Below are 144,179 nucleotides of genomic sequence, written 5' to 3' on the forward strand. Positions count from 1 at the left end.
GTTGATGTAGTTTATTAAATCTGTTATCTGTCTGCAAGTAATGACTAGAGCAGGTGTATTTTATGAGATGTATTTTTATGAATTTGTTGGAGAAACCAACATTTTTCTTTTGTAGTTTTCAGTGTGAGCAAGTTAAGTATCTGAAATGCCTTTCAATAAAGAATTGAGCAATCTGACTAATATGTCACATGTTGTTTGCTCTCCTCTGGGGGAGGAACATGTGCAGTGTTTGTCTTGATAGTGGTTTTCCTCCCTAAGTGTACTTGTTTCTCTATATTACAGCACTCTGTATTATCAGTTCTAGTACAGGTGAAATGAGAATGTCTTTCCTTGTTTTGTTTACATGCATCTCATAAGCAGACATCCTGGCTTTCTCCGATTAAAACAAAAGAATCCCGAATTCTCCGATTTTTTTTTAACCCCCCTCCCCCACCCCATCTACGTTTTTACGTCATTAGAACAAGCCACCACCATATATTATTTGGATTGATATGGCGTTTAGTTTATATGACACACAAATTTGGATTTTGTGGGGGTGGGGTTTAAATCAGAGCTGTTAAAGCAGTCTGTGCACCAGACTTCTGTTACAGGTATAAACCAATTTCCGATCACTTATCCTAGTAGAAGTGTATGGCCCTGGTGACAGTGGTATGGTTGAGTGTGATGAAAGATAGCTGTGTATCATCTGCATGCTCCTGGCATTTGAGTCCATGTCATCCGACCAGTTAATCTAGCAGCTGCCATGTAGGTTCTGAAAAAGACCAGGAAGCTAATTGATGCTTCTTGGACTCAACAAGGGATGGAGGTGAAGTGTCTTGGAATATGTGGTCTCTTTTGTTTAGTGTAGTACTAACTTCAATGAATACATGCACAAACAAAGTGCCTGATTGTAATTGATTGGGATGGGAGAAGACTTTGGGGGTTCCTGTCTTTATAGTTTTGTATCTTAAGTTTCATATTATAATTTCATGTAGTTTCATATCTTAAAAATAGAAGACAGAAACATACACTGCCTTCTGCTGATTCTACCTTCTAGTCATTCCTGTTGTGTAATGTCATCTTGTGAGTTTTAGGAAAAAAGGTTTGTCACAGTGTGCCGTCTCCAGGGGTGGCTTTTTTTTTTTTTGTACTTAAAATAAAAGTTAGTAAGAGAAAAATAAACCATTCTCATTTTGAACTTTGGCATTTTGATTTTAATTTTGTTTCCCATGACAAGGGTAGTCTTGTATCTCTTTCTCTTCATGTCAGTGTAATGATGTTCATGTGAAAAGCTCCTGGCTCTAAGTAAATGTTTTGCCTAAAAAAGCTACAGATTCAACCAACAAGCTTAGATGGAAATTGGACTTTATTTATTTATCAAGCACCATCACCACTTTCAGAGATTCTGAAAAGCAACTTTGGCCATTATTTCTCCATTGTTTTCTATGTGGTTGCACAGCTACATCCTGGACTCTTGTCTGGGCAAACTACACGACACTCATGCTTCAGTACGGCTGGAAGACTGTTGTAGCCATGATGGTTCAGGAAAAATGAGAGAAGCCAGGGTTTTTGGGTGTCATCTCTCCCAACTATATAGTTGATCCAGTAAAGATATCACTAGAAAATCTTTGCTTCACCCATGCCTCAGATACTTTATCCTGACCATTTTATCCTGTCCCAGCTAATAAAATATGAAGAGAAAGTGCATGGCTGATTAGCTTGTATCCAAAATCTCTCATCTGTATCCAGCAAACCCATTAATTTCCTTTTTTAATTCTTTTTTTTTAAAGGCCCTGTATGGATGTTCACATATCATTTTACTCCTTGATGTTTCTGCCCTCCTTTGGAGAGATTATTCTGCTAGGAAGATGAGAGGAAATTGTCTCTGTATTTAATTGTGTAGGGCTTATTTCAAGTTTGTGTTAATACAGAACCCATTAGAAGCTGGGATCACCTAATCCTTCTGCTAGTACATTGTCAAAAGCCATTTAGATTTCCTTGAGATTGTTGTTGAAGCTAGTCATGCATATGTCTTATCCCAGCAAGTTACTAAGTGGTGCATTATCTGTTTGCCTGATCAATGCATCTATTTTAAGTGAGCAAAATAAAGCAACACACAAATCTTTATTAAAATGCCTCTAAATTATAGCAGTTTCAAATTTATAATAAATAAATACTGATTCCATTTTAAAACGTGTTTTTAAGGGCAATTAAATAATTATAGGGAAAAAGACAAAGGCGAAAGTAAATTATCAGTTTCCTTGTAGGGTTCAAGCGATGCTGTATCTGTGATTGTCCAAGAATCATGCAAAGGACCAGGATTTTTTGGGGTGATAACTATTTATTGGATCACTCACATAGTTGGGCCCTCTGACTAGAAGAATGCTTCACATTCAAAAGTTTGTCTAACTTCATCTATACATACATGTGGCCCAATTCAAGAGATCATCCAAAAAATGCTGGCCTCATAACATATTTGTGGTATTGTTTCCCAGTAGCAAATATTTTATGTTGTGAAAACACTGACTATTATCACTTAAGCAAAATCACTTTTATATTTACAGGGGTCAGATCAGTTAACAGAGCTCCTATCCAACTGGGAGCCAATTTTGCTATGGGTACTGCTTCTCCCACCTCCAGTGACTCCTCCTCCTACCCCTGCTGTGCTGTTCCAGGCAGCAGATAACATGGGAAAGGGTGGTGTCTATGAGGTCGTGTGCCAAGCACCACAGGCCCAGCCAGGCAGGGGGGAAGCTGCAGCCAGGGGGCTCCTGTCCCATAGTGTGGGGCTCCAGTTCCTGGCCATCTCATATGCACTTGACCGCCCACAGGTAGCTATTTGTTCTGCTGGGCGGGCAGAGTTGGTGGAAGGTGGCCAGGAACTGGAGCTGTAGTCCTGTGCACTGGGGCAGGAGCTGCCCAGTTGCAGCTTCCCTCCCTGCCTGGCTGGGCATCTGCTGGCCAGCATGCCTCCCCATGGTTTCCCTGTGTTACCTTCTGCCTGAAGCAGTGAAGCAAGGTCATGAGGAAGAGCAGGAGGAGCTGCTGAAGGCAGGGGAGCCAATCAATACTTGCATGGCTGCAGCAGTAGCCATGCCAGGAAGCTGTGCATGCTGCTCGGTGCTAGGGTGGTGCTGTCTGCTGGGAGTACAGTGTGGGCTACTTTGGATGGGAGTGGATGAGGCTCAGTCCCCTGTGGAACATTGTGGGGGAACCCATGGACTGGATTGGGGCGGGGGGCAGGTGGACCACACCTGTACTGTGCCACCTGGGTAAGGTCTGCTGCACGTGCCCCCTGCTCTCTACCCTGGTCACTCCCTGCCCCCATGCTTGGCTGGCTCCTGGGACCTAGTGTACAGGCAGCCCCCCACAACAAGCACATAATCCTCACACGCCCTCACACATCCCACTTCTCCCCGACACAATATACAAGAGTAAGACTTTCTTTTGAGTTATTATGCAGTTGCCTCTATAAGCACTGCTCAAAAATGAGGACACAAATTATTTTTTGAAATAAATTTAAAACATGTCATTGTAGGTATTTGATTTTAGTATATGATTTATTTTGTATCTATAATTTGTTAAAATGACATTTTCTGAAAGATTTTGTGTGTGTAGCCCTCAGCATCTCACCAGAACTTGTTAAGTTGCCCTCCAGCCCAAATAATTGCCCAACCTTGATCTAGAGTTTCATGGCAGGTGAAAACCCATTTCATGAAAAAAATTTTAAATCTAGTGTTTTGAATTGGAATTTTCAGTGCACTACTAAAAATATTTAACAACATTGCAATTTCATATGATATTTCATAGATTTCATAGACATTAGGGCTGGAAGGGACCTCGGGAGATCATCGAGTCCAGCCCCCTGCCCAAAGGGCAGGAAGTCAGCTGGGGTCATAGGATCCCAGCAAGATAAGCATCCAATTTACTCTTGAAGGTGTTCAATGTAGGTGCTTGAACCACCTCCGCTGGCAGACTGTTCCAGACCTTGGGGGCTCGGACAGTAAAGAAATTCTTCCTTATGTCCAGCCTGAAACGGTCTTGCAGGAGTTTGTGACCGTTCGACCTCGTCATCCCTTGGGGCGCTCTGGCGAACAAACGTTCCCCCAGATCCTGGTGGTCACCCCTGATAAACTTATAGGTGGCCATCAGATCACCCCTGAGCCTGCGCTTTTCCAGGCTAAAGAGTCCCGTGGCTCTCAGCCTGTCATCGTAAGATCTGTTTTCCTGACCTCTGATCATGCGCGTGGCTCTCCTCTGGACTCTCTCAAGCTTCTCCACATCCTTTTTGAATTGTGGAGCCCAAAACTGGACGCAGTACTCCAGCTGCGGCCTCACCAAGGCCGAGTACAAGGGGAGAATGACGTCCCGGGATTTGCTCGAGAAGCATCTATGGATGCATGCCAGCATTTTGGTCGCTTTACTAGCCGCAGCATCGCATTGCAGGCTCATGTTCATCTTGTGGTCAATGATGACCCCCAAGTCTCTTTCTTCTGTAGTGCTAACCAACGTAGCACTGCCGAGCCTATAAGGGTGCTGCAGGTTTTTCCCACAGGTAGCTATTTGTTCTGCTGGGTTGGTGGAAGGTGGCCAGGAACTGGAGCTGTAGTCCTGTGTTGTCTTCTCTGTTGACTTGACACCATCACATTGTAAACAGACTACAAACCCAAGCTTAATCTGCTGTCCCCTGATTTTTGGAAATCATGATTTTAAAAAAAAGGCATTCTTGTTGTTTGATATCTCTTATTCATTTAATTTCTTGAAACTTTGCACTTCTAGAGAGAGGTAAGGGCTTGACCCTGTTTACACAAACTTACAGAGAGCCAACAGGGCTTAATCAGATCTGTTCTCTCATCTCCATATACTGTTGTTAGGATGTTAACTCTGGATAATGCTTGTTCTCCTGCCCTCTGATTATTAACGTGGCTCTCTGGACTCACTCAAGCTTTTCCACATCCTTCTTGAATTGTGGAGCCCAGAACTGGATGCAGTACTTCAAATATAGCCTCACCAAGGCCGAGTACAGTGGGAGGATATGCTTGAGAAGCATCTATGGATGCAAGCCAGAGTTTTGCTTACTTTACCAGCTGCGACATCACATTGGTGGCTTATGTTCATCTTGTGGTCAATCATGACCCCCAATTCCTTTTGGCCATGGTGCTAACAAGTGTAGCATGAAGAGAGGCTGAGAGCAATGGGACTCTTCAGCCTGGAAAAGCAAAGGCTCGGGGGGACCTGGTAGCAACCTATAAGTATATAAGGAGCTTGCATCAGGACCTGGGGGAACACCCGTTTGCCAGAGCACCCCAAGGGATACCAAGGTCTAATGGTCACAAATTGCTCCAAGACTGTTTTGGCTGGACATAAGGAAAAACTTATTTACTGTCCGAGCCCCCAAGGTCTAGAATAGACTCCCTGTAGAAGTGGGGTAGGCACCTCCTCTGGACTCTTAAGAAACATTTGGATACTTATCTTGCTGGGATCCTTTGACTGTAGCTGACTTCGTGCCCCTGGGGCGGGGGGCTGGACCTGATGATCTTTCAAGGTCCCTTCCAGCCCTAATGTCTATGAAGTCTATGAACAAACTCTCCCTATGCCTGAAGAAGGACATTTGTGCCTGAAAGCTTGCAAAGAACATTTTTTCCAACTATTTAGTTGGTCTAATAAAAGAGATCACATCTACCCAAAGAACCTTGTCTGCCTATGATCTCTGGAGACACAAATCCACAGTTTAAGAACTGAAACTAAGCATCACAGAGATGCTTAATGGGATCTTCTAGACTGAGCATGGAATCCCATTGGATAGAGTGGTTTTATTTAATCTTTACTAGCCTATAGAGGAGCCTCTAGGAATCCCATAAAATTGGGCCCCTAATATAGTCCATGGCCTGTTACGACTTATTTATAAAACTTCTAAAAAGATTACATGAATATATTGTCTCAAATAGTACGTAATTAGAAGTTATAATCTCTAGTCCACTGTGATATCTTTGAGTTGTAACATATCTTAAATTAAAACTATCTGTATATACGGTTTTTTAAGAAGCGTCTTAACAAAAAATGCAATTAAAAAAAAAACTGATATAAGTAAAAATCTGATTTTTTTCATTTAAAAAATGTTGATTTTTTTTTTTTTATTCATTGTGGTTAGTGTTTAACTCAGTATGGCTACCTATTTGAAGCTATAGCTCCTCCCTAGCCTAGATTGTTTAGTCCTATTTCCCAGACAGAGTCCATCTGGCTATGAAAGTTCTATGTCAGGGTTCGGCCCGAAGGTGAAACCTAGCATGCTTTTGATTGGCATGCAGACTGCTTCCTGCTCTGAGGGGTGGGAAGAGCCTGTGCCCAGATGGACCAGCACGTGGCTGCCTGGGAACAGCCTTGCGTTGCTGCAGACCCCAGCCAGGTAAGAGTCCCTGGGTAAGAACCCCCAGCCCCAACCCTGCTCAGGCCCCAGACCCAGCCTGGTGCCACTGGGCCTGGCCCCAGCCCAGTGCCGCCCCCAGGTCAGGGGCTGTCAGCACCCCAACGGCCACGGCCCCGGCCCCAACACTGTGCTGCCAACAGCCCTGGGCCCAGTCACATGCTGCCGGCTGGCCTGGCCTCAGTCCTCACCACTGCAGCCGCTGGCCCCAGCCCAGTGCCACTGCCGGGCCAGGGCCCACACGGGGCTGGGGCTGTGGACCTGCGCAGGCCCTGGCCCTGGCCCCGGCCCCATCCCGATGCTGCTGATGGCCCTGGCCCGGCAGTTGCGCTGGGCTGGGGCCGGCAGCAGCGGCGGTGAGGGCTAGGGCTGGGCCTACCAGCAGCTGGTACCACTGCCGCGGCTGGGGCCTGGGCAAGCTGCTGGCAAGCCCAGCCCCGGCCCTGGCCGGTACCGCTGCTGCCCACCCCAGCCTAGTGCTGCTGCTGGGCCAGGGCTGTGGGCAGTGCCGGGATGGGACTGGAGCCAGGACCATGGACTTGCTCAGGCCCCGGCCCCATCCCTGTGTTGCTGACTGCCCTGGGGCCAGATCAGGCTGGGCCCAGGCCCTAGCTGCAGCAGTGGTGCCAGCTGCTGGCAGACCTGGTCCCAGCCCCAGCCCTCACTGCCACTGCCACCAGTCCCAGCACAGTGCCACTGCCGGGCCAGGGCCGTCGACAGCACCGGGATGGGGCTGAAGCCAGGGCCGTGGATCTGTTCAGGCCCCGGCTCCATCCCTGCGCTGCTGACTGCCCCAGCAGCCAGCTGGAGCCGGGCCGGGCTGGACCCAGGCCTCAGCTGTAGCAGTGGTGCCAGCTGCTGGCAAACTTGGCTCCAGCCCTCACCACTGCTCCTGCTGGCCCCAGCATGGTGCCACTGCTGGTCTGGGGCCATTGGCAGTGTTGGGTTGGGGCTGGGGCCCACAAGGGCCCTGGTCCCATCCTAGTGCTGCCAAAGGCCCCTGGCCACCGGTGGGCCCTGGCCCTGTGCTGGCCCAGCTGAGCCCCAGCTGGCACCACCACTGCTGCCACTGCCTCGGTCTCAGCCCCATGCTACTGTCATTCATGGCAGAACTGGAGTTACAGATCTTTGCAATAACTGAATCCTGAACTCTTCTTGCCTCCATCTGATCACACCCCTTCTGTGAGTCATGAATTTGATCAGCGTCCTTAGGTTAGGCAACTTTTCCAGCCTTCTTTCTCCACTCTGGGATGCAGCAGTGATCCTCTCTATACATAGTCACTTTCCAGGTATTTGCACACTGTTATCAAATCCTCCCTCAGTCTTCTCTTCTCCAGACCAAGTAACCCCATTTCAACCTTGTTTTGTAAGTCTTGCTTCCCAGGCTTGTAATCATTGTCACACTGCACTGCACTCTTTCCAAACTGTCTATATCCTTGAAGTCTGGTTCCAAAACTATACACACTACTCCAGGTGAAGTCTCATCAGTACCAAATACAGCAGAAAAATCCCTTCCACTCATTTGCAAGTGACAGTCCTGTTAATATAACTCAGGATGCTGTTAGCTTTTTTTGCAACAAGAGCACACTATTGGCTCTCATTCAGCTTATGGTCTACTGTAACTCCCAATTCATGATGCAGTTAATAACAAAACTGGCATCAGTATGATGCAATCTACACATCTACTATATCAAATGTATTTACTATTAGATAGAGTAGTCCAATAAAACATATCACCCACAAAAATGCTTGTCTAACCACACTATTCTAATTTTTATGTTAAGATGTGTCTTGTTGGTTCTTTTTATGATGTGATGCACACCTCCTATAGTGGTATCAACAACAGTGGTGGAAATCTGGAAGCATATATTGGGATGTGACATGTTACCTGGTCCAGAAATGTGTAAACGTTGTATATGTCTTTGTGTTTGTGGTTCATTGGGTTTGTTTTCCATGAAGGTTTTTGTGGGATGGCTGATACAAGTCAATTGCCGTGTCTTTGAAAATATTTCCTCTTCTGAAGAAAATAGCATATTGTGGTTTGTTTTTTTTTCACTCAACAAACCTGAAAGGTGAAGAAGGTCTCTCCTATAAAGATTCCAGTCAAACTTTGCAAACACTACTATTGTTTTGTATTTAGCTTCAGGGAAGGAAAGAGAACTCATAGGCAGGATCCCCTAGGAAGCTAGGCTGAGGGGCAGAGGAGTCTAGGAAAGCTGGCTATAATTTAAAGAAGCCTTACTGAGGCTAGTTTTATAGTTGTTTCATAGTTGTTAGGGTCGGAAGGGACCTGAGCAGATTATGAAGTCTGACCCCCTGCCATGGGCAGAAATGAATGCTGAGATCAAATGACCCCAGCTAGGTGATTATTTAGCCTCCTTTTGAAGACCCCCAAGGTAGGAGCGAGCACCACTTCCCTTGGAAGTTGGTTCCAGATCCTAGCTGCCCTGACTGTGAAGTAGTGCCTCCTCATGTCTAGCCTGAACCTATTCTCAATCAACTTGTGGCCGTTATTCCTAGATACTCTGGATAGTGCTCGGGGGAATAGGGCTTCTCCCATTCCCTGCTGGTCCCCCCAGTAAGTTTATAGACAGACGTTAACAAAGCCTGAGCCTGAATTGATTCAATCTTTGCAGGTTAGTCTAACTTATCTAGGCTAAATCAGTTTGTAACTACAGACATCCCAGACATGCAGGGACATGCCTACAGTGGCTCAGGCTAGAAGCTGGGGGGTGCTAGAACAGCCCTCCCTTCCCTTCCACACAGCTGAGCTGAGGCAGGCGTGGCCAGGCTCCAGAAAGATTAAAGAGTGGTTCCTCCCCCTCCTTCATAACAGAGCATTTATCACCCCATCAGAAAACAAACAGCCTCTCTCATTAGTTCAAGCTCTTCTTAGACAAAGAAGGAATGGAGGGACATTACCAGCTGAGCTGTTGATTAGCTCCAAAAAGCCTTAAGCCAACACTGCTGTCTGCCACAGCATGGACCGTAGCCAGCATGTGGTCTGCTAGCTAATACTGAGGTGTCTGTATAAGATGGGGCGAGGGATCCCTGCTTAGCGGGTACTGGTGAAGGGAGGGGATATCAGGAGGGAGCCAGGCGGACACTGCTATGCCTGCAAGTCTCTGCCGGAGCTGTAGCCAGGGAGTGGAAGGGGTGGAGGGCAGCCCTGCTATGGAGCAGAGAACCCTGCCTAGCCAAGAGAGCATGCTGGGATGCTGAGGGAGTCTGGTTTATCTTAAACAAGCAAGGGGTCTGGGACAGACATTACATAAACCAGTTTGAGCCAAACCAGCTAAGTCTGATACTACATTCAGCCAGGTTTATCTCAAACCAGTTTCAGCCATTCTCAAACTGGTTTATGTGCACTGAACATCTGGTCTGTTACAGATTTAAACCAGTTTCTGATCACTTAAACCAGTTTATGTGTAATGTCTGTCCCTAGCCTGAGAGTGAAGGAACAAACCATTCTGATGCACAGGAAGATAGCAAGTTACGGCAGAAGACCAGCTTGGTTTAGCAGGGAACTCTTCAGTAAACTAAATCACAAAAAGAAAGCTTATAAGAAGTGGAAACTTCAACAAATAACTAGGGAGGAGTATAAGAGCATTGGTTGGGCATGCAGGGATGAAATTAGGAAGGAAGCTGTACATGTGCTGCAAATTCTGTGAGTTCAGCACTGATTGGTGCAGGCTCTATCCAAAGTCCCTGCTTTCAAGTAGCTCTGGAGCCTGCTGGTCTCGGCTCTTTCCTTCCCTACTCCCCTCTTCCCTATAGAATTCAGTAGAAAGGAAAGAAAGAGAGGAGCAGCCATGAATGATGCATGCCCCGGAGGCTAGTGGGGCACTGCGACCATCTGCAGGCAGCAGTGGCAAGTGGGGAGCTCCCACAGGCAGCCCCAGCACCGGGGGGAGGGAGGGTTGCCATCAGCGATCGCCCACAGATGCTGCCGGCAGCGACGGCCAGTGGCAATCTGTGACGACCCACAGACACTGCCGCTGGTGTTGGTGGCTAGGGGGATAGGGGTTGAGAACAGCAATTGCCCACAGGCGCCACAGGCAGCGTTGGCAGCAGCCAGTTGCAGGGCATGCACCGCCAATCTCAGGGGGTGCACATGTACCTGTGTGCACCCTCTATGAGTTGCCAATCAGAGCAGCCTCTGCTTTTGCTGAGCTCTAGAGGCTCCCTGCTGCCTCTGGTCATCTGTCTCCTTTCTCCTGTGAAATAGAAAATTACAGCTTGGTGCAACCACACCTAGTCACAAGACATCTTATACATTCTTTTAGTTTGTCAGATGTACCTTGAAGAGTCAGCCTGCACTTACTTAGGTCCTAGCTAGATCTTTCCTTCCTTTTATTCAAGAGCTAGGTGCATGGTAGCATGAACTAGGGAAGCGAGAGGTATTTTAGGTCTGTGAATCACTTGACCTCGGGATCATAATGTTCCAGGTTAGGAAAGAATGTCCCTGACTGCAGGATTTCCAAAACATAAATAAATAAAGACCCATTTTCTACAAATGAAAGTATTCCCCTTCCTTACTGTCTAAAGGTGTTACTCAAATGATCCACAAATGCCAACTGTGACAGTGCCACCCACTTTTATTCAGATACTTCAGAACAAATCAGAGTGGAAACTAAAACTGAGATATCGGTCCTGTTCCTGCTTATTGTATGGAGAATCACAAAAGTAAACAGTAAGACATGCTTAATAGCCTTGCACATCCAGATGACAGTTGCTTCATTATAAACATCCTAACATCAAATTGATTGTTTACTGACCAATAGCAAGCTTGCACTACAAATTTGTCCACTGTCAAAATAGCTCTTGTTTTGATGACTCTGGGCTAGAGGGCTAGTGTGGCTTCTAGAAATGTGGTCCTCCACATCCAAAGGTTCTGTAGCCACTGCTTAAGATTCCAGATTTGCATTACCATCCCATCCTAGTGCATTTTTTTCACAGGCCCAGAAGTATCACTTGATTTTGTGCAAACTAGTCAATAAATTCTTACACAATCTAATATGTAGGTCAGAGAGCTCTTATTGGTCAATGCTTCAGTATGAAATTGGAGATAGGCCTGTTGAAAGTCTCTGGGTTAAGGTTAAAGGACAGAGCAACAAGGGTGATGTTGTGGTGGGGGTCTGCTATAGACGAGCAGACCAGGAGGATGAGATAGATGAGGCTTTCTTCAGACAATGAACAGAAGTTTCCCGATCAAAGGCCTTGGTTCTCGTGGGAGACTTCAATCAGCCTGACATGCTGAAAGGGCAATACAGCAGTACACAGGTAATCCAGAAAGTTTTTGGAGAACATTGTAGAGAACTTCCTAGTGCAAGTGTTGGAGAGACTAACTAGTGGCCATATGTGTTGGAAGAAAATAGTATGTGGGGGGGGTGTGCAGGGCTCAGTGCAGAGCGTGCTGCCTGGCCCCCACCCCTCCCGCTTACATAGATGTAGCAGGGCTGGCATATGCTGCTGCTGTACATGGTGGAGGAATGCACACCGGGGGCACTGGGTGCAGTGCTGCGGTGGTAGGGCATGGCGGTGGTGTGACTGGAGCAGTGTTTGGGGGAGCTAAGTAAGCCCCATTAGCCCTACCTTCCACCACCTCTACTAGGGGCCATGCTTGTGACTTGTTGCTCCCAAACAGGGAAGAATTGGTGAGGGATGTAGAAGTGGATGGCAAATTGGGCAGCAAAGATCAAGAGATGATTAAATTCAGGATCCTGACAAAAGGAAGAAAGGAGAGCAGCAAAGTATGCACCCTGGACTTCAAAAAAGCAGACTTTGACTCCATCAGGGAATTTATGGGTAGGATCCCCTGGGAGGCCAGTCTGAGGAGGAAAGGAGTCCAGGAGAGCTGGCTGTATTTTAAAGAAACCTTACTGGGAGTTCAAGAACAAACTATCCTGATGTGCAGGAAGAATAGCAAATGTGACAGGCGACCAGCTTGGGTTAGTAGAGAACTTTTTGATGAGCTTAAACACAAAAAGGAAGCTTACAAGAAGTGGATACTTGAACAGATGACTATGGAGGAGTATAAGAATATTGCTCGGGCATGCAGGGATGAAAGCAGGAAGGCCACAGTGCAATTGGAGTTGCAGCTAATAAGGGACATGGAGAGAGAAAGATTTCTACAAGAATGTTAGCAACAAGAGACAGGTCAGAGAAAGTGTGGGTCCATTATTACATGAGAGAGGCAACCTAGTGAGAGATGATAAGGAAAAGGCTGAAGAACTCAGTGCCTTTTTTATCTCAGTCTTGACAGGCAAGCTCGGCTCCCAGACTACTGCACCTGGCTGTGTACAGTTTAGGGAGAAGGTGAGCAGCCCACAGTGGTAAAAGAACAGCTTAGGGACTGTTTAGAAAAGCTGGACATTGGATGAATGGACTAAGGTGGATAGAAAGCTGGTTGGATCATTGGGCTCCATGGGTAGTGGTCAATGGCTCAAGGTCTAGTGTCAAGTGGAGTGCCCCAGAGGTTGGTCCTGGGGCCCGTTTTGTTCAATATCTTCCTTAACGTTCAGGAAGATAGGATGGAATCTACCCTCAGCAAGTTTGTAGGAGACATCAAGCTTGGGAGTGTAGTAGATATACTGGAGGGTAGGATTAGGATTCAGAGTGACCTAGAAAAATTGGAGCATTGATCTGAAAAAAATGTCATGAGCTTCAACAAGGATAAATGCAAAGTCCTGCACTTAGGATGGAGAATCCCATGTGCCGCTACAGGCCTAGGGCCAACTGGCTGAGCAGCAGCTCTGCAGAAAGGAACCTGGGGGTTATAGTGAACGATGAGCTGAATATGACTCAACAGTTTTCCCCTGGTGCCAAGAAGGCTAACACTATACTGGGCTGCATTAGTAGGAGTGTTGCCAGCAGATCAAGGGAAGTGATTATTCTCCTCTCTTCAGCACTGGTGTGGCCACATCTGGAATACTGTGTCTAGTTTTGGGCTCCCCACTACAGAAACGATGTGGACAAGTTGGAAAGAGTCCAGCAGAGGGCAACAAAAATGGTTTGGGGCCTGGGGCACATGACTTCTGAGGAGAGGCTGAGGGAACTGGGCTTATTTAGTCTGCAGAAGAGAAGACAGAGGGGATTTGATAGCGGCCTTTAAGTACCTGAAGGGGGGTTCCAAAGAGGATGGAGCTAGACTGTTCTCAGTGGTAGCAGATATGAGAACAAGCAATAATGGTTTTAGGTTGCAGCAAGGGAGGTGTTAGGAAAAACTTTCTCACTAGAAGGGTGGCGAAGCACTGGAACAGGTTACCTCCAGAGGTGGTGGAATTTCCATCCCTGGAGGTTTTTAAGGCCCAGATCAACAAACCACTGGCTGGAATGATATAAATGAGGCTTATAAATCCTGCTTTGAACAGGGGGTTGAACTAGATGACTTCCTGACCCTCATTCTGTACGATTCTATGTTCTCACCAATGACTGTTCTGGAAGCTGTTGAAGTCCTTTAAATACAGAAGAATTGTCGACCTTGTCTCTCAGACACATGAAAGAACTCTGTTGAACATTTCATCGATGGTGTGTATGCCAGCAGGATGGCAAAGAGACAGTAAAATATAGCACAGAAGTGCAAAGTATGGAAAATGACAGAGAAAATGCATGGATTTTAAAGAATAGGATAAAAGAGACTGTGACATGCAAGCATTCCTCTGAGTGAATTGTGGGGGCTTGGAGGCAAATTCTATAAAGTGCAGTAAAACTGCCCACAAAGCAATGTACCAGATTGACTTGAGACATATGTACACGTCTTTTGCCAGTTCAGTCTCTGCCTATGAGGACACACTGCATTGGTGAAGATACCCAACTGTACATGTTAGTGTGTCGGGTACTGTGCACCAGCAGAAATGTTCTGAGTAACGTTTTCTAGTATGGTAATAGATTTGCTATGCTTTCTTTATTGAAGCTTGATGGCATTGCTTTATTTCCATGCCATAGGAATAGCAGTTCTGGCTAGACCAGTAGTGTAACTCCTGCTTACTGTCCAGAACCAGATGATGGTATATAAATCCTGAGGTAAACATATGCCCACAGTCATTGGAATGAGACCTGCTGGTTAGTGTGTAAGCTCTGAAGCATGTATTTTAACATCCCTTCCAAAATGTTAATCATCACTAGTTATGGCAACTCTAAACATTCTTAATATTTTATGGTGACAAATGCTGCACAAAAAAACAGATTATGGAAAATAACAGAAGTAGTATGTAAGTTTTAAAGGACTGTGTGAAAATAGAAGATGATGGAATGGAGCAAAGTCTTCTCTTAAATTTAAACTAAATCTTAAATGTTAGGTCTTGCTTTCCATGACAATAAAAAGTATAATATTGAATTTCTAGCCGTTTTAATTTCATTGACTCCTTTTGTATTTGAGAACAGAGAGATGAAGAGCTTCTGTTCTACTCCTCTGTAATATTCCATTCGTCAGCAAACAGTCTTTTTATCTCATCATGTGAAAACAAATTAAGTAGAGGTATTAAAAACATTTCTTGTTTTGTTTTTTCTTTATCAGAAGCAGGAAGCCTACGAAAGAAACATATGGTAACTGGATTAAGAGGGATTAAGGAGAACACAGGGCATTGCTATGAAGGTATCGTATTTACCCAAATCCAAGAACTCAACATGGGGGAAAACCCCCATCTTGGATTTGAGTACAAGGTAGAGTGCGGGGCAGGCGGCTGCTGTGGCTCCAACTCTGGTGCTGAGCCCAGGTCAGGGCCAGATTTGAAGTTGCAACAGCTGCCAAACCACTTCTGCCTTGGCCCTGCCACACCTAAACCCCACAGCCTATGCCCTACCCTCCCTGACCCCAGCACCATTCCAGCCTAGGGCATGGAACATACAGTAGTTCCATCCCCAACTTGGCCATACAGCAGCGATTGCAGCAGCTGGCACAAAGCGGGATACAGGCACTGCAAAGGGGGCAGGTGGCAGTGGGGACAAGTGTGAGGAAGCAAGGGGTGGAGTCAGGCTGCCTGCCCCCTCAATGCCTGACCCACTACCAGCGCTTTCCCCACTGTAGCAGTGGCGGGGGGATGAATTTAAATCACCCTCCAATAATTAGATTCTATACATGGAAAATATATACCCAATTTATAATTTTTCCATGTATAGAATCTCACTATTGGAGAGTTGTCTTAAATTCAAAGTCTTCTTGAATTCATGTAAATACAGTAAATGTCTTTGCACAACCTGCACCAAAAATATTGAACATTACAGGGTATCTTTCCAGACATTGGTGCAGATCAGTGTCAAAAAGCATCTAAATTATTTCTTTATTTTTGATCTTGTTGAATATTTAGCCTTCCCAAATTGTTCATGTAATAGGGGACACTAAGTCCCATGTACCTCTTGTTTGCCTCTTCCCATTCAGGACCTGAGGCTTGTTAGTGAAAAAAAAAATGTTTCAAGGTTATGTTATCATGTAGCATGTCTACTTTATATCTTTTATGTGAGGATCTTTGCCAACTTTCTCTCACTATCTACATTTTTTAAAAGAACTTTTGTTCTCCAAACCACTAAAAGCATGAATGGTTTCAATTGTTGTTCAGGAAAGTAGAGGGTAAGCTGAGTCTTGTACGTTTATGAAAACTTTTTTCTTGACATTTATGTAAGTGAAAGGAGCTGTTTGCTATATATTGAACAAAGAAAAAAAAGAGACTGAATATTTCAGTCTTAGCATATTCTGAACAACCAGAATAAGTGCTTTTTCCAAATGCCCCTCAGGGCCACAGAAGTTTCTTGTTCCTACTTTGAGAGCTGTCTGAGGCAGGGGAGGGGACAAGGGGAAGAAATGAATCTTTGGGCTCATTGATCTGTATCATGCATGTTTTTTGAATAATATATATTAGGGAAGATGCATCTGAATGAAATTTCAGCTGATTGCAACTGCAAATAGTAAACTTGATTTGAAAAGAGAGAACATGTAGCAAACAGGTATGTGCAGTTGGATTGCAAATGTATAGCTCAGAACATGACTGTTCTTGAAAAAAATGGGAGTGCTGTTCTTGAACAAAACAGTACAGTACTGAACATAAGCTAGGGGAAACTGAAGATGCCAGGTGAAAGTGCCTACTAGTATTTTGCATTCAGCAGCTTCAGGAAAGCATTCTGAATATTGCACATCATGGTTCTCCACCAGTTTTGCCTGCTTCTGCCAGAGTTCCTAACCCAAGACTTTATTATAGTTGTTATTTATTTTTGCAATCTGCAAACTTTGTACTGATGATCATTTTGTTTTTACTAACAATATACTTTTACGAACATGTATTGACTAGTGTAAATGTAACCCTTCTGCCAGACCCTGGACAAGAGCTGGGTTCAAATTTTAAAGTATAGTAAATCGTAGTAAAAAAAAAAAAGTAGTCATCAGTAAAAAGTTTGCAGATTATCAATTAAAAATCTATTTTTTTCTTGGGTGGAAAACCATGCTAGACTGCAGTAATGGTTTTATTCCATGCTGCCCTTACTCCAGGGGTTCTTTACTCATCCCCATACACAACACCTCTGACCCACACCTCTCATTGTGTGCCCTTTCCACCTGACCTACACAGGTTGCATTCCTCCTGTACCCTCATGGACTTCAAAAGAAAAACTACTCTCTGCCAACCTGCAAAGTGAGCAGCATTACAGACAACAAGATGCATCCACACGTGGTTGGGGTGGGAGGTTACTACTGAGGTTCCCGTAGGTTATGCATCCCTAAGAGAATGCTCCCTGCCGGGTGCTGCGCTTCTGCTCAGATACCAGGAAGCACTGCTCTCCTCCAGTGCCTTCAGTCTCTTTCTGACAATGGAGCTTCAATCAAGCTCATAGTTTCTTGGCTTTATTAAGGACTTCAAACAGCCATTTTTAGCCTGTTTCTTACTGACTGTCTCCTGCGTTGTGTCCACCGTCCCTTCTTGCATGTTCCTTTCCTTGTCCAAACATGCTCAGAGAAGCAAGGTTTGTTACTTTTTGCTTGTGACCTGAAAAAAAAGGCAGAAAAGGAAACAAATGGAGGGTTTTTAAAAACTGCAAAGAGTTGGGTGTATTCTTCCCTTGTTGTTTCATCTGCTGCCAGAGATGTGGGTTTTCTGGAAAAATTTGAATTAGAAAATATTCCAAAAAATTTTCCAGTACCCTAAATAGAATCTCCTCTGATTTACCATGTTTATTTGACTTATATTCAGTAAACAAAACTAAAAAAGTACACCTATGTTAATTTTATGTCCCAGTAGCCACACATATTTGAACTGAAATATTTTATTAGGAACAAATTGAATACAGCACACTTAACGTGGTTTAAATGTTATATTCAAACAAATTCAAAGCTTTGAATTTGGAAAGAAATTCCAAATGTGGAAAGAAATTATTTTTATTGGAATACTTGTAAAAATGTGGAAAGAAATTGTTTTTATTGGAATACTTGTAAAAATGTAAAGACAATACACAATAGCATGTACTTCTCTTATGTTGCTTGTTTAAATTTAAGGAAAGAAAACTAAGGCACTGAAAACTGTTGACACACTAATTTTAGCACACCCAAAAAACTGTGCACGATATGCTGTGGTTATTGATTCATATACTTCAATAGAGTTTAACGCTATTCCACTGAGGTCACTGCGGTACCTCCAGTTTCATTGTCACTATCTGTAGAATCACTCACACTTATTAATTCCATTTCACAATCAGATTGAGGCAAATCTGATTCAGAACTACTTGAACCACATTGTCTTTCACTGAAGGATGGTTTTACCAATGAGTCTATGGGCAAGGGCAACTACTCATCACACTGCATCTTCTTCACTAATTGTGCTTCTGACTGATTCTCCAGAAGCAAGAGATTTTGACAAATAGAAACAAGCTTAGCAGTGCATTTATTTGTTAGTCTATTCCTCTTTTTTGCCTTGATTGAGCTGAAAACCTTCCAGTTCTGTTCACAAGGAACTGCTGTTGGTGGACTGCTTAGGATCCTTAGAGCAATCCTAGACAACAGTCAGGTGTTACAATATCTCTTCTACCATGTGAGAGGAGATATATTCTCTGCTGCCTGGCAAATGATGTCTTTGCTGCAAAGTTTTTCTTTTGCACAGTACTCAGCAATGTCTGTCATCACGGCTATTTCATCAATGTTGGGGACATTCTTAGCTACATCCATAATTGTGTCGAGAGCAGTAGATAATTCATCTTCTGATAAATGTTGTCCTCTATGTTGAGGATCCAAAAGGTTTGCTGCCAAATGAACTGGATGAGAGGAAAACTCAGATCTCTTAGTAAGCATTTGTTTTACTACTACTTCTTGTGTGGATAGAGGTAAAGGAGGCAAAAGCTCCATCAGATTTTCATTCAGTTGTCTGACTATCTCAGGAAATTTTGAAAGAGTTGGTGTATCTCCTTCCACAGAAAATTTCCCATGGAAAAATAAGGCACTGGAAATTTTTCCACCCCACATCTCTGTTTATTGCATGTGGCACTGGGCAAACTGTACCTGAAAAAAAGCTTTCTAAATAGACACTGATCAGGCAGATTGTTATAATAAAAGGTTCTTGTAATACTTACTGGATGAAGCTCTCTGCAGTGCACTCTGCCTGCATCTTGCATTTTTCTTTCTGCATTTCTGTGTTGCTGACTATATGCCTTGTTAAGAAATCTGTGCTGTCTGTGGGACTTCTTCTGGTCAAGGTCCATGGTTTTTGAAGGCATATCAGGCTTGGGCTGTGGTCAAATTTCAATATACAATAGTGTTTTATGTAAGTATTTTGGGCAGAAGTCAGGTTTAAAGTCATAAATATCATGCAATAAGTATTTGATCAGACCTCTCAATGTTCTCATACATCTATTGCCACTCCTGTGCTTTGGAGCAACATGAAGTACCCTAATGGCATTATTTTACTTTCCTTTGCTGTAGTAGCTCTTGTGGAACTCTTCCATTGTCCAGATTGTGGCTATTGGAAAGATGAAACTGAGCATGTTCCTGTCCCTGAGAAGGCAAGGGCTTCTGATGGAATTGCATAGAAAATTACATAGGGCATGTACTTGATTCAGTGTCTGTGAATTTTCTAGGAGCTGGGGTTACTTGGGTATGTCTAGCATTTCAGCAGAGCGGACCCATTGTGAAGGGGTCAAAGTCCTGGGGGGCCAGGATCGGGCGGAAAACAGCGGAGTTCCGCCTAACTTCCGGGTGCGAACCCAGAAGTGGGCTCGGGAGCCTTTCCCTTCCCGGAACCCGGACAGACCCAGGTCGGGACCAGCCCAGGAAGATAAAAGGAGCCCCCCAACCCCAAACAGAAGGAGGGAGAGGCTCCAGTGGGAGCCTACGCCGGTGGCAGCGGAGCCGGGAGCCGAGGACGGCAGAGCCGGGAGCCACGGAGCCGAGGACGGCGGAGCCGGGAGCCGAGGACGGCGGAGCCGTTGGCAGCAGAGCCGGTGGCCACAGATCCGGAGGGTCCTGGTAAGAGGAGCCCCAAAGGAAAGACCCTTCTCCGGTGGCTGCAGGCCATTTGGCCACTTAACAAGACCCACGGGGGTGGAGGTAAGCCCCAACCTGCCCCCGGGTCGCGAGCGTCAGGCGGTAGGGGTACGTTGACCCCAGGGCTGCAGGAGGCAACGGCACCCGGCCTAAGCCAGGTACCGTGAGGATTCTTATAGGGTCCTGCAGTGGGAGGACGGAACCCCACTGCGGGACTGGTGGACAGACTAAGGGGCCCAGGGTCCCCGCCCGACTGGGGCCGAAGGCTATTGGGAGAAGGAAAATAACCTCCGCCCCAGAGAAGCGGACGTCTATGTGTGGACTGACTTAATATTATCTTGTATCATCGACCTTGTGACCTACTAGGGGCTAGCCCCCTGTAGGGAGCCACCCAGAGGGTGGCTAACCCGGAGGACCGGGTGAGGGTGTAGGGGAGGAGGAGCCCTCAGGACCCTGGACTTTAGAGTTGAGAGACCGCGTCCTGACGGCCCGCTTCCCCAGACAGATGAACCCCCCAAATTTCCATCAAGTCGTGGCAGGCAAGATCGGTGGAAGCGCAACACAGACAGCAGATCCCCCCTCTTCTCCAGGGGCCATCTAGAGGATACGGGGGACCAGCACCAGGTAGTCCACCCCATCCCCCCACACCCATGTATTCAAGAAATCTTGGAATAGTGAAATGTGTATAGGTAACTAGACTGATTAATCCATTAGTATGTTCGTAGCAGTGGGAGCAGTAGCAGAAGCAGTAATTGGTTTGAAATGGACATACATCCATCTGAATCTTCTACTGATATAACTTATCTTAAGGATCTTCAGAATTTGTCTGGAAGTGTGTGGCCTGATGGCTTCTTTAATCTTGGAGTTTTCCCTGTGTGCTCCTCTGCCACTGATTAGCAGAGGGGCCCAGTTGCTTGCTGCTTGCACCTGATGGCCAGGAGGTGAAACCCACAGCATATTTAAAACTGTAGTTTTTGCCTCCCAGTCATCAGGCATAGGTGGCAAGCAGTGAGGGACAGGGCCCTTCAACCAATCAATGGAGGTGTGGGGTGGCGGGGGAAACTCCATGATTAAAGAAGCCACCCGCCATGCACTTCCAGTGCGAATTCCAGAGGTCTCTACTCATTTTGAGTAATTTTTTTAATACCACTAAGAAAATCACGTATCCCCTGCCTCCTGTGTGTGTGTACGATTTCTTTATTTTTATCTGTTGAATGTTTTTTCAAATCCATACAAGTCCTAAAATTGAAGTTTAAAATATGGATCAAGCATGTTTGTTAGTTTTTGGACCAGTTTTTGAGCTGCTATGGTTTGTGTTTGAGCTGCTATGGATTGTATTCTGAACATAAAGCCCAGTGTGTTATCTAGACTTCTCTCAAGTGTTCATGAATCTAGGTTTCAGTTACTTTGTTTAATATGTTCTGCATAATCAATTAAAATCCTAAGATTTGTTCTTCAGTAGAACTGATGAGAATAGATTTTTATCTTTATGAAAATGTTCATGGCTTTGGAAACTTTCCTGTTCCATGATGGAACAAAGCCAAAAACTTGTCCATCTTTTTTCTGAAAAAAACGACTGAACACATTCCAAAAGGAGTACCACCATGAAGCATGCTCCGCCTACTTTCTCTGTCTCTACACTTGACAATTCCTGGAAATGAGGTACCATAGCAATATAACTAGCCCAGGTTCATATCTTTGATCTCATTGTGTAAGATAAGGAACTTAGAAATTCTAGGTGAGTGACATAACCACCAAGCTATAACATCAACCTTATTTTCTATGTCCGTGAATATTATGTAATTTATATGAAGTCTCCTCAGAGGAGACTAGAGAGATTCTCAGCAGAGTAACCAATACCCTGGTTATTAGGGTGCACGTCTGGAATATGCAAAGCAGAGGCTTGTGTCCCTAGTCCAAACTTTGTTGCCAGCTGAATGATTTAACCCCAGGCTATTGATGTTCTCTCCATGCTCCACCACCCCGGGAGCTGTTCCATTTCTCGACATTGAAGACTGTATGCTGTGGGGAGGAGCAGTGAGAGTCTGTCTTTTTTTGACCAGAAGTCCCTGCCCTAAATCAGAATTCTCTTCTATTGAAATTGGTATATACCCATAACTGGTTTCAATTTTGATTAGTAAGTTTTCCAGTGAAAACCAATTTCAGAAGATGCCTTTTCCAACCAACTCTCTCACATCCACTGATACGTGGAAGATTTGAGTGTTTGTTCAGGAAGCATCATATGTCTGAACCAATTCAAGAGAAAAAAAATTAAGATTATATTCAAATATCTCATTCAAGTTTTGTTCTTAAGCTGTGAGCCTTATCTCTTTAATAAAGGAAGTTTCTGAATAAAGTAATGTTGTTTGTTCCGTGATTCATGGACAAGTATTTCAACTTGCTTATATTAGGTGCATCTACACGTGCTATTAAGGCAGAGCAATAAAAATTCTACAGCATATTGCTCCAGAGTTTATTGCTCCCTTGTGCCCCAGCCAGCCCCATCAGCATCTACACATGCATTGTTGCGAAGTAAAGAACTCCACTGCAGGATACTACTTGTAAATACTTTGTCCTAATATCATCGCATGCATAGAAGGTGAGGTTTTACTCCAGAGCTAATTAGGCAGCTCCACAGTAAACGTCTTGTGTAGACACCCTCCATGTAGTTGTGCTTTAGTTGGTGTGTTTTTTTCCCCTTTCTAGTTCAAACAGATTGCATTGACTTTTTATGGAGGCAAGAGCCAGCAACATAATGTTACAAATGAATAAGAAGAATTAAAGGATCTGGAGAACTCATTTCAATATTGTCAACATTTTACTTTTTCTTATGTTTTACAGTGAATAACCCTATACCATCCAATTTGAAGTCAGAAGCTAAAAAGGCAGCAAAAATATTAAGAGAATTTACAGAAATAACTTCCAGAAATGGACCTGATAAGATTATACCTGGTTAGTAAAGAAAACACTTCACTGTAATTAAATGGTTCAGTTTTCCTATCCTCACCCAAGCAAAAGTTTCATTGGCTTCACTAATATTTACAAATTTAATTTTATATTTACCTGAGAGGAATGAAGACCTGGACCCTATCTGTTTTATATCTGTTTTCAACACACACATACTTTTTTCCCTTAATTTACTAGTAAGGGGTGAGATTCACTGTGTTCTAGGCAGTCAGCAATACATCTTTCTTGCAGCTTAATTCCTCTCCAGAGTGTTGATGTAAGAGAGTCCTTCCATGCCTGGATGGGGCTTTTCAACTAAGGAAGACCAGATATAGTGAATATGCCCTGTATTTCTGTAGTAAATTAATTTCACTAGAATAATCAAGATGGAATAAAAAACTCAGTTTACGTATTTTCTGATGACATTGTTACAGGGCTAAAATTTCAGCAGATATCTGAATGTGGTTCTTCTCTGATGTACAAGTGTGAATTTGAATAACTCCTTGAACATAAATGATTTTTCTATTCTCGTGCTAGTTTTATGCTAATACATCAGACCCTCTCTGTATTCTTTGCTGTCTGGCTTTATTTCTGCCACTGCTACCATTTCTGTATTTTTTTTTCATATCTTCTATCTTCATCCTGCATTTGTAGCTTCCAATTGTTACATTTTAGAAAAAAGTTATCTAAAGACAATACAGTTGATTTTCTGATCTCATTTTTTTTGTCACCAAGTATTAAATCCTATACAGTACTTAGACTGCCATATGATTTAATTTCAAACTTCTCCCTCTTAAAAATGCATTGAGCACAATGTCTTGTCTTCACTGTCATCTTTGTATTTCACTTTAGGTTTTTTATATATATAGATAGATAGATATAGATATAGATAGGTATCTATAGATATAGCTATATAGATATCTATATAGATATTTGTGTATATACACGCACACACACACACACACACACATATTGAATACTGCAGAGGTATCTGTTGTTAAGCTCAGGTACCATCAGCAGTATAGTCAGAGCAGCATGCACTGAGAGTAGGTTAATTTATGGTGCCAGGTTCTTTACCATATGCTGAAATGCAGACACAACTTGATTTAGCTCGCAATTTTGTGTTATTTCTTAAGTTTTACTCAGAATTGTTACTCAGATTTACAGTGATTCTCAACCAGGGTTCCAATGACACTGGGATGCTGCAAGATCCTTTTAAGGCTGATGCCTAGTATTAGTACTGTTGAGTGTGCAAACACCTACAAAATTCACAAAGTAAACTCAGAGTTTTCAGATAGAAGTCTTTAGAATCAACAAGCATTCTGACTGTTGTGGTCTTTCTCAGTTCTTTGCAACAAGAAGAATTGTGCTAGTATATTTCTGTAATCAAAAAACAAGTGAAAGCTAAGAGTAGGCCTTTCCTAATGGGTGTCTTTACTCTAAAAAGTTGAGAACCACTAGTTTTTTTTATTGTTTCTAATTCAGAATTGTTAAGTGTGACTGTTTTTTTACTCTGTTTTCATATATTCTTCGTGCTCTTTTAAAAATGTTTATTAGCTAGCTTATGTTTCATTCTTTTCAGCCCATGTAATAGCTAAAGCAAAAGGCCTTGCAGTTTTATCTGTTATCAAAGCTGGATTCTTGGTAACTGCTCGAGGAGGCAGCGGGATTGTATTAGCTCGTCTTCCTAATGGAAGTAAGTTTATGTTTTCTTTTTCTATCTCAGGGGGGAACTTCAGAGCAAGTAAGTCATTTTTCTTTGTTTTTTCTTTAAACGAAGTAGAATATAGGAAATGCCATTCTGGATCAGACCAGCAATATGTCTAGTTCAATGTCTTGTCTCAAAGGTTGCTTTTTACATTAGAAGAGTTTGAAACTTAGAAATGATTAGAAACATTGCAACTGCACTGCTGTTAACACTGTTGTTGATCAGACTTAGGTATTTTAAGCGTCTTTGCTGGAAAATAGGTACATTTTTTGGTACAAGTAGAGTCTTTAACGGGCTAGATGCACCAAAACAATGAGGGACATCCTCATAATGAACAAATTTGTAATAAGGTATCCATATGAACTTAGTGGTTTGGATATGTTCTGAAGCCTGAAGGTTACTATCCTTTATATTTATTTTGCTAACATATATTAGGCCCCTGGCAGATGTTTAGTTAAAGGTGCCATGGGATCTGATGCATGATCCCAACACGTTTCCTGGCTTGCTACACGTGCATAACAGGAGGCATGCCTGTGAGATCAGGGATCAGATACTCATTCTGCCATATTACCAGTGTCAGGGGAGGCCGGGGTCATGTGTAATAACTTTGTGGCTGGTTCCTGTAGTGCCCTAAATTGTCCTTGACTCCCAAGTGCTCTCAAAGCTGGGAGCACAGATCAGCTGACTGCATTATCTGCCCTGGGGGTACATCAGTCTCAAGGGGTATATGTAGTAGCTGCAGTGATAAAAACACCTACTTTTGTTTTAAAATGATATTAAGTTTTATGCTTTACGGTCATACAATAGGGAGTTGGTCTGCCATGCAGAGAAAAAAGGGTCCGGTTTTAAATTTGTTACCATCTTTTAACTGTATAGCATGAGCAGACACACACATCCCAGTGTAATTTACATCAATTAGGTGTACACTGAGATGAGGAAAAATCCTCAGTTATGTCTCAAAATAGGTGGGTCTTGCTGTGCTCTGCCACTAGATAGAGGTGGAGCAAGGCTGTGCCTTTAGCAGGTGGTCTCTGTGAAGTGGATGTACACAAACAATGTTTTAATCGTGGAGTGGATGTACACAATGTTTTAATCCACAGTAATATACACCAGTAGAGTTTTTTGCCCTAGATTCCTTCAAGATACACCAAATAGTGAAGTTACCTTGCTGTAAAGGTTTGCATTGTCTTTCCACTACTTGTTTTCGCTGATATAAATATGTCACCAGTCCAGAGTCTTAGTGGATTGGAAAGCAAGTAGTATACTTATCCCCACTTCCTAAAAGAAAATGTTTATGAGTCAAGCTTCATTGGTTATACTGCTTAGGTGGTAAAGAATTCAAGCAGGGAAAAGCCAAAACAAATTAACAAAGCAACTCTTTGCCCTCGATAATATCCCAACTACATATTGCATAAGGCCTTTACCACAGGAAGCAATTTCAGAGCTCTCTGTCTTTGAGTCTGCAAGATTCTGAGACTGCTTACTTAGCTGGAAAAACCTACCACTTATAGTAGCCAGCACAACTTTTGAGTTCCTCTCCTGCTCTTCATCTTCTGACTCAGAGCCAAGCCCCTGCATGGAATACATGCCCTCTACGATTCTGCTTTGACTGTTTCAGTAGTAGATTCCAGCCCTTCCTTCTGAGGGGTAGTATATCCTTCAAAGGGTACATTTGTTTGATCATAGATTTAGAAATTTATGTATTTATAAATATATATTTACTTATATTTATTAAATCTATTGAGAAAGCAATGGTTTACCTAAAAATAGCAAAATATCTTCGTTTAGAGATCTCTCTCTTGTCTTAGAAAGCAATGAATGCCATGTATGTGCAGGACTGCTGTCATGGACAAAGAACTCTAAAATAGTAATAGTTAGTGGTTATTTTTATTAAGTGCCAGAGCTAGAAACATTGTGATGCATACTTTAGTTGTATGCATAAAGGATAAGTACTTAATTAGTTTAACTACATAAGGTGACACAGGTTCCAATTTTTGCTTTTTCACTTCTATTATAAACATCCATCATCTGTATAAATCATTTAAGTGCATAGGAACTCTTTGGCCCTACTTGCTGTTTAGTAAATTGTATTTCCTCCAACTGCATAATTGGTGAAACTGACTAGGAGTTGTTGGTTTCACCAGCCCTGATGGAATTAGGTCTTGTCAATTTCAAAGCTGCTATTTAGAAAAATAAGATACTCTGAGAAACAAGATAGCAAGCCCCAAGTCAGATGCTAAAAGTTTAGTCCTGTCTTCGTGCAGTTTGAGCACTGCATAGTTTGAGTTTGGGGAAGTGCATGCTCCAGGGAAAAACATACCTTATTCTCAGTCGCAAAGCTGTGTACTTCCCTGAAGTAACGTACTCCAGTTATTTCTCTGTAAATGTTTAGAACATTAGAAGCTACAGTTCAATCTTATCACATAATGCCATGTATTATAAGAAGGACAAAATAAAGAAATTGAGATGAAATTGTGTTACAAAGGTAGTAGGAGTATATTTAAAAAATCCTGTATGTCACTACAGTGCTTTCTGACACTAATGGTTTCTTTCTTGTTTCCAAGTTAACAAAACACATTTGTCTGTATTGATTAATGATTAAGTGCTTGTTTGTATTTGAAATCAATACTTACCCACACAAGTATTACAGTAAGTAATATTAAGTAACAAGCATTGGAAACTCAATACATGGTAGTTCACTGCAGTGTTGTGAAACAGTTCATTTTAGGCAATGACAAATTGCAGTAAGCAGTAAGTTCCTGCTTTTCTACTCTGTTAAGTGTGGAGACTAATTTCCCCTTCATTTACAAAAATATAGCGAACAACCATAGGTAGTAATTGCTGGGAACTAACTATTATCAGAAAATCATGACAGCTACAAAATATAGTTACCTCCCTCTACCCCTTTGTCCCTCCCAAAAAAGCCAGTAGCATATATCTACTACAAAAATCCTCATTTTCAAATTTCTTAAGTTTTGTGTGAAAATAATACTTTTTAATCAATTTTGAAATCCAAAAGTTTAACTGAACTTAAATTTCAGAAGTTTGAAAGATATTTTACTGTATATTGTGGTGTATATTTTCAAAACTTTTTAAGCAGGTTGCCTAATAAAATATTATTCAACGTAAAAGATGCTGAATGAAATCTATTTCACTGTAATACTAATACAGCTGTTTTCAATTCAGTCACTTGCATTTTTCGAGTTATCTAACATATATAACCTATCACTGGTTGGCTTGTAATGTGCATCTTATTTCATGTGGTTCAGGCTGGTCTGCTCCTTCTGCAATAGGGATAGCTGGCCTCGGTGGTGGATTTGAAATTGGAATTGAGGTAAGTGTTTATATAAACACACTTAAGGTATAATAAAAGCAAAATTTTCAATATAACATCCATTAACAAGGAAAGTTTTGATGTTGACATATTTTGAAATGAGGTTTAAAAAAAACCTATTTCAGTTGCATATATACAGTACATTTCTGTAAAACAGTACATTTTAATTGGAAGTATATAATCCTTAAGTGATACATAATCCTGTAGTTCCCCACTAGTCAACTTCTTCAGCTGGAACACACTATTTTTGTTCACATTTTGTTTAAAAACAAAGCCAGACAGTCTAACTTCTAAGCACAGAAACAACCCAGTTTGTGACTGATGTGCTCTGGTATAATGGTCCAGCTAAAGCCACCACTCCCCTTGAAAAACATTTCCCTGGTCCCAAAACTACTAGAAAATACCTTTCTCCATAAAGGAGGCACTAGAACCAAAGTGATACCTCCTTTACCCCAACCACATGATCTTCAGGAACCAGGTAGCTTGAACAGCCACGGCAAAAGCATTCAGACGTCGTAGTGCTCTTGTAATTTTTACATCAGTCCATTTGCTTTCTCCCTCCACTTACCCCTGACCTCGGTTTCACTCTTCATCTACCATCTGACCCTCTTTAACCCTGCCCTGTCCTTTTCACTCCCTTCTTTTCCTTTCCATTTAAATGTCCTTCCCCAACTAAAAAAGAAAATAGTGGAACTAATGTTTCATTTCCTGCCATCTCATTCATGGTTCTGCTTGTGCATTATACCATCTTACCCAATGCCTGTCTTTATAACGTAAGCTCTCTGGCACAGGCGCTGCCTAGTACTCCATTTATACAGCATCTAGCACAGTAAGGCCCCAATCTTGATTTGGGTCTTAGTAATTATATTGTAATAAGTATAATTACAACAAATACTTTATGCCCTCTTTTGTCCTTTCCTTCAGTATTATTTGAACTCTATAAAAGCAGCATTACCAAGTATCCCTCTTTATCTTGGAAGATTGTGCTCTTTCATAATTTAATTTCTGAATAGTATTTTTTTTGTTTACTATCTTCAGGCTTCTACTTGATCCTAAGGGTATTTTCCCTTTCTATTTTTTCCACAATTTTACTTGGGATAAACTTCAGCCAAGGTGCCTAGTCTTGGTGCTACATTGGCTTTCCTTCAGTGAGATTTCCAGCCCAAACAGAGTACTGAGCCAATGTGGTTTTAAGCCAATTTCAGCTCCTCACAAATCCTAAGGAACAACTATCAGTTAAACCTTGTCTGTATAGCTGGCAGCCTGTGGGCAGCACACAGCCCTGAGGGGTGAAATGATTGCCAGCAGGCCACCTGGCTGTTTTGGGAGCAGCAGCAGCTGCATGCTACACACTTCCATTCATTCCTCCCTTTGCCCTGCCCAAGGGAACAGTGTGGTGCAGTTCATTGTAGCCTGTAGTGTTGGGGTAACCTGCAGCCCGGGATGCCTGAGTGTCACAATATAGCAGAAGAGCTCATGGCTGAGAAGCTTAGGGTAAGCTGCAGCATCTGGTTGCTGTGCAGTAGGGGGACACCTAGAGACATGTCATGAAGCAGTGGAGGGCCTAGGAGTAGGGTGTTGCCAGGGGGAGGAGGGGGGACATGGGGTGCAGCAGCAGGGTGAGGCATGCCTATGGCCCCTGCTGGTACAGTCTTTGCCCTGCTAATGTGGCTTGAGGGGCACATGGCTCCCAGCCATTTAGATATTGGACAGCCCTGAGTTACAGTCATCCTTTTGGGTTGAAGCTGAGTTATGCCAGCATCCAAAGCATTACCTGGAATTTTTGCAGTGCTGTGGTCCTGACTACAGGGCCCAGCCAAGAGCACACTAAGTACACGCCCAGTGCTCATATAATGAGCAGCTATTCAGTACGTATTTTTATCCTCATTGTTCAATGTGTGGCCTTAGGTTTTATTACTGAATATTCTTTGGAACCTCCTATGAATACAAGATTATTAATTTTTTGAAGGGCTTTTCTGTGGCACTTATCTCTGTAGTATCTGAGTACTTTACGACATTAATGCATTTTAGTTTCACATCTCCATGTAATAAGAGGGAATATATTATGAGGCTAGCTTTGTAACCTTTCTTCTCTTTTTATGTAAGTAAAGAAAAACACTATTGCTTTTTGTAGCTAATCATCAAAATCTTTACTCAATCATTCCTATCTGACATGTTTAAGTAACATAGTCTTTGTTTTGAGAAAATCAATAGTATTAATATGCATAATTACTCTGAAAAAATGAAAGACATGCAGCATCCTTCTAAATAATAGTGTGCCCTATATTTAGACTTTCACTAGTTCAGCTATTATACAATATTATAATATAATATTACAGAAAACAGTTTTCTTTCTTAATTGTAGAGAGAACGGATAAAATTTCCAAAATGCGGAAATGATTTAGATGCCAAAGTCTGGATTTTAGCAGTGATTTAAGCTCTTAGGGGCCTAAATATGAAAATTCATGAGATGGTGTGTTCCTGGAATTGCACGTTTCTGAGATTTTTACCTGTAGCTTATAATTATAGAAACTATGACTATAAGTCAGTTGTGTGTATAAGTGTTTACGACACATTTATTTTCACAAATAATAATATTTAAAATAATTGATACATTATTTTCAATATTATTATTTATGAAATGTAGATGGTCAGTTCAAATAGAGCTCTACAGCCTTCTGTTTGTAATGTCAATATATATCAATGCCCATTTCCTTTTATCAGAATTAATAATGGGAATAAAAAGTCATTATTTTGCAGATATAATTCTTATGGTACATTGGGTAAGTGAAGTATTTGAAAGATAGAATGTTTGCCGTAATTTGGAAAATCCAAAGGGAAAGTTGATGTTTTGCATTAGTGGTTTATTGAAGAAAATATTTTACTATTTGCCAATTAACTACTAGCCTAAAGAAAGAAAAATACCCTAAAGAAACTTTCCAAACCAGAACACGAGTTTCTGTTGGTAATAGGAAATTATGTACTCTTTTTAGACACCATAATCCATAGATATTGTCTCCCATTTTCCTGGGACTTTTGGAAGAGTCCAGTAATAACAAAAAAAAAATGAATTAGCTACTTTCCTACTTATGCCATCAGTGGATGCCTATACACAAACAGGGAGGCTGCTTCAACACACTGTTATTACAGTGCGTCATAGCATGAAAATTACTGTGCTCTAGCAGCCTCCCATGTCTTGTGTATCAGCGTCTCCATGCTTCAAAATGGTGGAGAGGTGCTTTATCTAAAGCTCATTTGAACAAGCTTTAGATAAATCACCCCCACAAGCATTTTGAAGTGCAGGGATGCTGATACATGAGATGCTCAAGGTGCTTTACTTGGAGTGATCTTGGAGCTGCTTTAATTAAAGCACCCCCCCTCCACCCTCCAGTCCCACAGCACATGTATAAATGTCCACAGTGTCTATAGGATCAAGAACAATGGCTTTCTTCATTTCAGTTTTCCCTTGAAACTGATGGATTTCAAAAAACATTTTAAATAAAAGTATTTTGCAAATGCTCGTGCTCTTTCTGGAACTTGTTGAAAACATTTTGTCAAGTGATATGAAAGATGTTCTTATAAAAATAAAAAGCACATTAGAAAGGTGGTTTCTGTTCAGAGGCCTGGGGTGTGTTTCCAGCTGGCTTCCTGCCTGCTTTTGCTTTTGGTGTTTAGGCTTCTTACATCTGTGTGCTTGAAGAGATCATTGCCTGCAGTCAACTTCCCAGAGTTTAAATGCAAAAAAAACAACTCAAATTCATGTTTGGTAACAAAAACTCAAACAAGTTTATTGTCTTTTAAGACAGTAGATATGTAGCAATCCGCTCAGCAAAACTGCCTTGAAACAATAGTAGCAACACAATGCTTGTAGCCCACGATCGCAAAGGTCACTATGAGGGATGAGTCTCAAAGCCTCGGTATTTATAGCTGAAATGCCCTCTGTCCCATACTAATTCTTATTTCTCTGTTGAGATGTTCCTTTTTACCTGTCTCTTTGCCAAGTATGGACACCTGCAGTCCACTGTGTGCCAACTTGGGATACCTGTACTTCACCCATTGCCAAGTTTGGGCATCTGCATTTAGCCTGTGTTATCTTTACTAATGAGTTCTTACTTTATACTTCTCAAGTTGTTCACCTACTATTTTTTTTCTATTCTCCTTGAATCAGCATTTTTGCTCACTGCATCTTTTTTCAGGTCATTCAGCAGCCAATGAAGCCTGCTGCTCCCAAGCTCCTTTGCAGTGCCTCAGTTTAACTATAGCTTAGTATATCTACAGCCTAGCATAACCAGAACTCCTACACTTTCCGCAAAAATGAATCAAAGCTTCATAATATCTTCAAATGTTCTGTTTTAGTACTTCAGAAGAGAATATTTCTATTTATCTTCCTGAGAGCTTTTTATGACATACATTATTATAAAAAAAAATTTTAAAGCTTTAAAACGTTAACATTTGAATACATTCATTTTTATTTTTATTGTAATAAATGTTTTAATGAGTCAGAATGATTATTTTTAAATAAAGATTATGAAGGAAAAGTGTGCTTTGTTGTGTGTGTTTGAAATTTTGAAATATTGGAATATCCCACAGAATAGAAAATTCTGTTCCCACAGGTCTTGTTCGTTTTCTCTTCATATAGATTAAATTTCAGAGTATTAATCTTAAAATACAAAACAGAGATTTTTTTTTACTTGATTACTAGGTGTCAGATTTAGTAATAATACTGAATCATGAGCGAGCAGTTGAAGCTTTTGCAAAAGGAGGCAATCTTACCCTTGGAGGAAATTTTACAGTGGCAATTGGACCTTTGGGAAGGTGAGTAATAGTAAAGTACAAACTGCTAATAAAATGTTTTAAATATCAGTAATGACACAATAGTATTTCTATAATCTGTTTTAATAATCTATATTTTATGACATTCTGGGAAGATGAACCAGAACCCAGGCTCCCAGTTTTAGTGACGTGTTCTAACTCCTACGCTACAAAACCATGTTGCTTGTTTCCTTTTGCTTCTCCTTACCTCTCACATCCTGTGAATCTTGAATTTTTTGTTGCAGTGGCAGAGCTTCAACAAGCTGTCCATTCAAACCAATCTATAGTATGGTGATAAGAGCATTCTCATATGAAATCAGACATGTGTATTTGAACCTCTCAGGCTGAGGAAGATTCTGAACCCTGATCTCCTGTTTCTTGGTTATTTGCTTTTAGCGAAAGTAGCCTCAAAATGCATATTACAGAGACTCAGATCTCATATCAGGCACTTTAGGATCCAATAACTATGTAAAGAAATACCTAATCAGGCTTAGGTGCTTAGCTTCCTAAAAGTAGGATACTTATGTTCATGCACAGAACTAGAACTCAAGGCACCTAGAGATATGTACCTCCAGCATTAGCAGCTGAATAGAACTGCTTTCAGGCTTCGAAGCTTCCAGTTCTACCTAAAGATTTTGGTACCTAAAGCTGGATTTTATTTAATTTACTTTAGAAAGTGACATAAAACAATAGAAGACCTCCATCTAATTTTATACTGCTTAAAGATGTACCAATTCTCTCAGTAGCTTACCAAACATACTGTATTTTCTTGCATACCACACACCCTCAAATAAGACATGCAACTTATTTTTGGACAGTAGATTATTGAAAAAAAGTTGTTTTATTTTTTTCCCAGAATCATGGCTGACTATGACTATGGCTGCATCCTCCTGGATTTAGAGTGTACAGAAAGTATAGCATCCCAGGAGACAGCAAGTGTGTACACACACAGGCCAGGTACAGATATTACAATTTTACCAGTGTAAATGATTGGAAACTAGTCTGTGCCCATAACAGAACAGAAGTTTGGCGCGCACAGACTGGTTTAAAAATGGTGGAACCAAGTCTGAGATTTGCACTCCCCACCTTCCCTCCCTGGCTGTGTCCAGACGAATGTAGATGTACAGTATGTGGTGCCACAGATCCATCTGTGGCACCAGATACGCAGGCATACCCCACACTGTTACCTTGCAGCATGGGGTTTATTTTTTATCCTGGGAGATCCCAGGGTCAAAAAAAACCCATGCCAAAAAAAAGCGGCACCTGAAACCAGAGCCTGGCTAGCTGGAGCCACACTCCAGCTGCTGGCCAGTTCCCAGCTGCAGGAATGCCGCAACTGCAGTTCTCTGAGGTCCCCAGGACCCCAGGTAAGGCTGCTGGAGCCAGCACAGTTGCTGGCCCCAGCTCCCCTACTACACCCAGGTTAACCTTCCACATGCCGGAACGTGAATGGCATGGGTGTTCCCTGTGGACAAGTAGTAGCAGCACAAGGTGTGCCACAGATTTTTATCCCTGGGGAAACAAACATCCACACTTGTCTGGACACAGCCACTAAGGGCATATGTGGGTTCTGTTTATTGCTGATCTAAACTATGCCACTTACAGAAAACCATGTAACTTAGATCAATTCTACAGTGGGCTTTTTGAATGTCTCTACCTAGCCATGCTAACTTTTTGACAATTAAGCTGACTTTTTTTAACTGTCAGAGCATTCTTATGTGGGGCTGAGTTGACCTAAATACAGCACAAAGTAATACACTTCTGAGTTGTATTATCTTGAGTTGTGTAGTTAAGTCAACTCTAAGGAGCTACTGCAGGTGAGGGCTCATAATGGTTGCCACCATGTCAAGGATCTGCACATGTATATGCTCCGATGTAACTTTAAGTTGACTTAGTTAAGTCATCTTATTTTAAGTTGATTTAGATGTATATATGTAGTCAGTGTCTAGGTAAGGCATCAGGAACTTCCTGGTGTGGCAGGGCAGCAGCAAGGCTAGACTTCAGACCCTTGTGGGGGCACTGGCAAGGCTGTTACTTCTTTAAGTAGGTTTTTTATACATTTTTGTAAATTATAAAATGTTGTTACCATACCACAAGCTTCATCAGGATGCTACATACTGTATGCAGTAGCTCACTCACCCTCAGACAGTTCAATTACTGCTTCAGACACAAGCAACAGTGTTCAGCCAATAGCTACCACACATTCCGTAGTAACTTCGAGAGGGCTAACGTAGGACTTTACTTTTGTGTTCACAAGGGCCAAAGTGAAGTGGTAGCCATTAAGTCACAGTATCTCCATGCTTCTAGTCTATGATTCTGTTGCAGCAAAGAAAAATCAGCATCACTACTTAAGACACACACCTCGACTTTCAAGAACTGATTTTGGGTGGAAAGGTATGTCACACTAGTAAATATGGTAACTTGATTACGCAGTGTAAGAAAATTTTTTACCTTCTAATTAGACTGAATGTCTCTTTGTTCTGGTGTTGCAAGATGGGCTGAATTATACGTTCTCAGTTTGCCTTATTTTGATCATTCATTATTTTATGCTATCGTATACCCTCTCAACTTGCCTCCCTACTAATTTAAACAAGCCAGTTTTTCTAATTGCTCCTTATCTAAGGAGTTTTTCTATGCCGTGGTTCATCCTGGTTACCTTTCTCAGTGTCCCTTGAACTCTGCCACATGCTTTTGGGGATTGGGTGAATACTGTTGTATGCAATATTCTAGGTAACACTGCATCACTGATTGACATAAAGGGATTGTAATGTCCTCTGTGTCATTTGTTCTTGTATTCCTTATACAATCAAGCACCTTCTTTACTATGACTGCAACTATAGAAAGTTCCTTGACTGCAGCTATCGAGCTCCTTGAGCTATCTATGTACAAGGATGCACAAATCCCGTTCTTGAGTTGACAGTTTTCAAAAACGTATTGAGGTGGAAGTGTTCTTTCCTTTCGAGTGTTTATTATTTAGTTTTTAATTATATGAACGTATTTTTTAATCACAAGCACACCATGAAAACCTAATGAAGATTCAGAACTGTAATGTACTTAAATATTATATAGAAAAAAGAATCATTCTGTACCACATTTAACAGATTGTTGGGTCTCTCTCAAGTTCTTCCAGAGTCTTTCTGGCTTGGCCTAACTAGCTTAAAATGACTACGTCATCTGCAAATGTTGCTACCTTTAACACTGAGTGTCTAGCTCAGATCCAGAACCTAGTGCTATTGCCCCATTTATAAATGCAAATACTTTCAGTTTGGGATTTTATAGAGATATACTGTGTTCTCTCCACTCAAAATTATCATCTTGCAAAATTAAAAGTATCCTTTAGATGTAGTGTTTTATCCAACCTCTATAGCAGGGGTTCTCAATCCCCAGGCCGCGGCCTGGTGCCGGGCCATGGAGGGTCGGCTGCCAGATCAGAAGTGGCCGCAGACCGGCTAACCGGAGAGAGGGAATATCCTTACCTGTCTTCTAGCTGGAAAGTCTGGCTATAACTGCTGGGCAGCAACATAAAAACTTTGGGAACCCATGCTCTATAGTATTGAGCTTCATGTATTGTCTGTAACTAGGTGTAACACATTTCACTAAAAATTTAAATTGTTATTATTCCACCGAATTTCAGTGACTTCCATTTATATCAAGACCTTGAGCTACTATGGTTACATCCAGACAAGTACACGCATCTGGGCATTCCCCATGCTGCTAATTTGCAACACAGAGGGGTTTTTTGATACTGGGAGATCCAGTGCCTAAAAAAAGTGGGGCAGCACATGTTACCCTTCATGTCCTTTACTAGCTGCAACTCCTGTTGATCTAGTTGGGGATGTCCTGTTTTGAGCAGTTGGACTAGATGACATCTTGAGGTCTCTTCCAACCCTAACTTTCAATGGTTCTGTTATCACACTGTGGAACTGTCTGTTTTTATATCCTTGGTGAAAATAATAGGATTGAATGGAGAGAAAATATTCTCAAGCAAATGTTATTTACCAACATGTAGGTCAACAATGCATATGTTACATGAAAATGTGTTATGGCTTAAAACTCCATATTGTATCATTAAATATTAATTCTTAAAAAGAAATGATTAGCTTTCTGAATGCTACTTCTTATATAACATTTTTTTCACTATTCTTGTACCTCACAAAATCCAGATATAGAAGATTGCAGTACATAGTAGTTTAACTGTAGCAAAAATTGAATAATCAGTGCAGGTTGTCAGGAGTACTGGGATCTCAACCATTAGTAACTCTGTCAGATGCTGCTCAAGAAACATACCAAGATGCACTGTATGATTTTTTTATACAGGAATTTGGAAGGTGATGTTGCCTTGCGAAGTTCTGCTGCTGTCTACACTTACTGCAAATCACGAGGGTTATTTGCAGGAGTATCTTTGGAAGGTACCTGTTTAATTGAAAGGAAAGAAACTAATCGAAAGTAAGTCCTGTTAAAAAAAAATCAAATGATTTGGTTAAATTAAATGGTAACAATAGTGGCACAACAAATGGTGCTTGTTAAACGGTGTTTACGGGGTGGGGGTTTAATTTTGTTTAAATTTTATTATAGATGTGTTCCACGATGTGTCGTTTGTTTGTTATATTGAGTGGGGAAAAGGAAGGACTATATATTTAGTTGTCTTTGCATAATAATGGCAAGCTTTTTTTCCCATATATTACATTGCATAAGCAAACAAATTATGCTGAAATGTTAATGGAAGGGTCAATAGGAAAATATTTTAAATAGTTGTTTAGTAAACTTTGTAGAACAGGAACACTGTGGGGTACCACTTACATGTTGGGTCACTCACAACTAGTATACCACTCTTAATAAATTGAGGTAAGGGTAGTCATTGTTCAGGTGAAATATGGGACAAACAGAAAAGAAAATTTTGGCTATTTAGATTTGTAATAACATAGTGGAACAACTTCTGTCTGTGGAGTGACTTCAGTTAGCTCTAATGTGATTATCCAAAGGAGAATTAGGACTGCAGTAATTTCTATCATATTAGCAGTGGCAGTTGAGTATTGCCTTACATGCACATCAATCTCTCCACACCATGGTGCAATTTTTCTGCAGTTTAGCACAGAGTACTTTATTCATCCTCAGTTTCCCAGCCACAGGCCTCCCCCATATTGCTCCATGCTGAGTTGGTGCCTTGGTCTGCAAGCTTCTCTGGCCCCACAAGTTACTCTGCACTCCCCCCTGTGTTGGAGGCAGGAAGCAGATGCAGGAGGAGGGAGGGGGGTCCTGAAGACCCTGGGTACTGCTGCAGCCAGTTATGGGGGGCAGCTGTGGTCAGGTAGGAGCCTGGGGGGCCACAAATTAACTCTTTATGCACTACATGCAGCCCAGTTGAACAGTCCTGGTTTAGAGTCTCATTGAAGAATATCAAGGACATGTTTTTATATAGCTTTCTTTTCCCATGACTGATAATAACACTGTCAAAATTAGGTCCAGTTGTCAGAATCTTATGTTTTCTCGATTCTTTTGGCACATTTCACTAATGGCAATCAAAGCAACACATATATGCATCCTAGTCATCTTTAAATTTTAACTTGATTGTCAAGTGCTTTTTAATGTATAACAGAAATTTGGTAAACTCAGTGTTAGACATGACAAAAATTAGAATGTATAACCAACCTAATAATTCATCAAGAGTCAAGGCCTTTAAAAATCACAAATGATCTGTATGCATGCCACTAATTAATTTTTACACAACAAGGTTTAGACAAACAGTTGTGTGAGCACAGGCAGTGCAATAGGCTCTGGGTGCTTCTTCTTTACATGGGATAGTTTATGGCCAGTGTGCAATGTGCCCCCTTTGCATGAGGAGAACTTGTGTGCCCCTGCCCTGGGAACTGCCAAAATGAGCTGGTGATTCTTAGTTTCCTACTGTAAATAAGGCAACTCTAAAAGTCCTAAGCAGTAAACTTATAGGTGCTTAATACCAGACATCCACTGCAATATTTGTGGTACGGTATGAAAGCTACAGTGTTTGTGAAAGTTATCAAGAGTCATGTGTCCCTTTTCATCATAATGAAAGTCAATAAACACAGTGGACCAAGAATTTTCAGTATACAAATCCTCTGTGCCTTTTTGTTTACCCAAAGGTATCACAGTGGATCTTAAATGTGCATCAGTAGGTCCTTTTCATAGACATTAGGGCTGGAAGGGACCTCGGGAGATCGTCGAGTCCAGCCCCCTGCCCAAAGGGCAGGAAGTCAGCTGGGGTCATAGGATCCCAGCAAGATAAGCATCCAATTTACTCTTGAAGGTGTTAAATGTAGGTGCTTGAACCACCTCCGCTGGCAGACTGTTCCAGACCTTGGGGGCTCGGACAGTAAAGAAATTCTTCCTTATGTCTAGCCTGAAACGGTCTTGCAGGAGTTTGTGACCATTCGACCTCGTCATCCCTTGGGGCGCTCTGGTGAACAAACGTTCCCCCAGATCCTGGTGGTCACCCCTGATAAACTTATAGGTGGCCATCAGATCACCCCTGAGCCTGCGCTTTTCCAGGCTAAAGAGTCCCATGGCTCTCAGCCTGTCATCGTAAGATCTGTTTTCCTGACCTCTGATCATGCGCGTGGCTCTCCTCTGGACTCTCTCAAGCTTCTCCACATCCTTTTTGAATTGTGGAGCCCAAAACTGGATGCAATACTCCAGCTGCGGCCTCACCAAGGCCGAGTACAAGGGGAGAATGACGTCCCGGGATTTGCTCGAGAAGCGTCTATGGATGCACGCCAGCATTTTGGTCGCTTTACTAGCCGCAGCATCGCATTGCAGGCTCATATTCATCTTGTGGTCAATGATGACCCTCAAGTCTCTTTCTTCTGTAGTGCTAACCAACGTAGCACTGCCGAGCCTATAAGGGTGCTGCAGGTTTTTCCTCCCAAGGTGGAGAACCTTGCATTTATCAGTGTTAAACACCATGAGGTTCTCGTCTGCCCATTTGCTGAGCTTGTCCAGGTCAGCCTAGATCACCCGCCTATCTTCTGCCGTGGATGCTTTGCCCCAAAGTTTGGTGTCATCGGCGAACTTGGCCAGTCCACTCCTGACTCCAGTGTCCACATCGTTAATGAAGATGTTGAACAGTATGGGTCCCAGGACAGAGCCTTGAGGGACCCCACTGGTCACAGGGCACCATGATGAGTGACTGCCATCAATCACAACCCTCTGGGTCCGACCACGAAGCCAATTTCCCAGCCAGCGGATCGTGGTGGAGCCAAGGCCACAACTGGGCAGTTTGGCCAAGAGGTGATCATGGGATACCAGATCAAAAGCTTTTTTGAAGTCAAGATATATGACATCAATCTCTTCTCCCTTGTCCAGGTAATAGGTCACCTGGTCATAGAAGGAAATGAGATTGGTCAAACAAGACCTACCCGCAACAAACCCATGCTGGCTGTCCCTTGGAATGTTAGCCTGGGCCAGTCCCTCAAGGATGGCCTCCTTAATAAACTTTTCTAAGATCTTCCCCAGGATAGAAGTCAGGCTAATGGGCCTGTAGTTAGCCGGATCCACTCTCGTCCCTTTCTTGAAGATCGGCACCACATTGGCCTTCTTCCAGTCTTTGGGCACTACACCAGAGCGCCAGGAGTTTTCAAAGATCCGTGCCAGGGGCTGGGCTATGACGCTCGCCAGCTCCTTGAGTACCCTGGGGTGCAGATTGTCAGGGCCGGCTGACTTGAAGGTATCCAGTTTCTCAAGGTGTTCCTTCACGAGGTCAGCATTGATGGAGGGTAGGGGATCCCCCTCACCCAGATTTCCCTGTCCCATAGCAGGCATGGGCATCCCGTGTGACTGATGAAAGACTGACGCAAAGTACCTGTTTAATAGGCTGGCTTTTTCCTGGGTGTCAGTTGTCAGTTGCCCCATCTGGTTTAGCAGGGGTCCAACATTGCCCTTGCTTTTCCTCCGGCTCCCCACATATCTGAAAAAGGACTTTTTGTTGTCCTTGATGCCTGAAGCTAGTTGGACTTCAGTTGCAGCCTTGGCTTTCCTGGTTTGGTCCCTGCAGGACCAGACCAGCACGGAGTAATCCTCCTTGGAGGTGAATCCCGTCCTCCATCCTTTGTAGGCTTTCCTTTTTAGCCACAGCAGGTCCGCTAGGTCTCTAGAGAGCCAGGGGGGCTGCTGTGCCTTCTTGCTGCCTTTCCTCCATGTTGGAATAGATTTAGCTTGTGCACTGAGGATCGCTTCCTTGAGAAGCAACCACTCTTCTTGAACTCCCGTCTCCCTGAGTTGCTTATGGCTTCTGCTAAGTCACTGCTGTATTGTCTGTTTTATTTAGAGCTTGCTTTGAATGTTTTAGTGTACCAGGTGATCCTGTGGTTCATATCTGAATACAAGGGGAGTTGGGGGAAGAGAGTCCTTCACGCTTGCTCAAAACATCAGTAAAGATTATTCTGGAATCAGAAAAGGAAATATTTCAGTCTGGTCATCATTCCACAACAAATTCTACCATTGCTTCATAGGTAATTGATAAAAACAAAGTAAATTAAATGTTACTATATACAACACAAAGAAATAGCCATATTTGGTACATATGGACTCTGTTAAATTCTCAGGAGATATAGGTGTTGATATAAGACTATTATCAACATAACTAATATTTTTTAATGCTAGGTTCTATGGTCTGGATATTCGTGCTAGTGCTATTTTATTCGGTGATCTACCTCCTCCTGCTCATGCCGAAGACCTTTATAAAATTCTGAATTCTTTCACTGAAAAGTATGAAAGTGAAGAGCAGAAGCACCCTCCAAGGAAAGGACCAAGGGAACCGAAGAAGGTTTGCATACATCTTTTTTTCATATTGGGCTTATCAGTTACTGAAACCTTTCATTTTACGATAGAACCCAAGGCTTATACTGGGATGAGCTTGGCAGTCTGACTGGCTCGGAGGCTGTTCCTGTGTGTAAGATTATCACTGTTTAGAACAGTGGTGCTCAGCTTTCTCACACTGCTGGCTGGAGGAGTGGTATAAGGCCAGTCTGAAGTCCCAATCCAGTGTGGGGTTGATTACTGATGTGATCTGACATGCTGGCCTAACTTGATCCCATGCATGCTCCTGATTCTGCATACCAGCTCCACTATACACTGGTGTGATCTAGCATGCAAGGTCATATCATCCACCCTGCAGGGCTTCCCATGGGTTTAGAAATTTGGCAGCATGGGAACTGCAATTAACACTGCCACTGCACCCCACTGCTGCATTTTCAAACCTGTGGGGAGACCCATGGTCTGGATGCCACAGTTCCACAGGCTGGTTCTGGCCAATGGGCTGCAGGTTGAGTGCAACTGTTTTAGAACTAATTATGATAGTTCCATGTATATTCTAGTATAATAGTATCTTTCTTCCAAGGAAGCAGCTAAATTGGAGAACTTGACATGTCGCACCCAGCAAAGTTTGTTTTTATTATTGTTTTTAAATGAATTCTTAATCGCTTACCTTGCTTTTTTCAGGAAATTCTTTCATTATTAAAATGTCTGGGTAGAAGTTTTATTTATAGTTGAGTTTCTCTGTCCTTTCTGGACTCCTTGGATGGGGTCATCATTTTTTTTCAGTGAGACAATATTGAGGATTAAAGAAGGATTTTTTTTTTTTTATCAGTCTATATCTGGTTTTCATCCAGATATAATTCCTGGTGCTACTGAAGCACTGCAGTATACATAATTTATTTTCCACTTTTGTGTTAAAACTTCATTTGACGAATTATTGCATAACTCTGTCCAAAGATGTTATTGGTGCTTTTTATGGTCTTCTGGACTACATCAGGTTCTTTAGTCACACTATTCTGTTCTTTCTCATGAGGTGAAATTTTATGTTACTTTTGAAATGATTTATTTTAGGCCAACGACCCACCTGTTAAACCATCATCGAGGCCACAATCACATAGGCCATCTCTGAACACTGCATCAACAGGTTAGACAATGTTTTGGTGATAATATCAATTGTATTGTGTAAACAGCAAAGTATTCTAAAATAAGCCTAATACGTATTAATATTCTTACACAATTCAACTTTATTTTCTTGTGTGAAATGGTGAGATTGCTTAGCTACAATATGGACATATTTATTCTGAGAGTCTGAAAATGAAATGCTTGGAGTTTTTTTTTTATATTTTTTGATAAATGTAATTTTAGCTAGTTTCTAAATGTCTCCAAATAATGAGATGTTTACCAGACACTACAACATTTATGAGCTGTTTTTACCTTTATGATAATCTATGACAATTTAAAATAGAAAATAAGTGCTAATGTCACAATTTGTTTGTGTGTATGGTTCAAAAGGAGAATACTACTTTATACTGTGGACATGTTTCTTTTATTTAAGATGAATGTGTCCTTCTGAAAACTGCTGTCTTTTAGGAAGATATTTCTTTCCTGGCCTAAATGTCCCCTCTCTTCCCCTCTTTATTTAGGTAGGTAGTTTTCTTATAGGGGGTGGACTCTTGTTTTCAAAAGCATGGATTACTTGTAGCAGTCTGCCTACCGACTGTGCAAGCAAGGGATATGTTTCTCCTGATGATTTCTATTTCCTATGAAAAGTGGCAGAGAAACAATGGATTTGATAGTCAGAAACTAGCCTTTTCTGTAGCTATGATGGCTGACCCCATTTCCTCTTTGAATGGGAATAAAAGGCAATATCCCAATCTATCACTCCTGATTCGACAAATAGCTGTTTGTATTCTTCTACACTGCTTCTGATCTAACAGTAATAATTGCACAGCTGTTGTGAACTTACGTTACAAAAGCAGCAAAGTAAAATTACATAGATTAGTATGGTATAGAAACTTATTGTAATTTTTTTCTGCAGCAGTAAAAAATCCACAGACACTTTACCCCGAACTTCCCAGTTACGCTGCTGTGGGTGAGTACCAAACTTGATCTGTATTTAGAAATCTCATACTCAACATCTTTTTAAGGCTTCATTTTGATATTATTGGAAAATGCACTGTGAAAAGAAAGATTTAAAATAAAATTAGTCCCATGGGGTAAACAACTCTGTACTTGATTTTTGTCCTTCCCATTTTAAAAATATTTTATAAACATCTAAATTTGTCTCATTGCATGGCTCTATGTATTTTTGTGAAATACTGTCACCCTCGTTTCTCTCTTCTGATAGCTTAACTTTTCAAATAGCAAAAATCTGTTTTCTCTCTATTGTATCCCCTTAATAATTAGTCAAACTGTACATTTGACAATACCACTATAAAGAGGCAAAAGAGATGACCCATATAACAAATATGTCCAGCTCTAGCTTTTCCCTTTGTACAAGCCAATTGAAATAAAAGTAACTCACTCTGGTCAAGTCTGAGTTTGTTGTCATAAAATGAGTTCATCATTTTATTTATACCATTTCATTGGTTTATTCAGTGAGGTAAAAATAAGGGACTGGCTCATTTTCATTTCTAATTTTGTGGTTTGATTCTGTGGCCACTTAGGCCATTCTTGTCTAAGGGAACTCATATATTGAAATTTCAAAGTCAGAACCCCATTAAAAATGACTTGAAGCCCAGACAGTTTAACTTTTGCTGTACTAAGCAGAACCCAGGTTTTATTGGTAAAGACCACTTGTGATGACAAATGCAAAAAAACCCCAAACAATGCAGGTGGTAAGAAAATGCAACTGTGTGTGTGATATTTGATAGCTAGAAAATTACATACATATAATACTTCTCCCAGCAATGAAGAAGTCTCCCTGCACTTATCTGCATGCTATGTTCAACACCAAAGGTCTTCTTTCATCCCAGCTGACTTACGGAAATTTCTCGTGTTCTGTATGCGGGAATACATTTTTGTGAAGATGGCTGATTTTGATGGTTGAATCTAGAGGGAATCAGGCAACTATTGAGGGCACTTAAACTCAAGAATTGCATTAACAGCCACATTTAATGTAACTCTCTGAGGAGAACAAGAGGCAGGAAATGTCATTTACCCAAGACCCTACCTCATGCATACATGGATACTCATGCATGTGCACACTCATGTATGTACGCTCTCTGTCCCCGCCAAAAACTGTGTTCCTTGAAGTGAAGAAGGGTTTGGCAGAAACTGGTGGTAAAAAATATTTTACCTTACATTTCAGTACATTTCAGATCAGTTTTCCATAGACAGGTACAGATTGAATATTATAGATAGTTCCTGCTTTTAGGCTCTAAAATGATAATTTCCAGAGTAAAGAATAAGTCTCTGAGCCTGCAGTGTGTTCTGTTAGTACTGAATATCAGCACCTCCTTCCCCCCCATACTGTTGCATAGTTCCACTGAAATCAATGGGAACATATAGGAACAAGGGCCTATGTTAACTGATCAGCACTGCAGGCTCAGAGACTCTAGTTACATATTCAGGCTCTTAATAGAATAAAATAAAGCTACAACATGCAAGCCAAATCTTTACTATTGCTAGTGAAGAAAATTACTATAGCATGTAAATAACTAAGAGTAAAATGAATATTTTAACAGTTGTATCTTAGTTTTTATTATGTTAATGTAAATGTTAGTATTTGATATAGTAATTTGGCAACAGGACTTCCAGTGTCATCAGCTCCAAGGGATTAATTGTTGAGGGGGAGGGAGATGATTATCATAAAGGCTGAAAGAAGTGAACCACTTGGTGTTTGTTTATGTTACATCAGGAAAAGCTAGACTTGTATTTGAAATATCTTTCATTACATGTCGTGGTGGAGACCTGAGTTATCTTGATGAATATAATCTAGGCAAGTCTAAGGCAGAATGTTAAATTAAAAACATGTTTGCCTTACACAATATTATGATCCCTGATTCATATGCAAGCAGAGCAGGCTGAGGTTTTATGTAACTGAATTTGGTCAAGAATAATACTTAAATTAACATGCTTTAATGTAAAATGGTATTCAGAAAGATTTCAGAGATGGCCCAAAACTGGGAAATGTTGCATATTTCAATGAAAAATTAAGTCACTAAGAGTTACTAAAACGGAAAATAAATCAGTCTTGGGTGTTAGACACTATTGAAATCCTCAGCTCAAGAAAATACTACTTTATTTGTAACAAATTGTGCTTTAGACCTGTAATAATAATTGATTATAAATCTGACTTTTTCCCCAGAAATAAGTGTTGAGGTATATGCTTCTCTAGTATTTTCTCTTTGAGAAATATATTGATTTCTCATGTTTTTCCCTTGCCATCCAACAAAAAGAACATAACTCACTTTACAAAAAATCTTGCATCCCACCCTGTCAAGTTGCTAGGAAACAAAAATGACCATCAGTAACAGCTGAAATAGAGCCCACTAACTTTCTTTCCACAGTTTTTGTTTCTTAGAAGCATTGCTTATATTACATAAAGCTTAGCATCTCTCTCTTAACAGTTTTCAGTATGCATACTTCCTCAAGTCTTAAATTGTTAGTGCTATAAGGCTATAGAAAGTTCTCTAAGATAAGACCAGTCTTGGGAACTGCCTTTGAGTCTGCAGACCCAGCATCTTCATGCGAATCTTCCTTCACTAAAAACTAAGCTACACAGAGATTCTGCAGGGGTTTTTTGTCATAGCTTGATGCTTATGTTTGCAGCTTGTGGCTGTGTCCAGACGAGCACAGCCATGTATATATGGCACCGCAGACATATCTGTGGCACCACATACCACACATTCAGCTGTTGTCTGCACTGCAAGAGAGCAGCATAATGGGGCGGGGGTTGACCCTTGAATATCTAGAGGTCATAAAAAACATGCACAAGAAGGTGGAGCAGTGCATGTGGGGTAGTGCACGCAGCTTAAAACTGGAGCCTGACCAGCCAGAGCCACACTCCAGCTGTTAGCCAGCCTCCAAGTGGCTGGATTGCCACTGCTGCAGCCCCAGGACTCCAGGTAAGGCTGCTGGAGTCAGCCTAGCGTTGGCCCCAGCCTCCCCTCCCCTCCCCTAACCTGATGTGTGCCAGAGGGTGCATAGTTTCTTCTGGTATGGAACTGCTGTAGGCATTTGGTTGCCCTTCTCTGTACCTTTTCTAATTCTAATTCTGCTACTAAGATGTTGGATAATTGGAGGAGAAAGACCACACTGTGACTGAGGAGCTTAACTGGTTTAGTTTGTTACAAAAAGATTAAAAGATGTTCTAATTACTGTGTATAAATAATTTCATGGGGGAGAAAATACTGGCTACTAATAAACAGCTCTTTAATCCTGTAGAAAACGCATAACAAAAACAATGAATCATAGCCAAAGTCAGACAAACTGATGTTGAAAATAAGGCACAAACTTAATAGTGAAGGCAATGGATTATTGAATCAATCTTGGTAGGTTATGCAAATTTTGCTTTTTCTCAGACTGAGACGGGATGGCTTCCTGGGTGCTTCTAGTCAAACCCAAAGCTTTTACTACAGCTTAGTATTTGAGGATACCTTGAATAGATGCATTAATGTTTGTACAGTGCTTTCCAAGGGGGGATTTGGGCACACTAGAAGGAAGCAACAGGATTGGGATTCAACACAGACAAGTGCAAAGTGATGCACCTGGGGAGGAACAACCAGCACCATACCTACAGGTTGGGGAACTCCCCTCTTGTCAGCACAGAGGCAAAAAAGGATCTTGGAGTCATCATTGACTCCAAGATGAGCATGGGCCGGCAGTGTGGGGAGGCAGTCAGGAAGGCCTACTGTACCTTGGCACGCATCCACAGATGCATCTCGAGCAGGTCCAAAGAAGTGATCCTCCCCCTCTATGCAGCACTGGTCAGGCCGCAGATGGAGTACTGCGTCCAGTTCTGGGCGCCGCACTTCAAGAGGGATGTGGACAGCGTGGAGAGGGTCCAGAGGAGGGCCACTCACATGATCAGGGGGCAGCAGGGCAGGCCCTTTGGGGGGAGGCTGCGGGACCTGAATCTGTTCAGCCTCCAAAAGAGAAGGCTGAGGGGAGATCTAGTGGCCTGTTATAAACTAGTCAGGGGGGATCAGCAGGCACTGGGGGAGTGCCTGTTCCCCCGAGCACTGCCAGGAGTGACCAGGAATAATGGTCATAAGCTGGCAGAGGGTAGGTTTAGGCTAGATATCAGGAGGCGCTACTTCACGGTCAGGGTGGGTAGGATCTGGAACCAACTTCCAAGAGAAGTGGTGCAGGCTCCTACCCTGGGGGGTTTTAAGAGGAGGTTAGATGAACATCTTGCTGGGGTCGTTTGACCCCAGTACTCTTTCCTGCCATGGCAGAGGGTCGGACTAGATGATCTACTCAGGTCCCTTCTGACCCTAGAAACTATGAAACTATGAAAACATAAAAATAAGAATGGTCTTTTCTGTATTACTTTAAAAAAAGCAAGTTACAATGTTAAATAGGATATTGATTTCCTCCTTTAGAGTTCTGCATCTAGTCTAGGTCTAGCCGAAACTGTTCACTGCACAACATATAGCTATGCAGATGAGCAGACACGTTAAACAAGTCAAAGGGATAGTAAGCTTATTTCTTTACAGACTAAATAAACGAACAAAAATATTAAACAATTACAAAATTAAAAACCTATGGCAAGTGAGAAAATCAAAGATTCACAAATATTTCTTGTGAAAGGCTTATAGTCAAAACATTGTTAGATATTTAGGTTTTTGGATTATCTTTCCAGGCTCAAACTTCCCTTAATTTTAGTTTTGTAGTGATTTATTTAGTCCATTGGGAGATATAAAAACAGAGGATCTGAGCATATTTCCAAATCTAGAAATAATAATTTACCAGAAAATAAGTGCTTTGATATTAAGAAGCAAAGGCTTTTAAAATACCACATTTTCTCACATGCTAAATGCATCCAAGTAAGACATATACCAGGGGTCAGCAGCCAGCATGCATGCCAGAGCATGGCATATGAGGCCATTTTGCTTGGCATGCCACAGCCAGACTGGGCTCTAGGCAGCTGCTGCCAGCCACAGAGCCCAGGCTGCTTGCAGCTGGCAGTGAGGAGGCTGCAAGCCTTGCTGCAAGTAGCCAAGGCTCAATGGCAAGCAGCAGCTGCCCACAGCCTAGGCAGGCTGTGGCAGGCAGCTGGGAGGCTGCAACCAGTGCACTGGGGTCCATAGCCCTGGCCCACTTTCATGGCCATCAGCAGCTGCATGTGTGCCTTGGGGAGCACTTGGGGGCCCCTTCCCCACCGTACATCCTGAGGCATGTGTGCTGCTGCCACTATCATGGAGCTGGGCTGAGGCTCTGGAGCCCAGTACATGTGCTTTAAGCTTGCCTGCCACTTTGCTGCGAGGAGCCCTGGCTCCATGGTGGCAGTGGCTGAATGTGTACCTTAGGGTGCATGGCAGACAGGGGCTCCAGACCCCAGTGCAGCTGCTTGCAGGCTTGCAGCTCCCTCCTGCAAGCAGCCTGGGCTCCATGGTGTGTGGTAGGGACCTACCTAGAGCCCAGGCTGCTTGCAGATGCAAGGTGCACAGTTCAGTTTTGGGGAGAAGTGCATGCGGTATAAAAGTAAATATGGTAGTACCTTTGCTACAGTGCCATTAATATAGACTCCTTTTCACACTGATACTTTTAATAAACCATGATTTGTCATTACTCATATTCAAAGCAATCTATGTTACTGAGAGCAAATTAAAGGAAAGAAGCATTCATTTTAAGAAATTTAAAAAACTAAACAGGCCAAAAAACAGTTGAGAGCCGTACCTTTGACCAGAAGAAAAAAATTCCTCTGGGCAACAAAAACAGTAATCAAGAAGCCATATTTAATTCTTCGTTTAAAATAGCAAACTAATGTGTGTTAAATATGTCTTTTACATTATTTGTTACTACGGCCTTAAGGCTTACTATAGTTGAAGTCAAAATTGGGCCGCTATGCTCAAGTCTTTCTAACCAAGGTTACTGACTTGGAAAACAGAAGGGGAGAAGTAAAGAAATTCTTCAACTCCAGAGTCCATTCCTTGAGGATTAAGCATACCTACAGGCTGGGGAACTCCCTTCTTGTGAGTGCAGAGGCAGAAAAGGATCTTGGAATTACTATTGATGCCAAAATGAACATGGGCTGGCAGTGTGGGGACATGGTCAGGAAGGCCCACCATACCTTGTCATGAATCCACAGATGTATCTCAAGCAGATCCAAGGAGGTGATACTCCCCCTCTATGCAACACTGGTCAGGCCGCAGTTGGAGTACTGCATTCAGTTCTGGGCACCACACTTCAAGAGGGATGTGGACATACATGGAGAAGGTCCAGAGGAGGGCCACTCGCATGATCAGGGGGCACCAGGGCAGGCCCTACGAAGAGAAGGCTGAAGGGGGGAACATGATAGAGTTCTATCAAGTCATGAAGAGTGTGGATCAAGTAAACAGGGAATTATTTTTCATCAAGTCCCAGAATACAAGAACTAGATGGCACCCATTGAAATTAGTAGGTGACAGGTTTAAAATTAACAAAAGAAAATACTTTTTTGTGCAGCACATATTTAACTTGTAGGAGTACTTGCCATAGGAGGTTGTAAAGGCAAGTAATATCATCAGGTTAAAAAAGGAACTAAATAAATTCATGGACAAGGGATTCATATTCATAGCTACTAAACAGATCAAGCTGAAATGTATATTCTGCCATCTCTAAACGAATAACTGCATGCTCAGGAAGGTAATGAATAGGGAATAAATCACTATAGATACATCTGGTTCAATGATTTTTCTCTAAAACATACATTTCTGCCACTGTCAAGTACAGGATATAGGGCTAGACGGACCATTAGTTTGACCCAGTATGGCACTTCCTGTTTTATGTTTCATTGTCCAAAAACACCTGGAACTTCTGGAATGCTACTGAAGAAAATCAGAGGAAGGCAAACATGATGTTGAACTTCGAGTGCATTGTATTTTTCCCTGTTCAAATGTACCTTTGATTATGTGTCCTGGTGATTTTTGGTACAATATAATATAAGACAAGCTTGATATAAGCAGAATTTTTTTACTGTGATAGTCTTTCTCTGGTAGCTTTCCATGCTTGAGATTTCAAAGTAAGCTTTCTTTCTAAAGGCCTAGATGACACTCTTATTTCACTTCCTCCAGTATTTATTTTCTGATGCTCAGGACTCTATGTATAGCAGATATGGCAGATGAATTAACTGCAAGGAGATTTCACCAAGGTTTTAGCATGCAGCTATTTTGGAATTGGATGAAGGATGCATGTTCTCATAGTTACAAAGGCCTGAGTGTACACATTGGGAGAGAGAAACAAGCATCTGTAATGGTCTTTGTTGCTCGTAAATTCCTTAGAGGGCTTGAATTTCAGTCACTGTGGGCTCATCTACACGTTGCCCTACAGTGACATTGTTACTGCGCTGTGCTTTACTAAATGTGCCCAAGAAGAATGGCCAACCAACTACAAAGATGTTGCTTGAAAAAATGTAGAATATTTTTTGTAGCTGGTTTCTGTCAAGCTTTAATTTGAATGTCTGAATGCCACAAATCAGGTGATGTATCTTTTTCTGGGTCCTCCAGTGTACTGTGACCTCTCCTCTTCACTAAATATCTATCTGGAACAGCAGCCTGGGCTGTGAACACAGTATTTGGTTCTCAAACACTCCTTTCAGGTCCTGGGGGATTCCCTTGTCCCTCAACCTCTCCCACACACAGGATTTCTAGGATTGGGACTTTGCTATACAGAAAGAAGGTATCATTGTGTCCAACACATCTAAGGTTGATCTGTTGATCTCTGGCCCACATCTTAACTACTGGGTTTAGGATTTTTACAGACAAGTGAATTTTCATTGAACTTGTTGCATGTATTGTGTTTAACACAGATATTAGAACAGATTTAGTCTGAAAGAGTTCTGTTTACAATTAAGAATATTCCATTAGGTATGACATTGTTACAGAGATCTTTCTGAGATCTTATACTACAGCTCACTACCTTGCATTTACAGTAAATTAGGAAATGTCTGACATGAAGTTGTCAATTCAGTGTGCAATTTCAAAATCCAACAAAATAAACACTTTTGATGTAAGATGCTAAAAGGCTACTAATTCAAAATGATTCAATGCAAATCAGATCAAATAATTCTTACCCATATATTCTGCAAATAAACTCTGATTGATATGCATAATATGAATACATACATATGCTTCTGGCATTCAAATAGGCCATATACCTACAGTTGGGTAAAATGTATATTAATTTGGGGCTAAAATGAAAAATTTGGGGGGAAATGTAAGGTTTTTAATACTCTCCACTTGAGAAAAGGATAAATGTCATAGGATCAAGCAGAAACACTTTGCAGTGGAAGCAAAAGCTCTTTCACACAAAGCTGTGAAGTAATCTCCTTTTCTTTTTAAATTGTAATTTATGAGGAAACCTATAGCAGATTATAAACTATAAAAGCAACAAGCCAGCTCAGAGTAACTAATAAATATTTGTTTCAAAAGCTCTTGCATAGAAGGATAATGTAGTGTATTTTGTCATAATCCTTAGTGACATTACGTATACAAATTTAGTAAACATTAAGAAGTTAACCCCAGAAAATACTTATTTTTTAAGGATGTAATCCAAGCTTGGTCTATTTTTGTGGTTTTCATGTCCTGGCTTGTGACTTGTTTATATTTAGTTGCAGGGAATAATAAACATCCATCTGGTGGTCCCCTTAGTATTAGTTTTGTTGCTGTTAGGAACTCTATCTTAATTCTAACAGAAAAGCAGGAACTCCCAGGAAATTATTTTGCAGCCTATTTTTATTTGAGATTCACTTTTTTACTAGAATCATACTGTCCTTAGCATGAATGCAGTTACTTAAATCAATCAAAACTTTTGGCTTACAAGGTGGCAAACAGAAAAACACATTGTGTGGGATTTAGTTTGTCATACTGGAAACATACCTTAGTAATATATATAATATTCTGAGCAAGCTGATTTATAAAAGATGGAGATCAGCACATTCAGGGGTTAGAAAATTGGGGGTTTCCATTTATGTATCTTTTGGAAAGCTTTATTTTGTTAAATATAGGTGAGTTAAGGTTATTTGTTCAGGAATCAACAAACTTAAGTAGAACTTATTGTTTTAGCATTTTTAATTTTTTTTAATGAACAATATGGATTGATTCCTAGTAAATCATAGCAAACTTATAAGTCAAGAATATGGTGGGACAGGCCAAAACCAAATGTGTTTTAAATACACAGAAGGTGAAATATATGTAAAATATTAATTTCTGGATAGCTGTATAAGTTAATATTTGCTGTTTCATTTTTGTGCATAGGTTTTAAGGTGATTTTTTAAATATTTTGTCTAATTATTCTGACAGCATAAAGAGATATCAGAACATTAATATCTGTGTAAAGTCAATTCAAACAGTGCTAGCTTCTTCACCTTTGAAATTAGTGGCAAGACAAAGGTTTTATCTCTCCCTAGAAAAACAGTATTTAAGACAACATAACCTTTCCCTAAGTAACATAACTATAAGCTTGTCCCATTCCCATAAATATTTTCCCTTTAATCTTTCGCTCTTTTTAAATTCCTAAAATTGGAAGTTCCATCAACATTTTAAATTATTTTTTTTCAACCATCAACATTTCCTGAAATTCTAAGGACAATTGTACATTTTCATTTAATCCTCTTTGTCACGGGTGCTGTAGTATTGTCAAGTTCTGCATAACCTTCTAAGCTCTGAAAGCCACTTTTGGTTCATTTTTACCTTGTTTTCAGGTTAATTAAATTACACTGCCAAAGAAACCTGTAATGTAATTCTTAGTAAATTGAGTTCTTGGGATATTCTCAAAAAGATTAAATTACAGATCTAGTAGTTTGATTAAATAATCCTCAAAATTTAATAATAATGATTCAACAAGAATGGAATAGTGTATTTTAAAAGTTTGTTTTTACTTTTAATATTTGTGTCTGAATAATTACTAATGTTAAAATGAAAAGCTATCTTAAAAATAAATACAAAAAGTCATTGAATACCTTGACAAATAAACAGAGCAGGTATATAGATTTCTATAAGAACAGAAAAAATGCCACAGTAGCTCAGACCATCGATCCTTCTAGTTCAGTATTCTGTATATCTCAGTAGTACTAAGCAGATGCTGAGGATAAGTCTATTTATGTAGGGCCTATCCAGATCATTCCTTCCCCTGCCTCTCTCCCCTTGCAATTTCTAGCATTTAGAGGCCTAGGAGTCATAAACTGGGGCTTGCACCGGTAACTATAAAGTTTAATACCCACTGCTGGACCAGTCCTGTTTGGATTTGTCTAAGCCTCTTTCAAACCTGATTTAATTGTCAGCCTCTACAGGTGTCTTGTAGTATTGAGTTCCACTTCCTTTTGTGTCGAAGATGAGACTTAAAAGATGACAGTGAATAGTCTGAATAGTTGTTACGGGCCTCTTCAGCATTGGTGGGAAAAACAGATATTGAACTCTGCATATAGGGTTTAGTAAATAAAAAACTTTGTGCAGTTGCATTCCTTAGTAATTGTATATTATCTTGCATGTTTCTGCTCATAGATTTTGAGGCCAGAAAAAAATGATAATCAGATCTCAGCTCCTGCATACCACAGGTCCTAAGAGATGGGTCACTCCCATCTATCTTGGTCTTTCTGATCATTCCCTGCCAAAAGTGTTTTGAGAAGGCTCAGTGGGTTGGCACAGTGTCGTCCACATAGTTCTTAATTAGGGCTATATCAGGTGCTTCACAACTGGTGAGGTTGTATAAAGCTGCAGAGTTAAAAAAAACAAAACTTTTTTTTGCATTGAACAGCATCAATTTAAGTTTGTGTTGCTTTCTACTCTTTCCAGCCCTTGAATAGGTGTGTCATCTTGTGCAGTACGTAGGCCTTAAATGCCTGGAATGTGTTTTTATGTGTACATTTTTGTTTTGTAGAACAGTTTCTCCCAGTTTGAGCTGTTATAGGTGATATAGTAAATTAGAATTAGGTAGACTAGGTGACAGTAAAGATGATCTGAGTGAAAGCACAGGTGGCTGGATGGAAAGGTAGTTCTATACCTTTTGAGTAGTTGAATACTTTTGGAGTTTATATCTTGGTTGAGTCTTGGGAATGGTCAGAATTGACTTGGTATGCCCCAGTATTATTGCTGTTATGCTAGCACTGGCAGCATAATTCATGACAGCAATAATACATTTAACAGATCCCATCAACCTGCATTGCAAAACAAAGGAATACAGGACAATATTGGAAGACACCTCCAGTGTCCTGGTTATTGTATAATCTCGTTCATAAATCTATCAAGCATTAAATTAGTAATACTGTGCCCCCACTTCTTCAGTAGAAAGGCTACTCTAGAACCACATCCATTTAATTTCCAGCCTAAATCTATTTGGGTAGAAACAGACATCAGTAAACTGAAGTGGATCAGCTGTGGTGGGACATGTCCTGCCACAACTGCTCCACATTATTGAGCAAAACGCACATCACCCCTTGTCCCACATTGGGCAGGGGCCTGATGCAGGACAAAGGGTGACATGCTTTCCTTGCCAGCAGGTTCCCCTCCTCCCTCACTGCCCTGCACCCCCTTCCTGGTACCTGTGCTGACCCTTCCCTCTGGGTAGAGGACAGCTTGTCACGGGTCCAGACAAGAAGGGACCAGGCAGACCGGGAGCCAGGGAATTCCTGGCACTCCACGCTGACTCCATGCCACACTGCACATCATAGGGCTTCCTGCTCAAGAAGATATGCCAGTGAGATTCCTGCGTTGTTTCTCTGTAAGTAGGGAAAACCCAGCTTTTCCTGCCTATTGAGACATGCCTCGAGATTCCCTGGGCAGGAGCATGATCCTGCCTGGGAATTCCCAAGTTGTGCAGGATTGGGTTCATTAAGCCTCTGGAACACCAGGCACCCATAAACAGGCATCTGCCACAATAAAATAGCACAATCTATAACATCATTCCAGGGCTGGCCTATCCTATCCTGTGAAACCTGCAGCTGCATGGGGCCCCCACTTGCCCCCCAGCACCTGTGCCATGCCCTTCTTGCCCCACCACCACCTGTGCCATGTTTAAAGGGCTGAATGCAGGCAGGGACCTCCTTCATGGCCAAGCGGGGGAGGAGTTCCCAGCTTCGCCTTAGCCCCAGCCTCAGGGAGGGAACCCAGGCATCCCCACCATGTACTGTCCCCACACTGTGCCCCCCGCAGCACAGCCTATGTGCACGCAGCCTGACCCCAACTATTTTATTTCAGTGAATTTATACCACAATTAACTGCAATTTTGATTTTTTGATAAATCGGGGGCCCCAAAACTATATCTTGAGGCGGGGAAAATTGTGGACAGGCATCTTAGGGCCACAAATGTTGGGCATTTGTGGCACAACAAAGGATATAGCCATCTGTTTGCTTTGTCTTTGTGCTGCCATAAGAATCTTTGATGGCACAAAGGCAAGGAAAGGTGATATCTATTTCTATCTTTTGTGGCCAGTTTATATCAGTTTATTTTGTGCTAAATTTTGTCTTTCACATACCAAAACTGTTCTGCATCTCTTTTACAATTCATCTTTTTTTAACAAGATGACAAGAATTGTATGTAATGTTCTGGATGAGATCACCGTACTTTGCAAAATGGCATTTATACTGCCCTCTTCCCCTTAAAATTCCTTTCCTTGATAGGATGTCATTTATAACTACTCATTATTTCCTGTTCTTTAATCAGTTTCAGTCCAGATTAACGTTCTTTCCGTTTATACTTGAATTAGTGTTTCATTTAACATTTAGCGATGTACTTTATCAAATATTTAGCTACAAAACAGTTGCACAAAAATTAAATGGAATAACTTGTCTGATTCCTCTGTCTGTCTGTCTGTTGCTACAAAATGTTACAGCTTTTAATCAAGGTTTGGACCAAGTTGTATTTTATCTGAATGAATTTACCCAATTTATTTAGGATATTTTAGGATTAGGATTATTCTATAGATGAGCAACAGAAGGTTTTCAGAAAGGGAGAGTGGAAGGGGGAGATTAGAATTTGTTCTAAAACCTAGTGCATGAAATTTACAGGATGAATATAAACTCTGTACATACTGAGTGAAAACAGAGAGATATGTCAGCATAATCAGGGAGAAATTTGCAGACCATTCTCAATGTCCAAATTGATCTAAAAACATTCCTACAGCCCATAGCACAACATATCAAAATGTAAACACTATGCATAACCCCTCTAGAATTTTTTTCATGGTAGAACCACTTTTTTTTATATAGCTCTCAATATAACAAAACCTGCTACAACAATTTTTTTCAGTGAAGTAAAATGAATATGTTAATATATGTTGGGCACGCACATATACAAGGAAAGACAGTTATTGACAGAGTCACTTTTACAAGTAGTGAAGTCTAACATTACAGGAATAAAAAATAACTATGCCTATGTTGTTCCCTTAACCTCACAAAGTAATTTGTTTGTGCTAGCAATATGTTACCCATCTCTCTCTCTCTCTCTTTCTATTTTCCCACCAAGCTTTTGAAAACCTCTGTTCAAATAGGGCTACATGGTTACAGCCTAAAAACCAGATGCATTTACAGTGAGCTCTGGACCATCTCTCCAAACATCTGTTTAGATTAACCCTGAAAACATTTATAAAGACTTGTGACAAAACCCAAAACAGCATGAGAAACTGTTATAATATAAAAGATAAATTTGGCTCAAACTTTAGAAACAGAAAATAGAAAGAAGCTCAGAAGTGCAACAGCTAAGAAACCAGATGAGCCATCTTTTTTCTGTTGGGTGAGTACCAAGTTCTTAGATTTCAGTGATCTATTTTGCAGAGCATCCTAGATCAGGGGTGTACTTGGTAGCTGTGTTGGTCTGAGACAGTATACAAGATGCCAAATTTTAGCCAATTGTGGATTTAAAACTTCATTTAAAAGAACAACAAGAAAGATTTTTTACCTCCCTGCCTGCTATCTGACACCTTCAGAGAAGGAATTCTACCTGATCTACACATCAAAGAGCTACTCAGCACATCTCACAAAGACACTGTCCTGGACCCAGAGGAACAGCCTTCCATCTTCATCTCCCTCTGTGCAAAATGAAGTTTATTTCCTACCTATGGGGATTTTTTACAATCTTATGCCATCTATACTTTTCCCAGAGCCTGATGAAGGGACTTTGATCCCTAAAGCTTGCAGAAAAGGACAGTTTTCTTGCAATTTCCCAGTTGGTCTAATGAGGTATAATTTTGGAATCAAGAGTTCTAGTTTTTTGTACATGTATCCTTTTACAGTGTTGTGACATGGTGAGTACAGGTCATGACTATAATAAGCCTGCTCAGTCCCCAGCCGTGGATCTACAAGCCTTCAGTGGCAGAGCAGGCAGAAGAAGATGTTAGAACCTCAATGGCTGTGAAGGCAGATGAATGCTGCAGGGGAACAAGATCCCCAGTTGTCTTGGTCTCATTGCCATTGGATCACAGTCCTGTTCTGTCAGGTACCATGTGGAAGATGATGTGCAGCAGCTTCTCCATGATAAAAGAAGTTCCATGAAAATAGCTTTTCTAGCACATTCCTCAAGTCCTTTGGCAACAAGCTAATGGTGACAAGAGCAGGATTGTGAGGTCTGGAAGCTCCTAGTCATGAACTGGAACAAAGGCGGCAGTTACAAGAAGATCATCTAGCGCTTGGATGAGAAACTAGTGCAATTTGGCATCTGTAACTGTGATTGAGCAGGCTCTTCAAGATCCACTTTGCTCACCCCACATGGGGAGGAAGCTTGAAAAGGTTCCCTACACCTAACCTGTCTAATACAGTATTCAGTATTTCTTCCTGACTGGATAATAGCGGTGTACATATAAAGATTTTTTGACTGATACCGATGGTCAATTTTTAACCGGCCATATCGGTTTGTTGATATGCAGCCCTGCAGCTTGGAGAGCAGTGTTTGGCTGGTAGGTCTGGGGCTGGGGGGGGGAGTGGGGGGGGATGGGTGTGAGGGGGCAGATCGAGGCCCCCCACAGTGAGGAAGAAGGAGTGCAACAGGAATAGGCACTGCCCAGTAGGGACATGGTGGGGCACAGGAGAGAGCTGTGGAGAGGGGATTGGCTCCTGCCACTGCACAGACCCCTGGGGAAGCATGGGTGACTTCTGTGCAGGGTGAGGGCAGGCTGCCCCCTGCAGGCTTGGGGCTGCATTGGCCTCTTCCTGATGGGGGGGGCTGGGCCGAGGCTGCACTCAGGGTAGGGCAGTGGTGGCACTGGGAGGGGGGGCTATGGGGTGGGTACAGCCACCCCAAAATTTGCCATAGACCCCCGTAAGTCCCCCTCCCAGCACTGCCGCTGCCCACCCCAAACACAGCCCCAGCCCAGTCCTCTTGCCAGGAGGAGGCTGGCGCAGGCCGTGGCCCTGAGCCCACAGCAGGAAGCCCATCCTCACCCCACACACAAATCCAAGGGATATGTGTGCAGCAGTGGGGAGCCCCCCCCCCCCCCCCCACATGCACACAGACCCTCCAGCTGGCCAGCACCTTCCCTACCCCAGCTCCATTCCCTCACTGTGGGGTCTTCAATCTGCCTCCCTCCCATGCCTCTTCCCCCCACACAGGTTTACCAGCCAGATGCTCTCAAACCTGCCAGGCTGCATTCCTGACCACATGCACGCAGCATTTATCGGTGACATTACCAACTACACCAGCCAAAAAAAGCTGATTGTTGATTTTCCTTTTATTGGTGCCGATACAATATGGACCAATATATTGGTGCCCCTCTACTGGATAACTGCATCCACTGGGATTACCTTTACTGCAGTTGAAAATAATAGTGAAGACGCACCATCATTTTTGGGACCTGGAACATCAGGACACTCATGGACATCCCTAACAGTGAACACCAAGAGCACCTCACTGCAATTATGGCCCGAGAACTCAGGTGACACAGCATTGATGTAGCTGCACTGAGTGAGACCCAGCAAATGGGAGATGGGCAGCTTAAAGAACCTGGAGGCATCTATACCTTTTGGAAAGGTAAACAGGAAGGAGAACACTGACTTCACAGAGTTGGTTTTGCCATTAAGAATGAACTCATAAACCAACTCAATGAGTTCTCTATCGGAATTAATGAACGCCTCATGACTCTCCATCTTAAACAGGCAGGGAACCAATATGCCACTGTCAGAAGCACATACACCTCAACTCTTGACACTGCCAATGAAATGAAGGCTGAATTCTACACCAACCTTGACCAAGTTCCTTCGGATGTTCCAGATGGAGATCGATTCATTCTTTTTTGTGATTTCAGCACAAGAATTGGAAGAGACTCTAACCTCTGGAATGGAACCATCAGCAAAGGAGTAGGAAAGGTGAACTCCAGTGGCACCCTACTCTTAACTAAATGCACAGAATATGGACTCACCATCACCAACACCCTGTTCCCCTAGAAAAACAGGCATTATACATCATGGCAACACCCATGATCTTAGTATTGGCACCTGATTGACTGTCATCATTCATGCCTAGGATTGCAAAGATGTCCACATCACCCGAGTTATGCTAGGGGTTGATGCTTGCTGGACTGATCACCGACACATCCACTTGGTTATGTCATTCAAACTGGTTCCAAAATGATGGCTGCAGCAGAAGTAATGCCAATGGAAGATCAACAAAGGACTCAAGAACCCAAGCACAGAAGACCTCTTCTACCAATGCCTCAATGAAAAACCAGTGAATTCTAAACAACAACAATGGGAGAATGTCAGCAGCATGGGAGGTGCCCTCAAAGCCATGGTCATCAGTACCTGTGAAGAGAGACTTGGATTCTCTACCAGGAAACATCAAGAGTGGTTTGATGAGAATGACTAGGAAATCCAAGAGTTGATTGATTGCAAGTGCAAGGGCTTTTGTGTTTGGCAAAATTACACCAACTCCAAGGAAAGGGAACTCCAACAAGCTAAGCCAGGGATCTAAAGGAGGAAGAACAATATGAAGAACAAATGATGGGAAGACAAGAATGAGATTAAACATTTCACTGAAATCCACAGTATGCACAGTTTCTTCAGTGCCACCATATCATGTATGGTTCAAGCACTCAGGGACCAACCCCCTCGAGATTTAAGGATGGGAGGAGACCTGATCAAGCAAAGAGAAGCCATCAATGTCCGTTAGAAGGAGCATTTTGAAGACCTTCTCAATTGAGACTGCTGTTGACAAGAATGTTCTCAACTCCATCCCATAATACTGAGTTAGAGATGATCTAGGAATCCCTCCAACCATTGACAATGTGAGGAAAGCCATCAAGCAGATAAAGAACAACAAGACGTGGGGTGGATGGAATCCCCACAGAAATCTTCAAACGGGGGAGAGGAACTCACATCACAGCTTCATGCCTTCCTCTTAAGGATCTGGAATATAGAATGATGAAGAAATTCCAGATGGCCATGATTGTTACAGTCTTCAAGAAAGGAGACAAGTCCAACTATAGAAACTACAGCAAGGCGCTCCCTCTGTCAACCACAGGAAAGTTCACCACAAGAACCCTCCTGAACCATCTCCTTCCACTTGCTGAAGAGGTCCTCCCAGAATCTCAGTGTGGATTTAGGGCATCATGAGGCACAATGGACATGATCTTAACAGCTTTCCAGCTGCAAGAGGAATCCAGGAACAACATCCAAGGTCACCAAGTCCTTGCATGCAGGCGTTCAGGTAGATGTCATCTACCTGGACATCAAGAAGGCCTTTGACACTGTTTCTTACCCCATACTCATAAAAAAAACTAGGCAACTGCAGCATTGATGCTTACACAGTCAGATGGGTGAAAAGTTGGCTCGATGATTGCACGCAGAGAGTGGAGCTGGGCAGGTTGTTTATGACCTAGAGGAACATGGGCATTGGAGTCCCCCAAGTCCCCCAGTCCTCAGGCCTGTGCTATTCAACATCTTTATCAGTGATTTGGAGGTGGGTGTGGAAAGCATGCTGTCCAAATTTGCTGGTGAAGTGGGTACACTGGATGGGAGGGACAGAATCCAGCTAGATCTAGACAGGTTACAGAGGTGGGTGGATGAAAATAGAATGGAATTCAGTGCAAACAAGTACAAGGTGCTGCATCTAGGGAGAAGGACCTGCAACATACCTATAGGAACACCCTTCTCAACAACACAGTGGTTGAAAGGGATCTTGGAGTCATTGTTGACTCCAGGATGGACATGAGCCGCTTCCTTGCATTGGCAATTAGTAAGGCTAACCGCACCTTGTCTTGCATCTACAGATGTATCACAAGCAGGTCCAGGGAGGTGATCCTTCCCCTCTATGCAGCACTGATCAGGCCGCAGTTGTAGTACTGCATCCAGTTCAGTGCCGCAGTTCAAGAGGAATGTGGGTAACCTTGAGAGGGTCCAGAGGAGGGCCACTTGCCTGGTCAGGGGGCAGTAGGCCAAGCCTTACAAAGATAGACTAAATGGCCTGAATCTATTCAGCCTCCACAAGAGAAGACTGAGAGGGGATGTGGTGGTCGTCTATAAACTCACCGGGGGGACCAGCGGAAAATAGGTGAGGCTCTGTTCCCTCAGGCACCACTTGGGATAACAAGGAATAATGGCCACAAATTGATTGAGAGTAGGTTCAGGCTTGATATCAGGAGGCATTACTTTACGGTTAGGGCTGTCGGGCTCTGGAATGGGCTCCCAAGGGAGGTGGTGCTCTCCCCTACCTTGGGGGTCTTCAAGAAGAGGTTGGATAATACCTGGCTGGGGTATTATGATCCCAGCACTCGTTCCTGACCAGGGCAAGGGCTCAGACTTAATGATCTGTTCAGGTCCCTTCCAACCTAGAAACTATGAAACATAAGCCTCGCTACATGGCCTTTTTTCACCTCACAAAACTTTCGACTCTATCAGCCGAGAAGTGTTGTGGAGGATCCTTCTGAAGTATGGATGCCTACCAGAATTTGTCACCATTCTGTGCCTTCTCCATGACAGTATGGGAGCAGTGGTTCTTAGTAATGGATCTATAACAGAACCCTTTGAGGTTAAAACAGGAGTTAAGCAAGGCTACATCATCGCTCCAACACTGTTCTCAATATTCCTTGTTGTGATGCTACATCTGACCACCAATAAGCTTCCAACCAGAATGGAGCTAAACTAGAGTTCCTAGTTCATAAAGTTTCATAGTTTCATAGTTTGCAGGGTCAGAAGGGACCTGAGCAGATTATCAAGTCCGACCCCCTGCCTTGGCAGGAAATAGTACTGGGGTCAAAGGACCCCAGCAAGGTGTTCATCTAGGCTTGTCTTAAAGACGCCCAGGGTAGGAGCCAGCACCACTTCACTTGGAAGTTAGTTCCAGATCCTAGCTGCCCTGACAGTGAAGTAGCACCTCATGATGTCTAGTCAGAATCTACCCTCTGGACCCTCTCCATGTTGTCCACATCCCTCTTGAAGTGTGGTGCCCAGAACTGGACGCCTGACTCTAGCTGTGGCCTGACCAGTGTTGAGTAGAGGGGGAGGATCACCTCCTTGGACCTGCTTGAGATGCATCTGTGGCTGTATGACAAGGTATAGTTGGCCATCCTAACTGTGTCCCCACACTGCCGGCCCATGTTCATCTTGGCATCAATAATGACTCCAAGATCCTTTTTTGCCTCTGCACTGACGAGAAAGGAGTTCCCCAGCCTGTAGGTATGCTGCTGGTTCTTCTTCCCCAGGTGCATCACCTTGCACTTGTCAGTGTTGAAACCCATCCTGTTTTCATCCATCCACCCACCCCTGTAACCTGTCTAGGTTCGATTGCGGCCTATTTCTCCCATCTAGCATGCCCACATCCCCCCTACATCTTCGTGTCATCAGCAAATTTGAACTGGGTGCTTTTTACCCCCTTGTCCAAGTCACCAATGAAGATGTTGAACAATGCAGGCCTGAGGACTGAGGCCTACAGAACCCCACTGCCCACATCCCTCCAGGTCAAAAATGACCATCCACCACCACTCTCTGGGTGCGGCCCTCCAGCCAGTTAGCAACCCATTTGACTGTGTAAGTGCTGACACCACAGTCCAGTTTTTTAATGAAAATGGGGTGAGTGACAGTGTCAAAGGCCTTCCTAAAGTCCAGAAAGACTATGTCCACTGCTACCCCTGCATCTAAGGATTTTGTGACCTGGTCAGAGAAGGCCACCAGGTTGGTCTGACAGGACCTGCCTCTAATGAACCTGTGTTGGTTGTCCCTAAGCATAACCTCCTCCACTGGCCCCTCGTGGACATGTGCCAGGATAATTCTCTCGAAAAGCTTACCCAGGATCGAGGTAAAACTAACTGGCCTATAGTTTCCTGGGTCCTCCTTCCTCCCTTTTTGGAAGTTGGGAACCACGTTGGCTCTCTTCCAGTCCTCTGGACTCATAAAGCCGAGTTCATAGACATTGGGACTGGAAGGGACCTTGAAGATCATCAAGTCCAGGCCCCTGCCCCAGGGGCAGGAAGTCAGCTAGGGTCAAAGGATCATAGCAAGATAAGCATCCAAGTGTTTCTTAAATGAGTCCAGAATAGGTGCCTGCACCACTTCTGGAGGGAGTCTCTTCCAGGTCTTGGAGGCTCAGACAGTAAAGAAATTTTTTCTTATGTCTAGCCTAAAACAATCTTAGAGGAGTTTATGACTGTTGGTCTTTGTTTTTCCTCAGACATTCTCCCAGGTCCTGTTGCACACCCCTTATGTACTTATAAGCAGCCACCAGGTCCCCCCTGAGCTTGTATTTTTCCAGGCTGAAGAGTCCCATGGCTCTTAGCCTCTCTTCATAAGGGCTGTTCTCTTGTCCTCGGATCATGTGTGTGGCTCTCCTCTGGACTGTCTCAAGCTTTTCAACATCCTTCTTGAATAGTGAAGCCCAGAATTGGATGCAGTAGTCCAGCTGCAGCCTCACCAAGACAGAGTACAGTGGAAGGAAAACATCCTGAGATTTAGTGGAGAAACATCTATGGATGCAAGCCACAGTTTTGTTTGCTTTACCAGCTGCGAGATCACACTGGTGGCTCATGCTCATCTTGTGGTCAATCATGACCCCCAAGTCTCTTCCAGCAGTGGTGCTAGCAAGCGTACCACTGCCGAGCCTGTAATTATGCTGTGGGGGTTTTTTGCCAAGGTGGAGTACCTTACATTTGTCGGTATTGAACATCATCAGGTTTGTATCCATCCACTTACTAAGTTTATCCAAGTCAGCCTGGATCACTAGCCTGTCCTCGGGTGTGGACACTATGCCTGAAAGCTTAGTGTCATCGTCAAACTTAGCCAGTGCACTTCTGACACCAGTGTCCACATCATTGATAAAGATGTCAAAGAGAACCGATCTAAGAACAGTGCCTTGGGGGAAACCACTGGTCACAGAGCGCCATAATGATTTGCTACCATCGCTACTCTTTGAGGAGTCAGCCTACATGGGAGAGTAGGGAGATGGGCTCAGACATATCTAGGACGGCAGGGATTTCAGATCTTGGATCTCATGATGGGGAAAGGAGCGGAGTTAAAATTTCCTGAAGAGACAGGATCTATCAAGTGTGGGGAGGCAGGAAGAGAGGTTCAGGCACCTCCATGTGGGGAGGCCTCTTACACACACATGAAAAAGAAGGAAATAGTAGCCCTTCCATAGATCCTTTCATCCACTTTGTCTAAGCTTCAGTCCCTTTCTCCTCTCCTACTACTCATGGTCCTGCTACTGTTCATAATCCCCCCTGCAACTACTCCAGTCTGTTTCCCCAATTCCCTCCTATTCATTATTTCTTTAATTTAGGACTACCAAATGGGTGGTAAGCTGTTTAACCTCAGCTGACTCCAAGCCAAAACCAAGACCACCTTGACCCTCAGTCATTGAGTTCCAGTACGCTGATGATGCTGTAGTGTACTGATGATGCTGTAGTGTGCGCTCACTCAGGAAGGCCTTTGATACGGTATCCCACCCCATACTGGTGAACAAGTTAAGGGGCTGTGACTTGGATGACTGCACAGTCCGGTGGGTGGAGAATTGGCTGGAGGGTCGCACCCAGAGAGTCGTGGTGGATGGGTCGGTTTCGACCTGGAAGGGTGTGGGCAGTGGGGTCCCGCAGGGCTCGGTCCTTGGACCGATACTCTTTAATGTCTTCATCAGCGACTTGGACGAGGGAGTGAAATGTACTCTGTCCAAGTTTGCAGATGACACTAAGCTATGGGGCGAAGTGGACACGCTGGAGGGCAGGGAGCAGCTGCAAGCAGACCTGGACAGGTTAGACAAGTGGGCAGAAAACAACAGAATGCAGTTCAACAAGGAGAAATGCAAAGTGCTGCATCTAGGGAGGAAAAATGTCCAGCACACCTACAGCCTAGGAAATGACCTGCTGGGTGGCACGGAAGTGGAAAGGGATCTTGGAGTCCTAGTGGACTCCAAGATAAACATGAGTCGGCAGTGTGACGAAACCATCAGAAAAGCCAATGGCACTTTATCGTGCATCAGCAGATGCATGACAAATAGGTCCAAGGAGGTGATACTTCCCCTCTATCGGGCGCTGGTCAGACCGCAGCTGGAGTACTGCGTGCAATTCTGGGCGCCGCACTTCACGAAGGATGCGGATAATCTGGAGAGGGTCCAGAGAAGGGCCACTCGTATGGTTAAGGGCCTGCAGGCCAAGCCCTACGAGGAGAGACTAGAGAAACTGGACCTTTTCAGCCTCCGCAAGAGAAGGTTGAGAGGCGACCTGGTGGCTGCCTATAAGTTCATCACGGGGGCACAGAAGGGAATTGGTGAGTATTTATTCACCAAGGCCCCCCCGGGGGTTACAAGAAATAATGGCCACAAGCTAGAAGAGAGCAGATTTAGATTGAATATTAGGAGGAACTTCTTCACAGTTCGAGTGGCCAAGGTCTGGAACGGGCTCCCAAGGGAGGTGGTGCTCTCCCCTACCCTGGGGGTCTTCAAGCAAAGGCTAGATGTGTATCTAGCTGGGGTAATGTAGGCCCAGCACTCTTTCCTGCTTATGCAGGGAGTCGGACTCGATGATCTATTGAGGTCCCTTCCGACCCTAGCATCTATGAATCTATGAATCTATGAATCAGAAGCAGATATTCATGCAATCATCAACATCTCTATCAAGGCATACAAGAAAACGGGACTGATGCTTAACATTCAAAAGACTAAGGTCTTTCAACAAGCTCCTAATGAACAGTTCCCAGCTCTGGTAATCCAGATCCATGGTGAGACTCTGAAGAACTTGTCTTCAACTTGGGTGTTATGACCCTGCACTCGTTCCTGCCCAGGGCAGGGGGTTGGACCTGATGATCTGTTTAAGTCCCTTCTGACCCTAAACTCTATAAAACTGAAACTCTGAATGTTGAGTATATCCCATACCTCAGAAGCTATCTCTCACAGAAGGCTGACATAAAAGAATAGGCCTCCTGTGAGAGAGTAAATGTGCAAGTGCAGTCTTTCAATGCCTGAGAAACAAATGTTTGAAAAACGTGGCATCAGATTTGAAACCAAGCTCATGGTTTATCAAGCAGTCATGATCCCCACCTTGCTGTATGGAGCTGAGACATGGACAACATACAGAAGAAATCTAAAGTTGCTGGAGAAGTACCATTAGTGTTGCCTGTGGAAGATCCTCTGAATCCAGCGGAAAGACAAATGCACCAATGTTACTGTCCTCCTGCAAGCAAACACCACGAGGTGATGATCGTCCAACATCCTCTTTGTTGGGCTGGCCACATCATCCAGATGTCAGACTCCAGACTCCCAAAGCAAGTTTTATTCTCCCAGCTCAACCAAGGTGTATACTCAAGAGGAAGGCAGAGATAGCGTTTCAGGGATGTCCCCAAGGCCAACTTAAAAAAATGCAACATCAATGTTAATTTGTGGGAAGCTCTTGCCCAGGACCACCACAAATGAAGGAAGAGTCTGCTGCAGGGATCTCAGTACTTTGAAACCTAATGACAACAACAGATGATGGAAGAGTGGGAGCAGAAGAAACAGCAGGTTGCGAATAAAATCAGGAATCAAGCACTACCCACCACACACAGAAACATCTGTCTGAGCTGCAGTAGACCATGTTGATCTCAGATAGTCCTTATCAGCCATCTTCAGACACACAGATAAGACAAGCATGGAAGACAAACATCCTCAACTACAAGGGATTGCCAAAGTATGTTAACACTTTGCAAATAAGTGTCATGTGATTCCCAAAGCAGGAACAATTAGTAGTTTTAGTGTCACTTAAACTAGTTGTACAGTAGTTTTATTGACAAGTTGCAATTTGCCCTGTAAGTAAAGAGAGAATTTACATTCTGAGGGAGATCTGCCAGGCTTTGTGCCTCCTGTACTTTGGTTAAGCAAGCATAATTTAAAATTGATTGGACCAATTGTGATTGAGGCTATAACGTTTCAAGACAAACAGAGGAGTTCAAATATATCTGTTTTATATCTGAATAGATTATTAACTAGTGAAATAAAAGGTGAAGTCCTTTCACTTGTGTACTTAAACTTTTCCAAGCACCTTTTGAAGTGGGGGAGAGCCTAATTCTTCATAGTGGCTGTGTCTGTACTTTTATTCCAGACAGAGAAATTAGCTGTTAGGTTTTCAGTATTTACTTTTATTTGTAATTATCAGTTTTGTTGTATATTAACCCTATTGTACAAGCAGAGCCCCTGCATGTAGACCATGCTACATTTATGCTGGATGTGGCACAGTACACACACAAGTGCCCAAAATTGAAGTACTATATCCCCAGCCTAAATACCCTTTTTCTCCCTTCCCACATGTATGTTCACTAATTCCTCTACTGTAATTCTAGTGTTCCACTTCACTTGTTGCCCCCTCAGCCATGGTTCTGGTCATTAGGATCATTAACATCCTAAGTCCTTACCCCTGCTTTGTAATACATTCATCTTTTAAAAGTTGATGGATATATATGCTGTTGACATAGTGGAGGTATGGGTAATCATAGGCTAGTATTTGGAGGGCAGGAGAGTTGAAGCTGGTGAGAGTTCAGAGGAGTATAGAGGAATCTGTGGAGTGTGCTGTAGGTAATGCAGAATTCAAGATGGGTCAAAATAGATGAAAGAGGCTGCTTCAGCCCCTTTATTCCTGCATCAGAAGATGTTTGAATGGGGCAGCCAAAGAGTTAAGTGCATTGTGTCAGGAGAAAAAAAATGCATGACCTAAAACAGTGGTGCTCAGCCTTCTTGAAGATGTTCTCAATCAAGACTCTACTGTTGACAAGAGTGTTCTCAACTCCATCCTGTAACACCGAGTTAGATGAGCAGTTCCTGGCTCCTCTGTGGACTGGTTCTAGTTAGTGGACCCAGTCTGTCACCCAAGTCAGGAGTGGTGAAGCCCATCTGGCCACACAGATGGGGCATGGTGTGAGGGGGCCATCCTGTCCCTGATCCAGTCCAGTGGGGGAAAGGAACTTGGCCTAGCCCCAGTCTGGAACTGTGGGGAGGAGGGGGCATAATACAGCCCAGTGGGGGAAGGTGGCATGGCTCAACTGTATGGGAGGAAGAAGGCATGGCCTAGCTCCCACCTGGCCAGGTGAAAGAAATGGGGTGTGGCCCGGACCTATGTGGGGTAGAGAAGGGAGGATGGGCAGACCCCAAACCAGATGCAGAGGAGGAGGGGTGTGACCTAGACCCAACTCAGCTGCACAGGGAGAAGGAAGCATGGCCCAACTCTGATCTAATCCTACAGTGTGAGGTGTCATGGCCTGACTCTGACCCATCACACAGGGCTTGGGATTTTGGCAGTGGGGAGGGTGGCAGTATTAACGCTCATCGCTAAATTTAATAGATTTCATAGACAGGGCTGGAAGGGACTTCATAAGATCATCAGGTCCAGCCCCCTGCCTAAGGGGCAGGAATTCAGCTAGGGCCAAAGGTTCCCAGCAAGATAAACATCCAAACATTTCTTGAAAGTGTCCAGAGTAGGTGCTTGCACCACCTCTAGGGAAAGTCTATTCCAGGCCTTGGGGGCTCAGACAGTAAGGAAGTTTTTCCTTTTGTCCAGTCTAAAATGGTCTTGCAAGAGTTTGTGACCATTGGACCTTGTCATCCCCTGGGGTGCTGTGGTGAACAGGTGTTCCTCCAGATCCTGGTGCACATCCCTTATGTAATTATAGGCTGCCACCGAGTCACCTCTGCGCCTGTGCTTCTCCACGCTGAAGAGTCCCATAGCTCACAGCCTCTCTTAATAAGGCCTGTTTTCTTGCCCTCTGATCATGCACATGGCTCTTCTCTGGAGTCTTTCAAGTTTCCCCACATCCTTCCTGAGTTATGGAGCCCAGAACTGGATGCAGTACTCCTGCTGCAGCCTCACCAAAACTGAGTACAGCAGGAGGATGACAATCCTGGGTCTTGCTTGAAGTGCATCGGTAGATGCAAGCCAGAGTTTTGTTCACTTTGCCAGCTGCAGTATCGCGTTGGTGGCTCATTCATCTTGTGGTCAATCATGAACCCAAAACTTTTTTGGTCATGGTGCTAGCAAGTGTAGTATTGCTAAGCCTATAAGTGTGATGCAGGTTTTTATTCCCAAGGTGGAGCACCTCTTATTTCTCAATATTGAATGCCATCAGGTTTTCATCTGCCTGCCTTGCAAGCCAGTTGAGGTCAGCCTGGATCACCAGCCTGTCCTCAAGTGTGAACACCCTTCCCCAAAGTTTGGTATTGTCAGCAAACTTGACCAGTGTCAAGAACTTTTGACACCAGTGTCCAGATTGTTTATGAAGACATTAAAGAATACAGGTCCAAGAACAGCCTTGTGGGATGCCACTTGTCACCAAGTGCCATGTTGATTCAGTTCCATCAACTGCCACTCTCTGGGTCCAATTTCGGAGCCAGTTCCCCAGCCATTGGACTGTGGAGTAGTCGAGGCCGCAGTTGCCCAGTTTTTCCATGAGGACATCATGGGACACCAGGTCAAAGGCTTTTTAAAAGTCCAAATGTATGACATCAACCTTGCCACCTGGTCATAGAAGGAAATGGGATTGGTTAGGCAAGGTCTACCCACAACAAACCCGTTCTGGCTATCCCTTAGAATGTTGCCTTCTGTTAGCTTCTCAAGAATGGTCTCTTTGATAATTTTTTCCAAAATCTTCCCAGGGATTGCGGTCCAACTGATTGGCCTGTAGTTTCCCAGGTCTTCTTTCCTCCCTTTCTTGAAGATGGGCACCACATTGGCCCTCTTCCAGTCTTCAGGTACTTTGCCCGAATGCCACGAGTTCTCAAATACCCTTGCCAGTGGCTGTGCTATTATGTCTGCCAGTTCCTTTAGCACTCTTGGGTGCAATCTATCCAGACCAGCTCATTTATAGGGGTCCATCTGCTCAAAATGCTCCCTCACAAGACCCCAACCATGTTTAGCCTATGCATAGAAGTTGAGTACCCATGGCCTCATATGAAAGGACATCTAGTTTATCTGCCCCAGTGTGGTAATTGATGCTAAGTAACTGGCTAAGCAACACACATTTGCTGGACTCTTCACAATGAGCAAGCTCCAGAAGCTAACATTTTATCAAAGCATAAAAAAAGCTGATTTGACTGAGTCATAGTCTCTTCATGGACAGTAGAAGTAATTATCAAATCATGCCCAGTGAAGACTTAAAAAATGTATAGGAACCATTACATAAACCCCTTGCAGTAAGATCCTAAATCTGTTATATGTTGCTTCCAGCTATTTTATGTGAAAATGGGCCTTCTGTCTGATGCAGAATTGTATGCTAACATTCCATATGCAGGCTGTGTGCACAAAATACTTTAACTAAAAGAATCTCATATACCAGAGGTTTACAACTTCAGGAGAATACTCAAACTAGTGAAGACGCCATCTGCAGCCCACAGTTCTTTTCTCCCATAATAAAAAATAACTTTTTTTCCTTCTACTGCTGCTGGTTTTTTTATAGTTGCAATTGCCTTTTCCTTTTTTCTAAACCGTGTTAATTACAAACAAGGAAAATATATGTATATATAGTAACACTTCTGAATTTTTCTGCGTTCTGTGTGTTATTTCTCTGTCTGAAAAGTATCTCCTATATCTATCTATCTAGATAAATAGACTGTTTAATCCTGTTTTAACCTGCTCTAATTTATTAGGGGCATTGTGATAGCACCCGAGATGTAGGAGACAGGGTGGTTGGTGGTAGCCGTGATATCTCTCTATCTATCTATTTATATCTTTAGATATTTATAGAGAGATATCACGGCTACCACCAACCACCCTGTCTCCTGTATCTTGGATGCTATCACAATGCCCCTAATAAGTTAGATAGAACAGGTTAAAACAGGATTAAACAGTTACTATTAATTGACTTTTTTCAGTACTGTCTATTAAGGGATATTACTCGTTGAAATAGTGCAGTCATTTTAAGGATGCCTTCTGGAATATTAACAAAACCAGTCAAACTTCAGTACCACATTTCTTTAGCTAATCTTGATGATGTTTGTAGTACATCCACATGCTATTATGTTCGTCTCACTAGTCCTGCCATCAAAATGCTGCTGCTAATGTATTTTGATATGGCCTTTTGGAGCATGATTAACTGCCTTCTCCCACTCCACCTCCCTGCTGACTGTGCTGCTTCTCATGAATTCCAGCTGCATCTTCCCTCTTCTCACTTTCAAAACCTGCCATAATTGCTTGCTCACCTGCCCTTATTTCTCTTTGTCTGCTTCTCATGCTTTCCAGTTTGACTCATCCCTTTTGCTTCTTTTATCTGCTCCCAATTTCGTGTCTGTGTAAGCCTACAAGAAGTTCCCAGTTAATATACATCCAGTTCCTTCTCTGGCCTCAGAACAAACAAATCTGAAAACCTGCTTGTTCTCTGAAGTGCTTCCTTTCTAATGTATAGACATCTTCATCTACCTGTCCAATATTGTATTATATTCACATGTGCCTTTGGTTTTCATGTTTTAAAGGTTAGAAATCTTGTTTGCTGGAATTTATTTTCCAGACATTTGGCACTGAAATTGTATTAAAGTATGTGGGTATGTATTTACTGTAGAATCCTAACATCAACCTTCATTTCTGTGTCGGGCTACTGGCTCTCTCTTCCTTTCCTCAGAATCTCTGGTGCTAATCCTCTGTAGCTTCCATTCCTAATTGTTAACTCACCTTTTCTGTGAGCAGTGCATTTCCTTGGCCCCATGTCTTTGTTTGGTCTGCAGACCTAGGCCACAAACTGGCATTCATTTCTACATATGGAAGCTCCTGAGAAATTTCCACTGTTAGAAATCATTCTGGGACAGGGCGCATACAAATATTCAGCCCTTTCCTCTGCTCTCAGTCTTCACCAGAGCATGGACAAGGAGCGGCTGCCCCTCCATTCTACTTCCATTGCTGGAAAGGACCATGGCCTACAAGTCAGTCCGGGGGCAAGAAGTGGCTTCTCCTCTGTTCTAGGCCCATTGCCAGGAGCAATGTGGCTAACCCCCTGCCCACTCCTCACACCAAGGATTCTGCCCTCCCCCTAGTCTGGAGGGACTGGAGCAGCTAGAAAATGCCCCCTACCTGTTTCACTGAGTGGGCAGTCCCCAGTCTGGGCAACTGCCCCATCCTGGACCAGACCAGAAGGTGAGTGTACAAGCATTCAGTTTCTTGTGAGAGAGTTTCTCTTGCAGGAGATCTTCCAGGTTCAAACTTGGAAGATCTTCTCCCAGAAGGGGCAGTTTTCTCGCAGGACAAACTGAGTGAGTGCTTCTCTACATTTATCATTTCTGCTGAAAGAATGGCCATTCTTCTAGTAGAAAAGAAATGCCTATACGTGGCCCTAGTTCAACTGTCCCATATATGAGTTCTGTTCCTTTAACTGCTCACTATGTATAGTTCCCTCTCTGATCTTCTGCTGAGTTTTATTATCTCTATATTGTCATCACCTGGTTGGTCTCTTTCACCATGAGCCATCATCAGCCTTTGCCTCCCATATCTGGCCCCACAGTCTTTCTGTGATTCCCAGTACATTATTATTGGTGACTTCTCATCTGTCCTCTCCTTCCAGCTTTCTTCCCTTTCTTTCATAGGTATGGTGGTTGATTCTCTTCATTCTTCTCTCTCTACCCTCAACTCTTTTTTGCCCTTATCGCAAGGTTAGTCCTGCACACCCCCATACTTGAATTCATTCATTCATTCATATTGGCTCATTTCCTTGTTTGTATCCATCTGTTGTCTCTTGCCTTGTACTACAACCTCTTTGAGGCCCACACCATCTCCTTATTCTATGTTTGAACAGCAGCTGTCATAATTTTTTCATTCACTATATAGGGGCATTCAGCATCTAAGTACAGTCAAATCCTTGTGGCACAAGTTTTTCAGTGTAAGTAATTGTTAATGCTTATGTGTCTAAACTGGATCTGATTTCTGATTTTGGGCAAGAAACTAAATGAAAATGGGCATGTGACATGCAGAGCTGTGTCAGATTATATTTTTGGTATAGAAGGCTTTGTGCTGCAAATATGTTTTCATTGATTTAAAATTGTTTTGTATTCAGAAATATTTTTGTTTTTTGTGCTGTCTTATGTGAAATGAAAGCTGTGTAGGGTTTCTGGTTGCTTGGACTGCTAAGTTTCCCCAGAGATCTAAAGTTTCCACTGGAAGTGGTGTTCCCAAAACACTTCCGACCTTTTCCTCAGAGGACAATAAGCTGTATATGTGGATGGTTTTGTTCTGTTCCTGAGTTTATTAATAAAGAACATCTACCTTTAGAAAAGGAGAACACTGAGGTCCAGATTCTATTCCATGTGTTAAATGTGTAAGTGGACTTGGGTGCTTAAGTGTGATTCTGCCTCACCTACTTAGAGTCACTGGAAAATGATGAAAGCCAAAGGTGGGTAGGTCTTTTTTACTCTTCGCTGTTTTTTTGTGACTCAGTTTTAGGAATCAAATGGCAGTTTTTACAAAAGTAAATGCATTAATGGATTTTCAGGACTTAAGGTGAATTAGAATTGTGCTTACGCCCACAAGTCCACTTAAACACCAAAAAGTGTAATAGAATCTGGCCCTTAGTGTACATCTATAGAAAACATTCGTTAATTGAAGAGTTTTCATAACATCATCTTAAAGCTTCAGTTTATGAGTTCTAAAAAGTCTTGCTGACCTAAACAGCATAATGTTCAATGCAGCACTGTAGCACCATCTTGTGTGAGAGAGAAATGTGATGTGTCAAAAATGCATTCCTTTTTCAAAGCTTTTCTTGTATTCATCACTCTTCTCCTGCCACTAGCACATTCCACTTTAAAAATGAACATTTTAAGGTTGACACCAGCCCTAAAATATGTTTATTTTAATTTAGTTTGAAAAGTGTAATGCATCAGAGAGTCTCTGCTATAACAAATCAGCATTTTCTGTCTGATCAAAACTAAGATATAGTGCAAAGGAGATTCGAATCCTATTTTTTTCCAAATGAAATGAAGAAAGAGAAAAGATAGTTTTTTCCATTGTATTGATCTCATAGATTACATTATTATGTACAGTAGTTATTTAAGATCCCTGTTTGTTCAGATGTTCAGTACAATGAGTAGGCAAGAGAGGCAAAGCGCTGAAAGGCCATACATTTAAATTAGTTCTGGTTTGTGCTATAAAATAAGTAAGAGCATGGTAGTAAAGTAAAAAGAGTAAAGACTTAGCAATACATACACTTAAATTTAAACCTGGGAAAATGTATGCCCGTGGGGGTGGACTGTATAGGGATACCTTTTGAATTAAACAGATGAGAGAAAGTAATGAAGTTAGAAAAGACTTGCAAATAATAGTTAACACATAGAATCTGAGTTTTAAATGTGTTAGGATAGCAAGATGAATCAGCAACATTCTGGAAATGGACATAGGAAACAATGTTTCTACATGGGACTGAAAAAAAACGGGGGACATGTAAGAGGTATTCACAGAATATTTCTTGGCAAACTGTGAAGCAACTCTAGATGGGGAGTCTGGTACGTAAGTGCAAAATCAGTGGAGCAGGCACCCCCTGCAGGCGCCAGCCCACCTTGCATAGCATTCCTTCCACCTTCTATCCTATTTTCATACCTCTTCTAATACTGTGAAAGAGGTCTTCACATCCCCAGTTGCTCAGTCTGCCTCAGCATGCTTTGCTTGACAAATGCTAGGTGAAGTAGTCTGGCAGCAAAAACAGAAAGAGCTGACAAAATTCACTGGTTTATGCTGATCAGTTGTGTTGCAATAAGTTGTGTTTATTTCATCATGCAGTTCCAGAAGTGGCCTAACAGGTTATGAAAGCATGTGATAAGCTGGAGTTTATGAGCTTTGTGGTGTGTTAGCTATAACAACCCCCACAATGTGGCATATTTATGAAGGAGTATTTTTCAAATGTCTCCTTTGCAAAAGTGGTTAATCTTATAATATAATACCAAAAAAAATCCATTATTCTCTAAATAATAGGATTTGACTGCTTTATACTGACTTTCTAAAGTGATATTATTTTAGGCTTAAACTCTTATAATAACAATAAAATATGAAAGGCAGATTTAGGCAAACAAGGTTCTTTGGGTAAATCTGATATCTTTTATTAGAACAACTAAAATAGTTGGAAAAATTCTTCTTTGTAAGCTATTAGGTACAAACACCCTTCTTCAAGCAGAGAAAGCATCTGCCTGCAGAAGGGCATTTGTACCTAAAAGCTTGCAAAGAAGAATTTTTCCAACTATTTTAGTTGGGCTAATAACAGATATCAGAGTTATCCAAGAACCTTGTCTGACTATGTCCTATGACCAACACGGCTACAACCAACAGCCCTAAAGACAGATTTAATCATTCTTCTAAATTCAAATTTCAGTGATGCTTCAGCCGTGCACAAGGCAACTTTTGTTTTTTAATAGCCCAGTAGCATTCTCTCTGAAGTCAGTATCAAGGATCTTTTCCATCTCAGTAAGAATATGATTTGGCCACAGACTGCTTTCTTTAATTGTCATTCGTTCAGGTTTTCTTGCAAAATTTCATGACTGTCCAATCCCATTGTCATTGGTCAGCATGCTTAGTACTTCTAATTTTTTGTTTCCCTTCTTAAGCCAGCTCATCCAACTTCCTAAAATAATTTCTGTAGCTCTTCCTAAGTTAAATTACCACTGTAAGATAAATTCCTATGAACTAGTTTAGTTATGTCCACAAACTGGCCTGCACTGGCTTAACTAGATACATTTAAAATTGATGTTTAACTGAGTGAAATCAGCCTCTAGACAAATGAGGGAAGTTAAGAAAACAGCAGCAAAAATCATTAGCAAGTTGAAAGGATTAATTTATATTTGAGAAAAATTAAATGTACTAAATATTTATACATTGACTAAACAGTGACAACAAACCTAATTATCCACAACAGTTTACATGATGTAAAGGGGAAATGAAGAAAAGATTTATAGTTCAGTCCTGCTCTCATTGAACTCAGTAAGTCTTGCTATAAATTTCAGTTGGGAGCAGAAGCAAGCCCTTTATTCAAGTTGGTATAAAGCAGCCAAATGGGGGTCACACAGATATTAACTAGTTTCCTACCCATTCACTGGTACCCCTTCTTTCCATTATCAGACTCTTAACATGGTGGTCAGTGGACAGAAATGTGTTCAGCCAGAGACAACAAAGGCATGGATGGCAACTATCAAATACAGAGCAAGTGAGATATGATGTAGTGTTTAGAAGCAGAACTCAAAGGATGAATTCTACATTTTATAAGTATATCCCATAAGCAGTGCCTAGTGCTTCCTTGTCCACATTTGAGGAAAATTTAATTAAGTTAAAATTGAATGACCACTGAACAAATCTAAGAGTGGCCGTGTTTTACTTATGAAAATGTAAGATTTTTGTTTTAAAATGAACTGGAAGTACTGACCCTGCTTGGATGACAGTATTGTTCCCCTCCATGATGGTGGCTGCCTCTCTAAAAGCCTCTGGCACCAGCTGCAGTACTTCAGGCTGTTTACTTGGGTTCTAGTTGCAAGGCAGCCAAGCCTGACCCAGCTGACCTTGCGCTGCACCTGGCTCAGGCCACGTTTGCACCTTGAGAGGGGCAGGGGGGGCTGGGCCAGAACCTGTGGTGCCAGTGAGGGGAAACAGCATCTGGACCAGCTTCTGCCTCCTGCGCGGGACTGGGAAGGGCCCTGCCCTGCAAGTAAGCCCAGGAAAGCAGCTGCTGGTCAGGCTTTCTCTGCACTGTGCCACACAGGATGTTCAGGATCAGGCTGGGCTGGCACTGGGGAGAGGAAGCAGTAGCTGGGCCACAGCTTCGGCCCAGTCAGCACCAGGGAGGAGAGGTGGCGGCAGAGCCATGTGCTGCTCGGGACAGGATGAGCCCAGCCAAAGAGGCAGGGGCTCAGCTGCACTTTCCCCCTGCTTGTACTCGTCAGTCCTAAGCAGCACACAACTCAACCACCATTTCTACTGGCCAGTGCAGACCTGGCCAGGCCCATCCCACCCAGAGCAGCATGCAGCTGAAGTGGCCTTCCCACGTGCTGCTGAGGACAGGAGGAAGCTGGTCAGGTCAGCACTGGCCAGCAGAAGTGGGGGCAGAGCCGTGTGCTGCTTGGGACTGACCGGAACAGGCAGGGGGGAAAGTGCAGCTGAGCTCTTGCAGCTCTAGTCAGGCTCGTTCCATCCTGAGCAGCACATATCTGTGCTGCCGCTTCTGCTGGCCGGGGCAGACCTGGCCAGGCTCCTCCTTTCCCCAGCAGCACATGACAAGCTGGTTTCAGCCACATGCTGCTGGGGACAGGAGGAGCCCAGCTGGCTCTGCACCAGCCAGGAAAGGCGGCGTGCATCTGAAGTTGGCTCTTTACATGTTGCTGGGGACGGGAGAAGCCTGGCCGGGTCTACACTGGCCAGCAGATGCCACGGCAGAGCCGTGTGCTGCTTGGGACTGACCGGTGCAGGCAGGAGGAAAGTGCAGATGAGCCTCTGCTACTTCAGCCGGGCTTGTCCCATCCTGAGCAGCACACAGCTCCACCACCGCCTCTGCTGGCTGGTGCAGATCCAGCTGGGTTCCTCCTGTCCCCAGTGAGGAGATGACTTAAGCTGCATGCTGCCATTTCTGGCTGGTGCAGACCCGGCTGGGTCCATCCCATCCGGAGCAGCATGAGGCTGAAGCCAGCTTCCCAGGTGCTGCAGGGGATGGGGCCGACTGGATCGGCACTGGCCAGCAGAAGCGGCGGCAGAGCCTCCTCCTTTTGGGACCAGCTGGCACAGGTAGGGGGAAAGTTCTGGGGGAGGTCTGATGCCCCTGAAACCCCACTGCTGGGGCAGGATGTTAGAGGGGTCACAACCCCTTGCTACCTGATAAGGTGTGCAAGGGGAGGGACTTCTGGTGGCAAAGGTCAGGGATCAGGGGGCAGGGCTTCTGGTGACAAAGGTCAGGGAGCAGGGCATCTGGTTGCAAGATGGCAACCAGGGGGTGGGGCATCTGAAGAGGTGGGGCTACCCATAAGGCCCTCAACAGCTTGCCAAAAGTCATCAAGCAGCCCTCCACCCAAAATAATTGCCTGCCTCTGGGCTCGGAGGAGTGGGATATTGGGGGCACCATGTGCATGTATGTAAATATACATGCACGTGGCAGCCAGGCAATGTGGAGAGCAGCTCCTGCATCTCTCTGTAGGTAAGTCTATGGGAGGAGGACAGGCTGAGGCTCCCCATGCTGAGGGGGGAAGATGGCTGGGACTGGGGATGCTGCCCAGTTGGAGCGCTGCATGAGGCCCATGGCTAGAATGTGCAGTCACAGGGCCCAGCTATGAGAGTGGGAGGGAGCTATGGGGAGCTCATATGGGGGTGCTGTTGAGACACTGGCTCTGCACCACTGTATGCACTTCCAGGAAGGGAGGCATGGGGGTGGGCACAGCCACCCCCCAGCCTTCTATGTGGGGTGGGTGCAGACTACCCTCTATGGGCTCAGGGCTCCCCACGCTGCTGTGTTCCCCATGGAGCCTCCATGGCCTAGAGGGTGAGACCTGATGCAAGAGGGTAGAGTAGGATGGGGAGGATTGCTGCTGCCAGGAGACCCACACCAGCTGTGTCACCATGGTGAGGCACCCTCTGCCTGCCCTGCAGAAGCAGGGGGCCCAAGTCTGCACCATGCTGCCACCCCTACTGCTTCTAGGTAGGCAAAGGGCACCTTGCTATGGCAACATGGCTGACACAGGGCTCCTGGCTGCAGCGGCAACATCAAGCTTCCCCACTCTCCTCCACTGGATCCCACCTAGTGGGATGTGGAGGCTCCCAGGAGAGGACAGCAGGGCAAGGAGCTCTGAGCCCACAGTGGACAGCCTGCATCCTCCCCCACCCCCAAAGGCTCCACTCTGGCTGTGCTGCTCACAGGGGTAAGCGAGAGCTGGGCTCCATGCTCTGCTCCAGTTGCAGCAGCCACCACCTCCTGCAGGTGGCAGCTGGTGCTCAGGTGCTGCTGTGGGGGGCAGGGGACTGCGAGCCCTGGCCCTGGTCCTGTAGCCCTGGCAGCTGGGAGATCCTCTGGCAGGGCTGGGGGGAGGGGGAGAATAGGGGGTTGTAGGTTGTGAGTGAGGGACACCAGCAGGGCTGGGGGAGTGAGGGCTGGGAGTTGACAGTGAGGGGCGCCTGTGGGGGGGCTGCAGATTGGAAGTGATGGACGCCAGCAGGGATGGGGGGCTGCAGGTCACGAGTGAGGGTTACCTGTAGGGCTGGGGTTATAGCACCAGCATATCAGGGCTGCTGAGCACCACAAAGCAGTGGGGAGGGGGGAGATGCAACAACTGGATCCATACCCTGGTGAGCAAAGGGGGCAGGGAGAGTTTTGGTTTTCCATGATAAAAAAAAAACAAAATCAAATGCCAAAATATACAGGTATTTAGAATTTATTTTATTATAATGAATGAGGCACTGGTAACCCTGCTGGGGTTAGATTCTTGAAAGTTCCCATTGTTGTCAAGTCAAAAGGCTTATGGGAAAAATGGCTGGTGGTGAGCTGATGCATTGCCATGGAAAACTGTGGCTATTTAAAACTGTATACTGTGGTAGCCAAAATGGTATATAGAATATTAAGCATGAATACTCAAAACTGTGATTGGTAAGGGTAATCAGTAGTGGTGTTTCATTTTACTCATAGAAAAATATGGATTTTGGGTTACATTTTTAAATCCAAAAATTGGGGATTTTTTATCAGAGAAAACCAAGATCTCTGTTAATCATGGGAAAATGCAAATTCTGGAGGGTTTTAGCAGAGAATTTGCAATTTGTAAACAGAAAACCAGGATCCATGGTCATTTCCATAATAGAAAAAATAATTATAAACTTGCTTTGTTGTTTTGTATGTTTTATTCTAGCAATAGGTCATATTAAAGATTCAAAACAAAATATAGTCTACAATAATGCATGCTGAAATACATTCCAGTCATCAGCGGTCCCTCTAAGTCAAGGATGAAAAGTCCATCAGGCTCAATAGGTCCTCAGGTGACTGAGGAGTCTGATTTTGGATGGACATGTTCTTTGGCATCTTGTTGCGGGGTGGGGGGAGTGGGATTCACAGCCCCAGGTTGGTCTCCTTCTCCTTCCTCCACCGCCGCTGTTCCACCTTGGTATCAAGTCAGTGGGCCTCAAAGTGCTGTTCACCTTGGTGGACCAGGTGGCACCACACCGAACGGTCAGCAGCTTGCTTCGCCCAGCCATTGGTGTCAGTGCTTCCATGCTTGAGGGCAACCTTGAGCGTGTCTTTGTACTGTTTCCTTTAGCTGCCTTTTGAGTGTTGGCCAACAGAGAGCTGGGAGAAGAGAATCTAGTGAGGGGGAGGTGGTTCTCAGACATGCGGATGCAGTGGCCCATTCATTGGAATTGATTTCACAAGAGCAAGGCTTTGATGCTGGTGGGCACAACTTCATGGAGGACGCTTGTGCTGGTCCAGTGGCCCTCCTATTTGATCCCCAGGATTTGATGCAAGTGCCACTGGTGAAAGCTCTCAAGGGTCTTAATGTGGTGTCAGTAGTTGGTTCAGGCTTCACTGCAGTAGAAGAGGGTGGTCAGCATGGCAGCCTTACAAACCAGGACCTTCGTCGACTTCTGAAGATCTCTATTTTCAGAGACATGTTGTCACAGCTTGAAGGTGATGGCACTGGTGCAGTTGACCCAGTGTTGGACTTCTCCATTGATGGTAGCCCATTGAGAGAGGTGGCTGCCAAAATTCAGAAAGTGCTCCACGTACTCCAGGGCCTCCCCATCTATGTAGATAGCACAGGGGATGTTCAGCTAGCCTAGAAAGTGTTGGTGGAGAACCTTCATCTTGGCAACGTTCAAGGACAGGCCAAGTCTCTTATACCAAGTGTTGAAGAGATCTAGGGTTGCATATACATCCTGTGCAGAGTGAGCCATCACGCAGCATTCATCCACAAACTGAAGGCCATGGATTTCCTTGGTGTTGATCTTGGTTTTTGCCTGAAAGCTCCCAAGATTGAAATGTATCCTGTCCAGTCAATACTGGATACTGTCCAGTGGATACTGCTGCCGGATGGTAGACCATCTTGGATGAGGCAGATGATGTCAGTCAGGTAGATGGTGAACAGGGTGACGATGACCATGCAACCTTGTTTGCCCCGGTCCAGATGCAGAAGCGTTGGTTTCAGATCTTCCACTCAGGACAATGGCAGTCATATCAGCATGCAGGAGTTTCAGCAGGGTGACAAACTTCAGCGGACAACTAAGGCATTGGAGAATGGTCCACACAGCTTCACGATTTAAGAAATTGAATGCCTTGATCAGGTCAATGAAGGCAAGGAACAGTTCTTGATTTTGCTCCCTACATTTTTCTTGGATCTGCCTGGCAACAAAAACCATGTCCACAGTACCCCAGGATGGTCAGAAGCTGGACTGGGTTTCTAGAAGGATCTCCTTGGCGATGGGGTGAAGGCAGTTCAGGAGGATGTGGGCCAGGATCTTACCTGCAGTGGACAGGAGGAAAATCCCCCTGTAGTTCCCACAGTCAGATATGTCCCCCTTCTTGTAGATGGTCATGATGATTGCATTCTTAAATACCCTGGGGATGTCCTCTTCATCCCAAAGGCAGAGGATAAGCTGGTGGAGTTGTGGTGTGAGCCAGAAGCCATCAGCATGTTAGACCTCTGTGGGTATACCATCTGGCCCACAGCTTTGTTGATTTTCCAGTGGTTGCTGGATCACTGAGGGAATCTACCACAGGGCATTGTGGGACAGCTTGTAGCAGAGGTGGGCAAAATGCAGGCCAGATGTGGCCCGCCAGGCCATTGTATCCAGCATGTGGGACCCCTAAAAAATTTAGAAAATTAATATTTATCTTCCCCTGGCTGCCTCTCATGCGGCCCTCAATGGCTTGCCAAAATTCATTAAGCGGCTCACCACCTGAAATAATTGCCCGCCCCTGGTTTGGAGGGTCTTGTCCAATATGGTGGACTCCCAGTTAAGGAGGAGTTTGAAATGCTGCTTCCAACACAGATGGATGGTGTCATCATCCTTGAAGAGCCAGGAGCCATCCTGTGATCAGAGGGGGTTTTGTCCAATGGAGTGGGGTCCATAGGTTGTCTTGGTAGTCTGGAAGAAATTGCGCGTGTCATGCTGGTTGGCGTAGCCATGGATCACATGCACCTTCTCCACCCCACATTCCAGTACAGCGGTAAGGACCCATATTTTTAGCAGGAGTGCCACAGATTAGCCCCACACTCTTCATTGCCACTCCAATCCCCTTCTCATACATGATCTGTTGCTCTGCCTTCTGCTCACAGTCCTGTGCTCCTGCCTGCTATGCTGCTCTGCTTTCTTCCTGCTTCCTTCTGCTTCCTGCCCAGTCGGCTTTCTGCTGCCTACTGCATGTGCCACTATATTCCCTGCTTCCTCTCTTATCTGCTACGTGCTACACGCAAAGGCTGCCCATGCCATGTGTTACACTTGCACTTCCATTTGGCCACCTCTGAATCCAGTATGGACTGGCAGATGTGCCTGCTTATTGCTAACTCTTACTTTACAATGAAAATTGATTTTGACTCTGTTTAGCATCCTCTAAACTTCAAGTAAAAGTCAAACCCAAAAGGGCTTGATCGTGATACCCGTACTTGCAATCAGTAATAACTGACTGCAAGTGCCTACTGTATCCACTGAAGTTACTAGGACTACATGTAGAGTACAAATACTACCAAAGTACTACCAAAAATGAGCAAGCATTTTGATGTCTGGCCCAGGAAAATGGATGGCCTTGTTAAGAGGTGTTAATTGTAGCCATGTTGGATCTAAGGGCATAGGTAGGCAAGGTTAGGTTCTTTGGGTAGATGTGATATCTTTTATTAGACCAACTAAATAGTTGGAAAAAAGTTCTTTGCAAGCTTCAACAGGCATAGGGAGTCTTCCCTTCCACTCCCACTTAGCAATACTGTGATGAAAGGCGCCTTAGTTGGGGTTTACATCGGGTGATGTACTATCCATCTAGCGCGGGGCCCCGCCCCTCAACTTGCCTGCCATGACTTGGTGTTACTGAATGAAAGGGAGGGGTTCAGTGGAGATCCTCTTTCTGGGGAACCCCGGAGACGGTAGTACTCACTGTCTTGGCGTGATGTTCTGCAGGGCTCCACCTCCCCTGCACCCCATCCACTCGCCAACTGAATGGGTGCCACCTGCACGGTTTGGCCATGCCCAGTCTACCCCTTTCACCAGGGGGACCAGCATCGGCTTGGGTCCTGGTGGGCTAGCCTGGTTGTCCCAACAGCTAGCGTCTCCGCCTCGGATGCTGACAAGCTAGGCTTCTGTAGGCTGGCATCCTCCTTGCTGCCTCTGGGCAGGATGCCTCTTAATTGCTCTTTACCAAAAATCTACCGCTAGAGAGGATGGGGGTGTGGAACTGCCTTTTCCCTCCCAGCCTTCTACAGGGGCTCAGCTTCCCCCTGCTCTGGATGCCGTCACTGAGCCGGCTGCACTACTTCTGCCTGCCACAAGAGCCTCAGCACGCCTTGCGTGCTCCGCACTGGTGTGCTTCCTCTTCCCCCTCCCCCTGGGTCCTGGTGGGACTTTTAAATCTTCCCGCAGCAGCTGTTCTGGCTGCCGTGATTGGCTCTGCTTTAATCCGCACAGGGAATAGCTGATTAAACAGCCAACATAATCCCAGCTCGCATGGCTGCAGCTCCTGCTCCGACTCTGGCTACGTCCCCGAAGGTGATTTTCCCTGCTTGTGCGGCTTGGGGCCCACGGGGACTACTGCCTCCCCTTTGGGAGCCTGTGGGGGTGTCTCACCACCACAAATACATACACTGGGAGTCTCCCTATGCCTGACAAAGGGTGTTTCTGCCTGACGGGTCGTAAAGAACTTTTTTCCAACTATTTAGTTGGTCTAATAAAAGATATCACATCTATCTAAAGAACCTTGCCTGCCTGTGACCTTGTCAAGGCATTTGTCCTTCCTATACAAACTTTCCAGCCATTTTAAAAAATTTTAAACAACTGTATTGGGAGATTTGAAAAAGTAAGTCATATGAAGGGATCAGTTCCATTTCAATCATGGTCACCATTCCTACCAATGAAATATCATATAAGAGATGATGAACCTGATTATATGATAACCCCTCCAATAATTAGAATCTATATATGGAACATTTATAAATTTATTCCAGTTTTCCAGGTATAGAATCTAATTATTGGAGGTTTGCCATTTATTTGTCCCCCTCCCACTGCTACAGCAGGGAAAATAAATCTGGGGGAAATCAGGTGACCCTTTGCTGTCTGCTTCCCCTCATCTTTTTCCCCAGATAGGCCCTTCTCCCTCCCCTTGTTGTCAGACCATGTTCTCCATGAGTATGTGGGAGTGAGGAGCAAATCTGAAAAAAAAAATGACTTTGAAATTAAACATGGCTGTCCCCATAGACTTGGTATCAACCAGAATTGATGCATGTTAGGTTTTGGTTTTTGTTTTTAACTGCTGCAATTTTTAGCATAGGTTTTTCATAAACACACTTTTGAGTAGTAATTTGGCACCTATTTACATCTAGTATAAAGTATGCATGATATTAGTCCAAAGCCAAAAGACTCATGATTTACCACACAGTTCAGTGGGCTGGGCCCCACTCGAGTCAACAGAATTTTAAGCCTTGGCGAGCCATGACATTGTATACAGTTCACCCAAAATTCCTCTGTTGCATCTTCTCTCAGCCTGGCGCACATTATTATTGTGGCTTTGCCCTCCACAGTTACCCCACAGTTTAGCACTGCTCAGTATGTATGGATACTTTAAATACTCCCAACAAAGGATCCATGTGCTAATTAGTTCCCACTCATGACTGGAACTGGGTATTCTTCTCAAGTCCTGGGATGCTCCAAAAAATTATGTGCAGATGAGGCACAGGGCAACCTGGTCCATCTTCACTTTATGGAGGGCAGAGCCACACCAATAATATGTCCCAGGCTGAGAAAGGAGGGACCAAGAGAGGGATGCAATGTTGTAGCTCGCCATGACTTGAAAAAGAGTCATCAGTGAGGGGAACTGTCCATAATAGGCACCAATATATGTCTTTTTCTGGTGGACTGCACTAGCTGTCTTGTGGTTGTTCCTATCCATACCATAGTTTCTCAGCTGCCTTTGGCTAAGATCAGGTGCAGTGGCCAGGCAGAGGTCCAGTATACTACTTGAATTGGTGCCAGAAGTGCTGGAGGGATAGTGATGGAACACAGGGATGGATGAGTTCCCAGAACCCGAAACAGCATTGGTGGCAGTCTTGGAGAGGAGAATGACAGTTATGAAATGGAAAGCAGACTAAAAGATGAGAAGTGAATCGGAGAGCAGAAGCAAAGATCCAGAGACTGATGGAGAATGGACAAAGCTGGGGGAAAGGGGATGAAAGAAGGTAGGAAAGAAAGGTTGGTGGGTTCAGTGGTGGTGAAGGAAGCTTTACTGAAGAAGGCAATGAGAGAAGGGTTCAGTCAGCAGAAAGAAGAGGAAGAGAGAAGGTCAGGAGAAAGAAATGAGGAAAGAAACAGTGATTGAAGGAAAGAGGATGACTAGTGGGAGGAATAATCCAGACCTGGAAAGAGAAACAACATGAGACAAAGTGAAAGAAGCAGCAGCAGGTAATCTGTTCATAAGAGCAGTAGTAACAGGAGAAGGAGAATGGAGAAGTCGGACAATGAATAGATATGAATTTATTTTAAAAATATTGCTTTAAGTTTTGGATGTTAAAGTGGAATATTTGAATAGTCTTGGTTGCCTTTCCTACCCAGAAGTCTTGGGAAATTTCATATTGGAGGCAAGAAGAGGAGGATTTTTGGAAGATGTATGTGGCAGTAGGTGAGAGAGAAGAACTTAAGGGGATAAGTTTTATTGCAGGAGAAAAGATGAGAGAAAGGACAATAATTATTCAAATGTAAACAGACATGCTTGAGATAGGAGAGATAGACAGATGCCTGGACAAAAAGTTATGTATGTTGAAAAGATATTTGATAAATATGGTATGTGGGTGGGATTGTGGCGAGCTTGGTTGCTAATTAAGGCAGATGAGAGGAGTCTTGTGGGATAATGCACTTACCATCAGTAATCCAAGTAGGGCCACACTGAGAGTTTACAGTGTATTTCAGATAGTCTAAACTCTGTAGCAAGTGTGAGCAGGAAGGACACCTGGCCACATACTGCCAGTATACAGTATGCTACAGATGTGAAGGGAAATGGCACAGGGCAGCGGAATGCCAGGAAATGCTGACGTGATAATTGTGAGGAAGAGAGACACTCACAGTGCTGATGCCTGTGGTCCTCCTTAATTAAAGCTAGATCCACAGAAGAGCAGCAGAGACAGGAAAAGCGTGGAGGGAGATGTTGAGTCAGAATGCATGACAATACAGGAGACACCACAAGAAAGAAGAGCTGGGGAGGAAGAGAGTGAAATCTCTGTTGGCAACTGCACTACTTTGTATACTGAAGAGAGGGAACAGGAGGAAAAGTAAGTGGGACAAGTGACTTTGAGACAGAAGGGAGAAAGGAGAGAATGATACAGGAAGGGGGAAGAATGAGGGTAAAGTAAGAGAAAGAAGAAGAGAACCAAATTGGAACATGAAAGAAATCATACGCTATGAAGCTAAGAAAAAAGGCAGACAAAGAAAGAGTGGGGAGAAAGATGGCTTAGTGAAAAGCTCATTGGAGCTACTGTGCTCTGGGTTTAATGGAGAGGGGAAAAGGATGGCAGGGGCAGAAAAGTGCAGGAGAGGGAAACGGAGAACCTTTCTTAAATGTTAAAGCAATAACGCAACTGACAAAAATTACAGGGATGTGAAAAGGGGGAGGATTAGAGCCGACGGCATCAAGCAGCAACGTAGAAGACTTGTAAAGTGGTAGAGATCTGAACTTTAAATGGCTAAGCATGAATTTCTGTATTGCATCTGTAAGCATGTTATCAAGGAAGAGGTGGGATAAGATTATGCCAATATTGAGTGGGGTAACAGTGAATAAATGTTTCCAGGAGTTTTGTCATAATAAAAAAAAGCTTCCCCTCAGCATGTTTGCCCATTGTGGGCCTTCTGTTTTATAGTTATGCTCAGTGTTGGCTGCATTTAATAATTAACTTCATAATTGGTTTCCATTGCTGAGCACATGATGTTTTTGGCTGCAGTTTAATGATAGACAGTATATTTAGTGAGATATCTGTGTATGTGATTATAAGACAAGGGGCTTTTCCCCCATGCCAACTGGGAGGGAAAAACCTCATCTTTTATTTGAGTAAATATTGTATTCAGTTTATCTATGCTTTTATTAAAGTAGTAAATTGAGATATAGTAAAATAACTTAGAATGTATCAACATTGAATAGAATATTTCTTGTTAGTGCTTCCTTTTGTCTAATATCATTTTCAATTTGTAAAGAGCCTACTTTATTTTACTTTTCCTGTGTAATATTGTTGGCTACATTTTCTGTTTGTAGTTTAAAGCTGGACCTTTTCAAACCCTGTTTCTTTTAGTTGTGTCAAAGACTTTCAGACAGCATTCATATAATATTAAATATATCCAAAAAAATTGTTGTATTAACCTTCCTGATTTTAATTTCTTTAATTTCTGAATAGACTCCATTAGATTCAAATTATTCTATTATTAAATCCTATGAGGAAAAAAAAAAGGAAGGTGGACACCTCACCTGATTCTGCTTAGCAGAAAAAATAACTCTGTGCACATTTTTACACATACTCTTGTCTTATTTTGTCAATGGGTTTAACTGGATCATTATCACGCAGTTTCACGGTAGGTAGGAAGTAACTTAATGAGAGCCATGCATTATTTGGATGGTTGGTTATTTGGATATGATTGATGACAGGGCTTGAAAAATGTACTTGATTCATACCAGTCAAAAAAATTAGCCTCCTAGCCAGATAGGTTTCTGGCTCAGCTTATAGCAGAGGATCCCTGGGCTAGGGATAGACATTCACAAAGCCTGAGCCTAAATAGATTCAATCTTTGCAGGTTACTCTAACCTGGCTAAGCTAAATCACTTTGTAACTAGCCAGACATTCCAGAAATGCCAGCACATGCCTGCAGTGGCTCAGGCTAGAAGCTTGTAGGTGCTAGAGCAGCCTTTTCTTCCCTTGTGCAGCAGTGAGCTGAGGGGGTCATGGCCAGGCCCTGGCAGGATCCTCTGATTGGCCCAGCAGGGAATCAATAAGTGTTTATCACCCCTAACTCTGTGTTTATCACCCCATAAGAAAATGACAGAGGAACATTACTTTCTGCCTGTTGATTCAGCACAGACTTTTGCCAGCATGTGGTCTGTTAGCTAATACACGGACACCTCCTCAGCAAGGCAGAGAGGAGGGAAGGGGAGGGGAGAATTCCTGCTTAGCGGGGGGGGGGGGGTCAGCCACAGTCTTGCTTGAACTGCAGTCAAGGAGCAAAGGGGAGGGGCCAGCTCTGCTGTGGAGCAGAGAGCCCTGCCCAGTCCAGAGAGCATTCTGGGATGCTGGGGGAGTCTGGTTTATCTTAAACCAGCAAAGGGTCTGGGATAGACCTTGCATAAACTGTTTTGACCCAAATCAGTTAAACCTGATTGAATGTAGTATTAGACTTATCTCAAACAAGTTTCAGCCATTTTCAAACTGATTTATGTGCACTGAACATCTGTTCTGTTACAGGTTCTGTTCTGTTACCAATTACTGATCACTTAAACTGGTTTATGAGTAATATCTGTTCCTAGCCCAGGTGTTTGGGTTGGGATAGTAGGTCAAGAGTGGAGAATTACTTCCTTGTCATGATCCAACCATTTTCTCCTTTGATTTTTTAGAATTTAAGAGCATGCTGCAGGATAGCTTGAGGGGCCTCTCTCCAATTACTCTGTTCAGTGATTTCTCAGAGAATGCTTGTGTGTTCTTCAGCACTGGTTGCTTAATTATACTGCTGTTGACTGCATTGGCACAAAAACAACCCCCCAAAAAAGACTGGCATTTTTTTAGTGTTAATTTCAGACTGGCAATATATTTATCATGACACACAGGTTTGAGACTATATTAGAAATAAAGTGCTTCATTGCATCTGCTGTCATTTTTATTATATTGTATGATGTGTGTATGTAACTAAAAATTGCATCTGATTTTTTTCCTGCCATTTAAAGAAACTGTACTTGAAAATTAATTAGACATTAAATTTGGCATACTATTAAAATGCATTTTTAAAAGACTTCATTTCTTTCTTTCTTTCTCTCTTAGGGAACTCTTGGAGTAATCCTATAGAAGTAACAGCCCTTTATTCATTTGAAGGACAACAACCAGGGGACTTGAAATTCAAAGCTGGAGACAAAATCCTCGTCATAACTAAAACAGATTCACAGTTTGACTGGTGGGAAGGAACTACAGAAGGACAAACTGGCATCTTCCCAGCCAATTATGTTACCTTAAACCACAACTAAACTATAGTCAATGGCCTTTTTTTCCTCTAAATTCCTTTTCTTAAATGTACACTGGATAGTGGAGACCTGGTTTTCAATGAATTTGTATTTTTTTAAACAAATTTTCCTATAACATTTTTGTTCTGTTTCTAATCTGAGGAACCCTTGATAGAATTGATTTTTAAATGGGAAAGGTTACAACTATAAATTCAAACTGGACATATTAGAAAAATATTTTGATTTTGATAAGTATTTTATTTTTATCAAATGTTTTGTTTCTGTAATCAGTGATAAATATTCTATAAATTCTATCAAGTAATTGTAATTTACTAGGTTCTCAGGAAATGCTCAGGCATTTATTTCAGGGAAGCTTGTTTGATTATATGATGGAAAAATACTCCCTTTGTATCCTCTAATATGTTCATTTCCAGCTGTGCTGGTTAACTGTATAATCATTTTTACCATGTTTTTATCAGTTGGTTGTTTAGTTATAGTAGAGAGAATTCTAGTGTTTTCTAAACAGGGTCTTATAGACCCCTCCTCATCATAATGTCTGAGGACTTTCCAGTTTTTTATTAAAAGATGCTGCCAGTGCCTGCCCAGTGGTCCGTTCTTTCCTTACAGGAAGAAATATTTTGTAGTATTTGGTTTATCAGAGTTGGTTTTTACTTCAATATTATGTATATTCTGTTATGTATTTTATATAACATGAGGCTAGGGTGAAAATGTGCACATCACATGGGGAGTGGAAGATGAGACTTTACAACAGTCCTCAGCTCCTGAAGGAGTTCATTTCATAGTCTGGAAATAACCACTGAGAAAAATCTCCTTCTCCCTCTCTCATGTTCCCTTTACTATTGTGTTTTGTCTTGGTTCTTTGAAAGAAAGCAAAATTCAAAATTATACAATTTTCCTGCTCTCCTTTAGAATAATAATATTTATGCATTCAAGTAATATAATGTAATTATAATAATAGTAGTATACATTCCAGAAAGACATTATGGGGGGAGGGGAGGTAATAAAAGAACTGCCAGAACAGAAGAAACATTCTCCGAAAACGTGTGAGAAATGTGTATTTATATTTGGTACATCTAAACCACCGTTCATATATAGAAGGTAAGCAATATTGTTCCCATTTTGCAGATGCAGGAAATTTTCCTACAGAGCGATTCTGACATGCAAGATAATATAGCAAGTTAGTTGAAGAGACCAAAATAAAACTTGGATCTTTGGTCCTGTGGCCCCGGTAGATTAGCATTATCTCACTTTTGACATCAGAGAATGAGATTAAACTTCCTCATGCGATGTTCTCTGTCACTCAGAAACAGTGTGTTTAGACTATTCTTTAGGTCTTTCTTTTGAAGTTGTCCTTTGTTATATTCTTGCTTTTCCTGGCATTTCTGTGAATACCATCTAACAATCTAACATGATCTTTCCAGCTACCAAGTCAGGGTTGTAACATGAACTTGGAGTGCAGCACTCAAAAGGCAGAATTTCTGCTTCTTTTTTCTCTGCCAAATGTTTCACTCAGAAGATTTTTCAAATGAGGTTCTTGGCTAAGTGGGGTAAAAAGAGAAACTCTCTCCCCTCCTTGGATTTTTGTTTTATAGCAATCACGGCTCCAAAGGTTACTAATTTTTTTCCTCCAAATGAGTGCAGCTCCTGATGATCAGTCCTCAGTCTCACCTGAAGTTCCCAAAGCAGAGGCAGGTTATTTTATGCTTTAGGGCATTTTACACCATTAGCTTATCTTATACTGTCTAGATGGCATCCAATCTTACACTATCAGGATGGGGGTGGGCAAATTCTGTGGTAAAAAGTGAGGTGTGAAACCAAATTCTCACACAAAAGACAGGCCAGAATCAGAATCAAGTCAAGGAGTCAGAAGGAGTATGTCCTGGTGAAAGTTAGCACTCTGAGGGCACATCTACATGTGTTATTAGCAAGCAGCAATAAACTCCAACCTGCATTGTGCTGATGTTTATTGCTCCCAGATGCCAGGTTTGCACGTTCACCCAGGACCACAGCACATTGTTGGGCTGGAGCTGCCCCATCTGCTAGAGGTTCTGGGGGGGTAGCCTGCCATCCTGCAGCTGCTCCAACATGGCTTAACAGGCTGGCCGAGGCACGAAGGTGCTCCAGTGTGAGGCTAGTCCCCTCACTGAAGAACCCTTATGCCCCAACCAGCTATGTCAGCATCTACATGTGCGGAGCTGAGGAGTAAAAATATCTGCAGCAGGGTAGTACTTGCATTGACAAGTACTACCTTACTGCAGAGTGAGATTCCTGCAGCCTAATAGGGCCACACGTGTAGATGCAAGATGTTTACTTTGAAGCTAATTAGTCTACATGCAATAAACATCTCATGTAGGTGTGCCCATTAGCAAGTATGGTGGGCAGCCTGAGCTGGGCTTAAACAGTTCAGCTGCTTCTGCTAAAAAGCCATCTAGTTATCCACAGTGCAACCAGGGCACTTCCAAGATTGCTGGTGGAAACAAAGCCCCAGGCACCTGCCCCATCTCTGCATGCTCCAACCCCAAAACCAGGGCAGTCAGCATACACTGGAGGTTCTTCAGATCTGTCTGGCATGCTTGAAAGTAGTGGTGGGACAACCCCAGAGCATCCTTGCTGTCTCAGTTTCAGGTGTGGTGAGCACAGTAGGGGTTGGTGGTTGTGTAGGCAAGAAACTATTGGTGGCAGTCTCCAGAGCACCTCAGAAGCAGTGGAGATGTATTCTATGTTCCTAGAGCTGCAAAAGGTCCTTGCAAAGCTCCCTCCTCCCCTAAAAAATGTAAAAGCTAGCAGATAGAATCAGAAGAAATATGGCTGGAAAGAATCTCAGGAAGTTACCCAGTCCAAGTCCCTGCCTCAAGCAGTTTCACTGCATCCAAACCATCCCATCCAAGTGCTTGTCTCTTCTATTGCCAAAACCACACAATCAACCCTATCAGAAATACTAAGCACACCCTAACCTGCCACAGGTCAAGCACGGGGATAAGGGCGGTTAGTGTCGTGCCACTGTTAAAACTCACTCAAGATATCCAAAGAAGTCTGTGATCCCTGCTACAGAGAAAGGCAAAAACACTTTGAAATTCAAACTTCTCCCCCCTTTATGTTGAGTTCAATATTTATGCCAAAATATGCCATTCATAGGACTGCTTTATCAGTCATCAATTCCATTTAAGAAAGCTTCCTAATTCTCTACTTATAGAGGTTTCTTATGGAGATAACACAAATCACCAAAAAAAACCGCACAACTGAAATGAATGAAACCTCTCAACTATCTAAATGCCATTGTTCATTGATATTGCTACTATTTTAATGAGCCTGAAAGTCATGTGTGTTATCTGAATAGACTTGTAAGTCAGCTATTTGATACTATATTACATCATTAAATGTATTAACTTCAAGTTAGATATACAAGTATCAAGTAAAGCCTGTATTATACATGTTACGTGACCTTACTAGATTTTTTCTGTATATTTGGCCTTCTTTTCAGAAAACAAATAGACTTACCATCTGAGAAATAGGAAGTTGTTAAATTTCCTTAATCCTTCTCAAGTAACTACTTCTATGCCAATCTCAAGATCAAGGTATATGGACTTGCTTAACAGAATAGAAATATTTTTTTCTTTATCTAGAAATTTCATTTCCGTGATATGGCTAATCTAATGTTTGGACACACTCGTTAAAAATGAGAGCTTTCTACAATATATTTACTCACTGTATTCTCTGCACTATAAAGTTGGTTGGTTATTAAGCCATAGCTACATTTTTAAACATTAAGTTAAGAGTACCTCTTAGCTCTAGAAGTTTGTATGCATTTTTCTGCCCTCTCCCCTCACTCCCCCACCACCAGCTGCAAATGCAGCAAAGATTAAAGACTCACTGCCAGAACCCAAGAATGGAGAACTAGGTAGGTAAGAACCAAACTCTTCCTAGTGCATCTCCAAATTGGTTCTTTTCCACCTACACTGATACATATCACAGGAGCAGTTGGTAGGTTGTGGGGGGGGCTTCAGCCCACCTGTATTGTTATCTTCCTCCACAGATGAGAGGGAGCCTCAGCAGTTATTGGAGATATGGACACTGGAGGGTAGAATGACCTAGACAGACTGGAGAAGTGGTTTGCAATTAATCAGACGACACTCAGCAAGGACAAGTCCCAAGTCCTGCACTTGGGATGGAATCATTGCACACATAAACATAGCTGGGAATGACTGGCTAGGCTGCAGCACTGCACAGAAAGGACCTGGGAGTACAGTACACCAGGGGTTAGCAACATTTTGGCTGGAGTGCCAAAAACGCCCCAGGGTAATTTTGAATTTCACTTTCTTTCAAGGTACCCCCAACGTAACCTGCCGCACACCAGAGCACGTGTGGCACAGGTGTTCCCCTGGGAAGCAAAAGTCCACGCACATCTGGACATGGCCAGAGTGTTTGTAAAGGTGATGGAGATAGCCTTTTATCTGTGGCTGTGGGAGACACGAGTAGGAACAATGGACTCAAGCTGCCACAGAGGAAATTTAGTTTGGAGATTAAGACAACCTTTCTGACAGGGTGGTCAAGCATTAGAATAGGCTGCCTAAACAAGTTGTGGACTCTCTATCCCTGCAAGTTTTTAAGAGCAAGTTAGACTGAGATGGTTTGGTCAAAGATGATCCTGTCTTAAGTAGAGGGCTGTACTGGATGTCCTCAGGAAGTCACTTCCACACCTATTTTCCTATGAACCTAATGCATGTTCATGTAGTATCACAGCACATCACAGTACTTTGTTTTTCTATATATGCTATACAAATAAAGCAACTGACCATCCTAGATGTTTTTTCAGGATGCTGCACATTTCAAAGCTATGTCTCCAAGGATTCCCTAAAACTGACCTTTTGATGTGAAATTGGCGACAGATCATGACCTAATCAAGTCTAGTTTTTGCAAACAAAAACTGTCAGCTACTTACAGGGCATGTCTACATGTCACCCTATGGTGATATTACTATGCTGTGTTTTAGTACTTCCTTGTGGAAGTACTAAAGTATGGGAGAGTAACCACCAATACTGTGCCATACACATGGTGCATGGTTATTTTTAGCTGCTACTTCACCATAGTGGCATGCTAAAATGGGGGAGTATGTGATACAGCTATGGTGAAGTAGCTGCCAGTGACGTGTAGACCCATGTGACACAGCGTGTCCCTACGGTGATGTAGGGTGATGTGTAAACATACCCACAGTCACCAGAATGCCCAAGACTGTGTCCTTCATTTTGGTACCTTCAAACTGATCACTTCACACAGAGGGCCCTTCTGCTTTTTTCACATGGCATTTGTAAATCTGGTCCAGGTCAGACTTGCTCTCTGTCTTGTCAGGTTTTTTATTCCTATTTATACTGATTTTAAGAATAAGATCTCAAAGGATTCTGAAAAAAGTACACAAAAGACCTATCTGTGCTTTATGCAGCACAAAGAGACTTTAACAAAATTCAATGTGAAAAGTCAATAAAAATTCTTAAAAGTGCAGAATATATAAATGAGCTACAACACCCACCCATACTGAAGTGGAGAACTCAAAACAATACACAGTTGTCTGACAGGGATTTGTTCTTTCATCATGTCTGTTTAGCCTGTAATCTTAGAGGACAATCGGGAACAGAATGAAGTCTGACAAAAGTCATACATACAGCTAAACGGAGTATATGTTAGTAACATTGTATATCCTGATGACTTGGGCACAGCATAAGCTGAGATATGAAATATAATATGTTATTGCAATTCACAGGGCCAGCAAGCAAATAGGAATGAAGATCAAGGCCTGTAAAAGGAAACATATGTAAGCAAGCAAGATAAAATCTGGCTGTATTCCAGTGGAACAAATTAGCAGCTTCAAGAGATTTGGGAACTTTCATATGGAGTATGAAATACTGAAATCAAAGCCAGAAGTCAGCAGGCAGAATCCATGTTTAATATCTATAGTTTCTTGCATGCTGTGCACCCACAAACAATGCACACATCTTGTTTGGGGAAGGCAGAATGAAGAATAAATTTTTCCAGTCATGCCTAAATGCTGACTGCAGTCAAGAGACTGCTGGGGCTGTGGCCATGACAGGATTAACACTGACTCTGACCCTGAGGTGTCCACCCTCTCACTCCCTGAGACTGGCAGAGGAAAAGGGTGACAGCCGTCTTCCAGCAGTCTCCCTGCTTCTTATACTCCAGGTTTCTATTCCAGTAAAGAAAAATCCCACTTAAGATATGCAACCCAGTTTTGTGTGTGGTATACGAGTAAATACGGTAAACTTGAGTGCTACAAATAGTTGAAACTCCTTTACATATATATGTATGTACATATGTATTATTGGATCCTCACAGAGGATGTCAACATACTTTGTAGGTCCTTTAAAGTCTCATGTAACGGGAACATACCTGAAAGTAGCAGGATGATGAGAATGCAAACCAGTGAGATATTATATAAGATGATACTGATTTATCAATAAAGTAATCCATAAAAAGATGTCATATGATGTATCCTATAAATACAATCTTGTCACTAACACCAAAAGACAAAACCAAAGGAAAACTTCTGGGGAAAACATAAGAACAGGTTATTTGAACAACACAGTGGAGTGGAGTGGAAAGCAACACAAAATGCAAACTTTGAATCTGGTTTAGGATTGAAAGATGTGGAATGTAGCCTATTACTTGTGAATTCAAGATGTCAGCTAATCTGGTAGGGCCAACCTTTTTGGGCAGGTGTGATAGAAAGTAGCCTTAAATCCTTCCCAAGTGCCACTTTGGTCCCCTTCTCCCATCTGATCTGTTTCTCCACTTTCTGCTCCCTGTCCTGTGCTCTCTGCCCAATTTGCTGCTCTGCTTTCTTCTTCCTGCAGTATCAGCCACTGTGCTGCCCATCCCCTCACAGACCTGCACTGTGCCACACACAGAGGGTGCCTGTGCCAATTGTGCCAGACATGCATGTTGGCCATCCCTGATCTACCTACCCACCAAAGGAAAATGTTAAGGACTGTGGGCTATGTGTTTAATCTCCTTAAATAACGTGCTTGTACAGTTCATTTTAGAACTCATGCTAAAAAGAACATGTTATTCTTTCCTTCTACAGAAGCCAAAGAAAGATTGACTGACTTGTCTGGAGTGGGTTTCTTCAAATAATCAAACTGCATGCTTCAGGGCTTCAGCCAGTCACTTGCAGGAATATGGAAGGAATTTTTTTTCTCAGTGTATAATTATCTATATTTATACTATGTGTCACTTTTTCTCTGAAGCATTAAAGTGGTTATGGTTTAAAACAGTACACAGTGCAAGAGAATGAACCAATACTATGAGGTGATACAAAGAATCTTCATTCTGAGATACCTGCTTCCTCCACCTCATCCATACTGATCTCCAGGTCAGATTGACAGGAAACTAACTGGAGACAGGGGGAGAGATGTTACCATCTTCTACAGGATGGGGTGTGGTTTGGAGAAGATATGCCCAGATGATCCTTAATTGCTATGGAGGCTCTCGGACATTTGTAGGCATTGGCCTTTCCTGTTCTGTTTCCTTGTCAAACACTTCAACCTCCTGAAGTCTGAAATGCTTCATGGGTGAGATTTATTTTTCAAATGCAGGAGATCAGATTGGAAGATACCTAGACTACAGGTCCCTTCTGTTCCTAACCCTATGAAGTATCATATAATGGCTTGTTCAGTCAGCCTCGTCCTCAGTGTTGGCAAAAGAGGTGAAAGGCAGGCACATGTCTTGCTTATTTTTAGGGTGACCTAAAGTGGTTCGTCCTAACAGCCATGCTTTGAGTGAATAGACAAGATATTGTGGCAAGCAAAACTGATGACCCTGTGACCTTTCATTACCTCACTGAAACCTTGTCATCTTAAGCTTTGTTTAGCTAAGTGCTTTAAAAAAAAATCATTACCAGAATAAAATGTACATAAAGGTTCAAAGGAAGAGGAAAAAGGTTGATTAGCCCTGATTATCAGTTAGTTGCCCTGAGAAAACCTCTGATCTCATCCTGTTCTCCTTGAGACGATACCATGGGGAATTTCAAGCCTTCATCACCATTCTTGGGACAGAATTGCATGAGCTTCTCCCTCTAGACTTTCTGCTTTGGTTGAAATACATTATAAAATTTGGTTGAAATAAATATATTATCTGCTCCGCAGCTCTGAAGTTCTTTCTTATCAAAAGGAGAATGCCCTCAGTAAGGAGAGCATAATTTATTCAACCGAAAGGTTTTTCAGATAAACATTTTTAGAGGCAACACCACACTTATGCAAATGTATTGTTAACTTGGTGGTCACTCATATCCTCATGAGAACCTTAGCAGATAGTTCCACACTTTTCAGTTCTTTGACTGAGAATGTATCTCCTTCCCTCTTACTTAGGAGTGTTGTCTTATCGCACTTCAAGCCCTGTGCTATCTCAGTTTCCTTGAACCAAGCCAAGCCAATCTATTCTTTAACCTTCGGGACTGAAACTTCAAATAACTTATTTCAATGTTTGAAGATTTGCACTAATTATCTACTGTTGCCTCTTCATTTTTGCAGGGACCATCCTTTAGACCAATGTTTCTCAAATAAGGATACATAGGAAGCTTTTAGAGTGTATGCGAAGGAATGGGAAATGGCAAAAAGGGAAATAGAAATGGAAGAAAAGAAAAAAGAAAAATTAGAATGAATATGCACTCTCTTGTGGTATTGAAGAGGTTACAATATGATTGCAGGGACTTTTGATCTGATTTTGGCCTTTCATTATTCCAAAACCTTGTTGATCATAAATCTTTTCTGTATGAGCAGGTTTTGATTTGTGTGGCTAAAGAATGTCTGCTCTTTGCAATAGCCCCAAATGTATTCTGGCCAAACACGGTCATACTGAAGATTACTAAAACTCTCTCTCTCTCAATTTTTTTTTTTTGTTATTTTTAATACTATTATTAAATAACTATTTAATATTATTTTTAATCTGTGATTTAAATGAGGGCTCGCTCAATCCAACTTAATCTGTCTTTCACTTCTTGGACTATTTTTCCCTGGTGTGAGAAGGTAGAGATGGGGTGGTGAGTGAGGAGAGTTTCCAGGTTAAGCATTCACGTGTGGTAGATTGTACAGAATCAGGGACAAATCCAGAGAGGGTGCTATGGTGCAGCTGCACTCTCTCCTGCCCTCCATTGATCACTACACACCATTGTCTACAAGTGTCACCTTAGTGTGTGGCAGCAATAAAAAGCCAATAAAATGTTGAAAATCATTAAGAATGAAACTGAAAACAAAATGGAGAATATCATCAAGCCACTACAAATCTATGGTGCACCCACATCTTGAATACACTGTACAGTTTTGATATCTGAATCTCAAAAAGGGTGTTGTAGAATTGGAAAAGGTACAAAGAAAGGCAACCAAACTGATCTATTGCCATACCAGGAAAATCCAAAAGGTTTAGAACTCTTCAGTTTGGAAAGGAGAAGGCTGAGGCGGGGATATGATAGGGGTATATAAAGTCATCAAAGGTGTGGACAAAGCGAACATGAAACTATTATTTACCAAGTCTCAGAATACTAGAATGAAGCAGCACCCATTGAAATTAGTACAGGACAGGTTTAGACCTAACAGAAATACTTTTTTATGCAATAAGTAGTTAACTTCTCAAATTCATTGTCTTTTGTAGTGGCAGACAGCATGGTCAGGTTCAAAATGAGACTAGACAAATTCATGGATAATAGATCAATTAATGGCTGTTGAAAAGAATGGTCAGAGATGTTTCCTCTAGCATCTCCAGACCAATAATGGTGGATGCCAGCAACAGTAATGAATAGAGGATAGAACACTCTAGATATTTCTGATTCAATGTTTTTCCTCTTACGCAGCGGTTTTGAACCTTTTTCAGTCGAAGTACCCCTTGGTCTCAGAGTGAAACTTCATGTACCCCCTTTCAATGGGAAATTAATTTTTTAGGCCCTTTGAGCTGTGTTAGACAACGTATGAAATATATCTCACATAGCCCCTGATGAGGCTTCATGTACCCCCTGGGGGTACATGTACCCCTGGTTCAGAACCGCTGCTCTAATGCAGGCATTTCTGCTGCTGTCAGGGACAGGATACTGGGCTACAGCTTTCATTGTTCTGACACAGTCTGGCAATTCTTACCTTCTTATGCCCAACAGTAAGCTACAAAGCCCATGTGGTACTTACTTTTCAAAGAGATCTTCCAGCAACTCATGCTGACATAAAAGAGAGTCATATGTCCTTGGCACTGTTAAAAATTAGACCATCTATATTTATGGTGCATAAACAGGAAGATGAGAGCTTACTTTTAGGCACCTATTTTGGAAAATCATGGCAAAAATGTTACTTAGAAAGTCATCTTGGTGTGGAGGATGCAAACTTACGTAATGCCCCTTGGATAAATTTTAGCCTGGAAATGCCTAGGACAGTCCTTTCTTGGGATGTTTGTTGATCCTTGGTCTTAGCTGAGTTAGAAAAAAACCTGTAAAACAGGCCTTTCTTAGTGTTTTGTGTATAATTTGAACAAACAACTTAAATCTGTCTTACTCTTCAGACAAGGTTTCAATTATTTCAGTTGGAATGATGTGCAAATATTTGGCCTCAATTTTATTTACAACCCATGAATCTTAAAACTGCAATTATTTTCAGTAACTGATGTATGTAGTTCAAAAAATGAAGCATTGATAGACAAACCTTGCTTAGAGGCACAGGTGTAAATCCAGTATAACTTAAAGGATTTCAGTGGTGTTCCTCCCTAATAACATCTGTGCCAGGAAGAGCAATATTGAGAGCAGACTTCAAAACATCTAGAAGCTAGAACCGGTTGTGTAAATGAAAAAAATCAGGGCAGTTCCAGCCCACAGGTGCGTGTTTTGCAATCTTCAAGTTGGTAATTCAGTTCATTCAAATACAAATGCATGTAATAATTGTAAAAGGCAGTAAGTGAAAATTGCAAACATTTAGCATGCAGCAAAAAGGAATTGGTTTCAATGGCAGTCCTGACTGAAGAACTGAGAGTCCACGGCAGAGACATGAGGGTGACATCACCCACTTCTGTGATGTGAGCCTAGTTTAGATTATGATATTTTGCTATTACACACAACTTAATTACTAAATTAAATTATCTGTGATTAGCTTTTCTAAGTGGCTAAGAATGGTAGAGTCAGCATGTACTATCTTTGCACAGCTCCACTTAAAAATAAGTTCTTTAGGAATGAAACTGCTAGTTACTGTATGTTGGTGCAGCATCCTGTTAATGAGTCCCTAGTCTCCCTATACATATTAAATAATATTCTTTTCCTTCCTTAAGTAGAGATGCAGTCTGTTAAAGGATTAGTTTTAATTTGTTCTAGATATACCTTCCCCATAGACTCCATTTTCTATGAAAAATAGACTTGTCAATTACACTGTGAATTTTGTCTCAGACTATGAGTTGCACTCAGCCTCACATTCCCTTTGGTACGTCCTTTGTATTTTAGTGTTTCTAATTTCTTTCCATCATATTCAGTTTCTAAATTAAGGCCACATTTCAGCCAGAAACTCAAATCACTCCCACTCTAATTGGTTCTTGTCAGCCATCAGATTCAGACAAGCATGTACACGGACAAAATGCCTTAAGTTTTAGCAGCCCCAAATTGTATCTGATATGTCTTGGGTCATTTCTTTTGCATATCTGATTTAATTCTTTTCAAATGTTCTATATCTTTGCTTGTAGCAAAATTAAAATAGCTTGGGCCTCATCCAGCACCACTAAAATCAACAGGATTTGTTCAATGACTCCAGCAGGCTTTACATCAGACCCTATATCTTTTATTGTTAAAACACTGGAATCTGTAAATCTGATGTTGACTTTAGCAGGAGCTAGGATGCTTCTTCTCAAGTTACACTGTATCATTACTAATGTTTACATAATATTAGGAACTAAGTCTATTAGAATATGTCTTCATAGCCAGCAAACTCTCCAGTCTAATGCTCTAAATTACCTTTCCAGTATTTCATATTAATAGAAAACAAGGTATTTATTTTTTTATTACCCCAAGCCTAGACACTGTCAGAATAACCACCATATTGTGTGTTAGTTATTCTCTGGAATGGTAACCTGCATCACCAAAGAATCAGTACTATCTATTCTATCTATCCTTAAAGCTATCTAGCCTGATTTTTATTCTTGTTAATTACTTCATGCAGATAAATATTTATCTGAAAATCTGTGAACAAAGCCTTGTGCTCCTGCAACAGCCTTCTGAGAAAAAATGAATCTGTCTTTACCAAAAATGGGGAAGAAAAAGCTCAGTCAAGGTTACTGTTTCCTTTGCTTCTCTCCACTTTTCTACATAAAGGGTCTGTTAAATGACAACCAGACAAGTTTTCAGAAGGTAGTTTTTAGTCTGATGTAGCATCTGAGTAGCTTTCATAACCTGACTTTTCAACTATAACAATATATTCAAAGAAAATTAATCTTTGTTCATTAAGAGTCATCTCATCCTGTGAAGAATACTTCTGTGACACGAAAAAAGAAGTGTCAAATAGTGTTGAGTATTATGGTCTTTGTCTTTCAAGATTGCCATCTCATTGTCAGTCCTTTGCAGCTTATAAAATACCAAACTACATGATAACTTCTGTTATCCTCCCCAGTTCAGAAGTAAAGGTTGCAAGTTGTTGTTAACAGTCCCTCAATAAAAGGAGGGCAGTCTTTCAGTAGACAGGGAAGTCATCAGTGAATCTGGAGATAACTGAAGAAGTCAATCTGAGATCTGCATGTTTGACTGCAGACATGGCAGACAGTACCAGGAGCATATCCTGGCAATGTTGAGTCACAACTCTTTCCCTTTGCCTTTCAGCCTCTGTAGTGAGGCACGTTTGCTCAAAATAATTGATGCCTTGTCATACATCACAGTGCCATCAGGGGACAATGCCGTGCTTGAGTCTCCCAAGTTTTTATGTTAATATCACATTTCTTCAGATTGGCCTTCAAAGATCTTTTCTTTTTGCCTGTCTCTAGAGTGGTGGCCATTAATGAGTTGGGAGTATAGGACCGGTTCCGGGAGCTGGTTGTCAGGCACCCTTATGACATATTCTGCCCAGTGGAGCTGATGACATATAAACACGGCTTTTATGCTGGTGCTGTTTACTTGAACCAGAACATTGGCATTCACTCTTCTGTCCTTCCGATTAATATGGAGGATTTTTTGAAGACATCACTGATGGTAACATTCCAAGGCTTTCAGGTGTTTTTAACATGACCAATATTCCCCACTCTCATGATTTCTTTATGCTAGATATCAGGTACTAATATCAGTACAGATATCAGTACTTCATGGTCAGGGCAGCTAGGATCTGGAACCAACTTCTAAGAGAAGTGGTGCTGGCTCCTATCCTGGGCGTCTTTAAGAGGAGGCTAGATGTACACCTTGCTGAGGTCGTTTGACCCCAGTACTCTTTCCTGCCATGTCAGGGGATCGGACTAGATGATCTGCTCAGGTCCCTTCCGACCCTAAAAACTATGAAACTATGATTTTTGTTCTTAAAGTCTACACTTCAGGAATGTGAAAAATTTAGCTCTTTCTTTTACTCACACACGCACACAGAAAGAGCTAAGTTTAAATGTAAATATAGATAAATGTAAATATATACATAAAAGAAAGAACTAAGTTGTTCACATTCCCAAAGCACAGACTTTAAAAACAACTCCAGACATTTGAAGAGTTGGCAACACTGTATGTCATCCAGGTTTCACACCCACATAGCAAGAAAGGGATGATAACAGCCTGGTAGACTAGAAGTTTGGTTGGGTCCTGATGTCATAATCATCAAAGTTGTGATTTTGAAAATGTCCAAAGGCAGCACTGGCAGATTTTATCCTTTTTTTTCACATGACTTACCAAATTGCCCACAGTGATCCAAGTTTAAACTTCAATTAAAGAGATTCAGATCTGGATCATACATCAAATAGATGTGCCAATGAAACTATGAATCAATTATGAGAAACCAAAGAAAGGAAAAAAGACAATTATTAGGAAAAAATTAATAAATATTTTAATAACAGAAAATAATACAGGATCTAATTTATATTTTATTCTTATTGCTTATTTTGACACACTAAAGCGACTTCTTTGTCATTCTTTTCAATACAAAGTTGAATGTTGAGTTGCACTGGCTGCATCTACATGAGACACTGACTGTGCAGTAGCCCATGGCTACTATGCAGTAATGTCTTGTGGCAGACACTACTGAGCAGTAGTCTTGTGCTATGCTACTGCACAGAAATTCCAGATAAATTATACTTTTGAAAGATCCAGCTGGATACCTCAAAAAAATTTCCTGCAGTACAAAAAGAAAATCCCCACAAATTTCACACCATCAGTTATGACATACCACCCTTTCCTGGAACCTACACAGAAAACCTTCAAACAATTTCAACTCATACTAGAAGACGACCCAGTTCTTAAAAAGATCTTTCCAGAACCACCCATCCTAGACTTTAAATAAGCACTGAACCTCGCTAACCTCATCACCAGAAGCAAACTCCCTATGACCCAAAACACACCTAAAGGATCCAAACCATGCCAGGACAAGAAATACAAAACCTGCCAACACCTCTTCACCACCCCCACAATAGCTGCAACCTACAACAGAACTATCAGCATCCCTGGATCTCACCCCTGCACCTCCGGATCTGTTTTATATCTCATTCAGTGCACCAAATGCCCTGATGCAAAATATGTAGGAGAGACCAAACAACTGCACACCAGAATGAACACACACAGAAATTCTATCAAAGACAAAAATATCCAATTACCTGTGGGTGTCCACTTCTCACAAGACAATCACTCCCTCTCTGATCTCTCAGTTATAACCCTCAAAAAGAACTACAAAACACCTTTTATATATGAGCCTATGATACTCATAAATCTACTAGATACAAAAATTCACAAACTCAGTATAGACATTGGTTTATGACACATTACAGCCTGCCAGACATCTGATTCACCAGGTACCTGCCTGACCTTACCATTTTACTCCCCCAGCCCTTCCTCTGTTCCTCTCCTCTACCCTTTGTCTTCCTAATTTCCAGCTATTTCCTTTTTCACAGACTGCCTCTTTTTTACCTTGGAGAACTCCACTACAGCAGAGTCTACCTTGCTTACTTTTGGCATTATTTCCCCATCATCCCCCCCTTCTCTACCCTTTGTTTTCCTAATTTCCACCTATTTACATTCTCATTGACCTCTTGTCACACTTCTAACTTCTTTCATTCCTTGGAGATCTAAGAACAACAGCAGAGATTCCCTATGCCTGAAGAAGGGTGGTTGTGCCAGAAACCTTGCAAAGAACAGTTTCCCAACTACTCAGTTGGTCTAATAAAATATATCACATCTATCCCAAAAAACTTTGCCTACCTATGTCCTTAGACTCACATGGCTACAACCAAAAACCCTGCACAGTCATTTAGTACTTGTTTACACAAGCACTAAATGTGCAGTAACAATTGCAGAGTCAGCATCTCACGTAGACACAGCCACTAAAAACTGAAGGTTCCTTGTTCTGAAGAACTGTGTCCATAACTTCCATTCAGATTAACAGAATGTTGTTTGGATTATTGTTCATTAAAAGAGTTCAAAAATGTTCTTGACAAAACACAGATATGAAAAGTAGTAAACTGGAGGGAGAACTTCTTCCTTGATACATTTCATGTCAAATGCTTGTCTGAAGCAATAAAATTTTAGAGCTATAAAAGTCTTGAGCTGTTAAATGGATGGTCTCACCCTAGAATTTCTTAATTTAGAAGTATTAGTTTCCTACAACCAGTGTACTCTTCAAAGCTTACTGATTTACGTACATCAGTATATCTTTCCATTACATATTAGTATGTTAAGAAAATATGTTTATGTGGCTCTCTGAAGGGTGAAGACAGAATAAGTGCAGGCTTTTTATTCTCTTACATATAAACCTCAACATTTTTTTTAACGTGAAGAGGTTTCCATTAACAACTAGGTTGCAACATCTACGTGAACAAAATATTTAGCATGAGACTCAACAGCTTCACATTAATAGCTCTCAGCTGACAGTACGAAGCTTGGACATTATTGATTACAATTCCAGTGTGATGCACTAACTTGAATAAAGCATGCAAGCAACATGTGCAGGCAAGCCAGATGCAAAACTGAAACATTATCTAAACAGAGCTGATTTCAAATGTTTCAAATGTAAATAACCCACCGGGTGGTCCTTTAGACTGTCAGCAATCATTATTTTCTCCAACATAAACAAAACTGTCAAACAGGATTTTTGTCACAACGATAAAATGTCATTTTTCCTAAATTGTTTTTTTAAGAAAATAACATACCTTCAAAATAAATGAGTTCCTACCCAGATTTAAATGAAAGAATTTTGCAAGCTGTCCTTTAAAAACAGAAGATAGCTGAACAACATATGCTAGGAAATAAAGAAGTTTAGCTGCATTAGTAAAGTGATAGACCTTAAAATCTTGTTACAATTCAAAATCCTGTTTGCATTTACCCAACTTCAGTGGCTGATGTGTTTTCAGTACATTGTGAAATATAACACAGGTTTATCTTTGCATAACAGTACTATGTTTTCAATTTCAGAATTTCTCATATCCTGTATTATTTACATACGGAGTTTTGCATATCCTGTTCCATCTGCTGTTTAGCTCTTCTGCATCTGTTTCTTACCAGAGACCCAAGAAAGATTACTATTACCATTACTATGGTACATGAAATCTTCTTTAAGTCTATCCTAACCATGCAACTAGTTGGTCTAATAAAAGGTATCACCCAGAAAAACCCTTGCCCCTTGTATTTTTTGAAAAGCCATAACTTGAATCAAATTATTGGTAATGACCTAAAAGATTAGTAGGTCTAATGCCCTCTTAAGTATAAAAGTTTCTAATAGCTAGATTAGATAATATTAGAATGATATTCAGCATCCAAAATCTCATTGAATTCAATAAAAGGTAGCTGCCTCAATAGCTTTGAAATTTGGCCCTAATTCGCATAAATGCATAGTGAAGTGTATATTCATCTACTGATCCTACACTCACTGAAGCCAAAGAATGGAGTGGCAAAATGTTTAATTCATGTTACAAAAGACTACCTTTTATACAAGATTTCTAGGAAGAATAAATTGTTCAGGATCTCCTTGCTGCCTGATTCAGTTTTCCATATGGGAAATGTCTCTCTTGGAAGCCAATCACACATTGTGCTCTAACTCTCCATTGCGTTCTGTCTTGTGCTTCAGAACAGAGCATCTTTAGGGCCCTACCACACCATTTGCTGTTGTCATATAGCCACTTTTTGTACAGCCTGTTTCTTGTTCTACTTTCATCTGCCAGGCTAAAGAACACAGTCTTTAGCAGCTGGCCATCTTGCATGCAATAGATAGGGAGAAAAAGCTGGAGATTTCTCCTTTTTGTCACATTCCCAACTGTCTGTTTCACATTGATCCTTTTTTTGATCATCTTGTTTCTGCTGTGATTTTACCTGCTGATACATATAATCAATTATCATTTCATTACAAAAGGCCAGATGCCTATGAGTACCATTCTTCTTGAACATCCATGTTTTCACTGCATAGAGTAAAATTGTGAACATTCTTGATACAAGAAATCAAGATACCTTTGTCTCTGCAAGCCAGCTTCAGGTCATCAGTAGTACCCTCCTCATGATCTCCTTGGAGAAAATGTCCCACGTATTAAGGCTTTCCAAACAGAAAATGCTTTCCATGCTATCCATCTTGTTGCCAGCTGCTTAAATGTCTACATCTTCTCCTTTTTTCTCCTACTTCACTTTCTCCACCTTTGTCTTGCCCACATTGATTTGCAACATGAGTCATTCATCAGTCTTGTAGAGGATGTCAACCTACGTCTGCAAGACCCTCTTCCTCTATGTCCAGCAGATAAATGTTATCTTCAGAATTTCAGTGCACCTTTACCCAAAAGCCTTTGGACAATTATGGTTTTGCCCCTCAATCTCTTGAGATAAATCATAAAGGCGTGGAAGATACTAGACTGGTGTCTCTATAATTTTCATTGTCATCTTGAACCAGTTGCTTAGCACACAATTGACCGCAGCTGCCAATTGAGCTTCTTTGTAAATATTTTTTAGCGGACTAACCACTCCTGGCTTATGATATATAACCTCAGAACAGCTCACAGACCATCATGCCATACAGAGCTAAATTCTTTTTGAAATCAACAAAACTACTGAAGACCTTCCGATCAACTTCTCACTGGCTGCATCTACACAAGATGCTGACTGCGTAGTCATTACTGTGCAGTCTTTTAGTACTTGTATAAGTAAGTACTAAATGGTTTTGCAGCAACTGGAGTTACTGCACAGTTGCAACAAGGACTGGCTTTTTCATGAAGCCGGCTGTGCCATAGCTCATGACTACTGCACAGCAGCATCACATCACGCTTCCGGCTATGTGGCACTATTGTGCAGTAGTCATGGGCTACTGTGCAGTTAGCATCTCATGTAGACATGGCCACTGTGTACTCAGTACTTACCTTTTCCTTGCCAGTGGGCTTTTTTATACTTAGATATTTCTTTCTCGGTGCTGGGAAGGACAAACTGTTCTGCTACAATTTCTCTTTCTATGTCTTCCCACACCTCCTTCCTTTACATCTTCCCCAGGAGTTCTTGACAGATCACCCAACCTTCCATTCTGCATAGGCCTTTTGACATGTAGGGTTTGGTCTTGGCTAAACAGTTGGGTAACTTTTCTAGGGAACAGTATCTTTCACAAGGAATGGCGTATTCTTTATTATCCCTAACTCTTTTGAGACTGTTTACTCTTCCCTCATTTTAAATTTCTATTTGTTGTTCTTAACGCTCTTTTACTACAGCTCTGTCTAACTGAGTAGTATAGTCTAAAGATTAAAAAAAAACTGGGGCACACATGTACTGTTTGGGCCTGTGCGAATAGGGAAGTATTCAATTCAAATTAGGATTCAGACGATTCAGAAAACAGTGATTCGATCCTTTGGATCACTGTCCCAAAATGATTCGTCTGAATCGGCTTCCAAAGATTTGGCGCTGATTCAGAGAGATTCTCAGATTTGGCCATAGACTATAATGGGGAATCACTAAAATACCTATAACTTTGTCATTTTGGGGCTGATTTGGATACAAATTGCAGGGGTGGTAGCCCCTTCTGAGGGTGTGATGTCTGTCAAGCTTCAAGTAAATAGGTGCAGGGGTTTCTGGGAAACTGCATCTCAAATTGCTGAAAGCTAAACTCCTCTTGTAAGTGTATTAAGACACATTTGGATGAAAACAGCAAGCAAGCTAGGCCCTACTGAGGCCATGAAGCCTGCCAGTTTTGAAGGAGATAGGTACAGGTGTTTCTGGGAAACTGCACCTGAGGCTGCTGACAAGCAAATCGGTGCCATGTGACATTGTGTGGGTGTTAAGACATGCCCTCACTGGAGCTGGGGCCTCTACACGACACGGTAGTGTGTCCCAATGAGATGTCCTCTTCCCTATAACCTCAGTGCAGTCCACCACTTTAAATGACAACAGGTAATAACTTAGTAAGTAGCACAGTAGCACCAGCAGCATCAAAGGCAGCCAAACTGTCACAAACTAGAGCCTTTTTTTCCTTTCCTACAGGAGCTTCTTCTCCAGCAGGTGCCAAATAACTCTCCCTGCCAGCCCGAGCCCTGGGGCTTAGATGTGCCCAGGGCCCCGCATCCTTCTTGTCAGATGACTGGGGACAGATCCTATGGGGAAGGCGGGGGTTGGTCTAAAGACATGGCACTGGCAGACAAGGTTCTTTGGATCAATCTAGTATCTTTTAGTAGACCAACTGAATAGTTAGGGAAATATATTTAGCAAATTTTGGGGTTGAAAAACCTTGCTAACTTCACCACCAGAATCCAACTTTATGTCAAAAGTGGTTTTTAAATTCCCTTTCAGGATCAGGCCTGAGAGACTGGAGACAGAATGATTTTTTTGTGAGAAATGTGCCCACACAGGTAGGATATTCTTGTCTTTGATACACTCTTGTGCACAGTTTGTGGGGATACTGGAGATATGCTGGAAGGTTTTGTGTTTTGAGCTCTAGAAAGTTGGCTTCTGGCTCATTAACTCAATATAGACATTAGATTTATGACACACTACAACCTACCAGACATCTGACTCCCCAAATACCTCTCCACTTTTACCTGCCACATCCCACTTCCCCCAACTTGTCTCTCTCACCCCCTGACACCACTATTTCCATTTTCATTGACTGGCTTTCTTGCCTGCATTGCATGCCAGCCTCTGATTTCTTTACTATTCCTTCCATCTAGGAACAGCGCACATACCAACTGCAACTGCACACACACCAACTGCAGGAGCTTCCTCAGCCTGACAAAGCGTTTTTCAACCTGAAAGCGAGTATCCCAGGCAGCTAAGCTAAGCTCACCTGGAGCCTGACAACTCCACTGCAACCAACAAGCCTCAGGCCTGTCAAAGACGTGATGGGTCTGGGCTTTCCCCAGCCAGGACTGTGTGCATGCGTGTAGTGGTTGGAGGTTATGGCACCTCCTACCCACCTTTCACCAGGGGGATCCTCAGTCCTGGCATTTCCTGGGGCTCCCATGCTGCCAACAGTCCCACCAGGCCTCCCAACCCTGGCAAAGTGAAGTTTTAGTGGTCATGCCCAGGACCTGAGGCCTCCTCCTTCCCCATAGCCCCAGCCCATTCTCACAAGTTTGTCCTGGCATGGAAGCTCAGCAGGGACATGTTCTTCCCCTGCTGGCTGGTGATACAGTAAGTGCTGCCTCCAGCTCAGAGAGCAGGACATTAACTGGTTAAAAAAAAAAAACAGAAATAGGTGCAGATGGAGTGAGAAGGGTTGCACTTACTCCATCTGCAGATGGAGCTTGGGGAACCCCAGCAGCAGGATGTTCATCTTGAGGAACACAAGCTGTTCCACCAAACCAGGATCCAAGCAGGTGTGGTGTGGTATCACAACATCCCCAGCAATGCTGAACACCCTCTCACTCAGAACACCAGTCAGTGGACAGGACAGGTGTTCCTGGGCAACCATGGCCAGATCCTGCCACATCTGGCTGTGGGTTGCCCAATAGGCCAAGGGGTCACAGTCCAGCAGTTCCATGTTCTCAGCGAGACAGGTAGCCACCGAAGCCTCAGCGCTACCTGCCCAAGGCTAAGGTCTGGTGCATCTGGACCCCAAAATTGAAGCCATGCCCTTGGCTCACATGGGCAGCAGCTGGTGTGGAGGAGACTGGCTGGTGCTGGTGATGGGAGTACGGGCATGGGAAAGTGAATCCCCCCCTTCCACATCCCCTCACCTCTGCCCTTCTGCCTCCCTGACTCTGTTGACTAGGACCTCCATCCAGTGATCAAGGGTTTTGGTGATGCCAGTACACATGCTCCCCTTCACCCTTAGGGTCACACATGCCTGCCAGCATGTGGACTGTACTGGATCGCAATGGATGCAGGCATTTCCTGATGGCCTCCTTCAGTCGCCTTACCAGTACCTGCAGCTCTGGTGACAGTGGCTTGACCCAGCCAGGAACATCAATCCCCTGGAACTTCTCCAGTTGGTTCTCAAATTCCCTCCCTATGGGGATCACCTGGATCACCTGAGGGTCTTGGTGGTCTTGAGGAAGGGCTTGAGGACCACCAAGATTTGGACGATGGTATCCCACTCAGCTCTGTTAAGGGGGCTGCTGATCCCAATCTCCCCAAGCAAGGCCACATCATGGATGGCCTTCTGTCACTCCACCAGGCTTTCTAGCATCAGATATGTGGAGTTCCACCAATTCTCCACATCCTGCATGATTTTGTACTGCAGGGTGTTCAGCTCTGCCTGTTTCTCCTGTAGCATCTTGCGCACCTGGATGCTGCAGTGGAAGTAGGCCACCACCTTCCTGCATTTTGAAATCAACTGGGTGGTAGTGATGGTGTCATCACCAGCAGCCCTGTCCCCTTCCAAGGTGTCCCTGAATATGAGATGCAGCTTGTGTGCCACACAGCGGATGTTGGCATCACGGATGGCCTTGACCATATTGGCCCCACTGTCAGTGACCATGAAACTGCGGGTGAGCTCACGCTACCCAACAAGTCAACCCTGCATCACGTGGTTCATGGCCACTATGATTTCCCTTGCCATGTGGGATTTGTCCATCACCTACGCTTGAAGGAGAGCCCACTGATGGCCTGACTGATTGCACCAGTGCCCTGTGAGGGAGAGGTAGGCATGATCTCCACCCAGGCTGCTCCAGGTGTTGGAGGTGAAGTGCAAGGATACCTGAGGCCCTACTTTGTGCAGCTGCTCCCTCAAGTACTCTCTGCATGCCTCATACAGGGAGGGCACCACCTTCCTGCTAAAGGTGGTGTGTGCAGGCACTTGGTAGGATGGGGGCCGCAAGAACCATGAGCTGCCTGAACCCTGCCCACTCAACTAAGGAGAAGGGCTGGCCATCCAGTGCTCTGGATGTCCTTGCTCGGCCTTTCAATGCACCTCACTTTGCCTGCAGCTTTCCCCCACCACTCCAGAGTGGGGGGATGGGGCCTTCAGAGCAAGGGGGGGACTTCCTTTTGGGCATGTTGCCACTGGCCAAGCTGAGCAGAAAGAAGGGCAAGGCTCTGAGATGCAGCAGCCACCATGGTGGTGAAGTGTTTCACTTCCTTGCCCCAGCTGATGTGCCTTTGGCAGTGCTGGCAGATAGCAAACCTGGGATCATATGCCACCTCAAAATGATCCCACTCTACACTACTCCCCTGCTTCTGGGTTGAGGGGAGGGATCCTGACTTATTCCCTGCCCCCCTCTCAGCAGGCACAGTCACAACAACAGGAGAAGCTGACTTAGCTGAGCCACTTGCCTCTACAACCTCCTCTAACATGCCTTCCTGAGAAGGAGACCTGGGTCTAGGGGAACTTTGAGCTGTGGGGAGCACAAACTCAGCTTCTCCCTCGGTCCCCAGAATTTCTTTAGCTAGGGCACTCAGGTCCCCTGCTTCCAGATTCACCTCATCCTCTGGCACTGGGAGGCTCATGTTGGGAGATGAAATTGGAGTGGAGAAGAGTGTCATTCTGCTGCTGGTGCCTATTTCTGGTATTAGGGGAGGTGGTGCAGGTGCAGGGACAAGTACTTCTCCCACTTGCTTGCTCCCACTGGCAGCAGAGGACTCATGGCTGCCAGGAAGAGGATGCGTCTAAGTTGTGGGGGGGGGGGACTTGCAGCTGTAGCTCTCCTCCTACCCCCTCTAGCCCCTCTCCCTCCCTTGCCAGAAGACCTGGCACCTGCCTTTCCAGCACACTTAATATTAATCTTTCCTGTGCTGGAAAATGTATCTGTGTGTGTAACTAACTAATAATATCTCTTCTTCTTCTCTGATGTAAGACTGTCTGACTTCTTCTGCGTTGTATATTCACTATTTAATAATCTGTATCTGACTTCTTCTGTGTTGTGTATTTAATAATCTGTATTTTACTTCTTCTGTGTTGTGTGTTTAATAATCTGTATCTGACTTCTTCTATGATGTATGTGTATGAGTGTGTGTAATGTATGTGCTTTCCTGCACAGTGATGGATCACACTGCCAGGGAAAACACACCTTTCTTTTAAAAAGGGGCAGGGCATGGAAACAAGAACAAATGTAAGTTGAAAGAAATGGATTGGATAGGGATAAGTAAAGGGTTTCTAGTTAGTAAGCTGTATCCAATCCTTTCCAAGAACAGAAAGTAACAGGAGACTGACTAGGTAGGAAGCCAAGCCAGTCCAGTACCTTTCAGACACTGTCGCTCAGACAGAAACAGTTCACAAAAGGCACAGAAGCCTGCAGACAGAGGCTTATAGGCTGTTTCTATGTTCCTCCCCCAGAGCACTGTGATTGGAAGGGGGCTCAGAGAAAGATCACCATCACTGGCCAACTAGAGATGTCAGTCTTCCCTCACCCTGCCCCCCCTTCCTCTTCTTAGTTTCTGTTCCCCTGAAAGACTGCCTTCTGAATCTCTGAATCTTTTCTGAATTGATTCAGAAGCTCTGAATCAATTTGGAGATTTCTTTTTCTCCCGATTCAATTCAGATTCAGTGATTCAGCCTCTGAATTGGGCCAAATCCTCTCCAAATCAAACTGTGGACTGAAGCTTCGAACACCCCTAGTAATGTTCATAAAAATAGTAGCAATGTCTTCTTTATATCCCCATGTCATTGATGGGATTTAGATGTACAGCACCTCAATAGTACTTGGGTGCCTAACTCCCAGCAGAATCTCATTAGGCATCTCATTACCTTTGAGAAGCTGGGCTAAAGTGTCTCCATCCCTTAGGCAGTTTTGAGACTATAAGCCTTAAGACTCTTTGTTATTAAAAACTCTCAACACTGTGAAGAACTGAGCCCTTTTTCCTTCCTAGTGAGATGGAAGAGAAAGATCTTTTTTTCTAAGATGACTTTTTTTCTAAGTTTGTACTGCTTTTTAAATCTGAATTTAACTTTCACTAAAATGACAATGTGTTTTAAACAAATCTTTCACACTTATGTTAGTAGGAACAAATTTTTGAGTGCAAGGAGGTTATAAATGGAGAATCTTAAACCCAGATAGGACTGGCCATAGGGGATGAGATATAAAACAGATGGGCTGTACTGAAGAGGGAGCATAAGCATAGTTTGGAAAATGCAGGAGCTGGTAGTACCATTGTATTCTGAGCTGTTTAGCTTTAGATGGAATACTGTGTCAAATTTTGGGCACCACATTTAAGAAGAAACTGGAGAGGATGTAGAGGGCAACGATGAAGATGGTACAAGGGTAGGCATGCAAAGCTATATGAGGAAAAGTTGAAGGAACTAGGTATACATAGTTCAGAGAGAAGGAGACTGAAAGAGGAATGATAGCAGCTTTCAAATATTTGAAAGGCTGCCGTAAAGAAGATGGAGAGAAACGGTTCTTCCTGTCACAGAGGACAGAATAAAAGTTAATAGGTTTAAACTACACCAAAGTAGTTTTGGATTAAATCTCAGGAAAAACTTCCTAACAGTAAGAGCAATGGAACATCTATTTTCATTTTTTCTGAACGTCTCCCTCAGTCACACTTTCATCCCAGATCTTAATTGTGTGCTGTATATGTAATAGTGGTTGTCAACTAAAAAGGGTTATCAGTTTTTAAAAGTATAGTCAATCATGAAGAAAGCAAAAATGCAAGGTGCCAGGTCCTCAAATTTATTGGGGCATGTGAGAAAGATAAATCCAGCATTTGGAGATCTCTTAAGAACCTGAGGTCCTTCTGTGATAATGTCACTTGAATTGCTATATCAGTTTTGTTTGACCATCTCCTGCCACACAGTCTTATTGGTATCTACAAACTGAAGAACTTGTACATGGCTTTCAGAGTTCTGAAACTGTCTAAATGCTTCTAAAAAGATGCCATGAAGGATGTTACAGAGAGGTTCTTGGGGAATAGATTTGAAAATGGTGAGTGAAGCTCAAAGGGAAACTTGGAACTCACCTGAAAAATTGGTTAGGGAAACACCAGGGTGTGGAAATCATCAAGTGTGTTGTAATCTTCCATAAATTCCAAAACATAAAACCAGGTAGGAGGAAGATTACTAAATCAGAAGTTAACCCAGGCTTGATGAGCCTTTATAGCCTTGTTTTCTGAGAGTTCAGAGGAAAAAAAAAATCTTTTCTCTGTCTTTGATTCAAACATTTTCATACCCTGGTGAAGTTTTGCTTTGAAGTGCATTTCAAACAAGCCTCAGTGAAACTCCCCAAGTCTGGTGATTACCATGTGGTTTTGCATCCAAATGATGGGAATCAGCAAATCTCAGGAGGGTTCTAAAGCAAAAAATAAAGTCATACATGACTGCCTGGAGTTGGATCACAACTGATTTGAAAAAAATGTGTAAAGCTTCTGAATATCTCATAAACATTGAGTTTGCCGTGTGTCATTGTCATCCCTGCCCCAAAGTGGGTAAGCTTTGCTTGATTTCAATTTCTTCTGAAAGCCTTCTGCATCATTTCTAGAACAATATTACTGATTTAACTTTCAAAACTGCTGAATCTTCTGCACTTGAATTGACTGGGGATGAATATATTTTTCCTCCCAAAATCACTAATCCATTTCTGGGCAAACAGTGAGAGATGTCCATATGAAATGAGTTCAGAATAGACCTAGAGAATGGGCTTTTTAGGTAAAGCTAATATTTAGGTTTTCAGCTAAAACTTGGTAAAAATAAGAAAAGTTTAAATAATCTTTTTTTTTTAAATTTTGCAAGAAAACATTTTGAAGTCAGTTCAGAGGCCATAATGTACTCAATATTTCATTCCACAAGGTGCAAATAGGTAATTTTAATCAGTTTAAGTCCAGTTTTTCACTTAAAACCTGAGTTTGTTGAAGATTATTTGTTGTCATAGAATTTCACGAGTAGTATTCAATAATTCTCATGGATTAAAACAGATTTTTCTGCAGCAAGTTGTTCTGCTTTCACACAAAACAGAGTTTCCATTGGATGCAAGATAAAATAAACTGTAGCTGAATGAAAAAGGACTGGTATTTCTACATCAGAGGTGCTTGCTGCTAATGATTACATTCCTCCTCTTTGTTGCCTGCCCACCTAGAATAGTGTTTTGTCCTTTTACTGCTCATAATACATTCAAGTTTTGCATGTATGCCCTCTCCATGAAGTTACCAGAGCATGTTTTCCCCAGCCTGGAGTGCTTGTTATTCTCGCCCTCTTCAGAGTTGTCTTCTTGGCTCAAAGAGCTGCTGAGTCAGTTTCTCATGCCCAGAGTGACCTCCTCCCCTTTGCTATACTTAGGAGATTTCATACCTGTCAATCATAGCAGGGGACAGAAGCTGGGAGTGCACTTGGAGCTACCAAGATTTCAGCTAGCACTTGTCGCTCCCTAGCACTTGTCTCTTCTTTGGGTATGTCTATGCTCTATGCTGGTTTGATACATGTGGACGAATTACGTTTGGCAAAATCTGATGAAATTCAACCCAGCGTGCTGAAGGAACTGGCTGAAGAAATCTCAGAGCCACTGGCAACAGCATTTACAAAGCCATGGATGACAGAGAACCCACAGAATTACTGACTGGTTAGCTTTACTTCAATACTCGGGAACTTATGAAAGCAAATTACATAACACAATTTGTGAGCACCTGGAAAAGTATGGGGCCATCGCTAGCAGCCAACCTGGTTTTATTAAGAATAATCCTGCCTTGAGCAGGGGGCTGAACTAGATGACCTTATGAGGTCCCTACCAGCCCTACTTGCCTATGATCTGATTATCTTAAATCATGTCAAAACAACTTGGTTTTTCTTTATTGAAAGTTTCATTAGTTTGATGGATGAAAGGAATATGCTGGATATGATATACAGACCTTGGTAAGCCATTTGATGCAATCCCACAAGACCTTTATAAATAACCTGGAAAAATTTGAGGTATATAGAATTACTGTTATGTGGATTCATAATTGGTTGGATAATGGTAAGCAGAATAACTATAAATGGATCCATGTCAGGACTGCACAAGGTTTCTAGTGGGATTCCACAGGGGTCTGTGTTGGTTTCTGGTGCTGTTTAACAGTTTTAATATTAATTGGGACACAGGAATAGAGAACTTGCTTCTCTATTAGAGAACTTGCAGAGGACACATAACACTTTGGGGTAGGAGTGTAAAGTGGGCTTTTCTGTGCTCTGTGTGACAATGGTGCACAAATCACTATCTGCAACTGTGCTCCTGGCAGTGGCGACTGAATCAGTAACACAACTCTTGGTATTTTTGTACACCCGTTCTCCAAAGTCAGTACCCAGGGCTGGTGCCCCAACTTTGTTACACAATTGCTTTGGGTTAAAATTCAAAAGGAATTTGCCTATTTGAAGAATTGGGCACTAAATCGCAAAATACAATTCAGAAAAAAACAAACATAAGTTATATCTAGGAAAGTAAAACAAAGAGATAAATACAGAATGGGAAACAACTGGATGGGCAGTATGGCTTCCACAAAAGGGGTCTTGGTGGATCACAGACTCAACATGAGTCAGCACTGTGTCAGTTGCCAAAATGGCTGTCATTAAAGGCATAGAAGGTGGAAGACCTAGGGAGGGCTAGTGCTGTTTTACTTAGTGCTGATTAAGCCTCAGCTAGTGTACTGTGTTCAGTTTTGGGCTCTGTAGTCTAAAAAAGGATGTGAAGAAACTGGAATGTTCAGAAGTGAGCAACAAAGATAACAGTCAAGAGCAATCAATCTTTACTGAAAAGAAAGTTGAAGGACCTAGGTGTGTTTAATTTATAGAAGAGGATATTAAGGGGGGCATGATAGCAGTTGTCAAATAGTCAAAAAGCTGCTGTAAGAAGAAAGAGAACAGCTGTTTGAACTAGGTACAGAGGAGCCATGAGGTAACATGTTTGAACTGCAGCAAAACTGATTTAGTTTAAATTAAGGGCAGAGACTATGAAAGAAACTTCCTAACTATAAATGCAAGAAGGTCAATAAAGAAAGTTATCCAGGGAAACAATGGACTCCCTGTCATTGGAGGTTTTCAAGAAAAATCTGGATAAGCATTTGTCTGGAATAGATTAGAGTATATCTTTTATTTGTGCAGGGGCTTGGACTAGCTGACCCTTTCAGTCTCTTCCAATTCTATGATTCTGTGTAGCATGGAGATGCCTGAGGTAGCACTTAAAAAGCTTTTCTGGTACCTGCAGCAGTCCCCATGCTGCAGCACAGGGTTCAGCACAGGCTAACATGACTGACAGGTGTTGAGATGATAGGTTAGAAGGAAGAGTATACAAACTTTGAATCCACAGCAGTGCTCCCAATGGTTGTCATGGGAGAGTATGTGCAGGTAGAAGGCAATGTGTTTTAAATGGTCTAAAACGCAGAATAGTCACATGGAAAACACAAATAAGCCCACACAGTATTAAGGAGCAATTTCATTTTACACAGTTTTTAAATGCTTGTGGCCTCTTCAGTTATAACTTATTATTTACTGAGCATCAGCAGTGTGCCTGAAGGCTGAACACACAGAGATAAAATGATATTGCCTGCTGTCAGAGAGATTGCATTCTGACTCTGACAGAGCCCATTTACCTGACATGTGCTGAGGGAGCATACACTGAAGTCAGTTGGAATTATGAATGTGGCAATGAAGTCTCCACAATGATGATGTTAACTGCTTTTTAAAAATATTTATTCTATTTGTTAAATTAGGGGTAAAAGGTTTTCTGCAGCAGAATGGGTCAAAGGGGCTGTGTTAGTGTCAAGCATGATACTTTACAAAAAGGCACCTAGCACTGGATGTATTGGTTCCTTTCTACACTATCAGACAAAATAAATGTCAGTTAATAATTGGCTTTTTATTAAAACTGTAATAAAAAATAAAATTCTTATCTGAAGTGCAAATTTGTATTTGCTGGATGGACAGACTATGCTGAGTATGGGACTCCTATGGCTAAGCTAAAAGCCATCAAAATTCTAAGGCCTGACCCTGCAAACTTTGGCCATATGGCTTGTCCTTGCTTGGACAAGTAGTGCTATGAATTTACCTGAATGATTAAAGCTTGCAAAATCAAACCTTAGATTTTACCCTGCCTGAAACATACAAGTTGGTATGCATTTCTTGCAATCAGCCAGAGGCTTTGCATGTAAAAGATTTGTCACTGAAAGATAAACTTATGGTGTGGTTCTTGCTACTTTTGTGCGGAATGTTAATAGCCCAGTTTAAACAGTACAGAGTGTGTCAAAACATTGGAGCACTGTTTGCCTTTAAGAAGCATATTGTAAAAAAATTACCTATGTATTTTAATACCCTTATTTTAATGTCCATTCATTTTCACTGCTTCTTTACATTTGCCAAGTACAACTTAGGATCTAGATAGGATAAATGCCTATTTTTACATCTGGATGCATGAACTTTCCTATAGATGTGTATCTGAATGCAGAACTGTAGCAAGAGGTTTTGTTTCCCATTCTAAAGCCTAATTTCTACATTCATTTATACTACACTTGATCGTAGGCACTGGGGCTGAGAACTTTCGAAAATAGCACACTGGGAGTAGTCTCAGCACTGAGAGCAAAGGTAAAGGGGCTTGGAAAATGAATTCCTCTTTTAACCTTGTAGGTTGTTCCTTTAGGCAGGAATAGAATAATTCTGACAGGGCAATGTAATGGCCCATGGTGTTACTACTAGAGTCATATCTAATCTATAAATAAGTAGATGACTTCCTTTTCCAAGGCTAGCAAACTAACTCTCTTCATAATGGAAAGTCCAAAATTTAAACAAATGTTTTCATTTCCAAAGGGGCTAGATGGTGATGGGAATTAATGCACTTTTTTATATATATATATATCTGAAGACTCTGTCTTCTTATCCTGCCACAGTCAAAAATGGAAATAAATTGGGAGCTGCTAGTTCAGTCCCCAGTAAAAAAAAAAGATTCAACATTGCTGAAGTGCATTGCATTTGTCTGTGATTTGTAATCTCTGCTCCAGCTGTGAGTAAGAATACTAGGGGACCAGCATGTCAGTGGTTGGAGGAAGGGGTACCAAATTAGGACATAGGATTTAGCCTGAAATGTCTAACCATGTTCTATTTCACTTTTTGTGCCAAATACATGCACACAGCCCCATAAGTGTAGTTTTTGGCACTTACACCCAAGTTTAGATCCTATTTCACCCTGTGGTGGGCTAGAATCTCTCTGCATCTAGATTTGACAGAAAGGGGATAGGGAGAGAAGGAAGAATCTCCTGTATTTTAGCTCAATGGGCTAATGCGGGGTGTCAAAAATATGGTCCATGGCCAGGTCTGGCCAGTGGAGCTGTATCATCAGTGTTGCTCATGGGTCCTGAAGTGAACCACAGGAAGCATGTGGAGTGTGCTAGATGGCCCCAGTAGGTTCCTGCAAAGCAGAGGGATAACTGCATGCAGCTCTGGGACTGTGCAGCACAGCTCCTCAGTGGTCAGAGCAGGACCAGAATGCACAGCAGTGTGTAGATCTGGTCTAGCCTATGGACTGGCTCCACACGACTCTTCTGGCCCACAGAGCCAAATGAGTTTCACACCCCTGGCCTAATGGATGGGGCATTTGTGCAGACAGTAAGAGACCCAAGTTCTAGGACCCTTCCCCTGTTCACCAAAACAGTTTGACCCTGCATCTCTTGCTTTCCAACCAAGTGCTCTATCCAGGAGATCACAGGCTAGGCATTTTCCAGACCTTTCTCAAGCCCCTTGAAGCTGACCCACTGCACCATGAATTTAATAGTCATTGAATTAAATGGATAAACCCCTGTGAGGAAGTTTCTGTCCCACTGAGAGCAAAGGTTGATGCTCAAATGCAGAGTCCTTTCCCATCCAAGTCAATTTCTATTTCATTGATCTACATGCCTCTAGCTTATTTAGTTTCTCCTGGCTCCACATATCTCCTTCTCTTTGCTGCCCAGCAGACTAGCTGCAAGAACAGGGCTTGAGAATGGTCTGCATTTAGCTGAGCAAGAACATCACCGTGTACCTTCCCACCTAGAGTACAGTTCTACTGAGCATACTCTGTTGGCATGCTTGCACACCTAATGCTGAATTGTAAACTGCAGAAATGCCAAAAAATGCAGTTATGTGCCTGCATATATGCCATTTATGCACGTAAAATGAAATAGGAATTAACTCTTGTGTTAAATCATGGCGGAGTCAGAAACTTAATTTATATGTGGACTTGGCTATGTCACCTAGCCCCTTTTCACCTTGCATCTCCTGTGTATAGAGTAAGAAAAATACTGTAAAGTACTCTGAGAAACAACAGATTAAAAGTGTTACATTCAAAGCATTGTTCACGTGATGTCTCTGATTCAGCTGTTGTCAGCCACTCTCTTCCATCTCTTATGGTCACAGCTGAGCCGTAAAATGTCCACCTCCATGGTTTGTTTGTTGGGGGGGGGGTTGCCCAATAGTACGTGTGTTGAATTGAGTCATTTGGTGACTGACAGGGAATGAGTTCCCAGCAAGTTATTATTTTACTTACTGTATTTACTCTAAGACAAGATTTTCCCCCTAAGCGGAAGGGGAGAAAAAGCGCCTTTTCTTAGATTTGCATACAAAGCAGAGGGGGTTGTGTGTGTGTGTCTGTGTGTGTCTGTGGCTGCTGAGGCTCAGACTCTAGCCCTGATCCAGCAATTCTGCAACTTCTGCCTGGTCCCTGCCCTCTTTCCCCCACCTGTCAGGTGCAGCGCAGCTCTGGTTCAGGCTGGGTTCCTTCCCAAGCACAGAGCACATGGAAACTCTGTCCCTTCCTGGTCAATCAGCAGCACTGATACTGGTACATGGCACCTGCCTAGCCAATCAGCAGTGCCAACACTGTTGCATGGCAGGCAGGGCATGTACTTCCATGCGCTATGCTTGAGGAGGGAACACAGCCCAAGCAATGTCTGACAGTAAGAGGGTGGGGGAGGGAAAGAGGCAGAGATTGTGGGGAGTGGAAAAGGAGGGGCAGAGGATGTGGGGATCTGGGGGTGGGGCATGCTGATAGGAGAACGGCAGGAAGTCTGTAGGGGGAAGAGGGAAAGGAGGCCACCTAACTTCCCCTCCAGCCACTTGACACCCCTAGCCACTATTTCCCCTGCTATAGCAGAGGGAAGGTGATGGCTTGATAACAACTCCCTACTTATTAGATTCTATGCCTGGAAAATTATAACAAATTTATACATTTTCCATATATAGAATTTAATTATTGAGGGTTATCATAAATGCAGGATCAACTTAGATTAAAGTAAATGTGATAATATTTACAATATCTGTGCTCTTTCAAAGTTCTTTTTTAGGGGTGCACCGATAGAGATTTTTGGGGCCGATACTGATAGCTGATTTTTAAGGAGGCATATCAGTTGATACTGGTCCAATTTCTGATATGCAACTCTTCAGCTTGAAGAGCTGTGGCCAGCCTGGTGTGGTGGAAGGAGAGGGAAGAGGTATTGGGAGGGGCGGGGCAGATCAAGGCCCCTGCGATGAGGGAGGGAATGGGGCTGGGCTGGGGCTCAGGCAAGGGCAGGTGCTGACCAGCCAGGGCAGGGAGTGGTGAAGGACAGAGCTGCAAATGGCTCATTCGGTGGCAGGGTGGGGCATGTGCCCCCCAGATCTGCGTGGCATGCAGTGGGCTGCACCTGTGGGCTGGGGCGGAGGCGGGTACAGGATAGAGGTGCGGGTCATCGGGGGGGTCATGGGAAGGTGGGGGGCAGCTCTTACTGCAGCGTATGGCTCATCCAGTGCTCGTCTGGTGGCTCCCGTCACTGGTCCTGCCACTTGTCCAGGAGAATATCAGGGTGCATGTGCCCCTGGATCTGCCCAGCCAGGAAGAGCCCAACACCAGACCACCCCGCCCCACACACATCTGGGGGCACATCCTCCACCCCCTCATGCACACCTGGATAAGTGATGGGAGCAGTGGCAGGACCCACAAGACAAGCGCTGGACAAGCTGCGTAAAGTGGCAGGAGCCAAGCCCCGTCCCTTCCTGTTCACCCCAATGAGCCATTACTCCATCCTGTGCCCACCCCAGTCCCGGCTGGGAAACCCCTGCCCCAGCCCCAACCACAGCTCCAAGCTCACACCTTCTCTCACTGCAGGGGCCTTGATCTGCACCCCCATTCCCCTCCCCTCTTCCTCCTCCACCACACCAGCTGGGCGCAGCTCTCCTTGCTGCTATCTCTGCTCCTCATGGTGTACATGTTGCGCTGTGGCTGCATGCACTCACAGACATTTAGTGGACAAATTATCAGCCGCATTGGGCCAATTTCTGATACAGAAAATTTTCTTTATATCAGTGCTGATCAGATATCGGACTGATGTATTGGTGCACTTCTATTCTTTTTTTTAAATACTTTCATAAAATCATAAAAGATTAGGGTTGGAAGGGACCTCAGGAGGTCATCTAGTCCAACTCCCTGCTCAAAGAAGGACCAGCCCAACTATATCATTTCAACCAGGGTTTTGTTGAGCCTGGCCTTAAAAACCTCCAAGGATGGAGGTTCCACCACCTCTGGAGGTAACCTGTTCCAGTGCTTCACTACCTTCCTAGTGAGAAAAATACCTAATATCCAACCTAAACCTCCCTTGCTACAACTTGAGACCATTGCTCCTTGTTCTGTCATCTATCACCACTTGGAACAGTCTAAATCCATCCTCTCTGGAGCTACCCTTCACAGCTAAAGGTTCCTATCAAATTCCTCCCTCGGTCTTTTCTTCTGCAGACTCAATACACCCAGTTCCCTCAGCCTCTCCTCAGAAGTCATGTGCTCCAGCCTGCTAAGCATTTTTCTTGACCTCTGGTGGACTGTCTTCAATTTGTCCACATCTTTTCTGTAGTCAGGTGCCTAAAACTGGACACAGTACTCCAGATGTGACCTTACCAGTGCAGAATAGAGAAGAATAATTACTTCCCTTGATCTGCTGGCAACAATTCTATTAATGCAGCCCAGTATGCTACTAGCCTTATTGGCAATAAGAGCACACTTGATTCCTATCCATCTTGTTGTCCACTGTAACCCACCGGTCTTTTTCTGTAGAACTGCTGCTTAGCTAGTCAGTCCCAAGCATGAAACAGTACATAGGATTCTTCTGTCCTAAGTGCGGGGCTTTTCACTTGTCCTTTCACATAATGCAGGGGCCTTGATCTGCACCCCTCTCCCCCCCATACCTTGCTGAACCTCATGAGATTTCTTTTGGCCCAATCCTCCAATTTGTCTAGGTCATTCTGAATTCTAGCCCTACCCTCTGGTGTATCTCCTACACCCCTCCAGCTTGGTGTCATCCAGAAACCTGCTGAGGGTGCAATCGATCACATCTTCCAGATTGTTAATGAAGATATTGAATAAAACTGGGCCCCAGACTGATTTTTGTCATTTGTGGTTTTGATTGTCCAGCTGATTTTTCAACAAAATTCAAATACTCTCTTTTTTCCCTCTTTCAGTGCCTTTTCTTTTTTTTAATGTCCAGCTTTTGCATCCAGTAAAAGAACCAGCCATCTGCAACATTTCAATAAATTTATCTTCCTTCAGCTCATTACAGTGATTTATCATAGCATGACCGTATCGTTTCATATCTATGTCATATATTGCATTTTTTGTGAGGGTACTATATATTCTTGTAGAATTTGTAAAGTCGGCACAGCACTTTCTACAGTACTCCTGAATACCATCCAATTAGAACCCTATCTTATGAGCTCTCTCTGACATCAGTGAGACCATAATGACATTCCACATATTGTAGGATAAGATTTCCATGAACAGTCACTATATGGTGAGATGCAATTTAACAGATGCAAAAGAGAACTGCTCAATTTATGAGACGCAAAAAGACATACTCAGGTCTATACAAAACTCTGGTTCTACCCCTGAAGTGACTTATCGCATGTTTGCACCCTTACATTTCACAGACACTTTTTGTCTAGGATTCAGAAGTCATAGTATTACCACATTCCCACACTAAACAAAGGTAATTCTTATAGGAGACTTGCCATCTCATGCAAACTCCAGCTGTCTTAAGCAGCATCATTCCAAAAGCAACCCTTGGGCCCCTTTTTATTTTCATAATTATATGTATATTATCAAAAAGGAACCAGAACGTGGGAAAGGAAAAAATGGTTAAAATAAGTATCAAAAACTGTGGGAACCTGGGCAAAAGAGAATAGCAACTAAAACTCTCCTTTGGAACAATGTGCAAGTCTACAAAAGGTCTGATCATAGATGTATTAATTTTATTTGTATGGGCATCCATTGCCTGCACACCTGTGTGCCTTACGCTAAAACAAACAGCAGCTACAAAAACAGGTCTCTTTTGAAGATTACCCACACACTGCTGGTGAAACAGTCCAGTAACTAACTGAAAGCCAAACACTTCATCTCACGCTACACCTGACAATATGCCAGGTCTGGCAACTTGCCAGGAGGAGGAGTTTCACAGGTATAGTCCCAGCACTACAAGCACTTCAACTTTCCTTCTGGAACAGTCTGTCAGAAAATGCCTACGTTCCATAAAGGTGCTAACATCATGAACACAGAATAATGGGTTCATGCTGCTGCAGAGCATTTAGGGAGGGACAAGCTGTCAGCTTATTCAGATCCTTGCCAGTGAGGGGGCAATAATACTTTTAAGAGCCCTGAACTATAGAAGGAAACAGAACAGAGTCAAGGAAACAAATCACACCTGGGATCTGATTGCCCACAATTGGCATTTGAATAACTCAACATTTTTTCCATGGACTTCCTTGGGCTCTAATTCACATACATAACACCATGCACCATTTAAAAATGGGCAACTGGATTAAATATGAGCTAAAAATTTAGGGGTACATTTCAAAGCTAAGTACATTACAAATTATCCAGCCTTCCAGTCCACAAACTTGTAAGTCAAAAGTTGATAGCCCAGTGCTCCTGCTAGGACTTAAACCTGGAGGTCCCTGGCTAGAGAAGCTTGCCCCTCTATTCAGAGTCAGATCAATCACTATTTTGGGGGTCAAGAAGGAATTTTACCCCATGATCAGGTTGGTATGGATTGTGATGGCGTATGCCTTCCTCTATAGCCAAGGCATGACTCTCTTTCTTGGGTCGCTCAAACATGTTTTAAAAACCTTTGCAGCAGCAGGACATTGGCTGCTGTGGTTCCCCTCCTTTACCTGTGGCAGGTTAGAGTGTTATCTCTTGCAGTTGTGTCAGGGTTGACTAGTTACTTGTATGGATAATAGTTTTGCTAAGAGGTTAGATCAGGGGCAGGCAATTATTTCAGTTGGAGGGCTGCTTAACAAGTTTTGGTGAGCTATTGAGGGCTGCAAGGCTAGCCCTGTTCCTTGGCAGGTGTCCCTGCTACCCCATGGTCACCATCTTGGGACTGGAAGTCCCTCCCCTTGCCCCAGAAGTACTCTTTTTGGGAGGGAGGGTGCTGCCATCTTGAAACTGGGTCAAAATAAATCCTATACTAAAAAAATCAAGTACCTACTATAACTTATTTTAATTTTATTTTTAAAATATTTTTGTCCTGATTTATGTGTGTTTGGATAGTGTATCTAGAGGCAATTGCATAATAGCTCAAAATACCGTCTTACACTTGTATATGGTATGGGGGGGTAAGGGTGTGCATGTGGTGGGGGGTGGCTGGGGAGTGTGTGTGTGTGTGGTGGGATGTGGGGGATGCATGTGTTGTGTGGTTATGGTGGGTGGGGTGGGGGATGGGTATGGAGGGATGTGGTTGTGGGGAATGTGATTGGGGTTGGGGCAGTGGGAGGATGTGGATGTGTTTGGGGTTATGGTGGAGGGTGGGGGTGTGTGCATGAAGGAGGTGGCCCTTGGAGTCTCTGGAGTGTGGCAGTCCCTGGACCTGCATGTGGTGGCAGTGAGTGGGTCAGCTCCACCTGACCCCATAGCACGCAGTTCTCTGTGCTCCTACCCCAGTCCCTGGTAGCAGATGGCAGCAGAGTGCAGGGCTGGTCAATAGCACTCCTGCCCAAGTCCCTGGCCACATGTGGTGGCAGGGAGTGAAGCCAGACCCACCCAGCCCCATATCATGCAGTTCCTGTGCTCCTTTCCAAGTCTCTGGCCGCAAGTGGCAGCAGGGTGTGGGACCAGCCCAGCCCAGTCCCATAGTGCTCCCACCCAAGTTCCCAGCTATATGTGGTGGCAATGTGCGGGCTAGCCCCAACAAGTGCCATAGTGAGCAGCTCCTGCACTCTTGCCTGAGTCCCCAGCTGCACCTGGTGGTAGTATGTGTTGGCAGCCTGACCCAGGCCCATAGCACATGGCTTCCTGTGCTCCCACCCCTTTCCCCAGTGGGAGTCCCTGGCCATGGGCCCAGTGGGGCCCATAGCTGAAATTCCCATTCTCACAGGCAGGGAGGCTCAGGGGTCACTAGCAAAAGTCTCTGACAGGCAGAGGCTTCTTGTTTCTAGCACCCCATAGCTCTGGGCTGGGTGTGGGTCAGGCCAGGGCAGTATGAGGGGAGGGGGTTAGCAACCAGAGGCACACCTCTGAAGGCCTGCAGAAGGGAAGTCCAGGGCCAGGGCTTACAGAGGGTTTATGGAGGGGCCCCATGGGCCAGATGGAATTGCCTGGCAGGCCAGATCCAGCCTGCAGGCTGTATTTCGCCTGCTCTTGGGTTAGACAATAGATTAGCATAGGATGGTTTGGATAGAGATTGTCAGGGTCTCTGGTCAGATGTGCCCAGCTAGACTAAGCACCTGAATTACTGCATTTGCCCCAGATCCATGCCTAATGTGATTGTCCCAGTTTTCTGCAGCCAGATTGGTTGCTGAAGGTGCCACTCACTTCTTATAAGCATACATTTAGCCTCAGGGTGCAGGTATGCCTTCCCACAGCCTTATTCTGTCCCGCCAAGTGTCGTGCTCACTGCTCTTTGTTCTGGCTTTTTCTGACCCTGACCTTAGATTTCCCCCCGGAACTCAGTACTGGCTCTCTGACCCCTGATTTTGGATCTTGGCTCACTTACTGGGCTACGCCTCTTGGCTCTTCCCTTTCAGCCCTCCTGGAACTTCATCTCAATGCTTTCCACCCTTATGGCCCAGAGCCTGACCTGATGCTTAGAGAATCTGTGTTTCTGCCTTGCTGACTCCCAGGTCGCTCCTAGTGGCCTGCTACAGGCCCGGCTGCCTATGTCTTGACTGAATCCTTATGGGGTGATCTTGTCTTAGGCAATGGGTTGGACTAAATGACCTCTGCAGGTCCCTTGCAGTCCTATTTCTGTGTGATTCTGTAAGCAGAAATGGTCACATGTGCAGGCAAATCATGGCTGTCGAGAGACCATAAAATGTTACTGTGAATTGCAATGGATTCATCATTGCCTCAGGAGCTTTGTCTTACTTGTAAAAAAAATCAACTTACCTCTACAACAAGAGCAGAAGGCACAAATGCAGCTCTACCGCATCTTTGTAAGTATCTTTTCCATTTTACCTATAAGAGAGCAGCACAATAGAAAAATTGATGGATCCTGCTCTGCAGTGTGGAGAGCAGACATAGATCTGAGTCTCTTTCACATATGATACTGCAGATCAAAACATCTATTGTCTCACGCATGGAATGGAAGGGATCAAAAGATGATACTTTGGGGTACTTAGTATAAAAAATCCTCTAAGGACAGGGCCATATTAATCAATAAAAAATGAATCCTGGACATATAGTATAATGCATAGGTAGTGCAAAATACTAAGAAAAAGAAGAATATGAAGAATATTCTTGTTTAATTCAGGGTTGCAAGGCCAAGGGGAGAAGTTAAATTGATCCTAATTGGAATCTTCATGTAGGAAATGTACTGCTGTATTAGGTCTCTTGGAAGAAGTCAATGCACCGGAGTGGGATGGAGTAAAAATAGAGAGGTGAGACACTATGGCTGCATCCACACATGCAGGGGCATGCAATAGTAGCAGTACAAATAGGAGTAGCACAAATTTGTGCTTGTAATTTGTGCCTCAGTGCATGTACCTGAACATATGCTTTATCAGAAGACAAATTGTGCCACTTTGGGGAAAATTGCCCTTGCCCAGCTCCTCTTAGCTTTTTAGCCATGGGGACCTGAAGTATAAACTGGTGGCCTGGTGAGCAGGTAAGGGCTACATGTCCTCAGGAGCTTCTCAGGCCTGGGCAGTTGGTGTCTAGGGACACTAGCTCCCTGTGCCAGCTGGATTACCACAGCAGCCCTAACCTAGACTGGCCCTTGCACCCTGTATCCACTGTAGCAGTCTGGCAGCATGGACTTCCACCTTGCTGAAACTCACTGCCATCTCTCAGATGCTGCAGCTCCATGGCTGCATCCAGCCATGCATGTATCACGGCACATCCAATGACAGTGGCATCAGAAGCAGCCATCTAGGAACACAGTTGCAGGCAAGGACCACCCTCTCTGATGGTGGCACATGTGATGCAAAAATGCTGCGGTTCGTTTCTCGGGAGGCGAAGAACTCTCAGACACACTATTAGCAACACAAAAGGTATATTTGCAAATAGGGTCAGAGTGAAGACAAAAGACCACACTCTGCCCTCAGGGAAAACTCTCAGCTGGGTTTTATCCTCTCTCTCCTGAGCACGTGTGCAGAAGCAGGAACTCTTACAACTCATTTCCGGTTCATACAAACATATATGAAATGACGTCACGTCATCCATCGCATGTGCATTATAATTAACTACTTAAGTATGCGGGGCGGATAAGCTTATATGCATTAGCTAATTACGCATGCTTAGAAAAGCTCTCTAGGTTACCAAAAGTTCAAACCCCCCTCTTTCTCAAGGACACAGTCAATTAAATCATAGCCTTTGTAGTTTACAAGAGTAGAGGCAGAAGAGTTTGAAGGTATGTGTGATTTAGTGTTACAAAGAGATAGTAAATTAGCGAGATGTCCTTGGTGGTGTTTCTGCTTATCAGGTACGAGATACAAACTGTGCAGCTTTAACAACACTCTATTCATTATGCATTTCTAATAATATTTCTATTTTAATAATATTTCTAACACATGGGAGCCAAGGTGTGTGAGCCATCACCACCCATCTGCAGCCCCCTCCCCCGCAAGTAGGACACTGGCCTTCTCACCATCTGCAGGCTGCCCAGAAGCCTCCATCCTTGCCCACTGCCAGGACCACAACAACAGAAACAGTGTGGGCGTTGTGAAAATAAAAGCAACTTTATTCCCCTGTCCCATTCCCCAAAACTTCCCCACTCAAAACCAGAAATAAACTGAAACAATTTACACAAGAACCAGGGAAAAGAAAGAGGGTCTTTAGGAGTGGAGGAAACACCAGGGAAGGGGGCAACAAGGAGGAGGGAATCAGGGGTTGGCAGCCCCTCAGGCCTGAGCCTGTCTTTGGCCCTGTGAGCCACCACCCCATGTGCAGGGGTGATGCCAATGTGGCTAAGACCCTGGTTGCTCTGGGGAGGAGGGTGGGTGCTCCTCCTCAGGGGCTGACACTGAAGCTAGGCCTGGGAGGAGAAAGGGGAAAGGCAGGACTGGCATCTCTGATGGCTGCAGCAGGCCCATGGGGGCAACATTCTCCCAGCCAAGCCCTGTGGGACAGCTGTGTCGATGGAGGCCTGCAGTTGCCCCAACTCCTTGTAGCTGTCCTGGTCCAGCTACCTCTCCTTCCTTATCTCTAGGTGGCGAAGGAGAAGCAGGGGGTTGTCTGTGGTTGTGGGGCCAATGATTCTGGTGAGCTCCTTATAGTGGGCCACAGTGGACTACCCCCACCCCACCTCCGAGCACTGGTTGGCATTGTGTACAGCATGAAATTGTCTGCACAATGCTTTAGCTTTTCTTCTGCACTGCTGTCATATCTTGGCATGCCCCTACTCAGCCATCTGTGCAGCAGTCACCCAGTAAATATGTTTGTTCTAGTGTCCCTGGGTGAACTGCTGCAGTGTATCCTCTTGGCCCCAAATGGCCAGGAGACTTCCAGCTGGGTCCCTGGTAGCTGACCTGGGCAGACTCCTGCAGTTGGGTCCCCTCATCTGCTATGGCATGGTTGCTAATGCTGCCCACAGTGGACTCTAGTGCCTCCTGCTGCTCAGTGGTACATGTAGCTGTGGCCTGGTTGGCCCTCAGGCAGAGGTCCTGCTTGCCATGGCCCAGGTCTCTGAAGCAGTGGTGTGGCTGCCCCACGTGCCCAGCTAAAGCAGCGCAGCTGGCCCTGAGTGTCTCTTCAGGGACAGAACAGGCCCTGGATGCCCAGCAAGTTCAGCAACAGGCAGCTATGAGCCCTGCCATGCTTGTTTACTCCCAGCATGCCATGCAGAGTGCTGGAGAAGCAAGGTCTCAAATGGAGCAGTAGCAATTCCTGGCTGGCAGCCAGAATATCATATTGGAAGACCAGGCCTCTGCTTGTCCTGGCACATGCTTTATTCATGTGCTCTGTGCTGCTTTCCCACCCCCACAACACTTATTTTTTGCTACCGGGGAATCCCAGTAGCAAATGTTGGCTCCATGCTGCAAATTAGCAGCATGGCACACTTTTTAACGTTCAACCTGTGCAGCTTGTGATGCCACAAAGAGGTTTGTGCCTCCACAAACTTCACAAGCCTTCATATGTGGAAGTGGCCTATGTCTAGAAATAGACATCCCCAAATGAAATGGATCAGCAATGCTGGGATGTCTCCCAGCACTGCTGACCTGCTTCACTGGGTGAACTGCATGTCACCCAATGTCCTGCCTGTTGATCTTAGAGGAAAATTTTTATGCCAACACAAAGGCAACAAAAGGAGAAATGTTTCCACCCTATCTAGCACCTGACCCATTGGTCTGGATTTATCAGCTGGCCTCAGTAAGGAGGAGCAACTGTGTCCCTGCCATGCATAGGGGAAGAGTGTTGTGCCAGCTGGAGAGGATTAAGGAAAGGAAAGGTGGTGGATCAGAAGAGGAGACATTTACTTGGGTGGAGCTGCTAGACTGGCTAAAGGAAGTTGAACAGGGGAAGGGTTACAGCAGAGAGTCTACAGTAAGGGTGAATTTGGTTCTATGCTTTTAAACTGGTGTTTGTTTAATTTTGGGATTAAATTTTCATTTGGGGGAGGAAGAGACATGGGAGAATGAACTGAACAGAAAGTGATATCCTTACCCAAAATTAAAGATATGGGAAGAGATCCATGTTGATCTATACAAGTTTCAGAGCATATTAAACAATCTTCTCATCTACTAATACTCTTCTCAAAGTCAGAAATGTGGTTATAACTTAGAAGCCCCCTCAAGAAAACTAATGTCTCAAATTGGACTGTTTGTAATTTTCAATAGGGCAGCTTTCCTTCTGCTGATTATTAATAGCTGCTCTAAGCTTTAGTTAAAGTAAGCATGCCAACTATAATGGAATGAATACTAAGCAGAAAGCATTCAGCTGTGAACAAATATGTTAGTAATGGAACGTACAAATCTCAATAAAGAAATTATTCTCTTGGCCTTTAAATGCATATCCCAAAATATATGATTTCACAAACCATCAGAACACAATTCAAAATTAATTTTTTAACATTGGCTTTCCCTGAGTAACTTTTTTCCCCCACACATGATATACCCGCTTGGTTCCTCCAAAAAAAACCAAAACACCCTTTTAAACTAATTACACAATTTATCTTACAGACTAGGGAGAAAGATTGTTATTGTTATTTCTGTTCTTGAATATTCTTGGGACACTGAGCTACTATGGTTACAGGAGCTATGTAACCTAGATATATAGTTTTCTTATAAACAGAAGCCTAAAAAGCATGTTGGCATTTCACATGATCCTAAAATTGCTCAGTATTAAGATAACTCAATTTTTACATTTGTTGGCAATCTTTCTCGTAATTTGATACATGTCAGTATGGTGAACTTAATGTCAATTTCAGACATTCATAAACTCGAATAAACTTTGACTGTATGACCTAGTAACACTCATGAATTTAGACTAATTGTAAATCAAATCAGGGAACAATAAGCTATACTAGGGAGATAATATAGAGAAAAAAGGTATCAGAATATAAAAGTAAATCTCAATTATAGTTTGGCTAAGAGTCAAAACCTAAAATTCTAATTCATTTCAGTGGGGTTCTTGTTAACAGATAGTCTAAACTTTGTATCTGTCAGTGCCACTCTACACAGGGGTAGCCAAGTTATTCTTTAATAAATGGAGCCTCTCTTGAGCCATCCTGGTTAAAAAGGCTTTCAGAGCTGTTTATTATCTGTTGCTCTAAACAAAATACTGCATATCATCTGAAAGGAAGTATTTTTGCACTGCTGGAATATTTGAAGACAGTGTGTTTTACAATACACACTGCTTTTTTTACTTAACTTTGATCCTACTTTGTTACATGCTAGTTAGTTTGAAAGATTCATCCCAGGAGTACTGGCCCCCTTTCTGTGCAGTTTCTTAATTTTAACATATGTTCTTAGTTATTGTGTTCTAAGATTTTTAATTCCTCAAGCTTGGATTCTCAACTACAAAATCAGGGATACCAGGTAATTATTAAAGGGGTAGACTCTACTCCCATTCAACCCAATAACAATACAATTACTGATTTTGGCTAGATACAGACAGTTAAAAAGCCTGAGCCTGAATCAATTCAGTCCTCGCAGGTTAGACTAAACTGCACAGATTAAATTGAAACAGAAATGAACAGACATGTACCTTTGATTCAGGAAATGAAGCCACATGGATGCAGTAGCTCAGGCCAGAAGCTGGGGAGCACTACAGCACAGCTCTCTGGCTGTGTTTTTACTTCCTCTTCCTGCTGAACCTGAGGTCTCTGGGATTTGCAGTCCAGAATTACAGTAGCAGGACTCTGCAGGGTTGCTTATCACTTCATCTTCCTGCTTCTGGTTCCTCTGGGGTTTGTAGTGCACAGTTGCAGCCAGCTGTTAGTTTGAGCAGGGAAGAGGTATTTAACCCCCGCCCCAGGCCCCAGCCAGGGTTTGCCTGTGGGGTGGAAGTCCCTCCTCCCCACCCCCATAGGCTGTGCCCCATCCCCAGCCAGGTTTGATTCCCCCCCCCGCTGGTTGTCAGCTAGCCCTCACTACTCCAGCTAGGGAGCAGTGGGATGGGCCCAGCCCCACTCTCTGGAGCAGACAGCCCAGCCCAGGAATGGAAAGCATGCCAGAGAACCCTGACTTAACTTGAACCATAAACTGGTTGGCTCAAATCAATTCAGTCTGACAGTAGATGCAGCCAGGTTTATCATAAACCAGTTTCACCCATTTTTCAATTGGTTTATGTACACTGAGCTTCTGTTCTGTTACAGGTTGAAACCAGTTTCTGATCACTTAAACTGGTTTATGCGTTACTTCTTTCCCTGGCTTTCAAGGCTAAGGACAGACATTTCACACATGCTGGTTTAAGTGATCAGAAACTGGTTTAAACTTCATAGTTTCATAGTTGCTAGGGTTGGAAGGGACCTGAGCAGATCAGCAAGTCCTACCCCCTGCCATGTGCAGGAAAGAATGCTGGGGTCAAATGACCCAGGCTAGGTGTCTATTTAGCCTCCTTTTGAAGACACCCAGGGTAGAAGCGAGCACCACTTCCCTTCAAAGTTGGTTCCAGATCCTAGCCACCCTGACAGTGAAATAGTGCCTCCTGCTATCTAGCCTGAATCTATTCTCCATCAACCTATGGCCATTATTCCTTATTACTCCAGGTAGTGCTCAGGGAAACAGGGACTCACCCATTGCCTGCTGGTCCCCCTTTGTCAGTTTGTAGATGGCCACTAGATCCCCACTCAGCCTTCTTTTGTGGAGGCTGAACAGGTTCAGGTCCCATAGCCTCCCCTCGTAGGGCCTGCCTTGCTGCATCATGTGCGTGGCCTTCCTCTGAACCCTCTCGATGCTGTCCACATCTCTCCTGAAGTGCGGCACCCAGAACTGGATGCAATACTCCAACTGCAGCCTGACCAATGTCCCAGAGAGGGGGAGGATCACCTCCTTGGACCTGCTTGTGATGCATTTATGGATGCATGACAAGGTGTAGTTAGCCTTCCTGACCATGTCCCCACCTTGTCAGCCCATATTTGTCTTGGAGTCAATAATGACTCCAAGATCCTTTTCTGCCTCTGTGCTGATGAGGAGGGAGTTCCCCAGCCTGTAGTTATGCTTCTGGTTCTTCCTCCCCAAGTGCAATACCTTGCACTTGTCAGTATTGAAACCCATCCCTGTAACCTGTCCAGATCTGATTGCAGCCTGCCCCTCTTCTCTAGTGTGCCCACTTCTTCCCACATCTTCGTATCGTCCGTGAATTTGAACAAGGTGATTTTCACCCCTTCGTCCAAGTCACTGATGAAGAGGTTGAACAGTACGGGCCCAAGGACCAAGCCCTGGGGAACCCCACTGCTCACATCCCTCCAACTTGCTGTATTCCACCACCAGTGGAATACAACAAAATGGCTGAAACAGGTTTGAGATTAACCTGATTGAATGTAGCATCAGATTTAACTGATTTGGCTCAAACCAGTTTATGCAACATCTGTCCCAGACCTCTTTCTGGTTTAAGTTAAACCAGACTCCCCCAGCATTCTGGCATGCTCTCTGGACTGGGCTTTCTGATCCATCATAGCCAGACTGGCCCCACCCCTCTGCTGCCCAGCCCAAGCAGGTACAGGCAGGGGTGGGGGTCTGGCCAGGGAGGGGATTAATTCCCCCCATGCAATCCCACTGGCAGGGACCCAAGCCAGGTCTGCCGGTTGCTCCCCGCTTTGCACTGCAGCAGCTAGGTACCATGGCACCTGTGGTAGAGCAGGGTAGGGAGGGGGAGTTAGTATCCCCTATACCCTACTGGGAGCCAGGTCTGCCTGCCATCCCCACTGTGCTCACTCCCTGCAAGGGAATAGAACCCCTTCTGTCTCTTCCACTGGACGAGGAATAACCTCTTCCCTGCCTCTCCAAGGGGCCCTGCTGGCCAGCATCTGGCCATGCCCCCACCCAGCACCTGTAGCGAAAGGGGGAAGGGCCCTTGGTGGGGGAAACAGCCCCTGTCATAATGTCAGGAAGCACAAGCCCCTTCCCAGTGGGGGGCCATGTTGCAGGGCAGGCAGAGTTGCGGTGGACTGTGCGTAGCAGCACCAGGACTCAGAGCCCTCCAAGCCCCCTGTACTGCCACCGTGGCCTACAGCACCTTTTCTTGGCCCTCAGTGTGCCGCTTTCCCCCATCCCCAAAAAGAGGCTGTGCTTGGGGAAACCATGACAGGGGCTCCTGCCCCTATCATGGTTGCTCCCCCCTCACTGCTCTAGCAGCCAAGTGGAGGCACTGCCAGACACTGCTGGCAGGGTGGATCTAATCAGGCTGAGGCACCACTCCCTGGGCACACAGCTGGGCTGGGGCTACTCTGTGGCAGGACTGACTTTCTTGGCAGCCTGGCTGCAGCAGCTCCTTTGCTGCTGATGCTGGTCCTAGCCCTGCAGCACAGGCAGGGACCAGCTCACACAGCCCTGACCCTGCGTGTTCCTCACTGGCTGCAAGCTCACCCGTCCAGGCTGAGCAGTGGTGGTACAGGAGATAAACTGCTGCTCAGCATAGGGAGAAAAGCAGCCCCTCCCACTGGCTGCGCTTCCATGTGAAGCTGCCTGGAACCTGTGCGGGGCTGTCTTGCATCTCCGCTGTCTCACCATGCATCTGGGTTGCCCCATGGAGCAGCAGTGGCAGCAGAACACATACAGGGCAACCCAGCTCTGGGCAGCTGCAGCAGGAAGTGCTGGCCACTTGCTGCCGGCACTTCCACCACTTCCTCCAGTGTCTGGTGGAAGCAAGGGGCCTATTCCCATGCAGGGAGAAGCACAGTGGGAATGGCTGTCAGACCTGGCTGCCAGTGGTGTAAAGGGAACTCTAATCCCTCTCCCTGCCCCTCTCTGCCCCCCTCTGCCTCAGGGACCATGGTGCCCTGCTGCTGCAGCAGCAAGAGGGGAGTACCCAGCAGACCCAACTCGGGTCCCTGCCAGTGGGACAGCAAGGGGGGAATTAAAGCCCTCACTGGCCAGTTCAGCCTGGACTGACCTTGCCCCACCCCCAGCTTCCCTATAGCCAAAGGCATGCTCTAGCACCCCTGGCTTCTGACCTGAGGAACTGCGCATGTGTGCCTGAATGTCTGTTCTGTTACCAAATGGTTCAACTGAGGCAAGTTAAACTACCATCAAAGGTTGAATCAGTTCAGGCTCTGGCTTTTCAAATGTCTGTCCCTAGCCCAAGAGATTCCAAAGTAAGGAATAATAAGACTACCCACATTACTTTTGTTATTTGATCTGGAATCTGTAAAGCGCATAAGCACACAAAGTCTGTTTCTATTTAAAAACTTATATAAGTATGTCTACTTCAACATATGCTTCTATGCCTTGCTGAATTGGGGCCTAGCATGAGAAAGTTTATTTGATTTTTGAAAGCACATAAATAAAAAATGGGAAAGAATAAATGGATAAATATTGTCTTAACATTCAAAAGAAAATATGAAAACAGAAATAAATCTTGCCCAGAAACAGGAGATTTTAACTTATCTTCAATTCTCAAGTGTTTGAAAAGAAGAAACTGAAAAATGGGAATGGTAATATCAATCTAAAACCACAAGGAAGGACTGCCGAGTATCAGAAAGCAAATGAGCAAGAGTCAAAGCACAAAAAGTCCAAAGCCAATAAAAATGAATGGAACAGAAGGCTAAAAACATCAGCGTAAAATAAATGTGAGTCATTTTAAGGTTGCTTCCCATTTCCTTTTCATTTTATGAGACCAACCCAGGGAATGTACTGACTGCTCTCACCTCTCATTACTTTCCATGAATGGGGTCTGTTTAGACTGCAGTCAATGTCAGTCTGCAAACTCCCCGTTGTAAGGTTTACATCCGTCCAGTAGTAAGCATTTGTATATTCAGACTCAATAAATGTTACAGAAAACAAAAGAAAACAGACAGCTACATCCTATCAACCTAATTTTCATTGCTGCTATTTATCCATAACTCCAGTGGCAGTTAATGGGAACTGCCAGGTGCTCAGCCTTGCTAAAAATTAGGGGCAAAATCCTGGCAGCACTAAAGTCAATGGGAATTTTGCCATAGACTTCAAAAGGACCAGATTTCACCGTCGGTTATATTTGTCTAGAAAAAAAAGAGCTTATTTTTCTGTTCTTTTTTGTGCACAAAATGTCAACATAGCGTGAGACAAGCCTGTCTGATTTCCAGAAAGACCTTTCAAAAGCAGGGTTAATGCCAAAGCTCCAAATCCAATTTGTTCACAGATTGACCAGTGTATGATCTTTCCAGTTATATCTGGCACACGTCAAATGTATGAATCAAACCTTCCTCGCCTTGGATCATTTATAAACACTTTAAAAAATAAACTCCTGATATAATTAGCTGTTAAAAATACTTGGCAAGCCTCAATTTCTAAATAAAATGCACCCTTCCTTTGATTCTTCCCTAGCATACTCTTCAGCAACCCAACCGTGCACTGTCAAAGGACAATTGAAGAGGCACCTGCTCTGACTTGCTCAACCCACCCAACTGCCAGTGGGTATTTCCCACAGCTAATTTTCCCACAGATAGATTCCAGAAACTGTGTCACACATCCAGCCTAAATTATGTGGCTGGATTGCTCCTCCTCCATCCCATTCTGTACAGTGATCATCTATTTATGTAGTAGAGCTGTGCCAGATTCGGCAACAAACTGGAAATTATACAACCGTGATTCCCTCAATAAAACTTGGCTGTTACTGAAATACCTCTATAAAGTTTATCACGTCTGTCTTCTTAAATGGGAATCTAGACGAACCCTTAACATACATCCTGGATACCAACAAAGGGAACATCAGCCAGCCAACGGTCAGTGCCGACATGATAAAAAGACACTTGGAGGGACTGGACGTATTCAAATCACTGGGATTGGATGGACTCCACCCATGGGTAATGAAGGAATTGGCAGGGGGTCATAGCTAATCCACTGGCAAGGATATATGAGCACTCAGGGTACTCAGGTCAGGTTCCAGAGGATCAGAAGAGGGCTAACGTCATCCCAATCTTTAAGAAGGGGAGGAAGGAGGACCTGGGGAACTATAGACCAATCAGCCTTCCCTCTATCCCTGGGAAAATCCTAGAAAACATTATCAAGGAGCACATCTGTGGGAGCAGAGGGGTAACCAACATGAGTTTTTAGCAGGCAGGTCCTGCCTGACTAACCTAGTTTCCTTTTACAACAAGGCCACCAATTGTTTAGATGCAGGAGTTGAGGTGGATGTTGTCTATCTGGACTTCAAGAAGACCTTTGACAAGGTATCCCATACAATCCTTTTAAATAAACTGAACCGATTTGCATTGGATGATTACACGGCAGAATGGGTAGCAAATTGGCTCAAGGGTCACACTCAGAGGGTAGTAGTGGATGGGTCGGTGTCAACCTGGAAAGATGTGGGCAGTGTCAGGGCTCAGTTCTGGGGCCGGTGCTGTTCAACATTTTCATCAGTGATCTGGATGAGGGGGTGGGAAGCACCCTGTCCAAATTTGTAGACGACACAAAATTATGGGTGCAGCTAACACCCTGGAGAGGAGGAACCAGATCTAGGTTGACCTAGACAGGCTGGGGAAGTGGGCAGAGAGCATCAGGATGCAGATCAATAAGGACAAGTGCAAGGTGCTATATCTAGGGAGGAAGAACTGCCATCATACCTACAGGCTGGGGGGTGACCTTCTCAGCTCCACTGAGGCAGAAAAAGATCTTGGAGTCAGTGTTGACTACAGGATGAACATGAGTTGCCAATGGATGAAGCAGTTGGCAGAGCCAATCTCACCTTGTTGTGCATCTGTAGGTGCTTCACAAACAGGTCCAGGGAAGCGATTCTCCCCCTCTATCTGGCACTGGTCAGACTGCAGCTGGAGTACTGTGTCCAGTTCTGGACGTCACGGTTCAAGTGGGATGCGGACAACCTGGAGAGGGTCCAAAGAAGAGCCACTCACCTGATTAGAGGCCTTCAGGGAAGGCCCTATGAGGAAACGTTAAGGGACCTTAACCTCTTCAGCTTCTTCAAGAGAAGGTTGAGAGGGGAATAGAAATTCATAAAGGGAGAGCAACATGAAGTAGGTGATGATCTGTTCATCAGGGCACCCCCTGGAATGACAAGGAACAATGGCCATAAGCTACAAGAGAGAAGATTTAGGCTGGACTTTAGGAAAATGTTCTTCATAGTTAGGGTTGCCAGAATCTGGAATGGGCTCCCAAGGGACGTGGTGCTCGCCCCATCCTTGGGGGTCTTCAAGAGAAGACTGGACAGGCACCTGGCTGGGATCACATGACCCCAAGGTTGGTGACTGTTTTCTTGCCTGCCAGGGGCTGGGGGTCAGACTTGATGGCTCACTGAGGTCCCTTCCGACTCTATGAATCTGTGAATCTATCTATGAATCTATTATTTAATGGCACTGTAGAGAAGCTGTGTAGCAAAGAGATGCTGGCACTGAGTTCCTGAGAACTCATTTCTCATATTTACTGAACTCCCTCTAAACTTAAATATTTAAATATGCTGCCAGCAGATAAATGTTGGAGATGCAATGCATCACATGTAACAAATGATGGGTTAGCTTTTGGTTGTGCCTTACTATCAATTTTTTTGGAAAAAAATTATAAACAAAGTTAATATGGTTTTGAATACTGCAGTGATACCTTTGGCAAGTATGTGCATTCTTGGATATATGATCAAAGAGGTAAAATTGAACTTCCCAGATTGATTTACTAGTGATGCATAGGATTATATTACTGCACTGGAAACATAGGCGACTGGTAGGGGGTGCACAGGGCCAGTTCCCCCCCCCGACAGCTGACACCGATGCTGTTGGTAGGGCTTACAGGGCTGCTGCCATTGGTGGCTTCTGTGGGTTCAGATTCAGGAGGCACCAGTCACTCATGACTGGAAAAGTAGGACATCTACAAAGCAGAAACTTGGTATGGTGAGATTGTGCAGCTGGGATCTATGGAAAGAGTCATGTTTTACAAAAGTAACCTTTTCAACAAGCTTGGTACAATTTGGAAAGTTTTCTTAGAATATTTCTTTTTTTCCTCATCTATCCCTTTTCCTCCTCTCCTTCCTCCCCTTCTTATTTTCTTTCTTTTTCCTTTCTTTTCCCACTTCTTGATTACTGATTATGACAGACACATATGATGTTCAGGTTGATATGTATAGTATATGATACATATTTCTGATTTTTGAATGGCATTTAAAAATCAATAAAATGTTTTAAAAATACAAGTAATCTGTTTTCCTTTCTCCATCCTGGTGTAATAGGTGTATTAAAAATCCTTGATAACCAGATCTGCACTTTCATATATGCTAGTTCTTAAAGTATTCTGGGATGGAGAATGTTAAATTCCCAGCAACTCCTAATTGTAGGATGAGAGCTAAGTTATTCACTCTCTCCATTAAAAAACCCTGTTCCCAGAAGTTTGTAAATCAGCACTCAGGATCTGCTCCAGACAGAAACTTGGCCTCCACATTATTAGCTCAGAAGAGAATTGCTTTACATTTTTTTGACAAAAATAGTTTGACAGTCCATAATTTGCATGATAGGAATGCAGTAAATAAATGACATGTAAAGGAGACACCAGTAGCATTGACTGGCTTATTCACACTGTTTTAACCCAAATGACCCTATTTTTGCAGGTATTTAGCCTACTCTTGAGTCTCCTGAATCCATATACCCAGCTGACTTCAATAGATGCAAGGAATGCAAACAACTGATCCTTGTGGGATCTGGGGACATGACAAAATGACAAACGTTCAGAAAAACACCAATAAGCCTGTGTATGAAGGAGTTTGCAAGAAACATTTCTGAATGAGCATATCATCAGCCCTCACTCTTCAGGTGCAGAAGGATCTCAGGTAGGGTTCTAGGAGTATGACTTGGCAATTCAAAACACCAATATCTCAGGAACCAGAAGTCCGAGACTGTATTGCCACCCCATACTCAAGAGTAAAGCAAAGTGCAGGGCAGTGAGAAAGAAAAGACAAAATAAACCACAGACCTGCTATATCGGTTTCCCTTCCACAAAGGCTGTTACAGTGCTAAGACTAGAATTGTAGCCAGGAAATGGCTATTGCTGCTCCTGTATGAGGGAAGATTTGTTCCCATCTGGCTTCTCCTGAATACCCAAGGATCTCCTCTGCATCACTGCCCAGCTATGCAGGTGGTGTGCGGGGGACAGCCAGGGGAACTGAGAGCTTTACCAATTCAGCTTTCAGAACATTGACTGTGGGATTTCATTGGGATTCTGTCTAAATAAGGGCCGCAGGTTTTGGACAGTTTGTGTAAGGACATGCATGGCTCTAACATAAAGTCAGTTTATTCCCATTTCTCACTTCAAGACCCTTTTGAATGCACTTTTACTTCATACATCTCCAAGGCTGCTCTAACAATCTGAAGCATGATTTTTTAACTTGCCCTTCTGCACCATAATGAAAGTGCCCTGAATGGTTTAATAATTGTATTCTACATTCTACATTTTGCTTGCACAAAAAACATAGGGCTCAATTCCGCTCCCTCTTTAAAGCTCTGATGGCAGAAAGAGAAGTTGAAGCTAACTGAAGAGGACATACATGGATTCCTGCTAGAGAGGTGGAATATCCATCTACTGTAAAGCTGCTATAACAAGCCCTCTTCCATCTCACTTCTCTCTCACCAAGGTTGGAAGCATGCAGAAAGCAGAAGGGTAGCTTGGTGTGAGGCTGCTCAGGGTTGTATCCAGAATTAAATCATCCCCCACAACCAGGGGTAACAGCACAAACTAACCATCTGTCTAGTACTATCTGAGAGTATATTATTTATCACTGTTGCTTATGTAGACATCCAAGCTACTTTTAAAGTAGCTAAGGTTGGCTACTGCTAGAAATACAGCAATGGTAGTCTGTGTGAACCTGAGAAAGCCATGTGAATATTGACCTAGCTTCTCAGAATGGTTCTGTAGCCTGCATAAGCATAGCTGCACTGTTAATAATGCTCAAATGCACAGTGAAGATGTGTTTTTACCTACAGAGAAGAGCAGACAACTATCTATATGTAGACAAGACAAACACACAACAGATAATTTCTCAATAGCACAGAGCATGTAAATAACTAGTTCTCCCCACTATCGTATGTAAACCAATTTCCTTAAGATCTCCAGTTCTCAACTTCCTCTTGCATGGTCTCTCAGTGTTGTCATCCTTTCACAGCAAAACACTGAGCCATGTAATTTCTCCTAATAACAGTGGGAACTGTGGATTCTTGCTAAAATATACTCCTTATACCCTTGTTTCAAGATCCAAAACTGAGAAATTCCTGATTTAGGCAACCAAAGCAATATGAATTTGGTATTACAACAGTTGACACATTCCTTTAGTGAGGAAGTCAGACCAGTGTGTGGCCTTATTCACTGTCATTCTCTTTC

At 43.2% G+C, this 144,179-nt stretch overlaps 1 protein-coding gene across 1 annotated transcript; it reads left to right on the forward strand.

Annotated features, from left to right (window-relative positions):
• The first annotated feature begins 19,255 nt into the window (after positions 1 to 19,255).
• On the forward strand, positions 19,256 to 90,909 carry SH3YL1 (SH3 and SYLF domain containing 1). Its single transcript, XM_090034476.1, has 11 exons — positions 19,256 to 19,378; positions 19,679 to 19,841; positions 22,701 to 22,811; positions 24,388 to 24,501; positions 27,783 to 27,847; positions 32,550 to 32,662; positions 36,977 to 37,105; positions 41,294 to 41,456; positions 42,518 to 42,590; positions 43,485 to 43,538; positions 90,137 to 90,909. The coding sequence occupies exons 1-11, from the start codon at positions 19,256 to 19,258 to the stop codon at positions 90,334 to 90,336; spliced, it is 1,308 nt and encodes a 435-aa protein (XP_089890602.1). The 3' UTR covers positions 90,337 to 90,909.
• Positions 90,910 to 144,179: the final 53,270 nt, after the last annotated feature.

The sequence above is a fragment of the Crocodylus siamensis genome, chromosome 1 (genome assembly GCF_052110815.1).
Source record: "Crocodylus siamensis isolate JL-2025a chromosome 1, ASM5211081v1, whole genome shotgun sequence".
Classification (NCBI taxonomy): Eukaryota; Metazoa; Chordata; order Crocodylia; family Crocodylidae; genus Crocodylus; species Crocodylus siamensis.

What these genes read in the sequence shown, in the direction of transcription:
- SH3YL1 (XM_090034476.1), top strand. Translation starts at nt 19,256, where the DNA reads ATGAAGTACCCTAATGGCATTATTTTACTTTCCTTTGCTGTAGTAGCT. An exon ending in CACAGATCCGGAGGGTCCTG is followed by an intron (nt 19,842 to 22,700) that starts GTAAGAGGAGCC and finishes TATGTTTTACAG; the next exon opens with TGAATAACCCTATACCATCC. An exon ending in ACCTGATAAGATTATACCTG is followed by an intron (nt 22,812 to 24,387) that starts GTTAGTAAAGAA and finishes CATTCTTTTCAG; the next exon opens with CCCATGTAATAGCTAAAGCA.